Raw genomic sequence first — 116,039 nt, forward strand, 5'->3', positions numbered from 1 at the left:
CAAACTTCTTTGGTTCTTATATTTGGTTCTTTATCTCCATCAACTCCTTTGTGACAGATATGGACTCAATGGAAAAAATCACAACTGAATAATTATAACTTTCACCTTGATTCACTTTATCAGTGCACTTGATGAAAAGAGTTAATGATCTAAAAAGTTTGCTTTGTGCATTCAGTCAACGTTAGGGTTAGAGATGACAAGTAAAAAAAGTAAAGTTTTTTTGAAGCTGACTAAAACCAAAAGTCATATTTTTGAATCAGTACCCCAATATTGGTAATATTGTAAATAGAGCTGACACCATTTGAACAGTGGATCAACAGAAAATTAATTGGCAACAGTTTTGATTATCGATTAATCCCTAAATCACTTAATCAGGCATTTGTTAGTTGCAGTCCTACTGGATTATGTTACTGTTTTTGTCACACTAGTGTATGACTCTTTTGTGATTTCATGCACCATTTAATCCAAGTAGGGGAGGGTTTTATGGCCACTGAGAAAAAAGAAGTCATTATAAATTATTAATGTGTATATGACTTTCAGGCAGGTAGAGGCGTTCACAGTTCACTGAACCCTTTCACGACCAGGAAAATACAATATTTTAGCGCTACTGTCTCAGATGATATCCAGTTTTATACCTCATCATTGATATTATCAATATGAAAGGATTTGTTGTAGAGTTGAAATTCTGTAGGTAAATATATGAGCCGCGAAATAAATGGCAGACATGTGCGGCAGACGGATGAATTAATGACGTGAAAATCCTTTACCTGACTTGTCTTTTTGTTTCCTCCAGGTCAAAGTCACACAGGAGCTGAAAAACACGCACACAGAGCAGATGACAAGACTGCACTTTAAACACCAGACCGAATGTGACCTGCTGGAAGACATGAGGTATGGACGTGTCTGTATCGCATGCTTGCACTAACACAATCCTGAAGAATACTTTCACCAAGTGCCAGATGATTTAAAATCCAGTTGTTATGTGACTGTGATTTGCACGGGATGCACACATGGACACAGCCATGTACAAAAAGAAAAACAAGAAAAAAGGAGGGGTGTAAACATATTTTAGTTTTTGGAGAAGTCAAAGGGTCGGGGAAAATGGCGGAGGAATTTCCTGCTGCCCTCTTCCTGCTCTCTGACTCTGTCTTTCTTCCTCTCTTTCTTCTTCTTCTTTTTTCTCTTCTGTGTTTATTTCTGTCTGTTTTGCTCTGACTATCTTTTTTGTCAGTCTCCATATCTCTCTTTTTCATTTTGACTCAGCTCTGTTTACTCGTGACGTGTGTGATTCTGGCAGTTTTCCCCTTTTGGATTTGGCAATGGGAGGAAACCCTGGTTCTTTCACACGCTCTCATTTTCTGTGTTGACTAAGCATTGATTATTTATGACAGCGAACTCTCAGCTTCTCTGCTTTCATCCCCCCTTCTCTCTCTCTCTGTTTCTCATTTTCACACTTCTTCTACCTTTTCTCTCACTGAGACTTCCCTGTCTCTCTCTCTCTCTCTCTCTCTCTCTCTCTCTCACTTTCACTCTTGGGGGCCGCTCCAGCTGTTTGAGAACAGATTGCCTTGTTGCTGTTGGGTTTTGGAGAGTGAACAAGGCCCTGGTCTCACTTGTGGGAGAGTGCGAGAGCCAGTTAGGCATATCCCATGTGTTAGTTCTTTCAGTCAGTGAGGGATGGAGCTACATAACACTGGGTACAGGTCTTCAAATTGGCTTTGTCATCCTCCCGGTTGAACGACGCTGCCTGCAGCATTGTCTTAGTGCATTCCTACACCCTTTAATGTTTTGTAATTATTTCCGATGACACATTCTTCCCGGTAGTAAAATCAGAAGCAGCAGGGTGGTGCAGTGATTGGGGAGCCGCCTTTCAATTTGGAGACCTGGACTCAAGCCCCTGCAGCAACAAGCATCTGCTTTGTCGAATCGTCCTTGAGCCACTGAGGTCCCACTACTTTTTCTGACTTTATCGAAGAAATATTTTGCTTTAATGAAAGATCAGAAGGGTTAGGGTTATCTGATATTCAAATCAGAGGCAAGATGGACGTTCAATATGCTCTGACTTTGACCACTGTTGCTGTCAGAACCAGCTGTCTTTTCTACGCGATACCTGAGGTACTAAAATGCAGCAGCTGTCCAAACTGTCAACTGTCTTAACCGATACCACTCAAATGATTGATCCGTTCAATGGACAATAGTTTATAGTTAAGCCGGAATAAGAAGTATACAGGAAGGAAATGCACACTTTGTTTATTTAGTGATTCTGTCTATTGTCAGTAAAAACCTTATGTGACATAGTTAAGATGATATATCGCAAAATTATTTTCTACAGTTTTGCTAAAAGTTCCAGCTTTTGCAATGTTTTCTGCTTACTCTGTTTTACATCATTTTTAAATCCAACATCTTTGGGTTTCTGACTGTTGGTCGAACAAAAGAAGACATCTTAAGAGGCCACATTGGACTTGGAAATTGCGACAGACTTTCTTGACTATTATTTGAATTGTCAAACAAATTGACACATTTAGAAATATTAAGAATAATTGACAGTTGCACCCCTACACAGTCAATGTAGTTCATAACCGGCAGTGATTTCCATAGGGGAAACAGTTATTGACCTGTCCCCATGCAGGGTTAGAATGCAGAGTAGATAACAGCAACGATTCCTGCAAACAATCAGTGAACTGACTACAGTAGGGAGTTAGCCAGTTAGCTAACACTGGGCCATTCACAGTTATGCCAATTGCTTGATATTGTCCTTGTAAAAATACACTTTTGATGGTTCTGGACTCAACTATACCTCTGAAATTGTTTAAGTAGACTTGTTGGCTGCTAGACTTTTGTTAAGGTGCTGATATCATGTCAATCAAATAACCTCTTTAATAGCTGGACCTCACAGGACAAGGAAAGTGTGGTGACATACTAAAACACATACTCGGTTGACAGACACAGTTTTTTCCTGCCTAAAGCCGACAGTAGATTTTAACTGTTAAATCCCCAAATCTGCTCTGAGGTTATTTACCCTAATTAATCCACAGGCTGGCTTTAATCAACAGCCACACTACAACACACGTGCACATACACACACATAAGTTGTTATCTATAGTGCATTGCATTAAGCCAATGCGTTTTTACTAATTGTAAAAGGTGAAATGGGAAATAAATAGAAACAAATAAAGAAGAAAAAGAAAGAGAGAGAGAAAGGGTAGTGCACTTAATCCTCTGGGACTGCGTTTTAGCTGGCGAGTCTTAGGAGAGAGGATAAGAGAAAGAGAGAGAGAGAGGAGAAAACGATGACGAGTTGGTGGACTCAGGGAGTCAACTTGGTGTCCTCAATCCAGCTAAATCCCCCATACCCTTATGTCTGCCCCAACAGCACACACACACACACACACACACACACACACACACACACACACACACACACACACACACACACACACACACACACACACACACACACACACACACACACACAGTGCAAACCATAGAAATAGGCAGGTCTAATACTTGTATTCACCTCATACACATTTGGAAACATTGACCTAGCTATCGTATACCTACCTTGCCCCTTTCTTTCGCTGAATACGAACATACTTTTACTTTAACAACGGAGCTAGAACACATTTTCAATATTGCAGTTGTGTCATATTGGTTTAATCTGTAGATTTGAATCAGCGGATGAAACCGAAAGGCAGAAAGGCCATCATCGTGACACTCTGCATGATGATGGCCTTTCTGCAAAGGGCATTGCATGCTTTTCCCTGCAGCGCTGTGTTATGAGTCTGTTCTCATGATTGGCATGGTGGGGCTTTACAACCATGCACCCCTCTGTGAAGAAGGTATTTGTTTTGTTTTAAAAGTAGTTGTAGACAGGTTGCAACGTCAAATGCATCAAATTACCATAGTCTAGACAGAGTGCTTTATAAAGAATATACAAAGAGCATCATCCATCATGGAGATGACAATAGGGAGAAAGTGCCGGGTTTTGTTGCTGATGGCTGGACTGCACTGGTTAAATTCCTAAATTACAGCTGGGGCCCTGTTGTAATTTAGGAATTTAACCCCCACGTCTGTGTCTGTGTGGCACATTTGCATGGAATAAAGGAAATTAGTGTTTCACTCAAATTTATTGACCAAATCCTAGAAACTATCTGCAGATATCATTAAAACCTAATGGGTCTCCATGCTGAGTAGCTAGATGAGCCTCCTCAATTTGGAGCCAAAATTCTATCAGATTCCTCATTAATGCTTTTCACTGCAGCCTCTATAATTTCGGAAAAGGAGGAACAAGAAACCAAGGACTCATAGGGGAAAAGAAGATCCAAATGAATGCAATGCTGATTCACACCCTGCTAATGCAATTAGGTAGCCTCTGTGTTTTGTAGAAATGACACACAAGCACAAGCAGCCTCTTTTATTACAAATCACAGGAGAACCCCAGGTAATACTAGACCCAAGGGGATACGGCTCAGATGACAGAGAAGATGACAGAGTTCTTTCTGTCACAAAATGAGGCGAAAAGGTGATTCTTCAGCCGGGACCTACTGAAACTTTATTTATTCGTTTTTAGAGTAAAATACACGTGTCGCATCCTAAACAAATCGCTAAGGCACCATTTGCCTGCTATGCATCTAGCAAACACTGGCTATGACTTGGATAGGTACCCTTAAAACTGTATGATTGAGTCAATACAGTGATTTGCGTTTAAAAATAAACGTTTCTGTATAAATAATAAAGGGGGTACAAGGCAGTCAGATGATAAATAATACATATAAGAAAAAAACAAAACCACCTCATCTGTTAAATACCCATTTTACTAGTATCTGGTACAAAAATATACCAGAATAATACTTTATAATCCATCCATACAAATGAGTCATTATTTAACAGTTTTGCAATGAATCATACCTTTTATTCAGTGTTTTTATTATCTCCACCAGGCATAAGCCTTGGGTGAGGTTTATGTGTTTGGTGGTGTGTATGATTGTGTGCGTCTGTGCGTGTGCGAGTGGGCTGTAACCACTTTTTTTGTCCTGGACTAATCTCGCATTCTCGCGTTATGGCTGCATGCTCAAAGACCTCTCTTAGTTGCGGTGACTCACACTTTCTCAGAACACCTTTTTACATTCTGTTTAATACTGCCACTGACTGACTGCTTTCTCCTTACTCACCACTCTTAACCGACTCACGGTCGATAGGGTCTGCTAGTGACAACGCATCTGCAATATAGCAGTGGTCCTTGCAGACGAACATGGCGGAGAATGGCATTATACCATAAGGATTCTCTAGCATTGATAACTTTTACAAGAAAACAATTAAGTTCCAAGCAACTGGAATTGATCTGTTCCCACAGTTTAATGCAGTGCTCTCAAAATAGATTCATATTAATGTCGTATGGTCATGTCTTTGGTGAAGGTGGCACAGGATTTGACCAGTGGGTAATCCATATAATTAACATTTTCTATTTGGGATTATATTACACAATGTTTCTGTTTCTGTTTTTATATTGATATTGTACATTGTATTTCTGTTTGAGAATTGTCTCCACAGGGATTTCTCAGATTCCAGAAGCCACAGCTGATCAGAACAATGGTTTGCTATGAATAGGCATTAGGCAATATGAACATTTCAAGTCAGGACAAAATAATTGCGATATTATCCCAATAATCATAAAAAAATGCTTAAAACTCTTAAAATGGCACTAAACCCAACTTGAATCACTTGACTATAGATTAAATTAAGAAACAATATTTTTTTAATGAACATCCATTTCAGTGAAAAATATTCTAACAGTCTTTAATAAGGTAATCATAAATCATATGGTCCCCCTGCATAAAAACAGATAAATTCATTTAAGAAATTGCAACATTATTTGAGTCTGTTCTTTCTTACATGATCATTCTTGTATTTTTTAAATCAGGGCTATATCAATTCTCTGCCATGATAGCGAGCAAGACAGCTTTTTCAAGTCACTCATGGCGATATTCACATTATCCTGTTAGAAACAGTTTTTGTTGGGATCCGATATCGTCTCATCCCTAGCTCCGAGGTCATGGCCACACACCTCTAGTTAGACTGAGAGGGAACTGTTAGGTCAACTCTTCCCACGCCTGCTCGTTTCTGTGATTTGTCACGATAATAATATTTTGATACTTGAATTTTCTTTCCCTGTGACCCCCATCACAAGAAAGTCAAAGCATAGGTTTGGTGATAGCACAAGGCTTTTTGAAAGTTTTACCAACAGAATTATTTAAATTCCAATTTTAAGCTTGCTGTAGCCGTAACAACTGATTTTTCAAGGCTGTGGAGATTTTTTTCAGTTATTATGTCCTGAACATAGATTATATAAAATATGGACATAGTCTCTGTGACGTCACCCATAGGTTTCTATAGAGCCGTTGTGAATATCAAAGTGGGCGGCTCCAGCTGTTACTTAGCTATTCCTGGCAGTGACGACACAGCCTAGCTCTTAAAATGGGCCAAGAGGTGGATCGTTGGTGGAGCTGAGGCGGACTTGGGTAAATGTCTTTGTAAATGTCTTTGTAAATGTCTTTGTCCAAACGCTTGCCCAATCTCCTAGTAGAATCACTGCAGAGAATCTGCTCTATTGTATCTCGTGGTGATCACGCAGTGAGAAAACATCACCTCCCTCCTCCGCCTCTGTCTCTGTCGGTGACTCATGTTGCTTATCCTGTTGTCACTGATCTCAGGCTGTGTCCTGTAAACCATTGATCTCAGCTGTTTTCCCACGTTTGATCATTCCCTCTCTCTGCCTTCACACACACATACAGTACATACACTTATGTCCACTCCTAAGCACTTAAGTATTTCCTGTCAGACACACTCTCATCTGGGCATTGAGGGATTTCCATTCTATGTTTAAAGTGAGACTTTACTTTTTAACTTTCATTTAGCATTTTCGTTTTGGAATGTGTATTCCCAACAAATTAGTAATTTTCACATAGCTCTGTATTGGGGTGTTTCAGGGTGCTCTTGTTTAAAGTGCCTGTCAAGTAAACAGGATATTCTGGGGCTTCTTTTTTATTTTTTATACAATGTGAAGTGCTCTCTCCATAATAAACTTCTGAGACTAACTAGCTTTCATCCACCATGCATTGCCCCTCCACTTCTTAATATCACACTGAACTACTATGTTTGTTCTGTTTTGGTTTTTTTTGACCAGGAAGATTATATATGATACTGTTTTTCATACATTTTAAAATTGGATTAAAAAAAAGTAGTACTTCACTACATTATATAAGTTACTTTTGAGTTATTTATCCATCCATTCCATCCATTTTCCGTAACCCGCTTATCCAGTTTCGCAGGGGTGCTGGAGCCGATCTCAGCTGTCAATGGGCGAAGGCAGGGTACACCCTGGAGAGGTCGCCAGTCTCTCGCAGGGCTGACATATAGAGACAGACAAACATTCACACTCACATCCACACCTACGGGCAATTTAGAGTCTTCAATGCACCTAAGCTGCACGTCTTTGGACTGTGGGAGGAAGCCGGAGAACCCGGAGAGAACCCACGCTGACACAGGGAGAACATGCAAACTCCACACAGAAGGTTGTCTAGCCCGGGAATTGAACCCGGGCCCCTCTTGCTGTGAGGTGACAGTGCTAACCACTACACCAGCGTGCAGCCTGAGTTATTTATCCTTTTTCATTTATATTGTATTTCTGTTCAAAGTACAATATGCTTAAGGTTATTCAATTCAATAAATCGCCTTTTTTGAAACTTCATTTTGAGGTTGCCTTTGGAAATATTGCTGCTTGATTGCTCATTGTCATGCTATCATACTAGTCGGTTAAAGTGCCTGTGCAGTCAAGAAGACATCCTGGGTTCTAATCTCAGCCCTCCATTTCCTCTAGTCAGTACAAGTCTTTGTATCAAAACTTGAAAGATGAAATTGCCCATGGTGAATTTTGTACAGGCACATGCGTGTGATTCCAAGCATTGGTGGTCAATAGAGTATCGTTTTTGGAATATGTCATTCCAACAGATAACCAATTCAGACATTGCTCACAAAGTAAGCAATAGTGCTGGGCGGTATTACCAAAAATCAGTATCACAGTATTTCTTTTAAATCAGGGGGGTTTTGTGGTAAATCACAGTATTTATAGTATTATTTTTCTTTTGCCTGGCTGGGCCTTTTATATTGGTTTATGGTGGCTTATTCCACAGTTTAGAGTCTTGTTCCAACAAATAACTATTTGAAAAATTACTCACAAATGATGAGCTAAGCTATGTGGTGATATGGCTTAGTTGGTTAAAATGCCTGTCTAGCAAACATAATTTGCCTCTGCACTATACTTTTGCTCTGGTTTATGCTTTAAGATGCTTGTTTAAGAAAGGAGATGCACGTATGACTTCTGGTGACTAGTAGTTCTCTTGAATACCTATGTTGAATACACTTCCTGTAAGTCGCTTTGGATAAAAGCGTCTGCTAAATGACTGTAATGTCATGTAATGTAATGTAAACAGGAGATCCTGGGTTATATTCCCAGCAGAGCCTTTTTCTACAGACAGTAAACGTCTTATATCAAAACTTGATGGAGGAAATTTCCACTGGTGACATTACATTGCTCACAATGTATAGGTCACAATATAGGGCGCCGTGCCTTAGTTGGTTAAAGTGCCTGTCTAGTCAGGAGATCCAGTGACCACATTCCAGCAGTGCCTTATCTACAGTCAGCACAAGTCCTGTATCAAAACCTACACAAAGTAAGCTCCTCTAACGATTTGGCAGTGCCTAGCCCCCATGGACCCCGGCGCAGTGGTGGATAATAGTTGGTCAAGATAACCTTGAAAGGCTAAAGATTTGTCCTGTAACCTCCTGCTTTCAATGATGACTTAAGATGATATTGTGTTTGAATATAGCTAAACACACAAGTTGTTCCTTTTACACATGTTCCTGTTTTAGCTGGGGAAGTCAGGCATGAAGAGGTTGGTCTTGAGGGCCTTCTTGAATAATGGCAATATGGTGGCTTTTTTGATGTGATTTGGTAAAGAGTTCCACAGAGAGAGGGCGCCGACTGAAAACGTTGTCACCCTAGGTTCAGTACTAGTTCCTAGAGACTTGCAGGAGGTTGGAATCAACAGTAGCAGTAACATTCAAGTCTCATAACACCGTCAAAGCCTACCGCCTCAATTTACTTTAATTGCTCAAATTCATTTCATCAGTAATAGCAATGCGTTTATAGTGATGCAATCTGTTGCAATTTATTGCTTTTATGAAAACTCTTTGTCAAGGTTGCCAAGCTAAAGAACGTGTTTTCCAAAGTCATAGCCGTGGAACAGTGGCTTTTTTGGTTAAAGTGCCTGTCTATGAATCCCAGCAAGTGCCTTCCCAGACAACGTAGGTTTGTTAGTTATTGTTAGACCTCCATAAATATTGCTTTACATAGCTGCTCTTGTCTTTAACCTTTGGTACTCCAAAAACACATTTACAGCATACCCTAGTGGTCAGTGTTAGTTGTGGGTTTTAATATACAGGAGTTTTGTCCTTGGATGCATATGTGGCTTAGTTTGTCAAAGTGCCTGTTAAGTAAACATAAGATTTTTGGTTCGAATCCCAGCTGTGCCTCTACAGTAAGCAAAGTCATTTATTTGAACTTGAAAGTAGAAAGTTCCAGCAGCTGACGTTTGTGTGTTTTTTTCTAATCAAAATTGGTCAATCGCAGTCACAGGTATCTGAGTATTACCATGCTAAACTCAAAGGAATTAAGGGATTTTCATTATCCGAACATTTTTTTAACTTCATACGTTGAACTCTCCAAGTCCATGAAAACAAAAATTAGAATTCTTAATTTAGGTGGTGTTCCCATTTTAATGTGAGAAATTGCTTATTTTCTTGTTTTATATCATTACTCCCAGAATAGCATTGTTGTTTGGAATTTCTTCTTCCAAATATAAGCAGTTTCGGGGTCCTTATTCAGGGCGCTGTGGCTTAGTTGGTTAAAGCGCCTGTCTAGTAAACAGGAGATCCTGGGTTCAAATCCCAGTAGAGCCTTTTCTACAATCTAGAGTGGTTGGTAAGTGAGAAGTGCTGTCATCTACTTGAAAACTACTTATATTTACTAACTTCCATGCTTGCTGTATATTGTTGTTGAAAACGTTGTCACCATAGGTTCGGCGCTTGGTCCTAGAAACTTGCATGAGGTTGGAATCAGCCGTAGCAGTTACATTCAAGCCTCATAACACCGTCTAGAAAGCCTAGTACCTCCATTTACTGAAGTTCCTCACATTATTTTCATCAGTAATAGCAATGCGTTTATTGTGATGTTTGGGTGTTTATGTTTAGGGCGCTGTGGCTTAGTTGGTTAAAGCGCCTGTCTAGTAAACAGGAGATCCTGGGTTCAAATCCCAGCAGAGCCTTTTCTACAATCTAGAGTGGTTGGTAAGTGAGAAGTGCTGTCATCTACTTGAAAACTACTTATATTTACTAACTTCCATGCTTGCTGTATATTGTTGTTGAAAACGTTGTCTGTCATCTACTTGAAAACTACTTATATTTACTAACTTCCATGCTTGCTGTATATTGTTGTTGAAAGCGTTGTCACCATAGGTTCGGCGCTTGGTCCTAGAAACTTGCATGAGGTTGGAATCAGCCGTAGCAGTTACATTCAAGCCTCATAACACCGTCTAGAAAGCCTAGTACCTCCATTTACTGAAGTTCCTCACATTATTTTCATCAGTAATAGCAATGCGTTTATTGTGATGTTTGGGTGTTTATGTTTAGGGCGCTGTGGCTTAGTTGGTTAAAGCGCCTGTCTAGTAAACAGGAGATCCTGGGTTCAAATCCCAGCAGAGCCTTTTCTACAATCTAGAGTGGTTGGTAAGTGAGAAGTGCTGTCATCTACTTGAAAACTACTTATATTTACTAACTTCCATGCTTGCTGTATATTGTTGTTGAAAACGTTGTCACCATAGGTTCGGCGCTTGGTCCTAGAAACTTGCATGAGGTTGGAATCAGCCGTAGCAGTTACATTCAAGCCTCATAACACCGTCTAGAAAGCCTAGTACCTCCATTTACTGAAGTTCCTCACATTATTTTCATCAGTAATAGCAATGCGTTTATTGTGATGTTTGGGTGTTTATGTTTAGGGCGCTGTGGCTTAGTTGGTTAAAGCGCCTGTCTAGTAAACAGGAGATCCTGGGTTCAAATCCCAGCAGAGCCTTTTCTACAATCTAGAGTGGTTGGTAAGTGAGAAGTGCTGTCATTTACTTGAAAACTACTTATATTTACTAACTTCCATGCTTGCTGTATATTGTTGTTGAAAACGTTGTCACCATAGGTTCGGCGCTTGGTCCTAGAAACTTGCATGAGGTTGGAATCAGCCGTAGCAGTTACATTCAAGCCTCATAACACCGTCTAGAAAGCCTAGTACCTCCATTTACTTAAGTTCCTCACATTATTTTCATCAGTAATAGCAATGCGTTTATTGTGATGTTTGGGTGTTTATGTTTAGGGCGCTGTGGCTTAGTTGGTTAAAGCGCCTGTCTAGTAAACAGGAGATCCTGGGTTCAAATCCCAGCAGAGCCTTTTCTACAATCTAGAGTGTAAGTGAGAAGTGCTGTCATCTACTTGAAAACTACTTATATTTACTAACTTCCATGCTTGCTGTATATTGTTGTTGAAAACGTTGTCACCATAGGTTCGGCGCTTGGTCCTAGAAACTTGCATGAGGTTGGAATCAGCCGTAGCAGTTACATTCAAGCCTCATAACACCGTCTAGAAAGCCTAGTACCTCCATTTACTTAAGTTCCTCACATTATTTTCATCAGTAATAGCAATGCGTTTATTGTGATGTTTGGGTGTTTATGTTTAGGGCGCTGTGGCTTAGTTGGTTAAAGCGCCTGTCTAGTAAACAGGAGATCCTGGGTTCAAATCCCAGCAGAGCCTTTTCTACAATCTAGAGTGGTTGGTAAGTGAGAAATGCTGTCATTTACTTGAAAACTACTTATATTTACTAACTTCCATGCTTGCTGTATATTGTTGTTGAAAACGTTGTCACCATAGGTTCAGCGCTTGTTCCTAGAAACTTGCATGAGGTTGGAATCAGCCGTAGCAGTTACATTCAAGCCTCATAACACCGTCTAGAAAGCCTAGTACCTCCATTTACTTAAGTTCCTCACATTATTTTCATCAGTAATAGCAATGCGTTTATTGTGATGTTTGGATGTTTATGTTTAGGGCGCTGTGGCTTAGTTGGTTAAAGCGCCTGTCTAGTAAACAGGGGATCCTGGGTTCAAATCCCAGCAGAGCCTTTTCTACAATCTAGAGCAGTTGAATGTGTTGAGGTTGTTAAGTGAGAAGTGCTGTCATCTACTTGAAAACTTGCTATATATACACTAACTTCCATGCATGGCTGTATATTGTCTCCAGTAAGAGGTCCAGGATTAGGTATTCCAGCAGTTCCAAGTTCTACACTTCAGAATCAGTCTTTTTTATATTTCATGAAACTTTATTTTCTTACATCCATTATGTGATCTCATTAAGATCAAGATCACCTTTGTAAAAGAGACTGAGAGCAGACGCAAAACGAACAGAGCCAGTCACACAAAAGCATATACTTACTTACATCAGAAACAATCGCAAACTTCACAGACAAAGATCCAAATATTAAAATAATCCCCCAGTGGGGTTCAAGTTTTTTAACTTCCTTTATAATTCATTCAATTCCTCAAGAGCTTAAACTGTTGAAGAGATGTTAAATAACGAGGCCGCTTTAGTAGGAGTCATATACGACATATTGATGCTATTGAGGACCATTTTACTTCATTGATGGGTATGATATTTGAATATAATTGATGTCAAAATATGCAGGTAAAATGTTTGTGCACCCGGTGTGGTCATCTTTATTATACATGCTGCTCTGTTCATTCAGCAAACCGTGCGAGTACAATTATCTGTCAGCGTAATCGTATATCTGATGTTATGTTTTTCATTCTGTACATTCCTGGGCTGTGATAAGAGCTTCCACTATCTCTGCTGCCAGGATGTTGTGTGATGTAGAGACGGCAAGGGGGGGATTTGTAGGTTTTTTTTGTAAACATGTTGTGAGTCAGGAGGTGGGTCAGTCCTGGATTTAAGAGACAGAAAAGTCCACTCCCAAGAAATCTGAGGAGCCCAAAAATTATTTGGACACGCTCTTTTTTTTTTCATGACAGTACAGAAACTAATGGGAAAAAAAATCGGATTTATATATTTTTCCTCCTGTCTTTAATTTGCGTTTACACCTCAACATTATACTTTGTTTTTTCTTACAAGACACAGTAACTTGTGAGCTACTTGAATTTATAACAATTATTTAATATAACATATAATATTTGCCTTGCAGACAATTAAATAAACATCTGTCTCTTTCTCTTCCTGTAGGACCTATAGTCTTAAGAAAGGACAGCTGGAGAGAGACTATGCACAGGTAAGACTGGCTGGACTCTGCCATCCTCGGTTCGAATCCCAGCAGTGCCTTTTCAACGGTCAGCACAAGTCTATCACCAATACTTGACATTAGAAATATCCATTTAGAGATTAGGTACAGGAACATTTGGATTGGAGAACTACCATGCCTAGCATTTGCTGGTTCCAACATCTTAAATGTTAGAATTTGCTGTTAATATCATGAAACATTGAGTTGGGTTATCAAATGTGTTTTTCCAACGATTAAGTAACTTGGTGATTTCCCAGTCCTACAATAAACTCTAGGGTGTCGTGGATTAGTTGGTTAAAGTGCCTGTCTAGGAAACAGGAGATCCTGGGTTCGAATCCCAGCAGTGCCTTTTCTGCAGTGTTGAGGAGAATGTCGATCAGAGGAAGGTAAAACAAAGTAAGTGTTCTTCCCTGACCTGATACTGTGCTATCTGGCCAAGAGCTCTGATGGTAGAGATTAAAGAAATGTGTAGACAAACTAAAAAAGGTTTATAAGTCAGGAATAGATTGGTCAACTTTGAGTCCTGAGATTATACTAGAAGGCCCAAAACTTCATGTGAGTTATCATGTTGTGGATCGGATGTTTTGTACCCTGTTTGTTGGAACACTGGAGGAGCCCCAGAATGATTATATAGGCTATACTGTCTTTCAAACCTTTTAAAATTAGATTTTTTTAAACATTTATTATTAGTATTCTGGCATTAAGCATTTATTGTTTCATTTAGGCCGCTTAGCATATTACTCACAGATTAAACCTCATTAAATAGGCCAGACTAAAGCTTTGTGTTCACACTCCATTTTATTATTTTATTTTGATTTCTGTTTTAAATGCAACATGTTAATTTTTGAAAATGTATTTTGAGGTTCCCAACTGAAACATTGCTTCTTTACTGATCATTGTCATGGCCCTCTGGCTTTGTTGGTTAAGGGCCTCTCTTCACAAAGCCCTGGGTCCAAGTCCCAGTTTAGCCTCCTCACAGCGCTATCATACTTGAGGAGATTGTTGGGAGATGGAAAGGGAAATGTGGAGTATCAAATAAATAGCAGCATCAGTATTAAAAGTCCCCCAAAGCCTAAACGCAATTTCACAAGTTATGCATTAAGTGCTTAATGTTTTCAGTTAAATTTGGCTGTTCAGCACATTTGTTACAGATTAAATTTAAACTGTTAAATTATTGCTTTGGGTTTATTTGTTTCAGGCAACTGGCCAGTGTGTGTGAGAAGCCAAACACATCAGAAGACATTAAAAGTAAAAGATGAAAGGGAATGAAATGTGGAAATAGTTGAATGAAAATCTTGAGCAATAGTTCAGTCCGACCTAAACTGCTACTTTGCTGTTCTCATGAGGCCTCCTGCAACAACATTGGCAAAGCAGAACTGATCATTTGCTAACTCTTTGAAATGTCTTGCAATTAGAGCACCTTCTATGCAGAAGGCATGCTCTAATAGCTTTTTAAAATGGGATCCTTTTTTTTTATTATGTGTGTACAATGTGTGAACAGTCTCTCCTGATGAAAATGAGAGTGTATGCTTACCTAGTACAAATATGACTATATATTACGAAATCTAAGGGAAGTACATCTTGTACGTGCAACAAAATTAAATTGATTTATTTTTGATTCATTCTTCAAATGCGGACAAACTCACACATGTCCTGCAGGCCACATTTGGTTTCACTCCCTATATTATTTGATTATTGACAGATGTTTAGGGTTTCACTTTCCTTTGGGCATTCTTTGTTCTTGTTTTCAGATTTATGAAAGGGTGCATAGTATTCATAAACCTTGTAAGTTGGAGACAGCAACGTTTTTTGTTTTTTTTAACTCGGCACTGGATGAAGCCATTGTTCAGTGTATACTGCTTTGAATTTTTGCCATTTGCAATCATACCAGGCAAGACTTCAATCTCACAACTTCCACTCCCACACAAACAGTAGGTTATGTTCTCTGTGTTGGTTCAAACAGCCTATAAACACAATCTCCTTCACTTTTTTTCTTACTGAGCGCTTAAAAGAATGCTTCACCCCCAAACAGATCATTTGTATATCAATTACTCACCTGTGTTACCTTGAATTCATTAAGAAAACTTTGTTCATCTGGTATGCCTCAACAGTGTGCGAAGAATCCACACTGGTCCAGTATTATACAAGTCTCCTCTTTATCCAGTCATAAGCTCACACATGAATGTTTGCTAAAACTATGGACGCACTGATACTGATATAGATATTTGAAATCGGACTTATACAGCCTCAAATAGCTGGCTTGGGTATGATTGACAATGGAGCAGATCTATTCAATTCAATTATATTTTTATAAATTTTATATACATTTATACTTGAATTTTGAATCCTGTTTATTTTTTGACCAATTTGTGACTGTAATGAAACGTTTTGCACTTTAATTGTCATTGCTGTTAATTGTTAAAGATTTTTAACCAAGTTGCTGGAGAACAATTTATTATTTTAATAATGCATAACAATTAACGAAAATGTAGATTTATATATGTATTTGGCGTATTTTGTTTAACAAAGTTAGACAAGCAATGTGTTAGTCAAGCCTGTTGTCACCTGACACATAAAAGCACAATCCCAGTCACTTTCACACAGTGAGGCATAAAACTTATGAATTAATTCACTGGTATTGGAGCGGCCATTACCCACACTCCACGTGTAGTATTGGGATTGAATCTCTAGCTAAAACATCACTTTCTGAAATACTTCGGCATTAACGATGTCATGCTTGCGTAGCCGTGCTACTTGTCCGTGCGAGGAGCCTCCTGTTTGTGGATGTGAGTAATATTCCTCTAAAGCCAGGTGGGCCGAGCTTACAGTTCATGCTCAAAAGTACTCGTTTGAGCACTCATTCACTTGCTCTTTGGGATAATACAATTGGCATTTTGTACGACTTTATTACATTTTATATACAAAACAATCATTAAAATTATCAGCAAGAAAAAAGGCAGATTCATTGATGATAAAGACAATCGTTCGTTCAGTTTACATCTGCTACCAGTTTGATAGCAGGGAAAGAGTTACTTGTCTTCGCTGCTTTATTATGCGACTTTAGGTATATTTTAAGACTTTTTGAGGCAAGGAATTGAATCCCATTGAGTTAAGATAATGCTTGTTGAAACCGAGCTTTTGATCCCTTGAAACCGAAAATTATTTTGAGCTAAGGGGCTGTATCATCACCTAATCATCAGTATTCAGGCTTGAGGGAAGGCATTTGCAAGTGTTTGTATTTCTAAACATGGTTCGGAAGGAATGAATGCTTCCTTACCATAAAGTTATTTTTACCCATCAGACAGCCACTGTGTAGTGTGCTGCAGATTTGTCAGTACACACAAATACCAAAAAGCATTTCTCAGTAGATGGCTGCGTCAGCATACTCCTCTTCCTAAGCATAGTTGAACGGTGTCTACGTTGAGACCAAGCGGTGCATGCCGACAACAGTGTGAACGAGTCAGATTTTTCATTGTATGTTGATGCTGCTGAGCTTAAGCCCTCACATGCGCTCTCACATACACATACATACAGTCACGCTGAGACACACTCTCAGCTGGAAAATCCTCCTGTAGCCTAAATGAAAAACATTTGAATACATTACCAATCCGACTCTTCAGTACATATTAACATATTCACCGTTTGCAGCTATCCACACTTATTATCCGCTCTTATTCTGTAGCCATAGTATCCCGAATGTACATTGACAGGAGAGGACGACATGGAGAGAGTGTAAAAGATGTGCAAAGAGAGGAGAAAAGTGCTTGTTTCAGTGTGTGTGTTTAAGCATGTGTGTCTTCATTTGCATGTAGTTTGAATGATTAAGTGTGAATTTCCTGTGGTCAACCCCTCTGGTTTCAGACACTCATTATCTCCCTCACGTGCGTTCTCTCTATCGCTCACTATGCTCCCTCAGCACTGTCTTGCTCACCTTAGAAATAGGGGTTGCCTAGCAACACCCCCCACCCCTCTTCTACTCAGTAGGACAATGTAATTGTAGTGTGTGCATGTATGCATGTGTATTAAAGTGTGGGGATGTCTGAGTACATTATCTTTTAAATGTTGGGATCTGACAAGAGCGAGTTTGGTTATTAGCAAGTATAAAAATGTAATTATTGATATTAGTAAAATGATTAATATCAATAGGATTATTAATATAGATTAATTATAACGGGGCACCACCCTGTGTTCAGGGACAAATTACCAAACTGTGAATTAAGTCTCAAAATTGATGTTAAAATGTCAGTAGTTTAGGTACTATTCCACATTTAGAGTGAAGAGTGACGGGTTGAATCCGAGCACTGACTATAACAACCAGCTATTATCACAACACATATGCACAAAATAATCATAATCAAATAAACTGCTCCTTAAAAGATAACAGAGTTTATTCACCCAACAATACAGATCAAAACTCAATAATACGAATCAACAAACCTCTATCATACAATTACGAGCATACTACCTAAAAGCAATGATATATGGCCGACGTAGTCATGTGAGTGACTGCAGCGTGCAAGACTCTGCAATGGCAGAAGAGAGAGGAGAGGCAGACGTAGTCACATAAATGATTAGGCCAGGTTAGGCTTAACAATGGCGACGTGGCCGAGATTAATTAAAAGGGGGCATGGGACACACAATGGAGGCCGGACTTAGCACGTGTATGAAATAAGTGTAACGACGTTATAGCGCGTGAGAGCGGCGCTTAGTTAACCTTCTCTTCCTCTGAAGAGGAATCTTGTTTCTTCTGACTTGTTCGGCAGAGTTTCTCAAGCCTACAACCGGGGACCATAACGCAATCTGTCAGCAGGTTAAGCGGCGAGCTGCTCCTCATCTGGCAGCGGGGAAAAACAGCAAATGTAGATTTGAAGGATCCGGGAATTCCGTGATCTTCCTTCTGGAGGTTAAAGTGGAGGAGCACGGGGCAAGTTATCTGTTTCTCTCTCAGGATCCAAGTGTGTGAACACAAAAACAGTCTGTTGCTCGACCAGCAAGGTGGGGACCGCTACATAGGTTTTATCTCGGGGTACCCAACAGATTTTAGTCTGGGTGGAGTCATGGTCGTGTCACAGGGGACTCCCTGGGGTTCCCCGTGTGGCTCGTCCAATGAGGCACCAGTGTTGCGTTTTAAACGAAATCTCAAACTTGGGTGATATTTTAATACCTGATGGGGTTTGGCGTGGTTTAAACCAGATTAGGCTTTTACTTTGACATGTAGGCCTCTCTATTTACTTCCCCAACATGGTGAAGTCCCAACAAAAATATGAATGGGAAATGAATAAGCTAACTAACTATTATCTCACCTTACTGTTATCTAAATAGCATTTTATTATGGCAGGTCTGCGGTTGCCTTTTGTCTCACTGTCCACTACACACTTAGGTAGTCCACCACTGGGTGAATCTCCACTCACTTGGCCCCCTCCTGGTGATACAATCAGCTGGTCCAACAAAGAGATGGACGGAGAAAAGTGAGAGGAATACAGAGGGAAGGCTCAGGTTGAAAAAGACAGACAAAGAGGACGGGAAAGACATAGACATGAGAATTTTAACAAAAAACAAAAAAAGGCCCGGTGGGGTGGTGTAGAAAGGAGAACAAAGTGAAGATGCTGTTATTTAAACTTTGTCCTTTCACTGCGTCAGACCAGACGTCCTCTCTGTGAAGGAGTCAGCGCAATTACCAGCCACAAAATCAAATAGTCCATGTTTTCTATGTGTGTTAGCATGTGAGTGTTAGCTATTTGTCCTGTGTTCCCCTCCCACAATCAGCATTGCTGGAATAGTTTTAGGCTGGGGTCATACTTCACTGTACTGCCCAAAAAGGCCAGCCTGCTGTGGCTGTGTGTGGGTGTCCCTCTGCGCACCAGCAGTGTGCACTGTTATATGTAAATCAGCCGTAACATTATGGGGGGTTTACATGTAACTTCTCTAATTAAAATGTGTATTTTGAGGTTCAGTTAACACATCAGATATGAAATAGTCTACCTACAGTAGAAACTCAGTAGAAAATGTCAACCGCACTTTAAACATCGTTCTTTGACATTCTGATTACAATTCTCCTCTCCGTCTTGTCTTTTTTTCAGTCTGCATCTCCTCCTCTCACTATATTCTTCTCATCCTTTCTTCCTTCCATACCATGGCACACAACTTACATAACAATAGCTCATGCACACACCCATTAAAGCCCACTTATTAATTATGTATTTGTCTCTAATGTATCCAATATGGCACTAATATTTGATCTACATTCATTTTGACAAGGTTAATAGGAGGGAAGAGAAGTCAGAGAACAGGAGAGAGATAGTGCTGAGGAAAGTGATTTCTCTTTTATTTTCCTGTTCTCTCTCACACATAAAAACCTGCCCTACATCACACACAAATGACCTTTTTACAACACGTCATCGCTGTCTGTTTCAATCTTCTTCTAAACAAAAGCATCATAGTTCTGTAGTCTTTCTCCTTGTCTCCCTCGTCTTCCATTCACCCTCTTACTTACCTCCTGTCTTTACCTTAGCTCAGTTTAATAGGTGTTAAAACTTGGTTTGTCACACACACACACACACACACACACACACACACACACACACACACACGCACACTAATGAGGCAGAGAAGTGCAGACGGGAAAAGACAGGACAAAAAAAAAAATCAAGTATATTGATTTGAGGAGGAAGTTGAGAAAGTAAGATGGTTGACAAGGCAGACACAAAAAGGTAGGAAGAAATGAGAGAGGGACAGCTTATAGAAAGTGAACGAAAGTGACTGAGCCTCAGACAGCAGAAAATAAGTGAGCAGAAGAGCGAGAGTAAACAAGTATCAAGGTGACTGTCTGACGAATTATTTGGCAGAATGTGCAGCGGAGAGAACGGTGTCTAATGAATGGAAAGAGTAGAGTTATACAGGGATGAATGAAGCACAGAAACTGGCTGACAGTCGCTAATGAATTAGGATTTTAACAACATCCTCAACTCCAATTCTTGCTCTCTGAATTTCTATGTGTCCTCTTTACAAAATAGTACGTCTCAATTACGTTTGCTCGAAAGTAATCGTTAGTAACTGTTGTTTGGGTAGCCTGGGAGGGGCTTAAATACGAGCTCAAGTAAACAGTAAACATGTTATAGTGGAAAACATACAGTTGCTTCAGGCCAATGAGTAACAACTATGTGAACTTATTTTGACCTGTGATTGTCTCCTATTGACTTATCAGTCATTTAAAGAAATGCCAGAATGCAGCCGTGAACACACAAATGAACTCACAGAAACCGCTTCACAATGATGAAAATAATTGGGGGCCATTAGCTTGCTAACTGACATGCTTAAAATACACAATATTCAACAATAATCAGCCTCTCTTCCTCTTCCTTTTACTTTTTCTTTGTCAGTCAACCCCAGGATATCCTGCTGTTTGGGTACCCTGTTTGCCACTCTGATCACAAAAACAGGATGTATGTGTGGGAGTGTGTCTGTTTCACTGTATGTGTGTGTGTGTGTGTGTGTGTGTGTGTGTGTGTGTGTGTGTGTGTGTGTGTGTGTGTGTGTGTGTTAAAAGGAGCAGTTCCACCTCACCCAGACCAGACAGGAAGGGCAAAGGAGAGAGAGAGAGAGTTGCCATAGTAACGTGCTGTTCAGGTGATGACAGCATAGAAATGAGGATGGAGGGATGAGATGAGAAGAAGGCTGTGGAGAGAGGATAGAGAGAGAAATATAGAAAGGTCGAGTCGGAGTGGGAGAAGGGAGGAGTGGCAGTGAGGTAAAATGAGAGAGCAACAGAAATCCTCCCGAGTCGGCCAACAACACCTCAGCTGTCACGAATCAGTCACTCAGTGTGCTTCTCGCCATTCAGTCATTGCCAAGTTTAGCTGTCATTGCTCTTGCTCATATAACAGGTATGTCAGCATCGAATCATCTTAGAGGCCTTAAATTGTGCGCTGACAAATGTTGTGCCTGTATTTGTACTTTTTTGATCCCTTCCAGACCATTCCAATGTGGCTCAACATTAACAGTCCTTGTTCTGTAAAAAAAATACACTGCAAAATCTAGCAGAAGCTAACATGAGGCATCAACAGAAGAAGTTGCTGGTAATTTATTTGGTACACAGGCTGACTATTAGTAAGGTACTGAACATAAATAGTTTTTAAATAGTATAATTTATTGATTGATTTATTAGCCTACAGTAGCTCTATTCGTACCACAGCGTCTCTGGAATCTTCTTTGAACGGAGCATTGCTCAGTGGTTATAGGTTTAAGTTTGACAGTCAACTGGCGGAAGGAAGAACACGCACATATTGTCCACAAGGGGCCACTAATGAGGGCTAACCCCCAGATGTTCAACTGGACCAAATTCAAGACACAGAATCGGGTGTCATTGTATTGTTGATAAATTGATGGGGAGCAGTGTGGTGTGGTGGTCAAGCTGTCAAATCAGTCCTCCTGTCAGCCGGCCAGCTCACAGCCAGTGTCTGTCTCAGCCGTCAGTCACTGTCCTCACGTAACCCCCCCAGAAACACACAAACACTTACACACACACAAATTATCCCTGTTTGAACAGCAGGAAGGCAATTAAATCCCAGGAACTTATATTGCAATTTTAACGTTGTGTGCCTCTCCAGCCCTCCTTCACACACACTCTCTCTTCTTTTTTTTTTTTTTTAAACAAACACAGTCTCGTAGCCTTTCATCCAAATCATCCACACCCACTCCACCCTTCCCTAGAGAGTGTGAGAGGTTGAGTATGCTTGAAGCAAACGTTTTTCCTCATGCAATGGACAGGGCAGTTTCTGTGTGTGTGTGTGTGTGTGTGTGTGTGTGTGTGTGTGTGTGTGTGTGTGTGTGTGTGTGTGTGTGTGTGTGTGTGTGTGTGTACTTAATCTGGTATTTTTCTGGCATTTACACCTCTGACTGTAGTTTACATCAATGAGACTGGCATTGGCTAACCATTCTCTGAGGTAACCTACACAGTTAATTAGAAATAGGTTACATCTTCCTCATGTATGATACGTGGATCTTCATGGCAGCTATGACACAGCATTTCTCAAAGTAGTGCTGACCTCTACACTCAATTTAAGCTATTACAAAATATTTACTCCCCTTGCTGCCAATTTACTCAGACAGTAACACTGCTGAGGTGATGGGGAGTTGTTCTTAGACTAAGCGCTGACTCTTTGCTAGAGGATTTAAATGGTGGGTGCCAGGTGTCACTGGGCCACTGTCTCCCCAAGGACACACGCTTGTGTGTCAGCTGGCGTGAACCGAGTTTCAGGTCCAGAGAACAAGAGGAAGAACTAAATCATGTTTTTCGATTGGCCCCATTCACCATCTGTGAAAGGTAAAAGGGCAAGATGAGAGAGAAGTATGAATATGAAATATGTATAACGAAAGAGAGAGAGAGAGAGAGAGAGCAGTGGACATTTGATGACAACCAAACAGCTTGATAAGAGAGAGTGGATGAAGATATGTGGGAAGTGATGATGAGGATTAGGGGGTGAGGGGATCAATATTTGAACAATTGAAAATAGATCTGTGAGAATTATAATACTACAGATGAAGAGTGAAGGATTGAGAGAGACATAAATGAAGAGAGCTGATAACTGGGTGATTTTGAAAACAAAACCGCGAGACCGGTTTTACATGCAGATTTATATTTAAGAGGGATGAGGGAAGAATGTGCCTGGGAGGAACGAATTAATATGTCCCTAAGGTCTGTTTGTCCTGATTGGGTTGTCGTATTAGTTGTTCTGCTTTGATAACAACTGTTTTATTAATGAGGATTTGCTTCCCGCCCCCCCCCCCCACACACACACACACACACACACACACACACACACACACTCCAGCGTCTGCGAGTTGTCGCTACTGACACAGTGACCCAGTCCAGTAGATGTAGGTTACCCTTTCTTGCAGCCCTCTGGGTTTCTGCTCATACTCACAGGAGCTGACTGTGAGTCATTGTTGCTGACGCAGAGCTGATCCATTTCATTGCAGTATTGTTTACTGAGCAAAAGACAAGATCTTTGGCTGTGTACCTGAAACAGAAATATAATGAAAAACGGCACCCGTGAGGCGAACAAGCAAGACTGAAGTTCAAATCAGCCATATTAGAGCCGCTCACGCTGTGATACTGTGTTAGTTAATTCCTGACCTCGTTACCTAAGTGGTTTATTCTCATCACACAATATATATATATTTTTTTAAAACACACTATGTAAAGTAAGCGTACTAAATAATTGTCACCACTTTCCCACTTCTGTCTTCTGACCTTTTCTTCAACCGTGGTCCTCTAAAAGAGCTCCCAAAGATTCAATTGTGCCAGGAAAGGTTGTTATGTTACGAGAGACTTCAAGCAGTACTGTAACAGTTCCTTAAAATCTCAATTTGAAAATTTATTTTATGAAATATTTTTTAACTGTCGGTTAAAATGTTACGTATAGACTTTTAGACACAACATGGTGCTGGTCAACAGTTTATCTTCTGCTCTGATATTATATTATGATATATAATACCATATTAGTTACACACGGACTCCTTTTTTCATTTGGTAAGGGGTCATGGTATAAGTGCATTCTGTCTTGTTCTTGCCCCCACTTTATCCCCTATTTATTCCATTCTTTCTTAAATGTTACAAATACATTGTAATTTAGAAACGGTTCAAACTAATCAGATAACAGGAAATATTTTGCCTTTCATTTTTCTCACTGCAGCATCTTTACGCTTGTGCTTTCAGGCTCTGCAGAAGTTAGCGAGCCAGTACCTAAAGAGAGACTGGCCTGCAATCAACCCTGATGACCAGAGAACAGACTACAGGTAGGTGTGTGTGCATGTGTGTGCATGTGTGTGTTTGTACATAAAACATATAGAAGTAGGCAGCCATGTTTTCCCATAAAGCACAGCTAATTTTGCAGCTATTCTAAATTGCTTGCACCTACAGTTGCACCACTCAAATGAAAGCCAAAGCTGTGCTCTGCTGCATTGCTTCAAAACTCTTGGAAAAACATAATATGGTCTACACAACAATTTTTGTTATAATATTATTTACTGTAACAGTGGAACTTTAAGCTGAATCAAACTTACTCTGAACACCAGAAATGGAGGCATTATCTCTGCAGTTCACAGTTTTACTGATATTAGTTTTGTTTTTGTTGATTAAACCAACTACTGCATAATTTCTACACAAATCTTTTCCCCTTCCAGCTGCATGCACGTACAGTTTCTCTGGCCCACAGTGGTGTAGAGAATCATAAATTCAGCCACTCTGCAGAAGAACTTTATGAATTTCCAACCAATTGCTCTTGGGAGTATAAGTTGTAGAACAGCAACCATCCAGCATGTTTATGCTTTCTCTCTCCAACTAGGAATGTGTATGCAGTGTGGAGGTCCTACTTAGAAGGTACAGTGCAGGTGAGCCAGTCCAGGCTCAACGTGTGTGACAACTACAAAATTCAAGTGTCAGAGCCTGCGAAGACTGTCAGACTCTACAAGGAGCAGCAACTCAAAAAGGTGAGTTGATGTGTGTACAGTGGGAGCTAGTCATAGTTTCCTGAAGCATTCTTTGGTCTCTATCCGTCTCTACAACCATCATCCATAAGATAAGATAAGATAAGATAATCCTTTATTAGTCCCACAGCGGGGAAATTTGCAGGCTTACAGCAGAATAGAGTAAAGTGCACACAAGAGACATAGTAGAAGAAAGACAAGATAAAAATAAAAAATGAAAATAAAAAAAACAAGTATTATAAATAAGCAATAAAAAACAGTAGAAAATCAACAATAACTGAAATATTATATTTACAGACAGAAAAAACTATTTTAACTATTATTGCACAGTGTAATGTATTGCACAGGTTTTTATTGTCATGTTTTTATTGTCATGTGTCATGTGGTCTGCTGGGAGCAGAGTTGGTTGTGCAACCTGACAGCAGCAGGAAGGAAGGACCTGCGGTACCTCTCCTATACACACCGGGGGTGAAGCAGCCAGTGTGTGTGCTCACACTGAGTTATTGTGGCTCATGTTGGTCTGCTCTTTTTCTAACAACTGTTTTCCTTATTCTCTTCACAGACCATCGATCAGTTGAGTGGAATTCAAGCCGAGCTGCAGGAGTCAGTGAAGGAGTTGGCCAAAGCCAAGAAAAAATACTACGACAGTGAGCAGGTTGCCCACGCTGTACGAGAGAAAGCTGACATAGAGGCCAAGTAAGCTCACCACAACACTGTGTGTGTGTGTGTGTGTGTGTGTGTGTGTGTGTGTGTGTGTGTGTGTGTGTGTGTGTAGGTCTGTACGGAAGAAGAAAAATAGCCAGATGGTCTCCATTGTCAGAATGAATACCATCAAGCAAACAAAGTTGGTTAACCTCATGGAGAGAGAATATGTTTGTATGTAAGTCTTGTGTGTGTGTGTGTGTGTGTGTGTGTGTGTGTGTGTGTGTGTGTGTGTGTGTGTGTGTGTGTGTGTGTGTGTGTGTGTGTGTGTGAGAGAGATAAACATGAGGTCTGAAAGAAGCAATCAATTACAGAGTGGTGTTTATGAGTCAGACAAATACCATACAGAAGAAAAAGGGACCAAAACACCACACCACAGTGTACAGAACCAGAGTTTGACAACATGAGTGTAAATTCAAGCAATAAACTAAACCTGAATCAAGTCTGTGGACATTTCTAATAGACATTTGTTGTGTTTTGGTTTTCTTTTGAAGGACACAGAAGCTCTATCAGATACATGAGGTTTTTATGCAGCTTTTTTAGGATTGGAAGGTATATTGGATAGATTGAAATATCTTGTCATTTGTTTTTCATTGTTTTTTCTCACTAAATAGTCCACGGAGTAGTAGATTAACTTGAATTTCTACCATAAATTAAATATTTGTTAAGCTTTTTTCACCACAGCTAGTAACAAGGTTTGCTCCAGTGCTGATGAGTGTTGTTTTCCTCTAAGCCCTCTGTAGTAGCAGCAGCTATGGTGATATTTTCACTTCATTGAATTCTCGGCTCCGGTTGGCTCCCACATCGATTGGCCAGTCGACTCTTTTCTGTTCTCTATCACTCAGTAGAAAGACACAGCCACGGAAATTACTGCATTGCCGCCGTGCCGCTATTCGAGTGTACGTGTGTGTATTTCATTAGAGAAAAATGCCGAGACATTAGTCATCGCCGGGCACAGGGAACACAGGGGAAGAAGTCGGTGTGAATGCAGAGACACCACACACTTCATACTTTTAACACCACTTGGCTGCATAAAGCAGGGTAACATAAGTAGAAACAGACCACACATATAGGAAAGCGACAGACTTCATCACACACTCATAATGCGTTTTGGGTCTGTACGAGTGAGAGTTAATGGACTACACACAGCCTGATTTCAAGCACATAAGCACAGTAGAATAAAAAGCAGACCACACAGACTTGTTTCTTTTATAAACCAGGTCTTTCTGATATCAGTATAAATCATGATGGCTGGAGATTTATTGCTGTCAAGCTCCACCCTTTTCAGGGCCGATATATGATACCTACTTTGAACCAGAGGTTAGAGATGAGAGTTATGATGTTAAGGAATAGCCTGGATCTTTTTCTTCTTTCTATCTTACTTTGTTGTTAATATTAGTAACTGTTGCTAATATATGTGTTTTAACTAAATATATGCTTTTGTGCATAGATGCCTTTTATATTTAATCTGAATTAGATCCGACATTAACTTTCTTTGCTTGCTCTGTTTTGTTATTTCAGGTCGAAACTGGGTCTTTTTCAATCAAGAATTAGTTTACAGAAAGCAAGTGTTAAGGTAAGAGGGCTCACCCCCTAAGACACAAACACAACACTGTCACTCCCTCTTGAGGCAGAACTTCCAAGCACACTCTTTTAAACAATGATACAAAAACGCAAAATGGTTGTTTCACTTTTCTTCTCTAATGAGCCCAGAACCTTAAAAATAAGCCTCATGTCCTCCACTTAAAACTCAAAGCTTAAAGCTCTGGTCTATTGCTATAATGCAGTGTTGCAATAACGTCTGTTTCTCTATCATTTCAGTTGAAAGCAAAGAGAAGTGACTGTAACTCCAAGGCGACACAAGCCAGGAACGACTACTTGCTAACGCTAGCTGCTGCCAACGCTCACCATGACCGCTACTACCATACAGATCTACTGCACTGCATACAGGTACTTATATCAAGATACATTTAAAGGATTGAAAGATGTGAGTGGTGTGGGAAAGAGAATAAATGTGGAGCATTTTTTAAGCAAAACATTTCTAGGCAGCTAAATTGCTGTTTTGGATGCTATTCTTTTACTACAAACAGTACTGACTTAAGAATCTCATGAGCTGACAATACCCAGAGGGATTTTCCAAGAACGTTAACACATTTTCTGGTTCCAAAATTCAAATGGGGGGGAACTTCTTTGAATTAAAGCTCAATCTGGGATAAAATGTCTCCCTTTTATGAGTGCACAAAGTCAGACTCCCTCCAAGTAGTTAGAGAGGAAAAAATTTATACATGAGAAAGTGATGATTTCACAGTTTTCAGTCTTCAAAGAGAGTCATATAGAGTTCTCTGGATTTGTGATTTGAAAGGGGCTTATGCAAAGAAAAATCCTGCAAAATGAGCCTAGCTGATGTTTGCTTTTACCAAATGATTGGTAGGCATGAAATTATATTTTCCACAATGTTGAATGAACTGTGTTAAGGCCAGAGGAATTCTCAGAAAGCTTTGACGTAGTTTGTCATTTTTTTGGTACATTGAATAGAAAAGGTCGTCCAAATATGAATGCTAGAAAGCGTGCTGCATCACTGCATATCACTGATATTCTTTTGGCCTCATAATCACATCTGAGACCGTAATATGACACGCATCACTGCGAACCAGAATGCGTGTTAGTTTTTCTCTTAATATGGTTTTGGTAAGTAATCCTGTTAAAGCAAGTGCTGCAATTTAAGGTAAATACGTTGTGACACAGAAGCCAATTTGCCGTCACTCATATTTATGTCATCAGTGGTAGCAAGCTGCTGTTTGTGTGTGGAAACATCTGGTACTGCGTGACCTTTCTAGCACAATCACAGAATCAATCACAGGAAGAAATTAGACTCAAATACCTGCATATCATTGTGGTTCAAGACAAGAAATCCAGGTCTGTTAATGATAGCAGATATACACACGCACACACACACACACACACACACACACACACACACACACACACACACACACACACACACACACACACACACACACACACACACACACACACACACACACACACACACACACACATATAACAGTCTGCCCTGACATACATACTTCAGCTACTGTGTAATGAATACCTTAAGCAGCTGAGTGACTGAGTTTTTTTTATCCTGACAGTCATTAGTCTCTGATATGACAGATTTATCAGACACACACATTAGAGTAGCTAATAGTAACTGCAACTATAATGTTGCTGCTTTAGTTTTTTCTGTCAGTCTAAACCTGTCCGTTTCCTGTCAGTCTAAATATATGCAACTTAACTCACAAGTTGCATATATTTAGAATCAGTATGCAAATCATTTCAAATTATAGAACGGTCACTGACGTTTCTATCCGCTTCTCTTTCTGTCTTGATTTTTTTGCTTTCTGTTTCTTCCTTTGCTTTTTCCATTTTGTGTCATTTCTAACTTCAGATGCTCGCCCCTTGTTTCTCCTTCTCCCTCACTCTCACATACTCGGCCTTAGGCGTGTGTGAGCATCTATACTATGAGGCCATTCTGAATAATAGATTCTTAGGTCCTCGCGACAGAAGGACAGGACTGCAGGGAAATATGCACATACACAAATACATGCATGCAAACACACAAAGAGAATGAGGGACATTGCTAGAGGGAAGCAATCTGCTCATCCCTCCCCTGCAGTAGCCTTTTTATTGTGGCGTTTACAGGTCTTCCTTCACCTGGCAGTCAATGATAACAACACTCCTAACAGGGGGACGAAAAATTGCATCACAAGTTATTTTCACTGTTTTTGCTCCACATAGATACGTTTAGAAAGCTAATATGCATTACCAAAATAGCAAAAATACAACCCAGAAAACATTATAGTATTTGGAGCAGTGCTGTAAAACTACAGAACTAGGTTTTTCTTAGGCTTCTCCATTCATCATGGTCTACATCCTCAACAGCACTAATATACAACCTATAAAATGCTTTATGCCCTTATAGCATTGGACTGCCGTGAACATTATTCATTGGATAAAGCCATGAGAGGGCATTTTGGAATAAGGACTTATACTTCTAAAATGCCATATTCAGATATGTTAACTTTATGGCAGTGAGCGTTTATCAGCTCTCACTAATTCAAGACCTTTTCTGGATTTAATATCAAAACCATATAGAAAGTAGATAATAGAGTGGTTTCATAGATGTAAGGGTTGAGCAGACTTGTAATTGAAAGGCTTGTTTTTCTGCACTTTACTTCATAAACTCTGACTGTACCGACTGTGGCAGCAGAACTAACTTGTGTCCAACGCTGAGCGCCACTGTCCTTGTCAATGCGACAGTCGTAGTGAAAGGGCAGTGGAGCAACAGACTGCTCCACATCTCCCTCTGCTGGTGGCAGTCGATGCTCAAACACACACACTTACACCTTTGCTGCTCTGTCTGGTCCACTGTGCTGTACTTATTGTTCAGGCTGATGCAGTCATTCGACCCAGTAACACACACACACACACACACACACACACACACATTAACCAGGATATGAGGAGGCAGCTTTTTCTGGAAGCTTACTCATTCCATTTCAACACTACCGTAAAAGGATGAAAGAAGGAAGGGAGGAAGAGAAGAAAGGGGGAGGAGGAAATGAGCATAGTGATGAGGGAACATTTGGAGAGAAGTCAACCAAAAACCCACCCTTAATGACATCATTTCCTTCTCAATTTCCCATTGTTTTAAAAGCTACTTTTGTCAGTGGTATGTGCACATTAAAAAACATGTTTTTGCATATTAACTGAAAAATAAGGTGTTACTAGGAGGTTGTGGACTTGGCCTAAAACATCCCCTGGCCAGCAGAGAGTGTAGTCAGGTTTGTGTGACTGTGAGCTTTATTAAAGTACTTTGCTTGAGGAGAGCACGAGTGGTTGAGTATTTTGGAGAGTGTGTGTTTTTGTGTGTGTGTGTGTCTGTGGTCTCTCTCTGTTTTGTTGAATTGGAATCTGAACCCCTTCACCTTCCCCTGCAGCTGCATGAACGCTATCCAAAGAACACTTCACACACACACACACTTCACACACACACACACACACACACACACACACACACACACACACACACACACACACACACACACACACACACACACACACACACACACACACACACACTGTCTGCCATACACTCGTTCTGTCTCTCTCGTTCTTTCATACTTTGTCAACTGCTCGCTCTCTCCCCTCTTACCTCCTCTCCATTAGCCCCCTCTCTCTCTCTGTCTCTCCCTCTCTCTTTCCTCCGTCTGATCTGTCTGTTTGGCAACGTTGCCTACAGCTTGGCAGCGCTACCCCAGCTCCCCTCAGAAAGGCTGTTCATTTGGACTGCATTAAAATGTCTTTATATCGCCGCATCAAAATCCTCTTCTTGTGATAAGAGCTGTCGAGTGAAAACATCTGCTCCGTTTCTGTCCTTCTTTCGACTTTGCTCTTGTCTCTCATTGTTTGTCTCACTTTCTTTCATTTAATAAAAGTCTGCGTTCGGCAGCATAAGGCGACATAACATATGTCGCAGGTAGACTATCATTTTTTTTCCAAGGTCAGCAGCAATACCAGGCCAGTGGTGAGGTGTGTGTGTGTGTGTGAAACCACCTTTTAACACCTATTAAACTGAAACCTATATTTAAACACCCACACAGGTGTTTTCAATCATTCTGGCTGATTAGACCACTAGTCAGGTTAAAGCTGGGTGGTGTCACAGTCTGGACACGCCCACACAGCCTTGAGAAGAGGTCTAATTAGGAAACACAAGTAAAAACACCTGTGTGAGTGGACTATAGGTTTTCAATTCCTTTTTTATCATAGTGTGACCTAACGGCCAACATGTCTGTGGTGTATGATTTCTGAAATTGTGTATAGATTGGGCAATTTGCAACAAAAAGCTTTTTGTTTACATTGGTACTCACTCGCTAAATTTATAAGCAGGTTCTATGTTGTTTGAGGCTCTTGTGTCTCTTCCTTAAACATAATTATAAATATGTAAACATACATTTGAATAAAGATTTACTCATCCAATGCCTTTAGGAGAAACACGGTTGAAACTATTAGTCCATATCCTTCTCTTATGTTTACAACTTGCAGGCAAAAAAGTAGCTGTACAAACAAACAGCAAGAAAACAAACCTTATTTACAGTCGGCTCCCGGTTACAAAATAGTTGTGGTTAAATGCTTCCTGGAAGTTTGATGATGAGAAATGAGGCACTCATTGTGCACAGAGGTCTGATGGGAAACTTCACATCTAAATGAATGTAGAAAAACAACTAATATAATGCTACAGCTTTTTGGGTAACAGGTTTTGTTCTACTCTTTCACCCTCTTTCTATCCTCTGTCTGTCCCTGTCTAGGTGTCACCTCCTAATTCTCCTGTACTCTCTTATTTTGTCAAGGATTATGGAATTACGTGCGATTAATCCATTCTTCACTGTAACCTCTGGTCCTTCTCCCTCTCTGTCCTCTAGGCCTTGGACGGCAGGATCTATGAGCATGTTAAAGACTACCTGGTAGAGCTGAGTCGCACCGAGCTAGAGGCCTCCCAAGCCTCACACAACACCTTCCAGTTCTTGTTGGACAAATCCACAAGGGTGAGTCAGATGTGTTGAGTGACACAGGCCTTCTGTGCTCATTTTTAAAGTTAGTATTTGTATAAATAAAGCATTTTTTGGTCTCAAAAAGATGCTGTTGGAAATGTCCTCCAATCTTCTTGACATCACAGCGTAATAGAAGTGCAATTTTTGTAAAAACAATTTGTATTTCTTCGGTGAAATGAATGAAACATCTTGACATTTACTGTTAATTTGCTATTATCAGGCACTGTAATTATTATATTCATGTGTATGTAAATAGTGCCAAGGACATGATTTGGCAAGGATTGTTCACATTCTGCATTTCAATAAAAAACTGATGCTATAAAGACATTTCTAAGGAAAGCAAAAGAAAAATGCTGAATCACAATACACAGATTAAAGTTAATACCTGATTTTGTATTGTGTTCTTGTTTGTTATGTTTGTGTGTCTCTGTAAAGCTTGCAGTAAACCACAAATAAAACTGTAATAATTCTCAATGGGAGAATGATGTGCATATATATAATCAATATAGTGTGTGCAGGTACTGCACACAGGCTAGCTGGCAGAACAACTGAGCTCAACGGCTCTTAATACACCAACACCTTGGCTGGTCAGCAGTGTTATACAACTGGTTTTATAGTTCATAATTACCGAGAGTTATATTAACTTTTTTAATTGTCTGAAGTCACTTGACTTGTTTCTGCTCCTAGCCCAACTCACAATCTCTTTTACCTGACATGGATGCGTTTTAAAGTGATACGCACAATATCAAACCCAAAATCTATGGAATGAATACAAAACACTCACCTACTGTGGGCATGAAAGGTGGCTGTAAATAGTTTGCTCCATCATTCGGAAACGGAGGCTGTGGTCAGCAGGGATTCCCTCAGTTTACAATGGATTCCGAAATTAGCTTTTCACTGCAAGAAACTTGCATTTAAATACACTTTAGTTACTATTTATCCCTCTGTCTTTCACTCAGATAATACAAGAATACAACCAGCAGTTGTTCATGCAGGAGAACCCAGTGTTCCACAAAGCACACGACTTCCAGTTCCAGCCCAGCGATTGTGACGCGGTAAGAGGCACATGGTTTTTCTTTTAAACTTGAATGTGTATAAACTTGTGTATGAACCTGTTTATTCCTATCCCTTTCGTATACAGACCCCCCCCCCCCCACACACACACACACACACACACACACACACACACACACACACAGATAGCCATCAGCCTCTACCCTCATCCTACATTTTCAGTTTTTCTGTCCCTTCCAATATTGTATTTAACGTCTGTTACAGAAGTCTTAATCAGTTGAAACAGAATTCATGTACCTTTTATTCTTGTGATTTAAGAGAATCCCATTAATACATCTGGGCTGAGAGGCTTTCCAAGCACAGAAACAGAGGGCCAAGCTCTGATCATTCTTATTCTCTAGATAGATATTTGGCTCTTTTATTTCAAGCCTTTGGAGAATTCAGGATGGAGTTGTCCAGTTAACTAGTGTTTGGTGACAGCATGAAAGAAGCATGGATCTACTGTGTTCTAATATTAATCATTTTAACAGTAAATGTTTTGTGTCCACTGGGAGATTCTCTTTCTAATCCTAGCTTCTTTTCATCATTTACAAACTTTGCATAACTTCTTTTCAATTCAATTGGTTTCTGTCTGTTAAAACTACTTCAAATTGTCATAAATCAGTCCGTGTGATAAAAATGCAGCAGTGGAAATCCTGCTTTCAAACCCCTCTGGAGACTTGTTAAGTATAGCTGGTTTCTAAAAAAACCCAAAGATGTCTCCCAGACGACATTGGTCCTAAATCCTCCATAGTTATCCTTTTCTCTTGTGTCTGAGTCATTTTGTGCTCTCTTGTTTCTCAGCCTCTTTTCCTCTTTCACTCTCTATCTCACTGTGTTCAAACACATTTTCTTCCCCTCTGTTAACCTTCCTTTATTTCATAAACTGGTAACATTTCTCTTAACGACAATGTGCTATTCCTACCCGGAGTCTTCCTAATCCTGTTCAACCTTTGCTAACACTTTTCCCTAACCTTTTTTTTCCATTAACCCTCTATCTGTGTGTCTGTGTGCTTGCCCTGCTGCTCTTGGTTGTGTGGGTGCGCGGACGCTCGCCTGTGTGTATGTGTGTGTGCCAGACTCTGAGCTCGGTGCCGCAGTTGGTGGACATTGAGCCGTCGCCCGTCAGTGCCATGAGAATGACCCTGGCACAGGTAGTCTTAACTGCTGTTAGCATTCTTCACCTTCATTCCTGACACACAACATGGATCATCTGCTCCATTTATGTCTATTTATATATGTATATATATATATATATATATATATATATATATATATATATATCTGTCTTCTGTCTTGGTGACATTGACTCGTACACTCATGTTTTGCCTAACAGAGCAACTTAACTCTAACCAATGACATTGCATACAGGCCTGCTGCTTAGCATTTAGTAAACATCAGGCCCATTCTGGCATATGCTCAGAATCAAACACAATCTAATTAAATCAACTTTAGATTAATAGGTGACTTATTATGTTTAAAACTGATGAAAAATCCTGGGCTGTTAATTGGGTTGTGTCTATCTGCCTGGGATCATGACACTATGGTTACTGTTCATTACCATTTCCATCAAAAGAGGCCCTAGACTGCTCAGGTAGAACGTTCTGTGGTGGACAGTGAGTTCTACCATGACTTAACCCTGATTCACTGCAGACATTTGTTTTACATTAGGTCAACTAGAATAACCTTTACAACCCAACTATCCTTCCTGGCAAGCAGCTTGGGCCCATCCCTCTTCTTAAACAGAAAGTAGTGTGGCCATTACAGCATGTCTAGCCAGCATCAACACAAAGTCTTTTACACATGGGCCTATGTGTATGTGAAATATTAGTGCAGAAAAACGCTCGGAGAGTCCATGAGTGTTGCATGCTGCAGCAGAGGCGTGGCTATAATTACACCTATGACATCATGCCCATTGCTGGTGTAATAAATAAGAATAAACCTCACCAATATGTGCAAGGCTCTGTATTACTGGTTTTAGGTGGATATTCAGTCACAACCTTAGTTGTCACTTGAGTTTAGCTTTCTTTTTATTCAACAACAGAGCAATCAGACCAGAGTAAGAACAGCAGTTGTTTCACATGTTTCTTATTGGATACTTATTATGACTTTCCTACCTGCCTGTCTGCCATATCTACCTTACATTTCCCCAGTGGTTGCATTTGGATAAATTATGAGACAAATAGTTAGTAAAGCTTTATTTATTCAGGAAATCTCATTGAGATCAAGATCTATTTCATAAGAGAGCCCCGAGTACAAATTACTTGTACACAAGATCGCACCACGAAAATTAATTCACCCATAAAAAACATCACACTCACACACATAGCCATATGAATAAAAACATCTAAAACATGATTAGAATATAAGCTAATGAAGCTTCCTCCCCCAGAGTAACGAGTGTTTCCTACTTAAAGCTGTGTTGCAGTTAATTCCAGTAGTGAGATCCATAGTATTGGGAACCGGTCAACCCAAATTCAGAGTTTGTATGAGGAATGTTTCCTATAGTCGGATGAGTTTTCTATACCCCGCTAAGTTCATATAATAAAGAGCGTAAAATAAAGCGCATTACTTTTGTTGCAGTATTACTATAATAGCTCTTACACCCTCCATTGTCTAGTTGCTCCATGATAATGAAACAATGGAGCCGTATTTGCTGGATTACTGAATACCAATGTTATGGTAGTGGCTCCACAGCACTGTAATGCTTTGCTACTGTCATCTGTTAGTGAGCAATGCAGTCCCAGCACCAAATTACTTATCAGACACCGTAATCTTGTTGCACTTGCATCATCTGAAATATCACTGCGCAATCAATGACATGTAGGCAAATGAGTCAAGAGCTTGGTGTGTGTGGTTTTCATTTGCACATTTGTAATGTGTTATGATTTCAAAATATAGTCTTTGCAGGCAGAAAGACCTTCTCTGTACTACTGTTTTGTTTTTGTTGTATGTGTCTGTATATTTTCTTTTTTTGATTCTGTGTTAGCTCATCCTTACCAAACCACCACACCAGAATCAATTCAATGTTTAGTACTGTGTAAGTGAATTTGTTCTGAATAATAATTTTAAGTGTCTGCATCTGCAAGTAGAACCTTATAAAACAGAAAATGCTGGCTTAAAGTATTGCATAAAAAATACAACTAAAAAGAATGTAGACATTCCATTCTAGTTGCATTAGGTGAACACCTTAATGTGTTTTCTTTTTGCAATTAATGCACATAAAAAAGTGTAATCATAGCAATGCATTTGCATAAATCAGAAGGCAATGCAGTCTAGTTTCCCACTGCTTTTAAAATCCATTAAAGCAACACACATAGAAATACTGCTGCCTTGACTGTGATACAGGTGCTGTTCAACGTGATGCATAATAATATATTACATAAGTCAAGACAGCATTATGTCTCTGCAAGCTGTGGCGAAAGATCCTTTTTTTTAGAAAACAATAGGAGCCTATGAAGTATGAAATTGCATATTGCATATGAAAATGCATTATAAAAGAGAGTAGTAGCTTCTTGCAGTGGTAAAAACCTCATTGGGTTTAGAGCTTTCTTGGGGCTTTTTTGCGTACCAGTAGAATAGACTTCCAACAAGACTGAGGGGGAGGACCTAGAACAGCTGGAATTGAAATACAGACGTTGCAATTACGTGATATGTGTCTAACTAATGGGTTGCCCTCCCGCCATAAGGCCCGAAGGTTTAGACTTTTAAACCTGCACTTTCCTACCAGCATATCATTCACACAGACAGCTACACTTTGACATGGTTCATTCGCACCCCTTCATCACTGTGGTTTCAGAATAACACAGTATTTATATACAGAGCTCTAAATGACTGTTATTATGGCAGTGAAGGTTGTCATTGAACTACAGTATGATCACACCACATTGAGTTTGCTGTACTGTACTTAACATTTCCCTTAGCTTGCAAACTGTCTATCCATAATTCTTCCTGTTATCACATTTAGATTAGTTTTTGCTAATGATTAACTGTGACTTTCATTTGATAAATTGGTATTTGACACTGGCACATTACTACATATAGAATACAATAATATATAAACTATTTTCTAGTGTACCGCATCATGTCACTTAATGTCCTAAATTAGCTGTTTTACATTGACCAGCAGAACATTTTAAGGCGTTCCTGAACTTTTTTAAGGGGCTTACCAGCATGATGTATGCTATAAACATAAAGCTGTATACAGCATGAGGAGTCCAAACCAACAGCAGCACAGGAAGTTTGCCAATTGGAAAAAAAACAACCACTTATTTACTCTGTTTACTCATTACCCATTATACCAGTAAACTAGCAGGGCCCAATTTGCTTAGCTCCCTCCACAATATGTCAGTTTAGAGCCACTGTTTAAAACTGTTTTCTGCCTCCCTGCCTTAACTCCGTCTATGCCTGAATGTAATTAAGCTGTAAATCTCCCATGTTATACTCTTCGTTTCACACCTATACTTAGCCAGATTTATGCCCTCTTGTTACTGAAGCGGCACATAATTAATAGATATGATGTGCATGGAAACTTGCAATTAAAATATCCTGTCTAGCCACCACACTTTTATAATCAGATTATGGGAACCCCAGCCTCTCAGGTCTGTGAGCACAGATCAGTGACAATGAATGTATGTACTGTTTAGTTTTTGTTGGAGTTGACAACTACTCATTTTTGAAACATTATAGGCTACTGATATAAATCACAGAATTTATACACTATATACACATGTTAACGCTTGTTATTTCCACAAAACAGAGATGGAAATTGTGTGGATTTTAGTCTGATAAATTAGATTTAGGATGCTTGCATGAATAAAGTACCCAGATGGAAGTATTGTTAAAAATTGAAACTACTAGGACCACAAATGTATGGGGTTATGCACCAAAATTGACAATTTCCCTAGCCCTGTGTGAAGTATATTTATTTTTAGCAATGAAAAGATCAAAAGAGCCACATTTAAGAAAAGAAAAAAACCATCAAACTGAGGGAAAGATTTAATAAAGAAACAAAAGCAGAAATCTGTAAAAAAAAAAAATGTACAGATGGAATTTAGTTTTTTTAACAAAGTTTATAGAAAGATGATATACAGTGGGTACGGAAAGTATTCAGACCCCTTTAAATTTTTCACCCTTTGTTTCATTGCAGCCATTTGCTAAAATCGAAAAGTTCATTTTTTTTCGCATTAATGTACACTCAGCAACCCATCTTGACAGAAAAAAACTGAAATGTAGAAATTTTTGCAAATTTATTAAAAAAGAAAAACTGAAATATCACATGGTCATAAGTATTCAGCCTTTGCTCAGTATTGAGAAGCACTCTGGAGGAGGTTTTCTTCCAGGATAAACATCTTTCCTTCAATTGCAACCAGTCGTCCTGTCCCTGCAGCTGAAAAACACCCCCATAGCATGGTGCTGCCACCACCATGTTTCACTGTTAGGATTGTATTGGGCAGGTGATGAGCAGTGCCTGGTTTTCTCCACATACCGCTTAGAATTAACGCCAAAAGTTTAATCTTGGTCTCATCAGACCAGAGAATCTTATTTCTCATAGTTTGGGAGTCCGCCATGTGTTTTTTGGCAAACTCTATGCGGGCTTAGAAGCACCCATCTTACTGCATCTCTGTACAGCCATGAGTCTTCTTGGGAATGATGCAACAAGTTTCTCACACCTGGATTTGGGGATCCTCTGCCATTCTTCCTTGCAGATCCTCTCCAGTTCTGTCAGATTCTCATTTGTTGATGGTGAGCGTTGGTGGACAGCCATTTTCAGGTCTCTCCAGAGATGCTCAATTGGGTTTAGGTCAGGGCTAAAAGTTCTACATTTCGGTTTTTTTCTGTCAAGATGGGTTGCTGAGTGTACATTAATGCGAAAAAAAAATGAACTTTTTCGATTTTAGCAAATGGCTGCAATGAAACAAAGAGTGAAAAATTTAAAGGGGTCTGAATACTTTCCGTACCCACTGTATGTGATATGAATATTGTAAAAAAAAAAAAAGACAGAAAGGATATCTTTCAACTTTGTTTAAGCAGTACTTTCAGAACACTTAAGACAGCTAACCATATCTTTTTCATTAGGTGGCATGAAAAAATATATTTTTGGGTTGTGTGCCGAAAATTGCCACTTCTTAGACAATAATGTTTATCTCTTGTTCTTTTAAAGCCCTGAAAACTTGGCGTCAAATCTGCAGTATTTTTCTATAACATCAAATGTCCATTACCAAATAAGCAATAGTTATAGTAAAGAAAACGTATTACAATTTAGTTATTAAGAATCTAACCCTCAAACACCTAGCTAATGTGCTTCAGGACTGTGTGGGTTTGATTCGATCAGAATTTGATTGATAGTGACCAAACAACCCACCAACTGTCATCAGAGTTTGGATTCAAATTCAAGCCAAAATGTGATCTGGTTCTGTCATTGGTAAGTGGTGGATTAGTGACAAGGTGTGTAAACATTCAGACACATTTAATACATCAGTCTCTGGAGCGAAAATGCCACATGGTTATAATTGATGTTGAGTGCCAACATAGCTGCTTTTGAATAAATAAATAAATACATTTTAAAAAGCCCGTTGTCGTGCAGCTGGTCTATCACTTTGTAGCAAACGCAAAAAAACTAACTCTTGCTCTTTCACATGTGGTTTTAATAGCAGTTATTTTGTCCCAAGAGGATAACATCAAAGCTTTTCAACACATGTTGTATTAATTATGTGAGAAGGAAACAATCTTTCTCTCACACTTTCTTTAGCTAAATTAACAGCTTCTGCACATCACACATCTTGTGCCGTTACCCCCGACAGTGTACTTATTTGTGCACTTGTGGTTGTGTGCGTTTGCCTGCCGTGTGTGTGTGTGTGTGTGTGTGTGTTTGGGGATGGGTACATGTGCGTGTTTACCCATGCCTGTCTGGTACGTATGCATGTGTGTGTTCGCCATATTAGAGTCGTCAGCTGGAGTCGGAGACGGGGACGACGGAGGAGCACAGTCTGAACAAGGAGGCCAGGAAATGGGCAACCAGAGTGGCCCGAGAACACAAGAACATCATACATTACAAGAGAGTAAGATGGACACACACCTGCTCAGATTCATCACACATACCTGTTTTAGAAATATAATGTGTTATATAATATAAGTCTTTTTCTAATCGTTTGTTGTATCGTTCTGTATTTGTGTGTGTTGTTTACAGTGTCTGGAGGAGTGTGAGGGTCATGGCTTGCCCCCTACAGAGCAGGGCAGACTAGATCTGGAGTTGAAGATAGAAGACACCAAAGAAAACATACGCAAAGCTGAGGTGTGTGACTCACATTGTCTAAGTTTATTTTTTGATAACGCAGAGAATAAATGATAGGATATGTTCCCTTTGCATAGTTTCCTCATGGCTGCATTTAAACCCGAACTGTTCTGTGGGAAGTTTGCATGTTCTCTCTATGTTCTTTTGGGTTTTGTCTGGGTGCTCCATGGAGAGAAAACAGATCTATGTTTCCTACCTTTTGAACTTTTTAAAAAACATTCAGTAAACAAACGTATATATATATATATATATTTATGAGAGTAGTTAGATTGGGGGACTGGTCACACTAAACAGAGAATGGTGTGTTCAAGGGAAAAAAGGGGAGTGTCGTTTTAGTGAATGGCAAACATTTTTTAATCTTAAAATTAACACCATAAAATCTTCGGTACAAATTGACGCAAAAGTAGTAAATGTTGCATAACGTCGTGGACTCACTTTCAGCGACATGAAATCTAGCCCTGTCCAATATTTTTCATCTATCAAGTGTTTGGACTGAGGGACTAATTATTTGATAAATATTTTAAAGGCTCACAGTGCCAGTTGGCTAACACACTGCCCATCTGCATGGCTGACGTAGCAGGGTGCAATGAAGAAAGATGGCCCAGGATCAAGTAGTACACCTTTCATATCGTAGGAGATGTCAAATCATTCAAGGGAGGCTGTGGCGTAGTGGAGAGCAAGGTAGTTCTCCAATCAGAGGGTCGGTGGTTCGATACCCGGCTTCGGCAGTCGATGTGTCCTTGGGCAAGACACTTAACCCCAAGTTGCTCCCGAAGGCTTGCCATCGGTGTGGACTGGATGATGAATGTTAGTTAGAGTCTGATGGTGGCACCTTGCATGGTAGCCTGTCATCAGTGTGTGAATGGGTGAATGATATGTAATATACTACTGATTGTAAGTCGCTTTGGATAAAAGCGTCTGCTAAATGACTGTAATGTAATGTAATATTTGACCGTTGTTATCCACAGAGCCCAGTAATCCTCTGGTTTTGCTGCACTCTGTTCAGTTGTAGAGGTTTGAACGCACTTTTACACAACTGTATTTGTAACAGTTCACAGATCTGATATCAATACACAAATACAAATCTTACCTACGATATATGTTTAAATGCACTATATATGATATATCACCTATAAGATCTGATGCTTTGGTTACATTTCTCGTATATTTCTCAAGCTCCTGTCTTTCCCTCCTGCTCACACTCTCTTTTTTCCTTCCACACCTCCCAGCTTCTCCACTTACAGAGATATCTATCATTTATGTATCGATTCTCACAGATTCAATTGCTCACAGTAGGAATGAGATCACTGCATCATCCGTCTTCCCTATCAACTCGCTTCTGTCACTGTTCATTTTCCAAAGTCTCTCTATATCTTTTGGCTTTTCATCTCTGTATTTCAATTTCATTCTCTCACTACACCTTGCTCTTTGCCTCCATATGGCTCTCCGATCAGGCTTTCACATATGTGGCACCCTCTGCTGCCAGGTTTTGTCACTTTTGATGTTACCATGTGTCAACGCTCTTTCACTTTGTTTTATTTATTTTTCATCCCCTAAGGCCTTTTTTTTTTTGCCCATCACTTTTTGCCCACACTGCTTTTAATATACATAATATAGATATTCTAGCTTTTGGTAGTTATTTCAGTCAACCTTGCACTGCAAGAATATTTTAGCAACACTATGAGTATCTTGTTATCTTGTGAGTCTTTCTATCACAAAGAGCAAACACCTTTTTCCTTCCCGATCTTCTGTGTCTTATTCTCTCTGTCACTGTTTCTCGCTCACACTGTCTGTCTTATATCTTCTGCTCTTCCAGGCCAACATTACCTTGAATAAGATGATGCATATTTTATGAGCTCATTTGGTACAAATGGCTTCATCACAGAGCTCTTATCACAGAGTTGTAAAGGGAGTGAAAGCAGTACAAAAGACATTATCTAGGTTTGATTACAGCATTATCTGGATACTGACTGCATCATTCTTTCCTGTTGAAGTCTCACCTTCATCCCATCAAACATGTTGCGGAGGCCATTTCACCATCTTGTTAGTAAGAAAATGAAGCAAGTCCCTATATTAAGAATAGCGCGATGCATTCAATTTGTGAATCAAAATATATTTTTAAAGCAGCTGTACTCAGTGGCAAAATGCTCATTGATGTTTCAGAAGCATCAATTTTGAAATGACAGTAAGACTGACGGCTTAGTTGGCCTCAATACCCGTCCTCATTTATCGATTTTTCATGAATTACCTAATTTGCTTGCGACAACATCTTAAACGCTTTAAAGGCCAACCGCGTTTCAAAATCAATGTTTATAGTCGATGCCCTGTGACCATTTACTGCGTGTCAAACTACGGGCCGATCTGAGAGAAAGATGCAAAGTTTTGGTTTATTCTTGATACAGTTTTGTTTGTCTAGTCCCACAATTTTTTTTCATCTGGACATTTTACAAAAAATATGATGCAGGAATTATAAAAATCAAGACCTATTTATTAGACATGGTTATATTAAGAATATGTTAAAAAGCCTGGGAGGCTGTTGCCTTTATGGACATAAGTAGACACAGATCATTAGAGGAGAAGAGTAAGAAGGAACTTCAGTTCTTGTAATATGGCCACAGACGACTTTATCAAAATGTACCTTTACCAATAAACACTGAAAGAGAGTAGAAGAGTAGAGTCATGTATTCTATGCTCTCCACAAACATCTGATTTCATAGCCTCTGGCTGAGTGCTTGATCAAAGACTCTGGACACTAAACCTAGAGGCAGTGCATGTACTTGTCTGAATTTACAGCAAAAGATATTACTGTCACAACATTTACCAGCATGATTAAGTGATAGATGCTGTGATAAAAGTCAAGTTGAACATTTTCAGAACATATATTATTTTATAAATGATATACTATGACAGTGTGTCCCAGGCCAATCTAGTGGAGCTTTCTTTATTAGTAGAAGAACATGCTTCAGAGATAAAAGGAAATCAAGATAATGAAAAAAACTTTAGGATATAGTGATTCATACGGTATATTCTTGAGGGAAAATATATAAATAAAACAGGACTTTAGTCTCAAAGGGTGTGACATTTGAAGTGAGGAACCATTGAGAATCACCTTTAGTCATTACAAATTTTCCCGAACACGTACTCTTCTCACGTACAAACCTGTGCATTGAAGCTTGCTATCCAGTGGTAAACACAAACAGAGATCTTAATAGCTTTTATATACAGTATCTTGCATGTTTGTTTTTGTCATTCCTCTCCTGCAGCATACTTTGAAATAAAGCAGAAGGCGATTATTGTCCTCTTCTCAGCTGTTTTCCTCTTTCAATGGAGTTCTTAGAGGATGAGAGACTGAAGGCAGTTGAGTCTGTCCATACTAATGAGCTGTTGAAGGCTGTTCTCAAACTGACTCCACCAGAAAGCCTCATTAACACGTGGCGTCAAAATACTTCAGACAGAAGATGTGTCTGGATAGTGACAAGATTTTGCTCCCAGACACTTTTCAGGACAAGCAAACAAAACTAATAAGAATTGGAAACTTGATTGGAACTATCTACACATAATCCAGGCTAAATTTGATATGCATTTTCATATAAAACCTTCGGTAAATAGAACTTGGACCTGATCATAAGGGCAAGTTCAGCTGTTGTCATCTTTTGATCTCTGCAGCACCAGAATTCGTAATGTTTTACGTCGGCTTCCCTGACTCATTTGCAAAATAAAAACAAAAGGTGTTCCCTTTATTTAGAGTATTAAAATATGAGTTATGACCAGACAGCTGAGGATTCTCCCTGCAGTATCTCTCTGCCTGTCTATCGCTCTATGTTTCTCTCTACCTTTCTGTCTGTTTTATTGATCAGACTGCCCAGCCCAACTGTCAGTCTGTCTGAGGTTGTACAGTCTATGCACCAAAGATCTGTACTCTCACTGGCTGCTTATGCTATTGCTGCACAGATGGCTGAACATGTATTGGCCATTGTTTAACTTTTCTCCTCTTTAGTCTGGTATGTTTATGTTCCATCAGCAACCTTTAGCATTTATTGGGGCGCTGCTAATGGAAAGAAAAAATGGGGGCACTTAAGGGTCTCAGGTCTTTATTGATCAAAGCCGGGAAGTCCGTCTTGACAGTGTGTTTCTGTCTGTCTTTGTGGGTGGGAGCTATCAGTTATCAATCTGCTCTGTCAGCATCGGTGAGAAAGGAAAGACGAGCGAAATGAAAGAGGAAATTGATGACAATGGGGCGAGACAGAAGGAAAAAAAAGAGAAAAGATCCGAGATGAAAGAGAGTTGAGGAGGCGAGACAGAGTGAATGTAAATCTCAGGGGTTTCCCTTCTGGTGGTTATAGCCTGATCATATTGTCTCATTAGGAACGAACACACACATGTCCAGTGTTCTCAGCTCATTAAAAAAAAGTACAGCAAGTTTTGATGATCTGCCATGTAAGAGACTACATGAAAATGTTTAGGAGAGAAAATTCATTTCACATTCTCACTCTGTCACTGAACTGTGCAGCATGTGATGTAATACAGCTGACAGGAAAATTAATATGTTTCTGTGAACATTTGATTTAAAGATGACTTAGAGGTTAACTTAAATAGTTTAAAAATGAATTCTATGTGCATCGAGGTGTATCATGACTAGAGACTATGATCATAAATCAACAACCAATTAAAGATGAGAAATGGTACACAATGAAATATTTGATAATTATCAGTAATTTTGACATAATGACCAAATAAAGGCAAATAATAAAACAGCTAGAACAGACTGGTAAGTTCAGAAAACAAATCAGCATTTTACTGCAATGCAACCTTTGAACCCAGGAAAAAACAATACTTATGCCAAAATACCACATTAGGATACCCAAAATTCTAAGAACATATCTAGTGTAATATCACAAAAAAGATATATTTCCCAGCCTTTCCAGCTGGTACCCACAGTGAAACGTTTTAGGCTTTCACCTCTATTATTATTTTTTTTACAAGCTCGTATTTTCATGGTTGTGTCCACCATCTTTCCGATCAGTCATGATAGCATTACTCAGCAGGCTAGCTGTAGTGGTAATAACGGCAATCAGACATGTTTGCACAAAAGGGCCCTGTTTAAAATGAAATGGGACCCACGTTTTTTACAAAAAAACCTGATGTCCTTTTTAAGACAAATGCAAAGACAAAAACTGTGCAGGCCATCGATATATTCAATGTTCCTAACAAACATAACCCTTTCTCTCTTCAAAGACAATAAAGTTAAGAGCTGAGGCTCGGTTGGACCTTCTACGGCAAGTGGGGGTTGCTGTGGATACCTGGCTGAAGAGCGCCATGAACCAGGTATGTTTTGTCTGTGATGTTGGAGAATATGTGTAGCTATAATGAAAATGTGCGTGTGTGTAAGAAAGCCTCTCCTTCTCTTTGCCTGACTTCATGTTGGTAAGTGTGATACAGTGTGTGGTAGATGTTTGTGAGTGCATTCATGCATACGGATGTTGGATTGTTTGTGCATTTAAATCCTTTCACACATTAATACTAGTTTATGTAGTGCACAGTGTGTCTGTGTGTGTGTGTATATGTGTCCGAATATGTGTTTAAAACCACCGCTCTCTCTGTGCATGCTGTAGGTGATGGAAGAGCTGGAGAATGAACGTTGGGCCAACTACACTTCCCACGACCCCTCACTGTCGGTGAGACACCTCCCCTCACCGTGTGTCTGTTGACACTTTCTCGCCAAGCCAGAAGAACTTGTTTTCACAAAAAAAAAAATTAAGTTCAGTAATGAAATTTGAAAACACTGGAGAAATTGATTAACAGCAAAACTGTAGACGAAACATAACCACTAATGTAACTCCCAGTATGCCTATAAATACATATACAGTACATGCATACATGATTTTTATCATCAATTTCCTAAGTTGCAGTGTTTTCTGACTTGGCTGGAAAGTGCAAATCTCACACCTATAAAGCAGAGGTAGAACAGAATCTATTCACAACACAACATAAGTCGTAGCTGATTTGTGTCGCATAATGGATGGTGACCCCTTTGAACAACACAGACCACTTAACTGTGTCCCGGTGTGTTGGTCATGTATCTACTATTTCTATTGGTCATATATCTTTTATTCTCATAGTTCCCAGCATTTTTTATTGCGCTAAATAAACGCTGCACTCAATTCAGAACATTCAAAATTTGAATTTTCATACCCCAAGGCACTCACCCATAATCATAGACTTTTCGTTCGTTTTTATGATTTCATAATAAGTGAAAACCATCCAGCTAGAATAGTTCCCCCGACGAATCACTTCTTGAATGATGTAAATTGCAAGATAATTGACCCAAGCCCTGCTGCCTAATCATCTGTCAAGCCAGTTACAGCCTCTTAAAACGCCCCACTTCCCCATCAGAATACTGATGTAGTCTTCACACAACTGGCAGTTTTTATTTCATGACCCCTAGCTTTAATGGTGAGATATATCTGAAGCCTGAAGGGACCTTTTTCCATCGCTTCATCATGTTTATGAGCATGTGTAGATGCTCTATGCATGTCAGAGGGAAGGAGGTGGACTACTACCTTATACAGCATTCCACTATACACACATAGTGTGATATTTTGCTTTCTTGGAGAGAGTATGATAAAAAAAGATTGATACCACTCTTGTCATGTCTGTGATATGTAGCTAAAGCTGGGAGCTAGTAGCTTTTCTTAGCTTTAAGAAAATCAGCTACCAGCATCTTATGCTCACTAATGTTTTCTATGCGTTTAACAAACCAGATGTACCATTTTATTAAGGGAGCTTTAGAGGTGATGATAGGAGGATTTTGTTACCTTTGGACAGAGCCAGGCTAGCGGTTTCCAGTCTTTATGCTATGCTAAGCTAACCAGTTGCTGGTGGTAGCTTTATAATCACCTTACAGACACAAGAATGGTGTTGATCTTTTTATTAAACTCTCCACAAGAAAGTGAATAAGCACATTTTCTCCAAATTCCACACGATGAATATGTATGTATCTGTTTCTAAAGAAACACAATTTGCGTAGACCATTCCACTATCAATAATGTAGCCATATACTTTGCCCGTGTGTGTGTGTGTGTGTGTGTGAGTGTGTGTGTGAGTGTGTGTGTGACTGGATTTGTGAGGTTTGGATATTTATCTGCATTTATGTTTGTGCATTTGTGTGTGTGTTTCTGTCCCTTCATTGGGTACATATGAGGGGAGGAGAGTACGTCCATGACTAGGTGTGTGTGTGTGTGTGTGTGTGTGTGTGTGTGTGTGTGTGTGTGTGTGTGTGTGTGTGTGTGTGTCTGTGTCTGTGTGTGTGTCTGTCTGTCTACAGGCCTAAACATAGTCTGTCTGCTCCATTGGAAGCATTTGACATTCTGCTCACATGATATTGCAGCTTGCAGCTAAAACCAGAGAGAAAGAGAGAGAGAGAGCTACTGAGTGTGAGAAAGTGAGAGAAAGTCTGGGGAATGAGGGCAATCTAGGAAAGGGATGACATCGTGAGTTGTGCAGTGAAAGAGGGAGTGTCTGTAAGACAATTAGTGAAGGAGGGAGAGTTGGCTGCGAAAAAGAAGAGGTGGTGTTATGAGGAGGAGAGGGAGAGGGGGGGAGGTGAGGAGGAAGTAGTGTCAGAGTGATAATGTTGAAGTAAAATTGGATGCAGAGGTGAGAGAGATGGGGTATTGTGAAAAACTGCAGAGAATATAGAAGAGCAAGCTGTGAGGCCACAGAATACTGTAGAAAATATAAGAATTGGCACGTTTGCACGGAGAAAATGGTGACCAAAACAAAGAACTGTGTTTAGACAGTTCTTAATACTAATATCTGTAAGAAGTTATGTGGTGTAGTGTGAATTTGGGGGATCTAATATATGTGTCCTTGTTTTAAATGTTTTCCTTTAACTTTCCCTTGCCCTGTTTGTAAGATAAATCAGTTGGAGGCTAGACTTGCTGAGAACTCCTTCATTTGGCGTTGGTGTCATTAAAATAACAGGAGAGGTCGAGAAGTGACTGACGGTCACAGAGAGAAGAAAAGATGGATGGATTGTGAATAATAATCTGCAGAGGAGAAGAAGAAGAAGAAAAACAATGAGAGCGGGGAGGAGGCTATGAAACATGACTATGAAATACTGTAAGCCATGAACCCTCAAGTCTCTCAGGCAGCCAATGCCTTCATTACAATTTCACTCCCACAGTTATTTCCTCCAGGAACCATTAAACCCTCCATTGATCTGCATCTCAGCTGTATTGGTACACGCACTGAGATGTATTTTTGGTGATATTTTATTGGGTTATTACTGAAACACATGCTGGTCACCTGACTTCAGGGATGCAATGGAATTGGCCCAGAGGCTGTGCAGTGCACTTTGAAATCGATGCGGTAAAGGCGATACGAATGATGTAACACAGCAGGAAAAAAGATTTGATAATGGTGTGAACATTTTTTAGAAGGGAACACCGTAGGACCACACCTGTAGGTCATTGTTTCCCAGGGGAATGGATTGTTATGTCCAGGAGACACGTCTGTTTTGTTCTGCATCAGTGTAGCGTTTACTATGTCAACAGAAATCTGATGACTAAACAGTATGACTTTGGAATGGATAAACACACACACACCCAACCTCACACAAACACACACACACACATTCTTGTTATGGCCAGGTCAGTTTGCTGTGTGTGATGGATCTTTCTACCAGCTAGATCACATGATCTTCATATAAGCCAGTGATATTCTCATGCAACAAAAGAGGGAGGGGCTGGGTCAAATGAAACATAAGTGCCTCCACACCTGTCAGAGCTGTAGCACTCATCACCGAGCAGGACAGAGAAACCCAGACAGGAAGCAAAGGTAAGCAATGCACTGTCTCTGTGCTAGTTCGGGTGTCATCTCTAGCAAACACACAGGAAGAGGTGGAAAAGGTAAAGATAAAGAGGAAGAAAAGGTAACAAGTGAAACCTTTGTTAAATGGACTGACCTTGCAACTGCTGATCAGTAGTGGTGGAGCTGTAGATACCAGCCAACACAGAGATAGATAGGCAGACAACATAACAAGTCACCCAGCCGGGTGTGACATCGGGACATGAGAAGGTTGTGTGTAAATTAGTTGTTTATAATGCTTTTTTCTGGATTACAAGGCTCTTTATTTACTCTGGAGCTTTTGAAGGTGAATGGTGTTTTTCTTCCGTCCTTAGTAGTTATCAGAGGTCTTTGACTTTATCCGGCTGTGTTTGTGTGTTAAAGGGCACAGTGGATTTGGAGCGTGAGGAGGGAGAGGAGTGTGAAGAAAACATGGAGGTTTTTGACGACAGCAGCTCCAGTCCTTCAGGAACCCTCCGAAACTACCCGCTAACCTGCAAAGTCCTGTACTCGTACAAGGTATTAACCAACACACACAGAGTAACCCTCTGCGGTTACATGGTCATACTTATACACGTATCAAATGTCTGCAGCTACCTGCTCAACCACAACGCACAGTAGCGAACACAATCACATGCATTCATGCACTGAGACAAGCAAAGTTGAATGTCACTGTTGCATTTACAGGACTTGTTTTGTATTTTAACATTAAATATTTAATGACAGTGTCTGTCCCATATGGAGTAGTTTTACTGTACTGTAAATGTCTTGTGTTTCTGTCTTTAACGCTGTTGGTATGTCTCTCCCGCAGGCTTCTCAGCCGGATGAGTTAACTATTGATGAACAGGAGATGCTGGAGGTCATTGAAGATGGAGACATGGAGGACTGGGTCAAGGTGCACAAAAAACACACACAAATGTGGTGGTCACACAGATGTGCAATATGTTTACAGTTACAACACCAAAAGCATTACCTCATGAGATCTGTGTGTTGAGTTCTATGCGTTTGCTCTGTTTGGTTTCTTAGCCTTGTATGGCATTTTAGGTGCTCAAATTTCTCCTGCCATGCATGTTTTCATGTTGCCTTCGGTCATTGTTTCATTGTTTGTGTGTGTGTTTTTTCCAGGCTCGCAATAAGACAGGTAATGTTGGGTATGTCCCGGAGAAATACCTGCAGTTCCCGACCTCCAACAGTCTGCTGAGCATGCTCCAGTCTCTGGCTACACTCGATGCTCGATCGCACACCTCGTCCAATTCCACAGAGCCGGAGCTGCACTCCGGCTGCATCAATGGAGACACAAACAGTAAGTGCGCCGTAAACCTTGTGATGGTAAATTATTCTTTGAAATAATTAAACTGCATGGCAGGAGTTAAACAAGCTAGTTCCAGTTGTACTTGTGTAAATTAGTTTTCTTTCTCCCATTAATGAGGTTATTATCCGCCACTGATTGAGGCATTTTTTACTTTTCTGCTCCACTGGAGTTGCTCAGAATCCAGCTGTATTTTGCAAAGCAGAGTGTTATTAGAATAAGCAAGTGTGGGATGTCTATCTTCCTGTTTAAAATTAGGTGAACATATGTTGGTGGTTGCAGTAATCAACAGAAGGCCAAAGCCACAGTTCTATGAAGACAGTAATCATTTAAAACAGTAATACAGCCTGTTCCACAAGCTTTGCCACTCCCAATTTCCTTTTCAGCCATGTTTTGGGCCAATACTTTTCCACGTCTACCAGTACAGAAGGACATTTCTTGTTGCTGCCAATCACTGGAACAGAAACAGAATGACGCAGTTGTATACAATTGGTCCAAAATAGAATAAAACACCAGTGATTGAAATCTGCAGACCAGTTTAATAAAATGTGTAAGAGCTGAGCTTCATCACAAACATGTGACACCATTGGTTGCATCCACATACAGACTGATAGCTGATCTGTTACAAATGTGAAATCCTTAAAATCGTATTTTCATTTTATTTATATATTTTTTTCTTCCTTCCTAACTTTCCTTGTTTGCAGCCTTGTTCTACTCTCTCTTCCTCCAACCTTCTCTCTGTTGCTATGTGGCTGCTCTACATGAATACTTGGACAAGGCACACCGGGAAACTCTATCACTTTATTATTATTTATTTCTGTCTTCTCCGTATCTCCCTCTCTCCAGCAGGGTGTCCCATTCTCTTTATGATAATGAAGGCAAGGCAGACATGGAACTACATTTACCCAAGAACAATTATTCCTTCTGTGTATCTAATTTCTCTCTTTCTCTCTTTGTCTCCCTTTCTCTTCGCAGTGATTTATGTCCGTGCACTTTATGATTACGAGGGCCAGGCAGAAGAGGAACTCTCCTTTTCCGAGGGAGCGGTGATCCGCCTGTTAAACCGCGACACTCAAACGGATGACGGTTTCTGGGAGGGGGAGCTCAACGGACGGGTGGGCGTCTTCCCCTCCGTGCTGGTAGAAGATCTCACCGAGAATGGGGAGACCAGTGGAGGAGGGCCTGGTGACATACAGGTATATTCATGTTAGCAGACAGAGACATACTCCCACTGAAGTACACAGATATTTAGCGTGTCACTCTTGAGGAGCTGGGAAATTTGGTGTTATCGGACTTTCCTCAGGGCAGAAATACCAAGCTTATTGTGTAGTCTAGTGGGACTCTTTTCTCCCCCTCTCTACTCTCTTTCTGGCAGTTGGCCAGTAGATCTATCAGCAGGGCAGAGTTCACAAACACTGGATCAGAACTGCTGTGTTCCTGCAGTCCTCTGATTAAAAACCCTGCTCTACAATCACAGAAAAAGCTCTTATCTGTGAGTGCTGCCTATTAGAGGTTCAGCAACAGGAAGGAAGCAGCCTCTCCCTTCCTAAAAGCCTGTAGACATAACACACACCACAAAAACTATTAACGTCTTTTAAGTGGTTTGTTGGGAAGATTGTATGTTGTATGTGGTGGCAGGTCACAAACTTAGTAAACCTTAATTCTGTAAGGCCTTCCTAACAGTATTCCCCAGAGTTCCATCAAAGCTGTCCCAATCAGTATTATTGTAGTAACAATGTATGACAATAATGTGAAAGGTGGTGCTTCTAGTGATAAAACCCACAGAGTATTATCATCCGACTGCAGTTCCCCTCAGCTCTGTTAAGCGTTATAATTTGTTGTTTTGCTTTAACAGCTGCAACTTATCTGTTTTGGTTTACTCTCACCACTTTTGGAGCGTTATTTTCGAGTGCAACCAGAAGCTGTTTCAATGAAAAAGCTCTAAACTTCCACAGTACACAACCTGCTCAGCGCCAAACAGCAGACGGACAAAGTTAGAGACTAGCTTACTGCACATAGTGGAGCATTCAACAGCTTAAGAGCCATATATCTCGCTTAGGAGTTGGTGGAGACCAACAATAGAACAAAAGAGAGGGAATATTGGTTTTGCATTCCTCAGGTGGACAGAAACACGACTCCAAATTCATGCTAATGTAGCTTTGTCTCTGCTGTTTGCTAACACGTTAGACATTATAAGATGATTAACCATCTTGTTACATGGCACCACCATCAGGCCAAGGTCCAATTGACATTTTGGCCTGTAACTAATTTACTTTTCACTTATAAACAAACAACTTCTTCATCATTTGTCTAATTACAGTCTAATCAGTTTCGGCCAATTAATTTGCCATTAGAATCTTTTCAAAAACACAAGGAAGATGCATTTATTTCATATATATTCTAAACTGTTGAGCTGTATCCTAATGAATTTGACTTCGGTTAGCACAAGGGATATGAGAATGATTGTACTGACTGGACCATTAACTGTGAGATAGAGCATGGGACGTATATGCAGGACCACAGTTGAGCAGCACATTTTCTCCATTTCTGTCATTTTCTCTAGATTTCTCCGTCGCTGAAGTTGCCGTGTTCTCTGCCACATCTCCCGCTGTATGAACAACCTCCCATCAGCCCTTTCACCAGCCCCGAGACCCCCACCCCGCCTCCTCTCCCACGCTCACCCTCCGCCGCACTTAACGGGGAGCACAAGCCTCCACCGCCCGCCTCGTCACATAAGGGACCGCTACCAACCCACAGTAAGACACACACACACACAGAATAACTTTGTGTGTAGTTTAATTAATTGAAAAGAGGTCTTTGTGGCTTTATACTGCGAGGTTTCCTGTATTAGAAATCTCTCTCTCTCTCACTCTCACTCTCACTCTCTCTCTCTCTCTCTGTAGATCAAAGCTCTGCCAAGAGTCCAGTGTCTCCAGGATTTACTCAACCACTGCGATTCACCCCAGAAGGAGGCCCGGGCAAACTACGACCTGTTAGTATAAAACTTATTCAAGAAGTGTGTTTTGTGTCTTTATGGGTTTGTTTTTTTTCATCAATATTTTTCACTGTCTCATGTGGTAGTAGACTGAATATATTTTGCTTTTGGACTGATGGTAAGACAGACAGCAATTTGAAGACGCCACCTTTTTTTTTTTAACGAAATTATAATTGGTATTTATCTCCATTTTCTTACATTTTAAAGACTAGACAGATTAGTTGCAGCCCTATATTACCAGTGTTTATTTTTAAAAAGGCTCTGAAGGTAGAAAACAAATTTCTCTTTGTATTCCACAGCAGGAAATGAACAGTGAACTGTTTGTCATATTAAGAAAAGTAGGCCATCTCCGTCCCATCATTTTGCCTTTCTTCTTAAACCTACATTATTATGTTTTCTTCCACTGCTGCAGGTGCGAGCTGCTCCTCCTCCACCCAAACAGCACCCCCGCCGATCGCAGGAGAAGAGCGACAAAACAGAGGAGGTGGAGATCACACTGGTGTGACAGATAGACAAGCTGGCACGCAGTTACAGAGACAGAAAAAATGAAAACAGATGACAGACTGATGCATCCTACAGACTGGAGAACTGAACTGCTCTGAACTGACGTCAGCTTAAACAAAGTGATGTGAAATAAACTGAACTGAACCATCGTCTCTCCACATCTTCTCTCCTCCTCAAGTTGAGGGGAGAGCAAAGAGGGGGGATGAGGCAGTGTTTTCAATTGAATAATCTCCGTATTAGCTTCCTAATGAAGTGCAGCAGCAGCCTCCCCAGCACCCTCTGCCCTCAACCCGTCCTTCCATTCTTGCCTTAAAACTTAACCTCATCGGGCAGCAAACCAGAGCACACTGAAGAGGAGGAAGAGGAGGAAGAGGAGGAAGAATGTTTAGAGGGGGAGAGCATGAGGTGAAGTTAATGATGGGTTTGGCAAGTTTTACTTTATCTTGTTAACACTTACTTCAAGATATGGTAAAGCAATTTATCCGTCTGTACAGGAAGATCATTTGCTACATTTGAGAAATTCCACTTTTACCAAATGATAATGAAACATGTAAAAAAGTTATGGAGCCCTGAAACTGACAAAATTTAGTAAAGAGTTATACTACATGTATAGAGGACAGGTCAAAAATGTAATGCATAATCAAATTGTTAGCTAAAAATGTAAATGGCTTGTAGAAAGAAGTGTATTTAATTATTAATTTATTTTTTTCCATGCAACGTTTGTTTTTCCTTATACATATACCATTTAAGAATGAGGAAAAATTGCTTATATTTTGAGCAAAGAAGAGGGCTGTGTGGCTAGCTAGCCTAACTGACAACAGTAGGAACTAAACATGCTGAGCATGAGCCTTTTCAGCTAGCTACCTAGCTGAAGCTAATTGTCTCAAACTACACCAGCGGGGGCATGTTATGTTAAACATCCCTGTGACTATACTTCATACTCCTGTAATATCACTCTATAAACTCTTATGCAACTATAAACTATGCATATTAGCCTGCAGACACCAACAAAGCTAGCTAGCTAGAGCTTGGAACTTTAATCTTTGACGTTTTGATAACAGACATAAAAATCACACACATCTACAAAATGCTGTCAAAGTAAAGACCAGGATTTTTTTTTTCACTGTGGTCGTCAATAAAACAAGAGAAATACACTAAAAGGTGAAAATGTTGTGAAGAAAGAAGCATGTCTTTACAGTATGTAAACTTATACATTAATGGTACAGCAGCAGCATTTGAAGTACAGTGTACTGCTGATCAAGATTAGGAGCAGTAGCCGGTGTAGTTTCATGCCAAAAGCCAGCTTCAGCTTGGTAGCTAGCAAAAAAGGCCTGTGCTCCGTTTACCCTCCCGTTTTTAGGTAAGCTAGCTAATGTAACGTTAGCCACATAGTGTTATGTGGGAAGGAAATTAGGGAATAGATAAATAAGTAAACATTTGCCAAGACCAAAATATAGGGCAAAAAAATATTTAGACAACTAAATTAGTTTGTGAAAAAATAAGATTAAAATACATCAAGTATATTTTGGACTTATTTGACATCTTTTACTATAGTTTGAGTGTCGGGGCTCCATAAAAAGTAAGCTTGTTGAGAGTCAATAAGTATAAAACTTGCCAAACGTGTCATGATTTGGATTGCAGTTGAGGTCAAAGTAAATGGACAGAGAAACTGGGTGGTGTGTGGACGCAGTGTCCCCCCCCTCACCAGCCCTTCCCTCGCCATATATAAACTCCTTATCGTCAAACGTATTCAATGTGTATTAGTACAGTACATTACTGTTGTCATAGGAATGTTATGCACAGAGTTTCATATAGACTAACTCAGCTGTTTGGAATACCATGTCTGATATGTAGTGGAAGTTTTATCCTCATCTTATACTGAAAGGGCATTGTAAATACAGTATGAAGGAGAGATGAAAGAAGAGAAGGGAAGGAGAGGATGAAAGAACAAGAGAGAAAACGGAGGCTGGATCCTCCTTTCTGCTCTTTTCTACACCTCTCTTCCCGCTGTTCCTTTCACACTCTCCCTCTTTTCTCTAATGTCTGTTTTGTCCATTGGCAGTCAGTGTGAAACGATGGCTATCATATATACACATCCAGTTACATTATATTATGCACACATTACTATATCTTCTCTCCTGTGAACCGCTGTGTGCTTGTCTCACTGATCGGTCACGGAGGAGGCAGATGGTGCTTTCAAAGGCACTGAAATGGTTGGTATTCACTATGTGGTGACAACAAAGATTTTATTTGAGATGAAATAGACGCTCATCAATTTTTATTAATCACAGAATGAACTGTATAGCTTTTAACCCTACAGACCATATCTCCTCTCACACTGATTTTGTTCATTTGATCAGTTCACCTTTTATTTATATCGTTGTTTAGTTGACACGCATTACATTCGCAGGTATTAGCTTTCTCTGTTGTCTAGCCAAGCAACTCTATCACATCACGGAGTGAATCTGTTTTTTGTTTTGATACAATCTTAAAAAACAGATTAACCTTTAATGTTTCTAATTTGATTTTATCCTTATGTTTACCTTTGATTCATGGTGATAGTAACTGAAAACACAAGATGTATAAAACATACATCATGCTAAATGGACAGAACTAGCAAATGACATTCAAATGGAGCTAAGTACAATTCTTTTGTGTTTTTTTACTCAAAGTAAATTAATCACCCCCCTCCCTAAATACCCTTCAAGCCTTTAAACTCCTTGCCTCAAGGGCAGCGTAGCACTTTTTTTTATTTGTACCTTCCCTGAAAAGTAGCAGTACTTTAACATAGCATCAGAGTGGATAGAAACGACTGATGAATCACTGCAGTTTAATACAGAAATCAGAGTTATTCTTTTCATTCTGATTCTGTAGTGAATCTTCTTTATTTCAGTGTGACTGATGATTTAGTTTTTTTTTTTTATTCTCCACTCTTCCAAAGAGATGGAGAGATCATTTTGGTCAATGAAATGTGCAAAAGGTGTTTTCCTAAACTTATTTAAATTAATTTAAAAAAACATGATCATGTTAAGAGATGTTTTGAATGAAAACTTAGAGAGAATGTGGTTTTATGGTCTTGAGATGAGTCCAGCTGTTTGCATGTGTGACTGTTTAAAGCAGAGGATCAGATCTGTGTTTGACTCTGAAGATGGAAAGATGTGTCCCAGTTTCTCCCCCGTAATTTATTTTAACCACGGTTTGATTTGACTAAAAACATTTCGAAATAATCAATATGGATTTCAGATTAGCTTAATGATGATAGCTTTCTTCAATTGTGTTGTTGATGAACAATAATGTTCCAAAATGCAACACATAACAAAAGAAGGCACTCTTCACAGCTGGAAACAATTAAATCTAATTGCACCCTTGAAAACAGAATTATTAAGGAAAACAAAAGTATTCAATCTGTGTTTCTTTATCTTTGTTTAATCTTGCTCCAGAGTTGCAGTATCATAGCACATTTACTGTTGGTAAGCAACTGTATTTTATCTTCATTTCTTCTATTTAAAGTGCAAAAACAGTATGAAGGATAGAGACTGGTCTAGAGCACATACTGTTTCGTATTCATTTGTAGTATGGAGTTGGGGCACAGCTTAAGGCTTGTAAGAAGAGAAACAATCTGATCTGGGTTAAATGGATTGTTTTCCTCTTTGCTTTGTAGAAGTGAATTATGTCAGATTGAGAAAAAGTGATGCAAGAAATAAAGATGTTCCAATTTTTTTTTCATGAGCTTTGAGAATCAACATGTTGTGTAGCATCCACACCTGACAAGGTTAAACATGCTCAGATTAGTTACAGTGTCAGATCCAAACCTCTGCTCCACTGCTGTTAAAGGAGCTGGTATCAATTTGTGACAGTGTTGTCAAGGCGACTTGAGCAGCAGCCTCTCCTTCAGCTCTCTGAGCGCTCATATAAAAATGGTTTTCAAACTTGTTCTGAAGTTTATAGCGTCCCATAGCACCATAAATGCTCAGTCTTTCTATCAAATAGGAAATGAATGACCTTTTGTTGCCAGTTGCCACTTTGATCATGATTATCTCCCCTTTTTAACAGTCCCTCTGGTTCTCTACAGTGTTGAATTATTTGGTGTGAGCCTGTTTTGGGGGTTTTATGTATTATAAAGTTATTTTATTTTTCATCCTTCGATTTGAAACAGCAACAAAGCTGCTGCTATTAACGATGTGGTGGAACAACTGGCCTTCTTCTCCCTTCACAGACTGTTGCCATGGTGACAATAATGAGAACAGGTGCAAAAGTCTTTCTGCATATTATTATTGGCTGTACAAAAAAAACAAAGTTTGTATTTATTGTGTACAAATGTTAATTAATAAAAAAAATATTGAAAAGTTGTTGCTTTTTTATTCTGGAGGCTTTTTGTGCTCTTTTTGTGTGACTTTCTGTTGATGTTTGTGATGGTTTTGCCCTCCTGATCATGTGTGTTTTATACACCTGTCCTACATATTTGATTATGCACACAACTGAGAGTTTGTCTAAATGGCTATGCGTTTGTAGGTGCATGTGTTTGTGTGTGTGTTTTCTAGACGTTCCAGTCACTAGAAGTGGGTGTGATCGTGGTACCGCGCTCTATAAACACCCAAGGCCGGAGTTTCCTGAGTGGAGCGGCAGGGGAAAGAGGAACGACAGCGTAGAGCGGCTAAGCAGCAACTTTGAACTTTTTATTTGAGTCAGTGAATAAAGTTTTTCTCCCTTATTTTTCCTTAACTTAGCAATTTGTCATGAGCTGCAGAGGAAAACAAATGGACCGTTCTCCTTCAAACTCCACCTGTGTGAAACTCTATCTGTGCTCCAACCCAGAGGGTATGTAAAAAAATTAAAATATATATATATATGTTTAATGGTAATGTTTTTTGTTTGTTTTGTGAATATATGTGTTAGTTGTTTGTGTTTATGGTCCATATAGATAGCGTGGCGGAGCGCCGAGCTCTGAGAGAGAGTGTGTTCCCCGATCTTAGAGAGCACTGTAGAAAAACACTGGGACAGGATGTCAGGGTGAGCAAACACTTATCTAAATCTACATAGAAAACATGTCAGTGACAAATGTAAGTGCTGTTTTCTTTTAAGGTTCTACTTAAAGTTCTCTTCCTTCCTTTTATTACCACTTAACACTTGCTGTTAATGCCTTTTAGAGCCAGGAGACTACTTTAGCTGGAAGGAACACTGTTTATGTTTACAGTGATGTATCCCTGGTGCATTCTTCTAACCCAATGAGCTTCTGAAATGTGAGATAAATATATCATCTCAAATGTATCTCCATTTCATTAACAACGAATTTCTGATTATTGTTTACATTTATTTGTTTAATAGTTTTGTTCATAAAACGTTAAATATAATGGAAACTACTGAAGCTATCAGAGGTGAAAGTCCTGACTTAAAGTTAATGTTTGGTCTGACCAACAGTCAAAAACACATGTATTTACAATATGGAATAAAACTTTGAAAAGCTGCTTCCTCAAAATAGATTTTCTGTCAGTCGACTGCAGGACTAATTTACTGTTTCAGCACAATTACAGACAGATTCGAGCATCGACAAGACTCCTCTGTGTAACGTTGCTCACTGCCAACAGTTGAATACAAAAGCAGTATTATTTGGTAGCTTCCAGATGTGTGTGTGTGTGTGTGTCTGTGTCCACTTCCTTTATTCTTTCACATTGTCCCCCTGAGACCATTCCTTTTAAAAGTGCAGTCAATCCTACTCCACTTTTGCCTTAATTCAATTTGACAAAAAAAAAAAAAAGAGGATGAGCATCTTTAACACGACTCCTGTGCTTAGTGTGTCTGTGTGTATGAAATCACCTCGGGGGCAGTTCAACCAGCGCATTGTGCCGTCTCTTTTCAGCATCAGGTGTAATTAGAGAGATGGAAGAATATCATATGTAACTGAGCCACCATCTGGCCAATTGTTACTGCACCTCACTGTGTGCTTTTCATAAACTGATTATCAACCATCTCTCCTTTAGACTGTTAACCGCTCTGCTTCTGTGTGTGTGTGTGTGTGTGTGTGTGTGTGTGTGTGTGTGTGTGTGTGTGTGTGTGTGTGTGTGTGTGTGTGTGTTGTTTTTGGGTGTCTAGGTGATAGACCCGTTTGAGTCCAGTGATCCCTGCCATTGGCCAGATGAAAAAACCAGACAGCAGCTGATTAAAGAATGCAGAGACAGCTCCGCAGGACCTTTTTTACTGGTAAAAAAAATCTACACTATAGTGTACATTAACCCTCAGCTGCTGTTTAATCAGCCCCTGTTGAGCTTTATTAATCTATAAAACACCAACACCAGAGTGCACTAACTAGAAGTGACCGATGCATCCCGTACTGCTGTTCCTTCTGTGTCCACATGGCGGTGCTGCAGGCCCTGGTAGGACATCAGTATGGCACAGCCAGCATGCCCGCCCAGGTGGAGGTGTCGGAGTACCAGCTGCTGCTGCAGGAGGGCCAGCGAGCGGGCGTCAGCACCCAGGAGCTGGAGAGAGCGTACCAGAGGGACGAGAACACCATCCCTCCCTCCTACCGCCTGAGACCTCCACACAAACACACCTGCTGTCCCCAGGTGATCACACTGAACGTCAGATTCAATTATAATTGTTAAGCAAACAGGAGTGGGTTTGCAAAGTGCAGCTGCTAATTAAATGTGTGTACAAAAAGTGCTGATGGAGTATGTGTTTATGAACAAAAGAGGCCTATAAAAAGGGTTATGAAATAATATTTCCCATCCAAATAAACTTCACTCTTAGTATTTCTTTCTGTGTAAAACCACATTAAGCATTTAGAAATATAAATAAATACTTGATAATCCTATCATGCATTCACAGTCTCTATATCAGATAACCTTGTATTTCTATAATACATGTGATCATATTTTGCTAAATGACTGACTGTAATTTTAGATGTAATATGCCTGGGTTGATAATATATTTTTAATCACAACTATTAGACTGTGAGGCTTTTTTCCTTAAAAGTATAAAACTGTTTGCTGTTTAGCAGGCAGAGGTTAAAGAGGAAGAGGAGATGAGGGTGAAGGCTGAAGACGAGGAGCTGAGGAAGCTGTTTCAGACCACTGTGAGTCTGTGTGTCCACAACGGTGTTATGAGCCCAGAGAGAGCTCATAACTACTACAGATCAGGTGAGCTACATATGTCTGTGTGTGTGTGTGTGTGTGTCTGTGTCTGTGTGTGTGTCTGTGCGTGTGTGTCTGTGTGTGTGTCTGTGTGTGTGTGTGTGTGTGTGGTGGTTTTGCTTGATGTTGAGGTATTATTAAATAATAATACTTCTGCTTCTCTCTAGCCCTTGACGCTGATCTACGATTTGCTCTGGACAACCGTCCTCCTCATGACATCATCAGACGCTGCCTGGTTTACTTTCACAGGGTCATCGATGCAAACGGAGAGAAAGAGAAGAGACAGATGAAGTCCCAACTTCAGCCACAGTCAGAGGTAAGAGACATCATTCACTTTCTCAGGATTTATGACCGAGTATCATTAATACACCCCACTTTCACTCGCAAACATTAAAGTAAGGATCATTGACATCAGTACATTTTTTTCCCCTTGTTTTCTTAGTTTGGGAAAGGAAGAATTTTTCAAGTAGCTAAACATGTGGCATGTTTGCCTTTAACAAACCAAACATTTGTTTTTGTTTTCCGACAAGGAGAAAGTGGGGCTCATCAGAAATGTTCATAGCAAGAAGACCAATCAAGATTATAAGCAGTTTACGTGAAATGTTAGTTGACTCTAGCTAATAAATAACCTCTTGAAACTACTTTAAACATCCAAGACATCAAGAATTTGGATTGAAGTAAAGGTGATATGAGAAGAATATTGTGAGTCATGACTCTCTAACTTGGTGAATTTGAAAATGAGTTATTTATTAGTTCCTGTCATAGAGATGTGGTTTGGGTGTACAGAAGCGAGATGTGCTTAAAATATCTCTCACTTAAGATGGTTTTATAAATGATGGTCAATGTTAATAGTATAGGCCCTAATAGAAATAGCTAAAAGTTGAATACATGTTGTATCAAATGAGGCCACAGAAAGTGATTTAAAGACTCTTTTTGTTCCATATCCTGTGTTTTTAGGCCGCTACCTTTGACCTCAGGACAACGCCCACTGATTCACAGTTATTCTCAGAGCTTTGTGACGACTTCATTCCCGGTCTCATCACTTCCTCTCAGCTTCTAGTCTACACCACCACCACAGAGTGTGACTGTCGCCATGGTTACACGACAGCCAGGAGGCGAGGCTATACCGAGTCCCTGTGCCAGCAGGTGTGCGCTGACCTCGTAGGGTTGATTGACAGCTGGAGCATCTCAGAAAGCAGTGAAGGCTCTCAGCTGGGTGATGCCTTGGCCAGAGAGCAGGCAGAGCAGGAGGAGCTGTGTGACACCTTGTCCCGACTTTATGATGTCATAAGGCCAGAGGAGGAAAAGGTCGGGTTGAATGTGTTTTTCTGGAAGGTTTCAAAAAACTGCATTTTAACTGCTTATGGTGTTTTATTTTTCATATGGCAATGTGAAGGAATAAAAACTAATGAAGATTGAAAACATAGGGATCAATGGATAATAACATTTAGTACAATTTAGTGTGTGCTTTTTTTATTTATTTACCAATTAAAGTCACTTTGGGGATATTATTGGATCTATTTCCCTGTGTTGAGTCATTCTGAAAGAGCCAAACATTTCAGGTGCAACATTGCATCACTCGGGTTTCCTTTTTATTTTCTGTAGGTCAGATCCTTTGTGGAGCAGAGCGGACAACAGTGCCCACTAGTGGTGAGAGGAGGACCGTGCACAGGGAAGACAGTTCTGCTTGCACATTGTGCTCAACAGGTAGGTGAGCTGAAGAGAAATGTGAAAATCACATAAAATGTTAAGTCCCTCCACCCCTAACTCATTTTAAATCTAAACTATTCAATACTTACTCCAAACACATAGTGGAGCTAGAAATACGTATTCACAATTCTTCCAATTTTTTATTTTTTAAAGCAGCAGTCCACTTAAAAAAAATGAAAAATCTGCATATATATTTATTTATCCTTCTTATTTGTAAATTAAATTTAAAAAAATTGGCTGGAAACAATAAGCCATGAATTAAATATTTGGTGACAGAAAATGGCTCTAGCCTTTTAAATATGAATGTTTTCTGGTTTTATGAGTCCTGGACTGTAGGACAGAATACATCCCATTGGGTCCTAGGAAATGGGCATTTGTCATTATTGACATTTTATAGACCAAACACTGATCAGATAAATCATTTTTAGATTACAGTAACTGATAATGAAAATAATCGTTAGTTGCAGCTCTACTTTAAAAATACCGAGAAATATTTAATATAGAGTTAAAGAGAAGTGTTTCTGGTACCTTGAAGCTTTATCAATAGAATAATTACTCATGTGACCAAATCTTGATTCCAAGCAGAATAAACAGACTGGACATTTCGATTATAACACAGTGATACAGGAATCTGTACTACACGGTCTTGACAACATGTAAAGAAGATTTTGTCTCTCTGTCTCTCTACAGATGAAGTCTTGGCTACCAGACTGTGATCCCGTGGTGATTACTTATTTTTGCAACCTGTCAATCAACCCTTCCCTGAGGCACCTGTTGTCGAGCCTGTGTTATCAGATTGCCGATAGATATCGCAGCGAATCTTCCTCTGAGCAGAATCCCAGCCACATGGACTCTCTTAGCTGCATCACTAACCTCCGGGACTTCTGCTCCAACTGTAGCTCAAAATCCAACATCTGTCTGTCTGAGCTAAAAGAGCGTCTCTCCTCCCTCCTCACCTCCATGCCCACCACCAAACAACCTCTAGTTCTAATCCTCTGTGGCCTGGATCACATGGGAAATAACTCAGGGCCTTACATCATGGAGAGCCTCCCGTCTCCCCTTCCTCCCAACGTCAAACTCATCCTCACAGTCTCCTCCAACCGAACACAAGTCCTGCAAGCCATCAACCCAAAAAGAAGTCCACCTCAGTGTGTGTCGGAGGGCAGTGAGGAGTCAGGATATGTGTGTGTTCAGCTGGGATCGGTGGACAGGAAACAGTGCCTGAAGATGTTGGCGTCACTGCTGAGCAGTTCGGGGAGGAAGGTGACATCGGGACAACAGGCGCTGGTGAACACGGCGCTGACTTCTTGTGGTCTGCCTCTCTACGCTCGACTCTTGCACCTACACAGCTCGCTCTGGCACTCTGGTACGACTAAAAAATTAAACAAACAGACTCTCAAAGAATAAGACTTCTTTATTTTTATTAGAGTCAACAAATCCCATGAAAATACCTAAACCAAGGCGTTAATCTATCTCGCAATACAGTCCAGTCTTTCCTCTGAAGTTATTAATATGGAAAAAAAAATCCTAAAACAGCTGTAGCGTGTATAATTTAGCAAATAATACTCAAACGGGAGTAAATAGTGCCGTTGTGGGGACTATTTTCTGCCATTTATTCTGTGTGCTTGTGCAGAAAATCCCTAAGTGGGTATAATGACACCTTTAGGTCCCTTGAGGACGGGGCCAAGGGTGATTGCAATCTATTTCAATGTTTTTTACTGTACATTGTTAATAAAATTTTATTGCATAACAAATGATGTAACATGCATTGACAACATTTACATATTCAATTTTCAAATGCATCAAAAAGGATTACAAAATTTAAGAAGAACATATTAACATCTTAATCACCATAATTATTTAAAAAAAATGTACACTTGTCTTTTCCAGCCATCAGAAATATCAACTTTCAGATATTTGACTATAAACATTATTTAAATAAATGCTGATATAGTTCAGGCCTCAAAACAGTTTGATTACATTACATTTCTCTCCTTCTGTTTCCTCTCTCATCATCAGATTCAGATGTGACGGAGTCGTCTCTCCCTACTGGCGTCCACTCGTCCATTTCTGCGCTGCTAGATCACCTCGAGCAGAAACACGGCTCCTCCATTGTGACCCGTGCCGTATCCTACCTCACCTTCTCCAGGACCGGGCTCACTGAGGTCGAGCTCGCCGACCTGCTGTCCAATGATCGCAAGGTGCTGACTGAGTACGTTCAGAAGGATCAGAGCACTTCCTCCAATATGAGGATCCCGCAAATCAACGTGGAGACACTTCTATTGGATTTGAGGAGGTTTCTCATTAGAAGGACAGTTGCGGGGTCACAAGTTTTGTTCTGGGTGAGCAGGCATTTCAAGCTGGTGGCGTCTAAGAGATGTTTGGGCACTCGTGAGGTAAGGAGGGAGGTGATGAGTGAGATTCATTCTGCAATGGCGGACTATTTCAGTGGCCGATTGTCTTGTGGTGGGAGTGCAAACCCACTTCCTGTAAAGCAAAAACCTGAACGAAACAAGGAAATCGCCCATGTGGAAATACCCATAGACAGGGAGCCACCCAGTGTAGAAACAAAGGGCGAAACGTTTGTTTTCTCCTCTTCTTTCAATGAGGTTGGCCGATTGAACTTGAGGCAGGTCTTAGAATTACCGCATCACCTGCAAGAAAGTGGACAATGGGGGGAGTTGGAGCATGGGCTGTTAATGTCTTTGGGATTCCACCAGGCAATGTTCCAAGCAGGACTACTGGGAGATCTGGTAGCCATGTTGGAGGGTGAGGAGGGATTTTCCTACTTCTGTTTTTCAAGGGAAAGAGCCCTCCTGGCAAGCATACTGAAGTCTTCTGCATGCTTGCTGCAGAGCTCATCCCTCCTCCTTCCCTCTGTGATGGAGATGAGCCTCCTGCCTTATCTGGACCTCTTTCCTGGGCTCGAAGGTTATGCCAGAGAGCTCACACAGGAGAGGAGGAGGACAGGAAGCGGATTAGGAGTATCGCTTTGCCCGGCTCCCTCATCTGTTCCCCCCATTCAGTGTTTAACATGTGATGCCAAAACCAAGGACGTCTCTGTCAGAGAAGCAGCTGGGACAGAGTTTGGGATCGTGGCAGAGATCATGGATGATGGCACGGCGTGGATTTGGAAAGGCTCCGGGTGTGATGTAGTCAAACTATCACTGAGCTGTGAGCAGAAGGAGCTGACATTCGCGGGAGTGAAGAGCAGCGGTCGTTTCATGTTGTTTTCCACGCAATGCGACGAGCTTGTCCTGTGGGAGGTGACAGGCCCAGAAAAGTTTCTGCAAGTTAAAGATCATTTGAAAACAGAGTCAACCCGAAAAACAGCAAACAAAGTGGAGGGGTTTGTCGCGTATCAGAAAAGGGTTTTTATGTGGTGGAAGGGTCAGAGTTTTGTCAGCGCGTTTGATGTCTCCGATGAGACCTTGACTCATTTCCAGTGTCAGAGCTGCGTGACCTGTTTGGTTTGCTCCTCTGATGGTTTTTACATGTACTGCGGGCAGGAGGAAGGCTCAGTGTCCATATTTGACATCAACACCGGCAGCTTCCTTGGCACCTGCTCAAACTCAAACCCCAATGCGATAACATCAATGATCCTGTGTGAAGATAAGTGGGAACTGGCGTGTGTTGACAGGAAAGGGAGTGTAACCCTATGGGATGTGACATCCAAAACAAACCCACCCAGTCTTGTCACAGAAAGCTTCACTGGAGGTAAATCTGATAACATCCTCAATATAGATCACTCTCATGAAATTAGCACTTTGTTGGTGTGTCAATCTCACCAGGTTGCACTGTGGGATACAGCCGACTGGGAGCCGTGGGACCAGTTCTTGGCTCCACAGGGGAGGGCCTTCACTCAAGCTGTGCTCTCCCAAGACGGCCACCACTTCATGGCGTTGCTGGATGGCTGTCCATTCGTCATGGTGTGGAGGGTCAGCACAGGGGAGTGTGTTCTCTCCTTGGAAACAAACAAGCAGCCGCGCACGCTCCTCAAGATGGCCTTGGACGTCGTTTGCGTCGCTCATGACGGCTGCCTGACAGTGTGGGATTCTGGGATGATAGATGCGGCAGGTACAGCTCCGAAAATGAGGTGCGGGGTGAAAGAAGTGGTGGTTGACCGGACGGGGGAGTGCTTCTACACCTCCGATGGGTCAGAGACAGTGTGGAGATGGAGATTAGAAACAGGACTTCCACATGCGAACTTCCTACATGACGGACCTGTGGTAAAACTATGTCTTTCTCCAGATAACGTTCACCTTGTGACACTCTCGGCAGGGGACATATACGTCTGGCAGACAGAAACGGGTCAGAACATCCTGCGTATGAGCGGCAGCAGAGCGACAGACCTCCTCATCACCCCCAACAGTAACTTTGGGGTCAGTATTTCTGAGCGAGGGTTGTCTCGGGTTTGGAAGCTGGCTCACGGGAGCATTGTGTGCAGCATACACCAGCACCTAGCTGACGCCAAGGTGTCGCCCAGGGGCACCTTTCTTATTGGCCGTCGCCGTGGAGACCTGTTAGCTGCCAGCCTGTGGTCGGGCTCCATCAGCAAGCGTTTCTCCTGCGCCGAAAGCTCGGAGCACGTCGTTGCTTTCCACACACTTCCGGAGCACCCGGACTTTGTGGTGGTGATGGCCGCCTCAGGGGCGGTGTACACCTGGAAAGTATCAGAGGAGACCCTGTACAGGCACTTCCAGCTGCCGTACAGGTTTCACTGTCAGCCACAAGACTTCCAAGTGTCCTCCGACGGGAGCTACGCCCTGCTGTCCACTGATAATGAGTCCATCAACCTATTGGACTTGTCTCAGGTCAGACTGTGCTCATTTAAGGCAGAGGGTCAAGTCATTAAAGCGTATTTGGATAAAACTGGATGCTACGCCGCCTACATATACCGTCCCACCACCACCACCATGGAGAAAAACTGCGTCTGTTACCTGCAGGCGAGGCCCGTTCTCACCGTTATACGACTGGCAGACGGGGAGAGAATAGGAAGCGTGTGTCTGGCTAAGAATCCGTTGACTCTGGTTGTTTGTGAGCAGCAGTGTGTGTTTGTGGGATTTGAGGACGGGTCCGTAGGTGTGTATTCTATTTCAGAGGTCATGATGAACGGGGAGGAGTCGGTCAGGTGCAGAGAGAATATGAGTGGTCGGTTGAAGCAATGCCCCTTTGACAGAGCATTCAGTTACTTACCACAAGCAACCCACAATATTAAATGGCCTTAATGTTATTAAACGCTGATGTTTGTCTGTGATTTCAAAATACAGATGATGAATATGACAGCACACAAAGTGATTGTATGCATTTGTGTGTATAAAACATTGGATATTGATGTATAAATAAGAATATGCCATGTTTCTCTGTTTACACAAACTACAGCACCATTTGTTTCAGTTTCAGGCAGTCTGAGTCGAGGAAAGGTGACTTGGTGATGACGATGATAATGGTACACCTCACTGTAGAAAAATTTGCTCAGCATTTGAGTTTCATTTCTGTGAAAGCAAAACTAATACCTGACCAGCTTGAGCCACAGCTACTGCATGTATTGTTAAAAATGTTTAACACGTGTATTTGTGATAATAAAATATTTTGGTATGAATATCTTATTTATACTTCTTTTACTTTATTAAAAAGCAATGACACTTTGACATGCCTACATCACATCTTGTATTTCTAAGAATAAATGTTCTACTGCCATAAATGTGAGAAAATAGCGCACTGTCTGTAAAGTTTTTTTAGTTTTTAACGTTGAAAAGGACTTTTGAAAGATAAAGCAGCAACTTCTGCTGGGCTCATGCTGCCTTCCCTGTTTCTTGGTAAAATCGTAAATTACAGTACTTCTATCGTACATCCTATTGGTTGTACGCTATTTCTTGCCTTTGGTCGAAATGAAATGACAAATTGTACCTAGTTACAAACTTAGTTATGTTGTTAGATATTTTACTTAGAAATACTCAATATGCTACTGTACACCTGAAGAACGGGTAGCTAAAGTGCATATTTCACCGACAGCACTTGAACGCAGCATCTTCTTAGATAAATTGCCACCCACCACAGACGCAGTAAACACATCAGATGAGTGGAGACATGGTGCAGCTGTACTGCTGGGGAGACAGCTCCAGTGAACAGTTCGGTCCTCAGGATGCGCTCAGCCCGGCTTCATGGACCGTCCCCGGGGCTGTAACACACATCTGCTGCGGGGACCAGTGCTCTTTATTCCTCACTAGGGATGGAGGCGTTTTATCATGTGGACACAACTCACAGGGACAACTTGGACGAAAGAAAGTTAAGGATGGAAAGACGCCAGGTAACAATATTAAAGGGACCACTTCAACGTTAATAGTAAATAATAGCCTAGTTTGTACATGATATTAAAAACATTCACTTTGTTTTAATGTAACGTTTAAAATATGACTGTTAGATTTAATGCAGGATTAACGTGATGTTATATAATTATCTTTTTACGAGTCTGTCAAGACAATTTAATTTTAAGGAGGGACTTTATCTTGTGTTATCTGATTGCCCATTACTTTATTGCATCCATTGCATTTCTATAATTGACCACCGCACGTAAACTGCAGGCTGAGTTTCGGTTTCGTTTCACTCCTGTCAGTGAAGGCAACGAAAGTTAACTTAAGCACTTCATAGTACGTAGAGTTCAAGTCCAGGTGGGAAAGTTGGACATAAATATTATGAATTCAAGGTTTGGATATGTTCAAGGTTTGGATATGTGATTAATAGACTACGTTGCGTCAATGGTGGTGGTAAAAATACCACAATATATTATACTCCTGCACTCAAGATGACAGACATTGATTATTGATAATGACTATAATTATACCATCAAAAGTAAATTTACTTATCATGCAGAGTTACTTTATTATTTTTGGTATTACTGGATAATGATTATTGATGTATTCATATGTAAGCAGCATTTTATTGTAGCAGGTTGAGGTGGAACTTATTTTAACAACTTTATTTGCTGATGTCGGTCGATATTGATATTGTGACGATATTGTAAGGTTGGCCCCTGGTGCTCTTACAAAAAAAAATACACAATGAGATTTTTTATTAAAATGAATCATCAGTAATGTGGATAAAATGACTAAGTGAGTAGAGGTAAATCAAAGAACAGCTAGAACAGTCTTATAACTTATTAGTAAAACTTATTAGTAAAATACTCTTTACTGTAATGCATCCTTTAAAACCAGGAAAAGACAAACAACAAGTCTTAAATCACAATTTAAAATCAATAAACGTTACTTAGGTACAACCCACCATTGTTAAAAAGCACTGTCACCTTTTTCTGCTTTTATGGATTATAACACATTTTAAGCAATTCAAGGGGATTAATATAGCATTTGATTTAATGTATTTTGTTAGATATGTGTTGTTACACTGTAATGTCCGGTTTGTGATCTCTGTCTGTCATCCTGCATAAGGTCGTGTGGATGGGCTGGGCAATGTGGTGTCCATAGCCTGCGGTCAGGACCACTGTCTGGCTGTCTGTGCATCTGGACAGGTGTTCTCCTGGGGGGCCGGAGACGATGGGCAGCGAGGCATTTTACCAAATCTACTGTGCAAAAGACCAAGGCAAGATTTCCGTCTACAGAATATATATGTATATTCATACTTATCACTGAAAGTAAGCAAAGCTTTTTACATTTTCTCACGTATTATTGTTTCATCAACATGCAGTCAGGTGCCGATGCCACTGCAGATACCAGTGATTCAAGTTGCTTGTGGGAACTCCCACTCTTTGGCACTCACTACAGGTAAGACACTGAACACACTGATAACACCTTTGTTTGTTTATATGGAATAGTGCCAGCTCTTGTAATGTTTAGTTTTGTTTAATGTAGTAATGATTTGGATTTGATTAACATATGTTACTATATCGCTGGCCATATCCAGTTTTCCCATTCCCCTCAGGAACGATAAAGTGCAAAGTAAATGTTTTTTAACGCAGCACATCAATTGCTTACAAATAAAGTAAATAAAAGAAAAAAGACAATTTATATTCTGCAACTTTGGCACTTATCTCCCCAGTGGTTAATGATACCAGCCTTTTATTAATACCACGTGTTTTATATTTGAAAAAATATTTTTGAAAGTTTACAAACAGTATATTTATTTTTGTGTTTAAATCTTTCTTTTCTCCATTATTTTCCACTTTAAAGGAGGCGATGTCTTCTCGTGGGGTTTGAACAGTCATGGTCAGCTGGGTCTGGGCAAAGAGGTTGGGCTGCAGTATGTACCAGATCTGGTAACCGCTCTGAACGGAGTAGCGGTGACCCAGATTTCAGCCGGAGCGACCCACACTCTGTTCCTCACGCTCCCAGGCCTGGTGTACTGCTGTGGGGCCAATAAATCTGGCCAGCTTGGTCTCAACAGGGTGGATGAGAAAGGTACAAATACTATACTTTTACTTACTAACACATGGCAGGATATACATTAAAGTGAAGCTGATTTGTGGTTTTCATACCGATTCTACACATGACAACCTGCACCACCTACAGCAGGGGTGTCCAAACTTTACTCACTGAGGGCCACATATAGAAAAATATCCGAAAGGCTGGGGCACTCACTAGAGGTGAGGTATATCGCCTCACCTCTAGTGTATTAAAGTTAACAAAATCAATCAAATGTAGGTAAATTATGCTTGATATTTGAATATGCTTAAAGAAAAAAACATCCTACATCACAACTTTCCATTAATGGGTTTTCATTTATTTTGTTATAAAAATGGTTGGCAGCTCATTCTCAAAACAGCAGCCTGAGATTGCTTCTTAGTCGGGGGGGGGATATATTTAAGCTAGTTATACAAATAAGTTATTGGGGTTGTTAACAAATTAACTAACGTTTGTTCGAAAATGTAGTAACTCATTATACTTATAGTTTTGAAATAAGCATCTTTTTTCCATTTCTCATAATCTTTAACAGGCAGATTCAACATCTGTATGGTTCCTGCCCTCAGACCTCTGGGTGTCTCCTTCATAAGCTGTGGAGAGGCTCACTCTACAGTGTTAACACAGGTACAACATCTTCTGACTTTGTTCAGTCATTAATTATCACATTGTAAAGATGATGCCAGTCTTAAGACTTTGCACCTTATGATCTTGTGTGATGCTGTGATTTCTAGGATGGCAAGGTTTTTACTTTTGGAGAGGGAAGATATGGTCAGCTTGGTCACAACTCCTCTGCCAATGAATTGAGACCCAGACTGGTCGATGGTCTGGACGGACCCGCCTCGCAGATTTCTTGTGGCAGGTAAAAACTATAAGGGTGCTAAAGTGAAACAATGAAAATGTCTTTTGATTTAAAGGGGAAATTCTCCACCTTTTTAATGTGGATGTCGATTCAGTGCTGATGGTAAATGTAGTCCATTGAAAAAAGAAATCCCCTGTTAAACTCAGCTCTCCTGCTGCTGAGTCGTGCTGGCTCTGCCTACTTGAACAAGGATGCATTGTAAATATTTAAAACAACTTAACTGAAAATACAACAGTTCACCTTCTGAATTCCAGTTTCTCTTTGACTCTGAAACGTTATTCAACTTGGTCAGAAACAAAATCTAACTCAAACTTTATGCTTACAATAACTTTGAGAATACCTAACTTGAGGTGCCTAATTGAAGTACTTTAATAAATACTTTAACGTCATATTTAAGTTTCTCATTAACTTCAAATTTGTTTCTTGTCTCTCAGACGTCACACTCTGGTTTTGGGCTCCTCCGGCCAGCTGTGGGCTTTTGGCAATGGAGCCAAAGGTCAAATTGGGACTGGACGGCCAGAGGACAGTCTGACTCCTACGCTGGTTAATTTTCCATGGACCACTGACGGTGCAGCAGACATACCCAAAGGTGTGTATCCGTAGACGGTGTGTCCTTTAACTATCCCAGGAGATGGATGTTAGGATGTAACATGGCTGCCAAAGACTGCTTGATGAAGAGTTAAAGATGGTCTTTTTCTTGGATAGCTCCTCAGAAATATTCGACTTTCACAACAGGTGGCAGTAAAATATTCTGTTTAATTAAAATTTAAGTGTACATTACATTACAGTCATTTAGCAGACGCTTTTATCCAAAGCGACTTACAATCAGTAGTATATTACATATCAAGTGTATTGATTGCGTTACGTTAAAGTAGAAGGTGGTGTAAGACTAGCAGATTTAAATGCCAATTGTAAATGTGTTTTCATTTGTTGAAGCAGACATGAAAATATCAGCTGGGTGGAACACAAGCTTCTGTTACACTTCGCCTACACAGGTAATGTGATCACCTATTAAAGACTTATTGTTCTGACAGATTTTCACAGAAATCTACCCAGATTAAATAAATGAAAAGTAGGCACATTAGTGTAAACTGTTTACCTGAATTTGTATCACAAATTGTTCCGGTGAATTTTAAGTTTAAATAACTATGCTGTCATGTTATTTACGCTGGCTATCTTAAAGTTAAATCTATTGTCTGTCATTGAAGAGCTTGGACCAGGGACAGATAACCGGCCGTCTCGATGCAACAAAACTGCAAAATTGGCTGTCGATGAGATATGGCAACGCAGAGGCAAAGAGGTCCTTTTTTCATAACTGCATTATGGTTGTAATTATGTACCTGCGAAAAAAACAAATATCAGTCTCATAAGCAGTAGCTACAGTGTTTGTAAGTTTCCTTCTATTTATTCAACAGAGAAATATCTTCGATGTTTCTGACAAGTTCAAGTCTGGTTGCAAGTTTCACAAGATCTGAGTGAGTCCTTTTTCTTTTGTTTGCTGTTTAGTAGTAAAGCTTCAGAATTAAAAGTAAGTCTGAATGCTATTTACCCATACTAGTACTGCTACTTGGTTTTAATGCTTTGCTTTTGGTATCAGTGTGCCTCCAGCCGAAGGAGACGTCTTGACTGTGGATCTTGAAGCAGCCAGCCAAGCTTTCGATCAGCTACTGGCAATACCATGGATCAAACAATCCGTAAAGAACATCAATTTCACCATTTTCATGCATCACTGAGCTCATTTGTTCTGTTGTTTGAGACATAAATTGACTGAATGAGAAATGACTTACCTACAATTTATCTACAACCTAATGCATGATGTGCAAATATTGCCTTCATATATCTATTTTCTATACAGGTAAACCTAAACCCCCTGATCCAGTTACTTTTAGGATCAAGTCTTGACCTAAAATCACCAGAGATCCTCCTGATCCTGCTGACGTGTCCACTTTTGCAAGAGGAGTCTAACGTCATGAACGGGGTGTTGCTGCTGGCTGTGATTATTGCAAATCTGAATGAGAAGACTCTGGAAATACTAAGTAAACAACTAATGCAAACTTTATTTTTTGTCTCAAATATTTTTGTTACAGGTGTAGGAAGAATAAATTATCTTTGAGCTTACTTTTGACAAATATCACAAAATACTGAATATGGCCTTTCAAAATAAAAATAAGAAACTTTTCACTTTCACTTAGTCTGCTTTCACAGAACCTATTCCAACCAAATATTTAAATGTAGGATATGAGTAAAACTATATACAGTCATCATTAAATAATGTAATTGTGAAATAATTAGAGATATTCACTTTATATATATATATCCTGTGTATATGTCCGCAAATTAAGAAAGTACATTCAGGTTGGTGTAGGAATATGAGCTAAAATGTAAAATTTAAAACTTAATTGTTAACAGATAACCAGATTAAACAAAGGATACCATTCATGTTATGAGTCATTTTTAGCAGCACCTACTGGTAGTTTAACTTTTGCAGGCTCTGAATGTAACTATTAACGTTATTATATATATTGGGGCGGCTGTGGCATAGTGGAGAGCAAGGTAGTTCTCCAATCAGAGGGTCGGTGGTTCGATACCCGGCTTCGGCAGTCGATGTGTCCTTGGGCAAGACACTTAAAAGTTGCTAAGGCTTGCCATCGGTGTGGACTGGATGTAAATGAATGTTAGTTATCTGATGGTGGCACCTTGCATGGTAGCCTGTCATCAGTGTGTGAATGGGTGAATGATATGTAATATACTACTGATTGTAAGTCGCTTTGGATAAAAGCGTCTGCTAAATGACTGTAATGTAATGTAATGTAATGTAATAGCCAGCATACACAAAGTTAGCCAGTTTCAGTTAATTGTTTGTTTTTTGTCAGATTAATAACTAAATTTGCCAAAAACCATGGCAACAACAAGCATGACCAATCCGTGTGCATCCTTTTCTTTCTTTGTATTTTCTCTATTCGCTGTATTCATTTCTAAATGTTGCACATACAGTATGTTGTCAAACTGGTCTTAATTTGCTGTAGGTTGAGCTCTCGGGGCCACCGTACCAAGAAATGTCCTAAAGTGTTTTTTATTCTGCAGGACGCCGTTGGTCATCCCTGACACCCGCCATACTAATGAGACACATCTTGGCGTTCAGAAAGGCTCTGGCCTTCATGCTAGGAAATGGCCTCTTGGCAACTCACAACCCAGGAGTCAAATACCTGCTGGAAGCCCTCAAGCTACTCTACAAAGTCAGTGCTGTGTGTTTTTATTGAGTGTCAGATCTATTATAATCTACTTTTGGGAAATCATTTATCCTTGGAATAGGCTCTTAAAGGCAGATTTTGACCACTGATCTGTATTGAATCAATGGCTGAAAATAATAAGGTTTAGAGCGGGTTGATCTTAGCTTTTGTCAGGCAGATTTAATTTATTTTGTGCTGTAACTGTCAGAAATGTTGTTGCCTTCCAAGGCATTATCTACAGCAAAGTCATTTTCGAATGAAGATTTTGGAAAATATTTGTCATGTAGTGTGATCAAAATTAACACTGAGACTAAAAGTAGTACCACGGCTGATTAATTGGCAGTTTTAAATTAATTCCCATCATAAGTTACCAGAGCTGATGATGTCCGACCATGATTGTCAATTGATGGCCGGGAATCTTTTGTACTTTACTGAATGAAAAATGTTTAGCAATTTAGTATTTTTATTTAATGTTTCCATTTTTCACAGGCAAACAAAACTGGAAAGTCCTACAAAGTCCCACTGAGCACCTTTTATGTAGAGGAAATCAGTACAAGTGTGCAGCCAATCGCAGATGTCACTCTTTGGAGAGAATTGTCTAACGTCGAGGTAAGAACATACAGTTCAGTATAAACTGATGATACTGTCGCAGTGTTTCAGAGGAAACATTTGTCCTTTTTGTCCTAAATAAATTTTCTGTTGGACTGCTTTTTACTGAAATTATTTCTTGGTAAATCATTGATTATTTTCTTAAGGATGACGTCAACACACCCGCCATTTTCTGCCGCTACCCATTCCTGTTCACCCTGGTTTGCAAGGTGGCAATCTTTAAGATCTTCTCATCCATAGAGAAGGTACAGTATGTATTAAAAAATGGACGTCAATGATAATATGGCTGCAATTGTTTCTTAATTTGAGCATTCGTTTTAAATATATATAATTTTATTAAAATTGCTTTCCCGCTGTGAGATTCCTTTATAAAGACGGGTTTTCTAATTACAGAAAACACAACTTTTCTATCATCAAATGGCTTTGTGTTGTCCTGTGGAGATGTGGCCAGATTGTCCAGACTCTGCCCCGGCCCCGGTGTTCCAGCTAACTCTGAGAAAAACTCACCTGGTCGAGGACACCTTCAGACAGCTCGCTGCAGCCGACCACTGCGCTTTCAAAAGGGAGCTTTTGGTAAAGACGCCATCAACACTTTGCCAGCTTTTGTGTTCTGAAGCAAAGCTTTTTTTGTAGCTTTACATTACTTCATATTTAGACTAATTAAAGGGGTCCTCCAGCAATTTAGTTTTTTCATCCAGCATAAGGTTATAGGACTCACAAGAGAAGAAAAAATGCTTTAATTGATAGTAGCAGAGGTCAAGATATTTCGAGGTATAGTGCCTAGTATGGGAAGAAGAACTGGACAACACTGGAGCCTACGCTTCCCACAATGCAACTGGAACTAAATAGCAAGTTTACCATTATTTCGTAAAATGTATTGAGTTCCTATAGAGCAAAATGTTAGTTACAGTAAAGATTTAAGCTAAAATTGGAAATGAGTTCAAATAAAAAAATGACATAACTGCCTGGAAATATGCCACTACCAATTAAAATACATTATTTTGTTTAAAGTTTAAAATTTTGCTGTTGATTGTAGCAAATTAGAGGATTGTGTGAAGGTGAGCTGTCAGAATATGTATTTATACTTTTGAAAGTCCCACAAAACTGTTTAATCCGCAAAATGGATGTCAGGAAAGTCGTGCATGGATATTTACAATCAGAGATGATAGTAATTCAGTTTGTGTTCAAGGACACTTAAATAATATTCTATTCCTCCTAGGTGCAGTTTGTACACGACCGGAAGTTAACAAACGTCAACATAAAAGACTTCTTCCTGCATGTGTTTGATGATCTGATGGCTCCTGAGTCTGAAATGTTCATGTACAACGAGAGCAACAGTCTGGCTTGGTTCCCTCCCAAGGTAAAACCATAAAACCAAAGGGAACCATGTAGTCAATTCTTGCATATGCTAATCCTTCTTTGTGAGCACCAAACAAGTCCCTCAACTTGATTGAATTGGCCTATTTGTGACAACACAATACTTTAAAAACATTTAAGACTGTAACATAAAAGTGTGTAGAAATAATGTTGAAAGTGTGTGTGCTATTTTATGTCTAAGTTTAAGCATCACAAACGTTACATTTGACCTTATTATCCAATGAAAACTTTTAGACATTTAATAAATTGTGCCAAATTTCCTTATCATGTGTTTGTCATCAACCAAACAGCCAAAAGTGGAGGAGAAGACTTACTTCCTGTTTGGCGTTCTGTGCGGCCTGGCTCTTTACAATCACAACATTGTCTGCATGCCCTTCCCACTGGTCCTCTTCAAGAAGCTGCTTAGAGTCAAACCCTCACTGGACGACATGAAGGAGTTTGAACCTGTCATGGCAGAGTAAGATTTCCTTTTTTTGTGCAATTTTTGTTTTTGTTTTGCTGTTTCAATCTACAGCTTTTCTTGATTAACAGAAGGACTTCTTGCATAACTGCAGATCAATAGATAGATATATAGATAGTCTGTTTGGTAGTTTTGTTAATTTAATCTTTTTGTACATTCACTGTGTCTTCAGGTCTTGGAGGTGCATCTTGCACGACTACACCCCCGATTTGATCAAAAGTCTGGAGATTAATTTCACTGTAGGTTGATTAAATCACTGCCTGTGTAGTTCCATACTTGGACTCTGTAGCCTACGTGTTGCTACAATATTCTAATCTGGCTGTAATCGTCATTCCTTACAGGGGACCTGGGGCGGTGAGGAAGTTGAACTTGATCCAACAGAACCTGGAAAACCTGTCACAGCGTCGAACAAGTACGTATATACAGTACGCACGATACTCACATCAGCACAGGTTTGGAGTCTGCCTCACAAACTTTTAACGTTTAACATTTCTTTCATTCTGTGTCTCTGATATAAACTTTCTTGCCATTTCGCAGTGAGTAGTGTCCAGTTAAAACTTTTGTCCCATAGAGGGCAGTGCAACAATACTTTTCTGCTACTCAAGGCTTAAGGGACATTTATTTAAATAGACTTGCACTGCAGATGGAAGATGTATGGACATGGAGTTTAGCCTACCTGTATATTTTATTTTTATTTTTATTGTTCTCTTTTCTGGTTGTCGTCCGGTCCGTACCATTATTGTCAACACAGTACCTCAGGAACACCTGGAGGGAATTTCTTCTAATTTGGCACAAACGTCAACTGGTTGTTGGAGGCATAAAACTGTGAAACAGTAATTCCATATTAATTACTTTTATTAATAGAAAAGAGTTTGTGGACGCCTTCATCAACCATGCCTTCAAGAAATCAGTGGAGGGAGTGTTCGACGTGTTCAAGAAGGGCTTCTTCAAGGTGTGTGACATCAGCGTGGTGGAGTTCTTCCAGCCCGAGGAGCTGCAAGCAGTGACTGTGGGCCAAGAAAACTATGACTGGGAGGTGCTCAAGACGGTTTGTTAAAAAAATCTCTTTCCTTTTGAATCTTAAAGAGAGTCAGAAATGTTGATACTGCGATTAATCGTTACACACTCATTTTGATTTCAGATATTCAGAATTTAATATTAACTTAACGTTTTTTTAATTAATTAGTTCATTTGTCTGTATGTTAGATTACTCCCAACAGTTTTTGTCAGAGACTTGAAATTTGAGTTGTTTTGTGAGTTGTGAACTATTTCTAGTTCCAACAGTTTTGTGCGTCGGAGGACGGTTCCCAGGATAGAAACTACCAAACAGAAACATATTTAAAATTTGTTGGTTTCAGATTTGACTTGACTGTAGCTCATGAATTTTGTACTAGTTGGTCGTTTTGAAGTTTCCCACAATCACCTGAACGCATCAACAAGAAGTGATTCAAAGTTCATGCAAGCAAAGTGTATCAGCTCACAATATAGCTTTGACCAAACCATAGGAAATTAAAAATATGTTGTTGAATTTAACGTTCATTTAATCTTTGACTTATTTTATAAGCCATTTAAATTTTCAAAAGTAGCTAGTAACTGGCTGTCAGATAGATGTCGTGCAGTAAAACATAGAATATTCCCCTCCAAATTGTAGTGCAGTAGAAGTAAAAGCGGCATAATGTTAAAATATCCAAGTAAAGTACAAGTACATTAAAATTGTACATAAGATAATCCTTTATTAGTCCCACAGAGTAAATGTACGTTTCACAACTGTGTTTTTCCAAACAGAACACCATTTATGACGGAGAATACCACGACCAGCATCCAAACATCGTGACCTTCTGGGAGGTGTTTGAGGATCTAACAGCAGAGGAAAAGAAAAAGTTCCTTCGTAAGTATCATACATTGATTGTGCTCATTTTTTATCAAGTTTTACACAAGAGTAGAGTGGTAGTCTCTATCAATTTCAGCTGAGAGAGAATGTTCATTCTTATTCTATACAGTTTCTTTAAATAATTTAAAATGCTATTATTGCCACCAGTGTTCATCACAGGCTGCAACCGGGTCCCCTTCCTGGGCATGGAGAGCATCAAGATGAGAGTCGCTGTCTTGGCCAACGCCACTGAGATCCATTTGCCAGAATCCCTCACCTGTCACTGCCTGTTATTACTGCCCATCTATCAGAGGTACCCAGTCAAGAGGACAATGCAGACCAGGCTTCTTGAGGCTATTCATCACAACAGAGGCTTCTGGAAGAAAGTAGACACTACAGAATGAAGTCTTCGTCATTCAAGTTTCTGTAGTCAAATCCTATATTGAACGTTATTTTACTATTACAAAGAATACAAACTAAAATTCACACATATTCATGTAGCTTTGGCGTGTCATAAAACTACGCACAGGTTTCTAACGATTGTAAAGATGTTATATTTGTGTGATGAAGTAAAACTTGCTATTTGTACCAAATAAAACTCACTAAATAAATACATTTATCTTCAACACTGGCTTGCAGGTTATTATGATTTTAATTACTTAAATTAAGTCCAACCAACTATCAAAACTAATCTAATGTCCAACAGGGTTTGGTTATTTCCTAGATTATTTGATTTCCTAGTGAACTCAGTTAAATTTATTATCTTTTAAGAATTCTTGTTTTTGTAGTTAACAGCAGGCCTGAAAGCCAAATCAACTTAAAAATTGTGAACATTAAGCTTAAAAACTCCCGGCCCACATAGCAAGGACAGATTTTAGTTTGCTCTGATTGGTCAAAGTGTACATGAGCGGTGGCAATTTTTGGGTGCGGCCCACAGAGGCCCCCCCCCGATAACTGGTTGGTCTTTTTTTGTAATTCAAATTTAGCTGCAATAGTTTCTGTGGTAAATCAAAAAACAACTAAGAGCAAATGTTGAGCACATAAAACCAAACTCACACCTCAGCATCTCCATCAGTCAGACGGTGATACAACAGTCACTTTCATGGCTTGATGTGATAAGTTATATGCTTTCAGCCTACTTTGACAGTAAGGAATAGGATCGTTTCATAATTAATCCTGAAAAAAGTAAATGACCTGCTTCATGTATGTGTGTGTGTGTGTGTGTGTGTGTATGTATATATATATATATATGTATATATATATATGAGTCATTTGTAATGAGATGCAATTTCAGGGATCCTATTTAAATGAGCACTCTGTCAAAATAATTTGAAAAAAGTTTTATTGGCATCTCAGTTGACTGAGAAAAAGCATTCTTCAATAATTATGCGTTTTAGGGAAAATGCTACAATCCTGAATTTTGAATAGCTTCCTGAATTTATTTAAATAAATGTAATTCCTACCCTGGTTTGAGCAGACATAGGCAACATAAAAAAAAAGAAAAAAAAGCTGTGACATTAAATGATTCATAAGCACATTAAAGCACATGAAATAATTTCTGACATATTTCAAGTATCTCAGAGACTCAACCATTTTCACAGAACAAACCATCTCTCCACTTTCATTACATCTTTCAATATGAAAAGCACTGAATAATTTACTTGGTTTTTAAAAAGGATATCAAAGTTAAGTCAATATTTTAATTGCGAGGTCTACAGCCTCATGTCTTGGCTTACAAACAGATGATGTTTCTATTCAAGAATTGTCAGGCAGCAAAGCTCATACATGTATCAAAGCACATACAAAATGATGAAATGGATAAAACTGAGGGGTTACTACACCCACACTGATACACCAGATAGATTACCCTTGTTTCCAGATCCAATTATAAGAGAACAGGTATTTCTCTCCACCATGAAGTAAACATTTGTCAAAAATCAAAGCAGAGAAACTTTCAAACCTGGATTAGACTTATTTCTTGTCATTAAATGGACGGTTTGTATGAGGTTAGTGTGCTTTCTTCAGTCGGCTCAGAAAAATCACGTGAAATATCAGACCAGAGCAACATCTGAAATAACACTTTTGCTTTCACAAACATTCTTAAATATTAGTAAAAAACATAATTAACAAATAATTACAAAGTATAGAAAACCAACTTAAAGCCACTTACTTTTGCTAGACATCTTTAAACATCGAAGACATTACATAAAAAAAAGGACAAAAAAAGGCAATACTAACGACACAGGGCTGTGCTGTGAGAGAAAAGGCAGTAGTGCCTCACTTCCTCTCCTAATCTTGTAGCATGTGTTGTTGTTTTTTGCTCCATGTATACAAGGTGTGGAGTCTCAATGTCTGTGAAGTGATGGGATATTTTGCAAACATCTGTGGTTGTTGTGTTTCATCCAAGTCCAGCTCCTTTGATATATGTGTGTGTGTGTGTGTGTATTCTTGAGATTTTAAGGTGGTTACGAGGGCATTCAGACAGAAAAGTTCATTTACGCAGTGAGTGTGTGGGTTTTATCTGACGAGGTGGTAGGTCAGCCAGTACATGAAGATGGGTTGTGCTGCCGCTATAGACATGGTGAGGTACATCCTCAGCTGGTTTCTGGTTCCTCTCACCAGTCTCCCCTCCGCCGCCGCCTCGGATAACAGCTTCAGACGCAGGGTCCTGATCTGAGGAGGGACAAACATAAAATATTCATTAATAATCTGTTAAACATACGTGCATATGTGTCAGTGGAGCCTACCACATGACTTTCATCTTTGTGTGGGTCACAATTGTCAGATTTTGGTTAATTAGATGACGTGTTTTAGGATGAGGTCATGGTTAGTGGTGGTGTTGAAAATTAAAAACACTTCTCAATTTGACGTAGTCCGGTACAATACCACCTTTATGTAGGACCCCAATAAATATTTTGGCTGACCTGTTTAATTAAATTGCACAGGTGTACCTGATAAAATGGCCAGTGGGTGTGTATGCATGTGTGAAAGGAGTAGGGATGAGGTCAAGAGTGTATAAGTAGGGTAAAATAGCAATATGAAGGAATGTGAGAGTGTGTGCAATCACTGCATGTCTTATGTGTGCATTCATGTCTTTGGTTAGTTAGACTATGAGTTCTTATCAGTTATATGTATATGTACAGATACAGGGAAGCTTTTATTAGCAAACAATTTTAAGACTGGGCAGAAAGTTGACAAAAGTTTTGCAGAGAGCCACGATGAGTGGATGTGAGGGTGAGATTGAAGGAGAAAGGTCCAGGATGACAAGAAGAAAACATCCTTTCCAGAATAAAGAGCATGTTATTCTATGCAGTGCAAAAGCATCTAATATAATATGTTTGTGTGGTAGACATCCGTCCTTAATTATTTGTAAACAGAAATACGTCAAGTAAGATCATTAATTTAAACTCTCAAGAGTTAGTAGATGCTGACACTCACCATAAAGACAAAGATGGCGGCACAGCACCAAAGTAGAGAGAGATGGTACGCTGGTCTCCCAAACAACAGGCCTGTTACTACGCCAACAATCATCCTAAGGAAACAGAGAGAAGAGAGACCCTTTAACATTCACAGGTTAGGTAAAATATCCACATAGCTTCAGTGTTAAACACATTTTACGAGATGTTTTTTTCTTATTATCATGTAAGGGAAAATTAGCAATTGGGAAAGAATAAAGATCAGAGCAAAATAAAGAAATACAACTATTGAGACGAGGTGAGAGGCAGAAGAGGGCGAGTTGGTGATGAAAAAGTAAACATAGAAAGATGCTGTGCATACCCAACATATTTATAGCCAGAAAAGGCCAGCAGGTCAATGGTCGTTAGGTCAGTGTTAACGGTCACAAGGTAGAGCGACAGCAGGACCGCCAGGACCTCCATGATCAACCACACCAACGCTGAGCTGGCCTGAACTCCCAGCAGCTCTGGAGAAAACCTGAAAGGCGCACAAAAAAAAGAGTTTGTCGTTAGAAAGAAGAGCTATCCATGAAATGAAGCTGGCAAAGAAACTAAGAAAGCCTAGCTATTAATGGCCACTGCTCAGATAAAGAATTAAACGATCAAAAAGAGTATTACATTACATTAGCATCTTTTTTTAAACCGGTATCATTGTTGTGGTCGTTTATATAAACACAGATTGTATGTATCATCTGTACCTGTTCTGTGTGCCGAGGGCCAGTCCAGCCACCAGGACGTATGTGATGAAGCCCATGGCGGGAATGTAGAGATCAGGAGCGTTCACATCAAAGCGTGGAGCCACAGGAGTGTCCTGCTGGTAGCTCACCTCCCAGTTCTACCACACACACACACGATCACATACTTACGACTTGCTAAATCCTTACTGACTATATTTTTGCTGTAAACATGTGGTATTCTAGCATTAATTAAAGCAAAGATAGTCTGGATTTTTATTATATTTTTCATTAATAAATTTAAATTAAAACAGGCAGATCTAGGATTAGGTATGTTGTCCCAACCCAGAGAGTATAATGAAAGTCTCACATGCACAGCATTACCTCTTCTGGTGCAAAGTGGCATATAATACAGAATACTTTATATTTAGCAGGTGTAAACAGACTTACCTCGTGCATGTAAGGGAAAACTAGAAGGCCAAGCTTCTTCCCAACGTAGATCGTATCCACAGCAAAGTAATATTTCAGCTTAGAAATTGGGATGAACCTGTCCAGCTGAAACAAGCAAGCACACAGACAAACAAACGTGCATTATTCAGCCTGCTTATGCCTTCACCCGGCTTTTAAGGCCATTTTGAGGGAGCCCTTTTGCATCATTCCTGGTAAGCAATGGTATAAAATATGAATGACTCATTCTTACATTCTTGTCCACCATTTCCCTGCCCTGGGATGCCAGTGAGCTGCCATATGCCATGGCCAGGTTAGACATGGGGTCTGACAGGATGGACTGGGCAGGAAATCCCGCTGCTTGAGGCCTGGCCGGCTGGTTACTGCCAACATATCACAAGAAATTGTAATGACTGAAAGTAGTTGATACATGCGTCAGCTAAAAAAAAAAATACATGCATATAGTCAAAACTATTGGGAGGTGACAGTGCAAAGTCAAATTAACAGAAAGCATAGCGTAGTTGTGTTATTTTTCTCCCACCAAAAGGGTCAAAATGATATTAACCTGATTAATTGACAAAGGTAGCCTGATTTTTTCCTTGATGTAATTTAGTGGAATTATATGAAACATATTCAGAACAGTTCCTATTCAGCCTAGCTCCAACATGTACCCTGTCTGTAGTCCACGTGCAGCTCCACTCGTATCCTCAAACAGCTGGCTGCCATCTAAGCCATCCTCAGAGTTGTTCCTTAGACGCATATTAGGTGCTGGATAAAAAGAGAGAGAGTGGTTAGAAAAAGAGAGGGGTCAAACAAAGGAGGAGATCTGAACCTCTCAAATCACTCACAATTTTAAGGGGTTGCAAAAACTGTGTAGAAAGAAATATGTAAAACAAGCAAATGAAAGGCAGCCACAATTACAGGAAAACCAAGAAAGCAGCATGCACCAAACTTATCCTCACCCTTTTCAGTTAAAGTGTATTGCTAAATTGACTTAAGAATCATGTGCCCTCAAAACACAAATCAAAAATGATGTTCACCCAATCCTAGTATGTGCAGGAGAAAGGAGCTCTTTAAATCCATATCCTGAGGGAGTAATGACCTCATCACAGACTGATCCCAAGAGCAGATTACATCACCTCTGCAGAGCCACAAACTGGTTTTAGTGTCATCCTCTTTTCCCTGCCATCCCTTATGGCAAAGACTAAAGGATGGATATGGCATCTAACCTACAGTATTCTAGGTCCCAACACAGACCAGATTCATATCTATAAGCATACTAGAAATATAAAAAAAAAAGTTTGTAAACATGGGTCTGGTGTGCTTTGTGTGGGAGGCTTGTTTACATCCGGGGATGCACAGAGATCTGTTTACAGATGCTGGTTTTGAGGACTTGAGGTAAGGTTAGATCAAATGTATTGGCTAGACTTTCCTGCTTATTGATCCGGGTCAATAATAAACACTCCGCCACACAGATGACATAACGTAGCCAGCCCGTGTAGCATAACAACACAGGTAAACTAGCTAGTTAGCATTTAAATCCTGTGGTGTTTATGAATCGTTTGTGGGCAAGCTATCAGCTAACCAATCCCCCTTTAATGAGCTACTAATGTCTTCCGCTTGTTCTAACATTACACTGTGGTGAACCTAAGTTACTAGCTAGCTTAGCTGTTAGCCTGAACCCTTCATCGTCACCGTTCACGAGCTAGCCAGTACACAATGTGCACATGCAGCTGTTAGCTTCTATTAAAGGCTGATTGGATTGATAAAGGCACGTACGTAACTTACGCTGTCTGGACCCGCTGTGAGTTGCTGTATAATCCATTTGGACAGACGTGGTGGGAGCAGTGGCCGTCAGTGTACCGACTCCACTGAGATGCAGTTGCTACCAGTTAGCAAGCTACACAAGGAAGTAGAGCCGGAGCGACCCATTCATAAATGTTAACCGGAAGTAAACGCGTTCTTCTTCTTCGGGTTTAATGACTGCTCACAAACCGACGTGAAAGGTGAACAGCGCCACCTACTGTATCGAATCGGCCTAGATTTTAATAATAGCAAGCCTTCTTTTTACCTTGTTTGTCCTTTATTATGGAGGACGAAAAATGACATAAGTATAAATAAATAAATAAATGCATAAATAATTGTATAAATAAATACAGGAATAAATAAATAAATGCTTAAATAAATGTACAGTACCAGTCAAAAGTTTGGACACACCTTCTCATTCAACTACTTTGAAGAATGTAAAATATAAAACATATTCTGGTTTGTTGAGCATTTGTTTGTTTACCACATACTTCCATATGTGTTTCTTCATAGTTTGGATGTCGTCAATATTAATATACAATGTAGAAAAAAATAAAGAAAAAAATAAAGAAAAAAACATTGAATGAGAAGGTATGTCCAAACTTTTGACTGGTACTGTATAAGTACAGAAATGAATAAATAAATGAATAAATAAAAGCTGAAATAAATACAGAAATATTTAAATGCATTAATAAATGCAAAAATAAATGAATAAAATAATAAATAAATAAATAAATGCTGAAATGAATTAATAAAAGTCGATTCCTAAATGGGACATAAATATATTACTACATTTATGTTCACCTTCATTTATTTATTTCTGTATTTATTTAAGCATTTATTTATTACTGTATTTATTTCAGCATTTAATTATTCTTTTACTTATTTATTTCTGTATTCAAAAATGTATTTAACCATTTATTTATTTATTCCTGTATTTATTTATACAATTATTTATGCATTTATTTATTTATTTATACTTATGTCATTTTTCATCCTCCATACTTTATCTCCAATAATTGTGAAATACTCCACTTTCTACAAATCTTGAATTTGCCTCTTTTGAAATGGTTCACTTATGTGCATGTACTTTACTTACTTATTTTCCATTTGTGCTACTTTGTACTTCTAATCCACAATATTTGACAGGAAAACAACATGACGCAACAGTATGCAGTAGCTCCACTTCGACTAACTACAACATTGAAAAAGTAGTCCTGCCGCTTACATGGGAATGCATCAATAATATTGGTCAAATAATAGTCTGTAATAATATAATGTCATTCTCCATTATAAGTTGGCGCACTTTTAATACCTGCTAACAGGTAGCTGACTATATATTTGCAGCTGTCAGATTTAATTGCAAACGCAACAAAATTCTCCATTTAGTTTTGAACCAAATACAGCCACTGTATTTAAGTTAAAAGTGCTAATCAATAAACTCTTATGTATCTGGGGCAGTGGCTGAGTCAGGTGGTCTGCAGGTTTGACTGATAATTATCATCTTTACCAGGGCAGGACTGCATCTGTTACATTGTTTAGCTATCTGATGCATTTTAATGTCCAGATGTGTTCTCTAACATAGTGATTATGTAATCAGTCTACAGCTTCATGTAGATACACAATGTGCTGCTAACAGTAATACCAAAGGCAAGTTTTTAAAGGTTTTACCAATAGAATTTTAGTAAATGTACGGCAGTGTTTTTTAGACTAGTTGCTTAATTTTATTGGCCTTACTGTCAGGCCATGAAAGCTAGCTATTGGAAACTCATTTGATGAACGGTAAAGACTCTGGGCTTATCTGAAAACACTCAGAGCTTAGGCCCCATAAGCCTGTCCCAGGAGACGCCTATGGCAATGATTAAAGGGGGCCGAAACGTTGGTGGTGCTGATGACAAATTTTCCGACTGAAACAGCCGAATTAAAGCAACATATTCCTGAAAACCTCGGGACTACTGGTAAGTGGAATAGTTTAAGTTACTACTTCTTTGAGCCTTAAAAGATCGTTGCAACCTAAAAAAAGTTTTGACAAAAATGCTACAGTAATGGTAAAAAGTTAATGTTGCATAACATTCGAGTGAAGGGTCGGCTGCAAAATGTGTTACGACCAAAGTTAAATGGGTTATTTGATTGTATCGTATCCCAAAAGTTGTCAGTTACTTTGTGTCAGATATGTACGAGTTAGTTACTTATGACATTCGACAGTCTACTTCGCAAGTGAAACATTATTAGTTTCTGTCACAGAGAGGGGGGGAGGAATGTGTGAAAAACTCAAAATGTATGCATTTTTATTTTTTTCTTAGTAAACCATGTGAAGAAACATTTTGGACACGGAGTGAAGGAATCAAGCTGACAGGAAGGCATGTGTGGTCATGGAGTTGATGTCTTCAGGTTCATATTTCAAGACACAGGTAAATCTTACTATTGGATGCACATAATAACAAAGACAATTACTAGAAAGCTTATGAGCAATAAAGAGTCAATGATCTAAAAGTTACTCAACTCAAATTACACTGCACTATTGCAACTAAAATTGCAACTAAAGTTCATGACATTTTACAACATAAAATACTTGCTTTTTGATAATAATCCAAAGAATGATAACATTGGTAGAGTAATCTCATGTGTTTGATGTAGATCAGAATGATTTTATATCTTGTCCCGTTGCCAGGAGGGGGAACTAGCTTCAGAACGGAAGTTGTGGGTGAGCTTCCCACTGCACTGCTTTACACAGTAAGTAGAGTTTGTGGCTAAAGGCAGTGGTGGTGACGAGTCTGGTCTCAAAGTGCCTTGAATTGTCATGAAATGGTTCTTACCTGTCGGTGCTTTCAGCAGAGAAAAGCCCTCCACTTTCATGTCTCAAGTAGATGTGCAGAACACAATTCATTACTTTCTTCTCCACGTTTTCTTGGCCCAGATTAATGGTACTTGGCTAGCGCTGCTGTGATCTGCTAAAATCCCAAATGTGTTTTCAATTAGGTAGTCTGATTGGTGTTTGTCTGTGTGATATGCAGGTGCGGTGTGTGAGTAACTAAGTGTTCCTATATGTTCTTGAAGGTATTAGAAGAACAGGGTTGTCAGTCAGCTATATTTGGAGCACCTGGCCCTACTGCCCCCATAGGATTTAAAACATAACCCCCAGCTTTTCTCTGGTTCAGGTATTGTTACTTTTACTGAGGTAAATGTAGACTTTTTCTACCACGGTTTTCATGAGGCAATACATAGTGCATTTAGTCCTGTTCTAGATTTGGAGAAACTGAGAATTGCGTTATTCTGATATATCACTGTTATGGCTTAAATTCTACTAAAAACAAATACCTTTTTATTTAGCCTTTTTCCAAATTGTTAGCAAGCTTGTTCCCCTATTTTTCCACATTTGACATCTGCAAAATGATGCAATAGATAAAAGAAATGTCTCAGACACCATGATGAAGGATGTCAAACATGGACATTTATATGAACTGTGACTGGAAGCTAATTTGTCATCATAGAAGACAATACAATATAAATAGCTTGCCATGGAAAGCGACTGGGGATTTCCACACACAACCTTTCTTTGAAACGGGAGCAGCCACATTCCAGTATTCATCAGTAACAGTAAATATGTCTGATGGGAAGTTTCTGGTAAGGAGTAACAACAATCAATCCCTGCAGACCGTGGAATCAAAATATTATTAAGAGTCTTAAGTCACACTGGCAGTTCTGTGAGGATGTATTTAGGCACACATGTGCTTAGAGCTAAATGTTACTACAATGATTCATTTCTGTGGTGGTTCTTGTTAACAAAACAAAGATTCGGGAATCCAGGTGACTAATCGACACACTGCCAACAAAGCAACACAATAAATATGCATCAGCAGAAAAATATAAATGTTCAACTTTTTTTTTTTTTTTTTTTTTCATTCATCCATTTTGAACTATCACATTAGACTGGATGTCATCGGAATTATAGTCTGATTTAGTAAAGAAATCTAGTTTGAGATTTCAGAGGGAAATGGTCATTTGTATGAAATTAAAATTCCCTCTGAACTGAAACTTTTTAAACAATGAGAAATGTTTTATCTTAATATTGTATCTGACAAGAAAAGACTGGGAACCAAAAGTAAAAGTTTAGAGGAATGCTGGAATCTTTGCCGCTGCTTACTAAGGTATGTTTACCCGGTAATGTGGTCATTCTAAAATATCTTGGCACAAAATTAGAATGAGTCAGTCGTCATGTTTCCATTCAATTGTCAAGGAGACTTTTGAAATTATGCAAAAAATAAATGTGAATAAGACTTGTTTCTATTTACTGGTTTGGCACAAATATATTCAGCTATGCAAAAGTTTCATCAAAAGTTTCCAGTATTGTACAGATTGCAAACCTGAAGCAAAACAAGTTGCTTTGACTTTTTAACTCCTCTACGGTAGAGGGAAAAGGAGAGATGCCTTCAGGAATTTGTTTAAATCTGACAAGATTCGATTGTGCTTACATGTATGTCAGATAATGCTTGCCATGTCTCACAGCTCTTTTTTTGACCAAGGCAAAAGCAACCTCGAACTATTTTGCGCAATTATGGAAGTTTTATTGAAATTTGCGTTACCATACAGCTTTTCTAATGCAATACTTTAAAATGCGCACAACAATATGTTTATGTAAAAACTTTAGTGCTGTCATTTTTAGCCTTGCAAGCAGCATCGCTTTAGGGATAGTAATGTTGATCACTCAAGATGGTCTAAGAACCATTTTGGCCCAGACTAAAATATCAACAACTATTGGATTGATTACCATAAAATGTTGTTCACACAATTATGGTTTCCAGAGGATGAATTACGATGGCTTAACATTCAAGATATAGAGGACCCTTTGGTTTCCCTTCATATTTTTACATTTGTTTTCTTTGAAATGATGTTGTGTATTTTTCCTGTCAATCATCCTCTGAATGGGAAGTGTTTATCCACACCTTGCAAGTTTCCAGTACCACGGTTTTCCGCATAGCAGTATTGCATATATACTTTCGGTTTCTCTACAATGTGGTCAGACTTGAATGCTGGCTTTAAAATAAATTGGTTATACCACATGTAACTTCAAAAAGCGTTCAGTTCTCATCAGCCTGCTGGAGAAGACTGAACTTTTTCACGACTCAAATGTTCGTGTGGACTCCAAACCTGTAAAACCATGGCCCTCAGTGCTGAGAGTCAAAGGCAGACCGAAGACAGGAGCAGACAGACTGCATGGAACCAGAACTCGGGTAATTTGTTTGTTAAACAATACTTTTTTTTATTTTTTTTTAAATCTTTGATTGTTTTTTTTTTTATTCCATCCTTTAAATGCCTGATGTAGGATAAATATATTTGTAAAAAAGGAAATTCAACCCAAACATGTCACTAAAGATTTTAAAATATATTATATTTAGGTTTTTGTCAGTTAAAGAAGGAAACTATTATAAACTGTCTACTTTATTAGTGGCCAACACACTGAAATTTAAGAAATCAAAATGGACATTTTCACTGCTTTGACAGCACATGCATTGTGTATATAGAAAATAATCATACAAATGAGTAAAATACAATTCAAATAAAGGAACTGTGTTTAACATTATGAGCATTAATATAAGACTAAACAACTATTTACTATGTAAAGATATAGTGGAGTAATGTCTACCTGAGCAGGGAATAAAGATCATCTCAGGGTCCTCCCTTAAAAGATGAAGCCACACATTATGTGCGACAGACTAAACTGATTCGCTCCTATTCTGCGTCTGATAGGCCATACCATTCCAGGTTGTGGCTAAACACTTACATTAGCTTAGCCGTGATGCTAACAATTTTTCCTTAAATTAATTTCTGATAATTCTTGAGGCGAGAAATCGACATCGAAATTGATTTCAAACTGCACATTTGAGCGTGACTCCCTTTCCTAATGGCCAGCTCTGTTATGTCAGGTAAACAAACTCTGTCAGTCAGCTGTGCGCTCGAGATCAGACTAGAGAAGTAACTAGTGAAAAGATGAATAATTTATACTTGTCTTCTGACTTATGTAGTCTAAACAGAAAACAAGTCTTGTACTGGGATATAATTACTACACATTACATACAATATAGCCAACAGCCGGTATGACACTTTTCAGGTGTTCTCCCTTCAGTCAGGTGCTGCACTTTTTTTTTTTTATGTTTTTTGTTCTAAAATGAGGTATCGTATAGATAACTCCTTATTTCACTATGATGGTAACCATATACTTGTGTCCATGTAAACAAAGTCAATGTTATAGAGTGCATGCTAAATCTATGGAGTGCTCAATTTCTGCACAAATATAAGGTATCAATTTAATTATCTTACACTCAGAAAGCAAAGAAATGGATTAAAATCACGAACAATGTACCAAACAAATATTAAAGTTAATATTGGGTTTGCATTATTGCCATTAAAACACACTGAATGCAAATACACAACCACTAAACACATTTCTTGCATTTCTTTTTAGATGTTAATCCACATGAAGAAATCCGAATAGTGATGATTGGAAAGACAGGAAATGGGAAGAGTGCCTCGGGAAATACCATCTTAAATCGAAAGGCTTTTACGTCGGTCCTCTCTCCACGCTCTGTGACGTCCGAGTGTGAAAAGGCCAAAGGAATGGCGGATGGACGCAGGGTCGCAGTCATCGACACTCCAGGAATCTACGACACAAAGTACAAAGAAGTGGAGGTGGTCAGAAAGCTGAAAGAATGCATCTCTTTCTCTGCTCCCGGTCCCCATGTGTTCCTGATTGTGATCAAGTTGGCCAGATTCACATTAGAAGAACAGAATACGGTTGAACTCCTGCAGCAGGTCTTCGGTGATAAAGTTGCAGAATACTCCTTGGTTCTCTTCACTCACGGTGACAAGCTGGGAAGCAAGAGAATTGAAGATTTTTTCAGGAAAAGTCAACCGCTTAGCAATTTAATTACAAAATGTAACTTCAGGTATCATGTCTTCAACAACACAGTTCCCGATAGCGGACAGGTGCCTCAGCTGCTTGCAAAGATAGTAACTATGGTCTGCGATAACGGAGGAACATTTTACACGAATGAAATGTTCCAGGAGGCTGAGCGAGCAATCCATGAACAAGAAGAGAAGCTCATGAAGGCTAGTGCCCTGCGAAAACAAAGGGAAGAAGAAGAACTGAGGGCAGTATTTGAAGGAGACCAGCTGGAAGAGGAGATAAAGGCTCTACATGAATTGTATAAAACCAAATCAAGGGAAAAAGCAGAGAAGAAAAACAACTTCATTGAAACTGGTCTGATTGTAACAACAGCTGAAGTGGGTGTTGCAATCGGCATTGCTGCAGCAAGTGTCGGTGGTCCACTTTGCATAGTCGTCGGAGCAGTGGTGGGTGGAATTGTCGGGGCTGTTGTTGGAGTCTTGGCACCAGCAGCGGCGAAATCTCTGAAAAAGAAGTGCACCGTACAATAAAACTGCATTTAAATGCCATGTGTGCTGAAGATGATGCTGACCAAAGAACTGAAATGGCTACATGTACTGTATCTGCTCTTTAAAACTAGTAATTAAGTTCCTGCATATATATATATTAGGGTTTACTATTGCATTATTGCAGCTTAAAATTGCTTATATCAGACCTCAATCATTTTTTTTATATATAAACCATAGCATAAATGACTGTTTTGGATAAGGGGTCGCTCATAGTGACCGCCGACAGATAATTATCACCCGACTCTGCAGTTCCCTTCACTCAACGAAACATTTCAGCTTTCATTGTTTTGGTTTTACAGCCTAGAACTTAACTGTTTTGTTTCACTGTCACTCATGTTTTCCGTGAATATGCTCGGATAAATCCCCTGTACCTGCACAAAATGTGATTTTAGCTTCTGAAGTCCCAGGTATTTCCCTAAAAAAATTGGTGGAGACCAAAATAAGAGATTATTGGACTTGCATTTTAACATGGCTTTACAGAAACACGACTCCAAATGAATGCTGATGCTTCTACGTGTCTTTTTGATGTGTAAATAGGCAATCAATTATTGATCAATGATTACTCCTCAACGTCTTTCGGGTGTTTCAAAGCACCCACCTGTAACCTTGAAGGCAGAGTAACGTAGTTTAAGAGCGTGATGTTCCACACAGGGCGGGTGGGCATGGAGGTGGATGGGTCAAAAACAAAACAGGTCTCTCGTCCAGGAGACCCATGTATTTTTCCATTGCAAACTAAAAGTAAATGTTTACAGGTTGCTACGTCTGTAGTCCACGTCAACCACTCTAAACCTAACTTAGTGGTCTTGTTGCCTAAACTTAACTGACTACAAAGATGGATTTTTATTTTTAAAAGACTATGCATGTAACAAGTGTAGATTGACACAAGCAACATTGACGCTATAGGTGTACGTAGTGACATAGTTTAAAGGCTAATGGTGCAGAGCAAGTTCCGTTTGGGAACATGTGTTGATATACTACAGTTTCTGAATAATTTCCCTAAAATATATATATATTCTGAAGAGATTGTGTTCATTATTTTGTTATGTGTGTGTAAAAGAAAAAAAAAAGCCATTTCAGGAATGCTTTGAAAGGAATTTCTTTGGAACAAACATCCACTTGGACTCATGCTTGACCTATTTATAAACCAACATTTGTGCACAGTGAAAGCAGGCAAAGAGCAGGTTTTGAAATCTAGACATCCATTAATCTTTGTGTGCATCTATCTGTGTGTTAAGCCTTTTCGGGCGGAGGGGTTAGGAGGAGTCAGTATTTTTTTTTTTTTTACAGGGTCTTGTTACTAAAATGACAATTAAAAAATAATCAAAGCTTTTTTATCTATCCCTAAAAAAACTCCTGTATCCTGTATGTATACTCCTGTATCATAAACACACAGGACTGTACAAACTGTGGTGGGATAGTGGTCAAAGAAATGTGTGAAAAAAATAAAACAATACTGTCAGTTAAGTGTCTATCAGTCCTCATTTCTCATGTTTCTCTTTGGTTAAAAAAATCTCTTTGTCTCACTTGGCTGACAGCTGGACTCACTGGCCCTCAGGGTAATTTATCCATCTCTCCTCAAATGGACTGTACTGTGCATAAAGGAGCCTCACATGCACATCCTTACACACTTAGGGCATACAAATGGACAGTCATTTCCTCGCTTTTACTTGTCGCTTTTACTTGTTACACACACACACACACACACACACACACACACACACACGCACACTAAGGCCACAACAGGGACTATGTCGAGGGGTTTTCTCATGCAGTATTAATTGTTCAAAAGGCCACAGAGTAGGTCAACAATACAGGTTTACAGTTAACAGCTTGGTCTGCTGTGACTTGTGCTTGGGGTGAATCTGTCTTTGGAAATTACATTCAGCAACCCTGAGTGCTCAACTTGAGCACAGACGGGCCTGGCTGTATCTGAGCAATACTGTGTTTTGTGTGCATCCTAATGTGGTGTAGCGCTGCAAGATTTATTTATTTGACATTTTTCTGATGCCATTTGTAACAACAAGAAAATGCATTTTAAGCACTGCACGGTATCCGGAACAGTGAGGCGATATAGTTCAAGTTTGGAGTCGTGATTGTGAGACTCATTGTCGGCTCATCTTCCATGTAAGTGTTTTAATGTGCGTTTCAAATTTGCGCATAAACCAAAAAAAGTAGGAAATTAATAAAAGACGAAATATTGCAAAACGTTTGGTTGTTCACTCCTCAAAAAGTGGTTCTTAATGAATGGATTTTAAAATAGTAATTTCGTTTACACTATAGTTTACACATATGAGGCTCCCCTCACCCACCACATAAATATTCATCCAAAGAGCCAGATGGAGAATAAAGGTAGTAGTAGCTATATGCATTTGCTGACATTTGACAGGTTTTAGCTGTGAAAAAAGATTGTGAATACAACAAGTACATTCAATATAGTAAAACACCAAATGGTTTTTTTTTTAATCATGATAAAGATATTAGTTATTACTCCAAATACCTTTCATAAGCCTGAGATGGATGCAAGAGAGAGAAAAATATGAATAAACACTTATACAGAGATTATGTTCATGTAAATTTCCAGATGGAGATGAATAATTCTAGGATTAAAAAGTGAATTTAAAAGAAAGTGGTAGTAGAAAGATATACAGGGTACCAGTGTCAAAAGAGCCTACATATAAAAGCCAAATCAGCAATTCTGCAGGGTTTTCTTGGCATGCGTCATGCTCAAGTTTACTGCTGCCCCTGAACATACACATTCATACAGAAAGAGAGAGAGAGCGATGTGTCGAGTGAATATACCCTCCATGAAGCATGAAAAGCATTCATTGTGTCATTATGTAGCACATCCACAAACGCACTCGTCCAGTGAAGCACAGCAGAGCAGTTTCAGAGGCATTCCTTCTGAGGGTTTTTTCTTCCAGTCAACAGTCTTACTTTTACACAGTCAGGCTGGCTACCATCGATCCAGGTTTAATGGAGTTATCACTGATGGCAGCACAGGTAAGGAAGTGGAAATATATTTATCTAGTTATTTAAGTTCTTACGTTTAAGACTTCAAGGCAATATTTGTGTTTGATTGTAAGTAAACCATCAAAGCTAGCTCAGCAAAGGAAAGTAGAGCTAATATGTTACTCAGCTTGTGTGCTGTAATTCTTTACTGCTTTGGTTCTGTGATTAGCATTTTGTGGTCAAAGGTCAAGGTCACTGTTGCCTCACTTCCTTCCTGTTCTCGCGAAAGCTATATTTCAGGAATGCTTTGAGAGGAATTTCTTTGGCACAAACATCCACTAGGATTCATGCTTGACCCATTTATAAATTGGTGGTCAAAGGTCACTGTGACCTCACAAAACAGTTTTAAAGGTTACAGTTTTCCATAACTCAATAATTGATATGCTAATTAGGACAATTTCACACAATTTGTAAAAGGATAAAATTATGACATGATATTTTGAAAAGACACAGATGTAAACTGCAACTTGACTGGTTTGCAGACGCATACACCTGCGGGACGGTAATTCTATTTTTACATTTGTGACAGTATCAGTATCATATATTGTGTGCCTACTGACACAGTAACAATGAATAATTAAACTTAGGTCATGTCCAATAAAACATTTATTGAAGGAAGTAAATACAAGAGTAGATACGATGCAGATGCTACAGGCTCTGTCTTTCTTATCAGTTGCACATGTTAAGTCACAGGAAGTTTAGAAAAGTATTTGTACATTTGTCAAGTACACATTTGCATGGCAGATATAAAATATTAGATAGTAGTAGTACACACATGGAGAGATGATACTGAAGCAGACTGCAAAGTAGCTAATCCAAAAGAATACTCGTGTTTTATTCTAACAACTGGGTCACTATGAGCCTGCTGCTTCGCTGTCTTCCTGTCATTTGACAACTTACAGAGTTGTCAACTTACAGAGTGAAGCATCTGTCATCTGTCATCAATAAACACGTGTCCTGCAATGAAACTGATGTATTGGTTAGGGTTTTATTTTTATTTTAAATTACATTTTTTAAGTTTAACAAATATCTATACCCATGAGGCTACTATGACTTAAACTAAATATTGCATCCATCGCTCCTTGATTTCCCACAGCATAATTTTATGTCACTACAATGAGTTTAATTTTAATGATTTGTCTTCCAGTGTCAAAAAATTATAATTAAAAAAGAAAAACAGCAGCAATTAAGGGGCTTCTGATTTTTTTTTAAAGCATGCATTATACTCATTTATTAATTTTGTATGTCAGCGCTCCTATGAAATTCTTCGTATAAATCAGGAAAATTAATCTCTAAGAAACTGTAATTGTCCTCTATATGAAAAGAAGCCTATACTTAGTAGTTAAAGTGATTCTGTTCCGTCTGTTTCCTCCTATCACAGTTAATGCAGCAGTCTCAACCACTCTCTTGCTCTCTATCGTGGTAAAACATTCGTGTCCCAGTTTCTCTCTGTCTCCTCTGACCTGTGATCTTGAGCTTTAAGTAGCCTGAGGGCAAAGCTTTATGTTACAATCGAGGTCCCTTGGTTAAGTGTAGTGCAGTGCAGCCTATGGATATTTTTTTTAAAATAATTACTGTAGCTTTCAAGTGCAAGCTCGGTGAAAGTAAGTCCTATTTTTACTGCAGTACATCAGTGTTCATAGTTTTTCCTTTGTCGTCAGAAAAAAATATGGTAAATGGTTTGGTGATCAGAATGGTTTGATTTCTTACAGGTGTGTTTTCATATGAGCAACGTTTTGATTGAATGGAATGTTATGTCTAACCTGACACAAATTAAATGTTTAATGTATTTGTGTATGATAGAAGAAGCAAAGAAGTGGTTAGTTCATGACGCAAAATTAGGTTGACATCAACACAATTCTATATACATAAGCATGGAAGAGGGAGACCACTATTAACCCTCAAACATGCGTACATACATTCATATACACATACATACGTGTATATATATATATGTATGTATGCATGTGTATATGAGTATAGATGTATGTATGTATGTATGTATGTATGTATGTATGTATGTATGTATGTATGTATGTATGTATGTATGTATGTATATATGTCTGTATATATGTTTGTATGTCTGTATATAGCTATGTATATACATATGTGTGTATATGTGTATTTATATATGTAAGTGTGCGTGTATATATTTGTGTTTGTGTATATGTATGTATGTGTTTTTGAATTGTGGTCAAAATGGATTGAGTATGGTTGAGGACTTATGTTGGAGCTGAATACTAGATTGAGAATCAGACTGAGCCTTCACTGAGCCACCACTTCTGTATATTTATTAAAAATGTTGGGATTTTGGCAGGTGAATATAAAAAAACATCTCCATATTACAGTATTCTAGATAATTAGAATTCTGATGACACAGCGATTTAGATGTGTCACATTTGTGATATTTTTATAATATCATATATTTTCTAGACGAACAGCTTGAGTTTTCATATATATTCAAAATGTACACTAAAGTGAATCATTAGATGTTAATAACAAACAAGAACCTAGAAGATGGCTTTCAGCCTGACACATGCAGCAGTCCTGTTGTGCAGGAAAGAGAACCCATTTCCTGCAGTGTACCCTGTCCAGCTGTGCAGATGTGATGGAAAATCCCCTACGATAACCCTCAGCTCAAAGATACTAAATCAGCTAACTCACTGTGCAATGACACACGCTAGTAACAGTAAAAGATGTTTCAGTTTTCTCAAATATTTTCTACATTCGACTCCTGAATTAAAAAATGTAAAAATGTATTTCAGTTTAATTATTGCCTGCACAAAAATGTCTAATTTTATTTTGTTTGGATTGAGCAGCATTCCCCTTTACGTCCCTGAATGTTGTCACTGAGCCTGTCTACTCCAGACGTGAACTCTGTCCAACTGAAGGAGTTTGATGGAGAGCCTCATCTGATAGCCATCTGTTCTCAGATAGTTAATCAGGTGTGCTCAATGTGTGGTCCTTAATCACCCTATGCTAACTGTCTCTGCACACTCTGCAGTCAACGCCTCAATGCTCTTAGTAAAGAGAACCATGCCCTTACAAAACTTTGTCTCCAAGAAATTGAATAAAAAGATGGCAGTTTATGATGTATTTTCACTGAAATACATCATGGAACTGAACATTAAAACTTTGTATTCATGCAGCAGCAGTTCAAAGTCTGCATATTGGTCATACACATTTAAAACCCTCATTCTAAGACCTTGAGGGGAATATCAATGTATGTTAGAGAGCTTTCTGAAAACATCTAATATGATTCGTTGTCATGTCAATCATCATTCAGATGGTATTTCTGTTTCAATCACAGATGTCGTGTCCTTGAGCAAGACACGGAGCTCAAACAGGGACCAGTGTCTGACATTGTGCTGGTGACTAGGCTCTCTCTTTCTATCCTTTACCGCTTTTTTTTCTGAGAGTGAATGTTTGAGTGAACTTAATTAAGTCGTGTCTATCAAAGTGTGTGTGATGGAGAGTTAGGTCAGATTACCACCTGCCAAAGAGTTAATCAGGTACGTCAGAGGGGCATCTCTTTGACACATACTGGAGATCTGATCCGTCACGAGCAGCTCTTGCTTTTAGTTAATCCAAAAAGGCTGTTTGTATTATATTTTCTTATATTTCTAGGCAAGAGGAATTTCAATACTTTAGGCAGAACTTAAAATGTGTGCTTTGTGTGTTACCATACAATGTATAGTAGTTACTGACGATTTTTTATTTTTTTTGTTAGTGACTGCATGGCGACCTACGAATAAGACATTTCACTGAACCTCTATTCTGTAACTGCTAAATAATTTGTTTTGGTTGACATGCTGTGAACTTGGCACAATTCAAATGCCAAAATACTCTAATAGAAACTGAATTTACTTACACCTACAAACTTGCGCCATGCTGCTTGGATATAGTATATTTTAACACAGTACTGATATTAGCAAAAGGACGCTTTAGTCAGGAATGCTGAAGTTCAGGCCCGTTTAAAAACAACTGGAGTCCAGAAGCGGCTGGAATAGCCAAGTCATGCATTCCCTCAATACCCGGACTTTCAATTAATCACTTTACTGCACTGTATGTATTTAGATGACAATGAAGTCTCTCATATCTTATCTTGTCTTACACCTGTTTATAGCACAACATTTTGCTTAGTAACACATTTTCTGACCTCCTTTCAGAGCTTCTTGTTCCCTTGTGTCTGCTTCTCTTATATTGCTGGGTTGCTAAGTAGTTTTGATAAACTGTCTGGGTAATTTTGCAGTACAAATACAGGAGTCATTCAAGGTGGAGGGATGCCCATATGTTTAACTATGCATAAGGTGCCTTCATGTGGGGAAAGGTAAAAGCCTCTTTACAATGTCAGTTTCTTTTATTGTTCCAGCATAGAGCGGTGAGAGAACCTGTGGTGATGAGCAGAGGTAGTGATTCTGCTAAAACCATAAAGCGTACAGGCAGATGAGTCACTCATGGCACGCAAAGTATAAGCTGCAATAATGCTTTATTCATCCAGTGTGGATGGCATGTCAGATTAGACACATACTCACACGTCAGACATGTGTGTGGGAACAACTGTACTTTTGTTATGTAAATGAGTCAATTGTCAACCCACGCTTCACCTCAGAGATTAGTCTGTTTCCTTTATGATGACATTGTCTAGAGAAATGTTATATTATAGCTGAATACATTCATATTTGGATAATTCTTTTTATGAATGACAGTGTATATATAACATTATCATACAATATATTTACATTTCAGTATGCAGGTTTGATTTAATAAAACCAGTACGTTCATAAAGATAAGATAAGATAATCCTTTATTAGTCCCGCAGCGGGGAAATTTGCAGGCTTACAGCAGCGTAGAGTAAAGTGCACACAAGAGACATAGTAGAAGAAGACAAGATAAAAAAAAAATGAAAATAAAAAAAACAAGTATTATAAATAAGCAATAAAAACAAAAAACAGTAGAAAAACAACAACTTCAAGGCTAATATAAATGTCCAGTGCCACGAGCTTGTCTAACCTGCAACCTCATTACATAAAAGAGTATTTTGTGAGTAAGTAGTTCTATGGTGCATTTGATCACATTGCATAAGCTTTAAATTTGAAATGCAGCAAACTGGTCATTCTTTGTCTGGGATACCTTGCATTTAGGTATTATCTCAAATGCAATGTCAGATTTGTTTTTTCCTTATTTGTATTCAAGGATCGGATAATAATAATCCCTCTCTCATACAGCATATATAATTTATATTGCATTGTATAACATTTAAATGTGGCTTGACAAGACCAAAAAAAACAACTTTTTCCGTAACCGAAAAGTAATTTAACATATCCTATGCCCATGTGAGCAGTCTGCTTTCCTGCATTTGTTGGCGCATTGCGTTTCTTTACCACAGTGTGAAATCACAGTCACAACGTCGAGTACACACATACACATAAAAACATTGCTTCATAGCATAATTAGTAGTCAGGGAAACCTTTAAGGTTAGGGAAATAAAGGTTAAAATGAGTGCTTCATCATGGTTAGGACATCCCTGTTGTCATGGTTACAATTATAACCACTGGATTAAGGTTGGCCAATGATCATTGTAATGCAAAAAAAAAAATATGTGACAAATGCTAGGAGTCCAACAACGGACTCCTGTGTGAAAGTCATATGTTTGTTGAGCCATCCAACTCATTCCTACTTGAACTTTATCACTCTATAATGTCACCTCGACCCCTGTTTTGCTCCAGTCATAATTCCTATGGCCACTAGAGGGTTTAGTCATTACGTAAACAGTCGTAGCAAAGGTCCCCAGCTAGAAACGAACCAGGGACATTACAATAATGTGGCATGCAACTTAGACCACAAGTACAAAGGGATTACATAAAATCAAAATTCCCTTAACAACCAAATGTGTGTATGTGATGAAAGATCTGTGCGAGTACATTTGCACCTTTCAATATGTGTGTGTGTGTGTGTGTTTGAGGCATGAAGGGTCTTATGAAAGCCGGATGAGGTCACTTAATAATGTCAGTGAATGCTGTTCTTCCCTCGTCTGTCAGGCTTTGAAGCCTCCAGCAAAACCAAGCAGAGATTCAACCAGCCATGAGATCAAGCCCCCCTCTCTCTCTCTCTGTCTCTCTGTCTCTCTCTCTCTCTCTCTCTCTCTCTCTCTCTCTTAATCTATGTCTCTCTCCCTCTTTAGTGTACTTTTTTTTCTCTCTCACCATAACCTACAGAACGGACACCTCCGCTTCTCCCTCTCATCTTCTCGCTCATTCTCTTATCTCTTTCTTCTCTCAGTTATTATTGCTCGGTCCATTCTTGTCATGAATTCAACCGGCTCAGGTCCCCTCTGGACATATTACATTACATTACATTACAGTCTTTTAGCAGACGCTTTTATCCAAAGCGACTTACAGTCAGTAGTATATTACATAATAATTACATACATATCATTCACCCATTCACACACTGATGACAGGCTACCATGCAAGGTGCCACCATCAGACTCTAACTAACATTCATGCAACATCCAGTCCACACCGATGGCAAGCCTTCAGGAGCAACTTGGGGTTAAGTGTCTTGCCCAAGGACACATCGACTGCCGAGGCCGGGTATCGAACCACCGACCCTCTGATTGGAGAACTACCTTGCTCTCCACTACACCACAGCCGCCCCATATTCTAACAGCAGTCTAACAGCAGTATTTTCTTTTTATCTCACGGCTCAATTACTTGGAAGTTATTTTCAGCTACTTCTAAGTTTTGATTTAGTTTGCATGGTATCCATTATTTCAGGTCAAAATCCATCATCTCAGTAGTCGTTTGAAATTAACTCGATAAAAGTTTATTTTATTCAAAACTAAGACCCAATGCCAGCGGAGACGGTATCAGAAGTTTAAATAAAATGAATAAAAAATTAAATCTTTTAAATGTATGAGGCTTTACAACAGTTGTTAGTAAATTGTGTCGTTCTATGGATGACAATGTTGATCAGTTCACCACTTTGATCCAGATTAAATATCTCAGCAACTAAAGGATGGATTGCCATCCAATTTTGTTCAGACATTCATGTCATTCATGTTTCCCGTTGGACGAACCGTAATAAGTTTGCCGATTCTTTCACTTTTCATCATGAGGTCAAAATTATAATTTGTCCAGTAATTTGGTTTATGACCAGTAAAAGTAAATTACAATCATTTGTCGTGGTGGACACACCAATACATGGCATGCAAGTGAATATGCAACGCTCATAGGTAGTTTAAACAGTGACAAAGACAAAACAGACATATAAAGTATAAATTATATGACCAGATCATTTTTGGTCAAACTTTACACAGTACAAAGGTAACAATGCAGTATTTTTTCTATTAGTCTGTCTCTTCCTTTCTTGCCCCCTCTTTTGTTTCTCTTCAATACTTCTGTATTTTCTTTCCTGTCTTCACTTTCTCTCTGTCTCTTTCTTTGTTTCTCCTTCATGACAGATGTCTCAGAAAGAATAAGAACAGCTGGATGCTGTGAGGCTGCTTATTCACCCTTTCATTTCTTTTTCCTCTTCTGTCCTTCCCCTCTTTTCATTCATCCTTGTTTTCCTATCAAAGTGAACACAGATGGAGACTCACATTTCCAACCCCGGAAAATTGATTTTAAAATTCTGGAATCATAAAATACAAATATAATCCTCCTCTGCTTGGTAAAGTTGCGTATTTCCCTCGCCCAGGAGCAAACTTATCATCACAGGCTACAGTAATAGCTTGTGAAACAAATGCCTCATAAATGCCAACTGAGTTCTGCCCTCCCTACCCCGAGCCCCATCCTTAGCTAATTATGGGAGTTTTATTTTTTTCATCCCCCAAAATCCCCTTATTCCGCTACAACTCCCCTCATTTTAAATAACCCCCAGCCTCCAGTGTGTTGTGTGTGTGTGTGTGTGTGTGTGTGTGTGTGTGTGTGTGTGTGTGTGTGTGTGTGTGTATGTGTGTGTGTGTGTTTGTGAGTTTGTGCTTCCAGTGATTGATGATTGTGTTCCTTCTGCATATGTGTAAGCATTAATTTGTGCTGTGTGTGTGTGAGTGTGTGTGAGATCACCAGAGGCAGTATCTGAATCTCCTCTTAGAAGAACATTATATAACTTTTATAAACCGTCACTTTCATGGACACACACACACGTACATACAAATACTACACACATGTGCTTCATCCATCTAAGCCCCCACAGGAGACACACTCACAGATGGGCACAGAAACCGACTCATATGCCCACTTATTATACAAAAAAATCATGCTGTGCATTTGATACGTCATGCAGCTAAAGATTTCTCATTTCCAGAGATTTGGAGGATCGAAGCTGTATCTGTATCTCTCTAATCCCACAAGCTCCGCAGCACTGCATGCTATGCCAGGATGTCCTTTCTGTGTCTAATCCGTCCATGGATCGGGATGATACTAGGGGTAGAGGGATACAGGGATGCAAGAGGAAAGTGCAATAGAAAACAAAGCTTTTACAGGTGGCGACAAAGAGAATGAATGTGTTCAGAGAGAAGGAGGATGTACAAGTTTCTAGAAACAGAGGGAGGATAATATTGATCAGAAGTGAGTGAACGTTTGGGGAGTATAGTATAGGCGTGGAAAAGGAAAGATGATAGCGCTAAAGGAAGAGGAAACATAATGAAAGCAAGATAACATGTAATGGAGTCACGTTAATCCTTATCACCCCGTCTTTCTCATCTCTCTGTTTACTGTCTCTCTTCCCCTCTTTCCTCCTACTGTATACTTTTTTTTTCCTTTTGGGAGTAGAATGCTAATAAGACAGCAAGTGATGGCAGTAGACACCCTTTTTATTGAGTAATTAAGAGTGTTTGATAGAGGCAAAGGAAAATAATCAGAGGACAGAAGATGAGCTAGATTGTGACATGTGTTTTATAATTTTTTGGTTTTAGAAGGGAACCCCTGAACCTTCGCAAGTAACAGTTACATAGTAACACAAGTCTCTATTTAAAGAAGACAAGTATTCTGTCCTTACCTTTTGCCCAAACACATTAAGTAATTTCAAGATTAAACATACATTCAGTGTTAGTTTCTGAAACAGAAAGGAACAGAATATGCTGTTCCTATTTCATTTATTTGTACCTAAATTAAATGATAGCACAGATGTTTTTATGCAATGATTCAAACTGAGAATGAGATGCACAAAAGCAGAAACCTTTGCATATGCATTCACCCATCCGTACAGATGCATGCTATTAATATATTTTAAAGCGCACACACACCAATTTGCACACTGCCCCAACGCACACGCAGATTGGCAGGTGCATGCCATATGTACATCATGTGTGTGAAATACACACAGGAAGCCTGATCTTTGATCGGGCTGCTTGCTGTTTTGTGCGTGTCCTCAAAGTCACAGATGTAGATGCAGAGATGCTGATCGTCCTGGTGACTCAGCAGACTGAGTCGACCTGCATGCGCTCGCAATGCTGTTGGTTTTAATCTGATCTAGATTTCTGTCACATCATGTACACAGTCATCCCGCCGCTCCAACTATTTGTCTCTGTGTTGTCTCCGGTAACGAAGCACTTTGAGAAAGAAATTCTTGCAAGTAGAGCGTACAGCAGATAATAGAGCAAGGAGCATATGCTGCGTAGTGGCAGTCGCAACACTTTTTTTTTTTTTTTTTTTTTTTTTTTACTGTTTCAAATCACATCATCATCTGAACATTTGCTTATTGGTCAAAAACGTATCCAACCAGGAAATGAAATCAACGATGAAAGCTAGTGAGCTGTAAGTCTATCTGTGTGACAGACACCCAGCTCAGCTGTTTCTCCTGGAGAACTCTCCTGTGTCGCACACAATACACTTTATTTTTTTTATTTTTTATAAACCCACACGTGTCCATGGCGGGATCTGTCTCTCTCTGTCTGTGTCTTTCCCTCTCACAGCAGGATGTCTAAATCTATCTCACACACATGCTCTCACAGTACACACTCCCACTATCTGCCTCTCTCTCTCCCCCACATGGAGTTCAGCCTCTCGCTCCCATGAAGAACCGCTCACTCCCTCCCTCTTAGATGTACTCAGCCTTAGTCAGAGTGTAGGACAGGACAGGACAAACAGGAACACCAGAGCTGATCTCTTTCTTCTCATCCAGCCGGCAGTAGGTACAACTCTCTTTCTCGCTCTATTTCTCTTTTCTTGCTCCATGTTTGTCTGTGTCTTCTTGGTATTCGTTAATTCTCTCTCTCATCTCTTCTAACCCAGCACAAACTATGTAAGCATATCTCTTTCCTGTGTTTCTAAGCTTATCTTCTAACAAGAACATGTTCAACTATTATGTTGAAAAAAACGTTTCATAGCTACATTTATGTGCATGTTTTAGAATCAACTAACTCCGCTTGAATGCTGGAATGACTTAAAATGACTTAAATACTGTTTGTGTTTAGTGTTGCAAACATGCGTGATACCCTACTGCCCTGGATGCAAAACGAAATTCTGACATAGTTAACATTTATTCACATATTTCAGCTGTTGTTCAGACATGAGATTTAGTTGAAACTACCTGCAGTGGAGTAACTTTCTCTTCTCCTAAAAATAATCTATAATGCATCAGGATGTGCATAAGGTGCGGTCTTGTATGAGTTGATGTGACAGGAGCAGTCGAGCACTTCTGTAATGTTGTTATGATGCTTGAGTGTTTCATGATGAACAACCGTGAAAATATCTCTAGTTTCATCAGATTTGACATGGGGATTAAAAAAAATTCACCACTTTTCCCTTGTAAAAGTTGCTTCTGTTGGTTCTTGGCTAACCCTTTTTTATGTTGGCTGATTGTTCCTTACTTACTTTATAAAAATCCCTGTTTCACTGTGTGGGTCCTCAACTGACTGGCTTTATGTGGTCTACTACTTTTGCAGCTGGTGTCAGTTTTCTTTAACACTGCCTGGTATGTTGTCAAAATAGCACCCATCTGAGGAGTCACCTTACTTTATCTTTTGATTTGATTAATTGAGTCTTGTTTATAATTTTTTTGACATGCAACTCTATGTAAATTATTTCACTTAATTTTATTAGTTTATTATCCACGACTATTGCCGTGTAAAACCACTAAAATGCCATTTATGTACGTTCCCATTCTGATGCACACATTTCATTAGTATTTTTCCCGGTGTGTGTGTGTGTGTCTTTGCAGAAATGTTAGAAAAAGGATCATATTACTTCATTTCAATCAAGTACAGATAAACCTTTAAAAAAGTAACATAAACAGTAGATTCAGTGAAACTGTGAAGCAGTCGAATAGAGGTCAGTTCCTTATATATCTGTAACGTTAGTCTGAATGAACAGCTTGCTGCTTCTCTAGCGTTAGCCTACTTAGCGCAGTGACGATAAGTGTGTGGGCCTCCCTGTATGTCCCGAAGTGTTGCTCTTCCCTCCACTCATTTCATATTCTATAGTATCTACATGTGTGACCTAGACACTTGCTAAGGGCCGAGGTGTGTAACATGTCACTGTACTTCATTTTTTGCAGCGGGTTTTATATGAGTCTAGCTGAGTCCTTCTTGCGAATCATTACTACCAAGGAGGACAGTTGTGCGTTTAGTTTGAGATTACTATGTGAAAAAACTATAATCTGGCAGGATTTCGCGCATTCAAAGTGTATGTCATAGTAGGTGTTGTAAACAGCAGCAGATATATAAAATAATAAAGTAACCTTTTATTCAGCATAACAACACAATAGTCTTGAAAACTGTTCACATTGCTACAATTCTCTGACCTCTTGTCTCTTCCATAGAGATTATCTGATCCATCCACATCCAGACAGATAGCATCCTGTATGCACACCATAGTGTCGGAGCCTCAGAAAAAACAAATGTTTTGTTCGCATTAGAAGATTAGGATAAATGTAAGCCTTTCAAGATTGTTTCAGTGGCCATTATGTCCATCAAAAGCAAGCTTGCAGCTGTTTTTAGGAGCACAAAAACTGCTGCTTATGGATTGATCTTTCTTGAGAGTGAACAGAAACATTTGAAAGGCTTCACTTATATTATGTTTGCCTTTTGGTGCATTTATTCAGAAAGAATAGAACATAAGGTTTCTTTAAATATGAATTCCATGTGTCCTGCTGTCCATTAAGCACACTTTTTCCTGCAGTTGGTTTCAAGGTAAAGAATTAGGATGAACAAGGAGGCAAAGATGGAAAGGGAAAAATAATAACTGATGCAAAAATACTGTAACACCTCCAGTATTTAACAATGAAATCTGCAAAATCCCCATAATGATACGTTCTGTTCTTACCAGTCAGTCTCAATTCCAACTCGTCAAATACTGACAATTGGTCAGTGCACACCGGCATTTGACAACGATGCACCAGGCTTTGAACGAACTACAATGTAAAGCCACCAGCATCATTATAGACGGTCAGAGCCGTCGTTTTTCTATACAGGGTCAATGGGAGCGGAGGTAGATGGGTCAAACAAACACAGGACTTTCGCCCAGGAGACCATTGTTTGAGGTCCCACAAAACAAAAAGTGAATGACGACTTTTAAGTTAAACCTAAACTCCTGTCATGATGAAAGTTTATTTTTAAAAGAAACTAAGCATGTAATGAGTGGAGAATGTGTTGTTGGCATAAACCGTCTGGCAGCCACTTAAATCATTTATTTTTTTATTCACTCTGTCATAGTAAAACATCTGTTTCCCCTGTCCTTCCAAAACCCTCATATTCAGAAGAAGTCCACTTTTCGCCTCAGCTTTTAGACTCTCCTGCTCAGTCATGTTGTGTGACCATGATCAGTTTTTAAAAAGTCTGATTTGTCATGACAAATAGTTAGTCACATGTCATGTCAGCAGAATAAGCAGATTCCCACTAAAGGTAATGGAAAGGTGAAGTTACAAAATGTTCCACATCAAGAACCCACTTAAATTGACGATTTTAGTTGACTATGCAGAGTTGCAGCATGCAGTAGGTAATAAGCTCTTTGACTTAAGACCGCGTGTATCTAAAAACAAACTCTATCTTTTGGTTGTTTGTCTTCCAGGCGTGTGGTGTAATAACTCTTGCACATGTTTCGTGCTCATTGCTGTTTTTGTTGGTGACCTTTCTGTGCTGTTTTACTCACAGGATGAGACGCAGCTTCTAGGCAGAGGCTTTCTTTAATGAAGAGGTGAACAAGTTCAGTGCTTTGCTAGAAAATGTCTTGTCCCCAGGTTGCGATTGTGAATTTATTATTAGGAAGTCAGTTGCGTGTTTGAATGCTTTAAGTTCTGACAAACCATCATGAGAACAGCAACATTTGCTCCTGTGCCTTTCCTTCACTCATGAAAAACCCTGGGAGGCAGTTAATTAAATATACATATTAAGTGGCTGATGTGAGAGCTCTTAAAGTTTTCTTATAAATTATGTTACCATATATTAACTGTTGCAACATTATAGACTCGAGGCGCTTTATTCACAAATGGTGGTTGTGTGTTTTACGGGACAGGATGAGACAGTTGTGCATGAATAATGATGCACAAAGGAAAATGATTTGGGATTGAATACTATATACTACGTAAGCCCTCGAATCCATACAGGTTTGGAGAATGGTTAATGAGTACATTCATATCAGACCTTTGAACCATGCACCAGTGGTCAAGTGGTGTCGGATAACCTCATGTCATGACCCCAGTGATTCCTTGTTGACCCATCCCTCAAAATGGGTCCTTAGAAAAGTATTTCAATTCCTTGTGAAGACAAAACAATTTAATGACGATAATAAGCACTAACTGGGCTTTAACATTTGATGTGTGATGATAGGTTTCCCTTGTAATTGTCAGTCCTGACAAAAGTGAAACTCAATATAAAGGCTTTTCTCAGTGAGAATTCTGCATTTAGAGATGGATCGGATGACGACACAAGAGAAGCCTGCGAAGCATTTTGGGTCAAACTGAACCTGATGCTTGAAGCCTCCCAGAGACATACTGGAATAAACAACAAATCTATTTACAATCACAGTGGTTTGACCTCAGCTGCAGACACACTGACGCAGAGAGTCAGTTCATTGGCTTAATGAATGAATGTTGATGATTATTCTTTATACATTTTGCACCATCTCTTTCTACTCAGGTGGGCTCTGCTTTGTTTTCTTTGGGAGAAATGCCTTACTTAAAAAAAAATGGAAATATCAATGTTGCTTTCTGCTTTTTAAATATCAGTTTGTTTTTTTCTGTTAAGAGTTCAAATATCCACATTTTTAACACCTGCCTCTGAATACTCAGGGAGTGAATGGTATTTAAACACTGTTAAAAGCGAAGTATGTTAGAGCAAACAAAGTATGTATATAACCTGCAAAGTGTCTTTTCAAGTTAACTTTCTATCTCCACAGGAGGTTAGGTTTGGGCAAAGAGCGTGATTGACATTTACTCAACTGACTCGTTTGACTAGGGAGTGACGTGATTCAAATGACTTGCGACTCGCAAGAGACAAAAGTGTAGTTTGACGTGATAAAATGCCAGAGACTGCCTCTGTGCATCAGTGTCAGACGCCGAGGAGAAAAGACCAAGCTCAGGTATTTGACGCATTGGGAGTGATAAATGGGTAAAGTAATATTTTACTGAATTTAATCATATATATTTAATCGAATTAAATCATATATATATATATATATATATATTTTTTTTTTTTTTTTTTTTTTTTTTTTTTTTAAATGATGATAGTATCTTAGCCTCCATATTAAATTTAAACTTAAATCAAACTGTACATTTTTAAAAAAAAATTTTTTTTATCTGCATTCTATATCCCGGTTATAACAAACCTTTTTAATTATCCAACAAATTATGGTTTTAAAACATTCTCCCCATCTGGTTATACGAGAATGTTTCCAAGCAATGTCAGACTTTACTTCTATTTCTCACATGTAAAAGCTCTCACAGAACAGCGCTTTTACATGCTAAAACACCCACAAGTTAAAGGGTCAAACTCAGTTGAACCTTTCAGCTTGAATTATTAATGCCCACTGAGCTGCCTGTTTGTATCAGGCTGTTCAGTCTATGGTTTGAATGTTAGAGTATCAAACGGTCTTTTTCCTTGCCTTTTTTTGCAGTGTGTCATGAGCTTGTGTGAGAACTTACAGTAGATTAAGTTCACACACCTGAGCTCACCAACTGCGCGTCTGTAACGCAGGTGTCTCACTTCGAGAATAAAGAGCTAGCAGCAAAACAAGCAGCTTGCTATTTTTTTATTTTTTTTGCCTTTCTCTTCCATCCTCTCTGTGTGTGCGTGCGTGTGTTTCAGTTTATGTGAAGCATGTGTCAGACTTTGTTAATCAGTCTGATAATGAATCCCTTTGAGATGCAGATTCCTCTTCACTGTACAGTAAAGCTGTCCTGAGACCAGGCACAGCTGTGTGGTTGACCTCTTGAACAGAACATGTTATTGTTCAGCCATGCTGTGCTAGTCATTGTAAGATTAATTTGAGGCTGAATGCATTTCATTTTTAAACTTTTTGAGATAAAGAGTTAAATGCCACTGCATTCAGAAAGCGATGGAAATCAGATCTTTATCAGAATTATAATCATATCTGATAATCAATACTCAATGTTGAAGACGGTATCATGCTACCATTAGCACCAAAACCTTTTTTGCAATATGATTGTAAAAGCTGGTTATGTGGTTTATTCATTGTTTGTTATATTCGTGTGCTTTGGTTTAGTGAAAAACTAAATGAGAATTTACTGAGAAAATGATAGTTAACCTCAGTACTAACAAAGATTCTGCTGTCGTAATGTGTCATTCTTGTTAAATGAACATCTGTGTGTTTAAAGCAGTGCTATAGCAGTTGTCTATATATTGAATGTATTAATAACAATGTTATATTTGTTTCATCCTTATCAAAATAATCTATTTCAACAACTCTCTTACTTTCTCTAGTCGAAACACAAATGCTAGTCTGTACTGTAATATGCTCTCTCTTTCTTGTTGAAGTGTGGAGAAAGTTGAAATCTAAATCATTGGACTGCAACTTTGAGTTTAGCCCAGTGAATGTATTTGAACTTCCCTCAGACTTTGTCCAACAATAATGATAATTATTAATTGAATCTTCACAGACTTTAATCTGAATTCCTCTCTCTGTCTCGTCCTTTTCCTTCATCCCTCTTTCTCCTGACAGCATTTCCCGGCTGTGAGCGGGGCCTTCATGGATTCTCCGTACAATGGAAACGCGTCCCTGCAGACGTCCACTTCCAACCTCAACGCCGGCTACTCTCGACCCACAGAACCAGAAGATGATGGGAAAGTGTCCAGTGATACCATTTGGTTGTGGATTGCTGTGCTTGCAACCATTGGCAACATAGTGGTGGTGGCTGTGGTTTGCGCCTGCGCCTTCTGACGAGATGTAAGAAAGGAGCAAACAATACTGCTGCTGTCTGATTATGGGAAAATCTTGTATATCCTGGAAATATGTTTTTCTTCAGAAATTATGTAAAATAGCCTTAATTTTAGATACGATTTTTGGATTAGATTTTGGATTTTGCATTAGATTTTTTTCTTTTTTTAAAAAACAGAAGAGAGTTAAACTATTAAACTACAGTTAAAATGGGAAACACAAAACTTTTAATTTATTTATTTATTTGAAGCTGTCACCAGACTGAAATATTCATCTGATAGACATATCTAACTTCAACTTTTTTTCTGTTCTGTACAACAAATCAACAATATTTAAAGAAAAGCCTAAACAATTATGGTTGAACAGGTTCTACAATGGCTACTGAAGCAGATCTTACTTTAAATACTCAATACCGACCATACACAGACAGACAGACTAGTATATGCTGTGTTGCACATTTTATCTGAATAACAAGAACAAAGCTACCCAGCACACATTTGGATAAAACAAATCAAGCCGTCAGATTTACATAAAGTTTAAAAACAATCCTGACAGATTATTTTGAGTCACTGTAGACGCCTTGCTTAAGGAGAGCTTCGTTCATTCACTAAACCCACTCAAATGTTCTCTGCTAGTCAGCTACCAGACACATTTCAATCACAATTGAGTCACCATGGATTCAAATAAGCTTCACAGTAATATTACATTAACAGGTTTCCTAACTCATCCATTTTTCTGCGCCGACCAGATATATCTCCTTGATAAACAACAGTCAAAAACAAAAAAAACATATGACAATGTGTTTTAATCACTGGCAAAGTAAACAATTCCTCAAACAGTTACTATCAGATAAACTTGTCCTCAGACTTTCCCTTTGCATGGTTTGAGATTCTATTTTGGTCACAGGGATGTTTATTTTAGCCTCCATGTGAACACAATATTAACATTTTTAATGAGCATCTGTCCCAGAGCAAAATATAAAATTTATTCTTCTTGGATCCCAGGCTGGCGGTGGCCTTAACATAATAGTACTACACTTGGCTGGTAAGTTGGTTTTACAAGCCAAGCTGGTGTTATATAAACCCATTCAGTCCTGGTTACACCACAGGCTAGGCAGAGGTCAGAAGGATTATAAAAGAAGGTCGTAGCTTGATCTCTTAGTGGGATCAAAAGCCAGAAAAGATTGCCCCTTGAAGCTTGTAATTATGCATGATTGTGTGATTTAGCTGTTAGAGAGGCCAGAGGGTTGCACCCTATAACCTCTCTACAATGCTCGACCAAAGCACGCAAGCTAGCTAGCCAACCAATGTAGCCCATTTTTGAAAAAAATAGACTCCTGTAAAAGGGTTTTAAATATGTACTTGATGGCTACATGTCATGCTAACAGTCTTAGTTGCCCCAAAAGTCAGCATCCTATTGTAGAACATGGAAATAGAGAAAGTGAATGGTCAATTACACCAATCTCATGCTGTAGCTAAAGCTTTTTTTTTTTATTTCCCTTAGTTGATACTTCCCCCTAGTGTCCACAAACATCCACAGATAGTCATTATAAAAACTCCAGTTCATCTGACACGCATGTCTTGAATTTAAAGAAACCGTAGCGCCCTTAAAAATCCCAGAGGAAACAAACTCAGCAGTGATTGAGCAGTTATTTGTTGAAATTTAACAAGCAAGGCCTCACATCTCTTTCCGTCAGGGTTACCTAACCCCTTTGTTAGGATAAACGCATCATTAAAAAGGGTAATGCCATTCACTTTCAGCTCCTCAAATCACTGTGATTGCTAGTGAGGAGATGAAATCTCTTAAAGCTGGTAGAGAAAAGCCAATGGTGGGTGATGCAAAGGCAGAGAGAGAACAGGGAGCTACAGAATGAGGAAGATGAGGTCAGAGGAGTTCAAAAAGTAATGGGAAACAAATTTAAAACTGAATTGTAGGCGAAGAATTGAATACCACTCCTGTCCATCAGGGCATTTAAATGCTGTCTGTCTGCAGTTTGGCGCTATGCAGCTACAGTGGATTTTTGGCTTTCTGCCGTTAATGATACTCATGAGACTGAACCAAAACAGTGAAGTTGTCCAGAATACCAGAACAACCAGCTGAAAAATGCTTCAAAGCTCCATAAAGCTGAGGGGAGCTGCAGAGTGATATTTCTATGTCGGTTCATCATTAGGAGAAACCCCTTGAACATACAATGATTCATATAAAAAATATTCAGTAGTGATACTATTTCCCCAACCCTAGCAGTTTTGTGCCTAAATTGAACCAAACTGGTTCATATAACTGTTTACGAGGCACTGACAAATCATTTAGGTCTATGTATGCAACGTCATCAGGCCACAGGCCACAGGCCACTCTTTAAGATGAAAACAATCAGTTATGGTAGTTCTTTATGTATTACTGCAACTCACTGTGTTGTCTCAAATGGCAACATATCGGCATTCTTTCCTGCATTACGTAGTTTTAACCCAGATTAGTCAGAACCAATCATGCAGTCAGTGTATTCTACTACTTGTGTTTTTACACATATACATGTCTTTGCACATGCATTTCACTATCTCAGCCTGTGAAAGCCATGTCATTGTCCTGTCAGTCCTCGGCAGAGTAATGAGCTTCCTATCCATTTTTTCCCCTTTTTCCCCTCACTAGCTCGTTATCCCAGAGGGAAGTGTGTCCTCCACGGCTATTATTGCGGTCAGAGCAGATAGTATCTCTGTAGTTGACTTCATTAAAAGATGATTTTACCGACAGAATAGAGCCAACTTCAGCCGACAGAGACATAAATATATTCTAAAGAGGCGGACGAAGAAAGAAATTGTGACATTAGTCATCTGAGATAAAGAGTTGAAATGAGCACACGTGAGGTGCAAAGGGAAGATGTGGGAGCTGGAGGAAAGTTCTCATTGTCATTACTGCCATTAGTGCATTCACTTATGAAAACTGACAGGGAAAGGGACGTTGTA

At 39.3% G+C, this 116,039-nt stretch overlaps 5 protein-coding genes and 7 non-coding genes across 14 annotated transcripts; 11 read left to right on the forward strand and 1 right to left on the reverse strand.

The window, feature by feature from the left end:
- The first annotated feature begins 9,943 nt into the window (after positions 1–9,943).
- Positions 9,944–10,017, forward strand: trnat-agu (transfer RNA threonine (anticodon AGU)). Its single transcript has one exon. It is a non-coding gene; the product is annotated as a tRNA-Thr (tRNA).
- A 291-nt stretch (positions 10,018–10,308) lies between these two features.
- trnat-agu (transfer RNA threonine (anticodon AGU)) lies at positions 10,309–10,382 on the forward strand. Its single transcript has one exon. It is a non-coding gene; the product is annotated as a tRNA-Thr (tRNA).
- A 364-nt stretch (positions 10,383–10,746) lies between these two features.
- trnat-agu (transfer RNA threonine (anticodon AGU)) lies at positions 10,747–10,820 on the forward strand. The gene has a single exon. It is a non-coding gene; the product is annotated as a tRNA-Thr (tRNA).
- Positions 10,821–11,111: 291 nt separating this feature from the next.
- trnat-agu (transfer RNA threonine (anticodon AGU)) lies at positions 11,112–11,185 on the forward strand. The gene has a single exon. It is a non-coding gene; the product is annotated as a tRNA-Thr (tRNA).
- Positions 11,186–11,476: 291 nt separating this feature from the next.
- trnat-agu (transfer RNA threonine (anticodon AGU)) lies at positions 11,477–11,550 on the forward strand. The gene has a single exon. It is a non-coding gene; the product is annotated as a tRNA-Thr (tRNA).
- Positions 11,551–11,836: 286 nt separating this feature from the next.
- On the forward strand, positions 11,837–11,910 carry trnat-agu (transfer RNA threonine (anticodon AGU)). Its single transcript has one exon. It is a non-coding gene; the product is annotated as a tRNA-Thr (tRNA).
- A 291-nt stretch (positions 11,911–12,201) lies between these two features.
- On the forward strand, positions 12,202–12,275 carry trnat-agu (transfer RNA threonine (anticodon AGU)). The gene has a single exon. It is a non-coding gene; the product is annotated as a tRNA-Thr (tRNA).
- A 9,214-nt stretch (positions 12,276–21,489) lies between these two features.
- LOC129096882 (F-BAR and double SH3 domains protein 2-like) lies at positions 21,490–58,541 on the forward strand. Its single transcript, XM_054605570.1, has 19 exons — positions 21,490–21,516; positions 24,159–24,238; positions 24,787–24,931; positions 25,491–25,624; positions 27,152–27,206; positions 27,452–27,580; positions 32,110–32,232; positions 33,198–33,293; positions 40,236–40,352; positions 40,481–40,585; positions 45,821–45,910; positions 46,198–46,260; positions 49,817–49,951; positions 50,244–50,327; positions 50,558–50,735; positions 51,717–51,937; positions 53,305–53,497; positions 53,645–53,733; positions 54,149–58,541. Exons 1-19 carry the CDS (start codon positions 21,490–21,492, stop codon positions 54,239–54,241), a joined length of 2,157 nt encoding a protein of 718 aa, XP_054461545.1. The 3' UTR covers positions 54,242–58,541.
- Positions 58,542–58,976: 435 nt separating this feature from the next.
- Positions 58,977–68,645, forward strand: LOC129093720 (NACHT and WD repeat domain-containing protein 2). The gene is made up of 10 exons (XM_054601821.1): positions 58,977–59,058; positions 59,162–59,250; positions 60,331–60,438; positions 60,606–60,803; positions 61,235–61,376; positions 61,538–61,693; positions 62,326–62,678; positions 62,976–63,077; positions 63,771–64,446; positions 65,100–68,645. The coding sequence occupies exons 1-10, from the start codon at positions 58,977–58,979 to the stop codon at positions 68,306–68,308; spliced, it is 5,115 nt and encodes a 1,704-aa protein (XP_054457796.1). The 3' UTR covers positions 68,309–68,645.
- A 503-nt stretch (positions 68,646–69,148) lies between these two features.
- On the forward strand, positions 69,149–80,525 carry LOC129092352 (probable E3 ubiquitin-protein ligase HERC6). The gene is made up of 23 exons (XM_054600278.1): positions 69,149–69,390; positions 70,526–70,676; positions 70,782–70,858; positions 71,264–71,491; positions 72,027–72,118; positions 72,226–72,353; positions 72,788–72,942; positions 73,293–73,348; positions 73,562–73,653; positions 73,769–73,828; positions 73,951–74,047; positions 74,209–74,389; positions 75,438–75,589; positions 76,073–76,192; positions 76,339–76,437; positions 76,586–76,765; positions 77,412–77,552; positions 77,860–78,026; positions 78,202–78,268; positions 78,371–78,441; positions 78,894–79,077; positions 79,815–79,917; positions 80,068–80,525. The coding sequence occupies exons 1-23, from the start codon at positions 69,159–69,161 to the stop codon at positions 80,301–80,303; spliced, it is 3,069 nt and encodes a 1,022-aa protein (XP_054456253.1). The 5' UTR covers positions 69,149–69,158; the 3' UTR covers positions 80,304–80,525.
- Positions 80,526–81,227: 702 nt separating this feature from the next.
- Positions 81,228–89,283, reverse strand: yif1b (Yip1 interacting factor homolog B (S. cerevisiae)). Of its 3 annotated transcripts, none has more exons than XM_054597919.1 (8): positions 86,255–86,415; positions 85,147–85,243; positions 84,729–84,858; positions 84,479–84,583; positions 84,053–84,189; positions 83,677–83,832; positions 83,338–83,431; positions 81,228–82,572 (listed from the first exon to the last, which is right to left on the reverse strand). In XM_054597919.1, exons 1-8 carry the CDS (start codon positions 86,298–86,300, stop codon positions 82,417–82,419), a joined length of 921 nt encoding a protein of 306 aa, XP_054453894.1. In that variant the 5' UTR covers positions 86,301–86,415; the 3' UTR covers positions 81,228–82,416. The 3 variants fall into 3 exon arrangements, with proteins under 3 accessions (XP_054453894.1, XP_054453902.1, XP_054453911.1); XM_054597927.1 differs by lacking the exon at positions 86,255–86,415 and adding an exon at positions 89,098–89,283 and having other exon boundaries at positions 81,229–82,572; XM_054597936.1 differs by having other exon boundaries at positions 81,229–82,572; positions 86,264–86,414.
- Positions 89,284–91,439: 2,156 nt separating this feature from the next.
- LOC129096891 (GTPase IMAP family member 9-like) lies at positions 91,440–93,715 on the forward strand. The gene is made up of 2 exons (XM_054605581.1): positions 91,440–91,512; positions 92,745–93,715. Exons 1-2 carry the CDS (start codon positions 91,440–91,442, stop codon positions 93,713–93,715), a joined length of 1,044 nt encoding a protein of 347 aa, XP_054461556.1.
- The last annotated feature ends 22,324 nt before the right edge of the window (positions 93,716–116,039 follow it).

The sequence above is a fragment of the Anoplopoma fimbria genome, chromosome 1, assembly GCF_027596085.1.
Source record: "Anoplopoma fimbria isolate UVic2021 breed Golden Eagle Sablefish chromosome 1, Afim_UVic_2022, whole genome shotgun sequence".
Taxonomy (NCBI): Eukaryota; Metazoa; Chordata; class Actinopteri; order Perciformes; family Anoplopomatidae; genus Anoplopoma; species Anoplopoma fimbria.

Bases quoted from the DNA above. Each gene is read 5' to 3' on its own strand.
- LOC129096882 (XM_054605570.1), top strand. From the start codon at position 21,490: ATGAGGCATCAACAGAAGAAGTTGCTG. The intron at 24,239-24,786 runs GTAGGTGTGTGT...CTCTCCAACTAG, and splicing joins GACCAGAGAACAGACTACAG to GAATGTGTATGCAGTGTGGA. The intron at 50,736-51,716 runs GTAAGTGCGCCG...TTCTCTTCGCAG, and splicing joins CATCAATGGAGACACAAACA to TGATTTATGTCCGTGCACTT.
- LOC129093720 (XM_054601821.1), top strand. From the start codon at position 58,977: ATGAGCTGCAGAGGAAAACAAATGGACCGTTCTCCTTCAAACTCCACC. The intron at 61,694-62,325 runs ACATCATTCACT...TCCTGTGTTTTT, and splicing joins GCCACAGTCAGAGGTAAGAG to AGGCCGCTACCTTTGACCTC. The intron at 64,447-65,099 runs GTACGACTAAAA...TCTCATCATCAG, and splicing joins CAGCTCGCTCTGGCACTCTG to ATTCAGATGTGACGGAGTCG.
- LOC129092352 (XM_054600278.1), top strand. From the start codon at position 69,159: ATGAGTGGAGACATGGTGCAGCTGTACTGCTGGGGAGACAGCTCCAGT. The intron at 72,119-72,225 runs GTACAACATCTT...TGTGATTTCTAG, and splicing joins ACTCTACAGTGTTAACACAG to GATGGCAAGGTTTTTACTTT. The intron at 73,654-73,768 runs GTCCTTTTTTCA...TTTATTCAACAG, and splicing joins GGCAACGCAGAGGCAAAGAG to AGAAATATCTTCGATGTTTC.
- yif1b (XM_054597919.1), bottom strand. From the start codon at position 86,300: ATGGATTATACAGCAACTCACAGCGGGTCCAGACAGCGTAAGTTAC. The intron at 85,244-86,254 runs GTACGTGCCTTT...CTTTTTATCCAG, and splicing joins GTCCAGACAGCGTAAGTTAC to CACCTAATATGCGTCTAAGG. The intron at 82,573-83,337 runs GTGAGTGTCAGC...GTCCCTCCTCAG, and splicing joins CCGCCATCTTTGTCTTTATG to ATCAGGACCCTGCGTCTGAA.
- LOC129096891 (XM_054605581.1), top strand. From the start codon at position 91,440: ATGGCCCTCAGTGCTGAGAGTCAAAGGCAGACCGAAGACAGGAGCAGA. The intron at 91,513-92,744 runs GTAATTTGTTTG...ATTTCTTTTTAG, and splicing joins TGCATGGAACCAGAACTCGG to ATGTTAATCCACATGAAGAA.